This window comes from Phascolarctos cinereus, unplaced genomic scaffold (assembly GCF_003287225.1).
Source record: "Phascolarctos cinereus isolate Bilbo 61053 unplaced genomic scaffold, phaCin_HiC Scaffold_9;HRSCAF=440, whole genome shotgun sequence".
Taxonomy (NCBI): domain Eukaryota; kingdom Metazoa; phylum Chordata; class Mammalia; order Diprotodontia; family Phascolarctidae; genus Phascolarctos; species Phascolarctos cinereus.
The window spans coordinates 254,650,512-254,788,958 of NW_027556402.1; the positions used below are offsets into that span (position 1 = coordinate 254,650,512).

The 138,447-nt window shown below is 52.8% G+C and overlaps 4 protein-coding genes across 13 annotated transcripts in view; 3 read left to right on the plus strand and 1 right to left on the minus strand.

Annotated features, from left to right (window-relative positions):
* Positions 1-4,559: 4,559 nt before the first annotated feature.
* SPINDOC (spindlin interactor and repressor of chromatin binding) lies at positions 4,560-14,194 on the plus strand. Of its 4 annotated transcripts, XM_078148090.1 has the most exons (8): positions 4,560-4,606; positions 4,858-5,106; positions 9,628-9,951; positions 10,037-10,147; positions 10,257-10,400; positions 11,711-11,914; positions 13,276-13,324; positions 13,416-13,638. In XM_078148090.1, exons 1-8 carry the CDS (start codon positions 4,579-4,581, stop codon positions 13,549-13,551), a joined length of 1,245 nt encoding a protein of 414 aa, XP_078004216.1. In that variant the 5' UTR covers positions 4,560-4,578; the 3' UTR covers positions 13,552-13,638. The 4 variants fall into 4 exon arrangements, with proteins under 4 accessions (XP_078004216.1, XP_078004215.1, XP_078004218.1 ...); XM_078148089.1 differs by lacking the exon at positions 13,276-13,324 and having other exon boundaries at positions 13,416-14,194; XM_078148092.1 differs by lacking the exon at positions 13,276-13,324 and having other exon boundaries at positions 13,454-13,638.
* A 22,747-nt stretch (positions 14,195-36,941) lies between these two features.
* On the plus strand, positions 36,942-94,672 carry MARK2 (microtubule affinity regulating kinase 2). Of its 6 annotated transcripts, none has more exons than XM_020968087.2 (19): positions 36,942-37,080; positions 80,597-80,776; positions 80,949-81,002; positions 83,857-83,905; positions 84,334-84,399; positions 84,489-84,559; positions 84,759-84,815; positions 85,571-85,807; positions 86,057-86,176; positions 86,293-86,392; positions 86,486-86,598; positions 87,022-87,154; positions 87,243-87,421; positions 87,585-87,682; positions 88,196-88,357; positions 88,801-89,058; positions 89,909-89,935; positions 92,043-92,087; positions 92,532-94,672. In XM_020968087.2, exons 1-19 carry the CDS (start codon positions 37,024-37,026, stop codon positions 92,890-92,892), a joined length of 2,367 nt encoding a protein of 788 aa, XP_020823746.1. In that variant the 5' UTR covers positions 36,942-37,023; the 3' UTR covers positions 92,893-94,672. The 6 variants fall into 6 exon arrangements, with proteins under 6 accessions (XP_020823746.1, XP_020823748.1, XP_078004500.1 ...); XM_020968089.2 differs by lacking the exon at positions 36,942-37,080 and adding an exon at positions 74,920-75,372; XM_078148374.1 differs by lacking the exon at positions 36,942-37,080 and adding an exon at positions 78,798-78,866.
* Positions 94,673-95,231: 559 nt separating this feature from the next.
* RCOR2 (REST corepressor 2) lies at positions 95,232-101,406 on the minus strand. Its single transcript, XM_020968238.2, is given in 13 exon segments — positions 95,232-95,992; positions 96,334-96,465; positions 96,467-96,564; positions 96,745-96,802; positions 96,946-97,023; positions 97,545-97,760; positions 97,880-97,949; positions 98,160-98,284; positions 98,447-98,608; positions 98,728-98,780; positions 99,346-99,426; positions 99,601-99,657; positions 100,471-101,406. Coding segments are annotated over 13 exon segments (1,560 nt in total). The 5' UTR covers positions 100,598-101,406; the 3' UTR covers positions 95,232-95,689.
* Positions 101,407-122,743: 21,337 nt separating this feature from the next.
* The window catches only part of NAA40 (N-alpha-acetyltransferase 40, NatD catalytic subunit), a 23,637-nt gene continuing 7,933 nt past the window's right edge, over positions 122,744-138,447 (plus strand). The window contains exons 1-8 of one of the 2 annotated variants that reach the window (XM_020968333.2): positions 122,747-123,002; positions 130,349-130,444; positions 131,785-131,837; positions 135,270-135,365; positions 135,452-135,610; positions 136,093-136,176; positions 136,441-136,518; positions 137,012-138,447. The exon at positions 137,012-138,447 is cut by the window's right edge and continues 1,194 nt beyond it. In XM_020968333.2, the coding sequence (XP_020823992.1) occupies positions 122,997-123,002; positions 130,349-130,444; positions 131,785-131,837; positions 135,270-135,365; positions 135,452-135,610; positions 136,093-136,176; positions 136,441-136,518; positions 137,012-137,153 (714 nt within the window). In that variant the 5' untranslated portion in view covers positions 122,747-122,996 and the 3' untranslated portion in view covers positions 137,154-138,447. Of the gene's footprint in view, positions 123,003-130,348; positions 130,445-131,784; positions 131,838-135,269; positions 135,366-135,451; positions 135,611-136,092; positions 136,177-136,440; positions 136,519-137,011 lie in introns of both variants that reach the window. The other variant, XM_078149023.1, reaches the window with a different exon arrangement.

Genomic DNA, 138,447 nt, shown 5'->3' on the forward strand with positions numbered 1-138,447 from the left:
AAGTAAAGGTCTGAAGTGGGATCTGCACTTGTCTTTCCTGCCTAGCCCAGCACGCTGTACTGTACAAGACTCCCCCTACCATAGACTGTGAGAGCTGACCAGGTCTCCCCTCATTTTACAGATGAGTAAACTGAGGCCAAGAAGAGAGGAAAGGGTTTACACTATGGTCACACAGGTATTAACTGGCCCAAAGCCAAGACTCCTGACCAGTCACTTCCCTGCTTCACTAGGATGGTTGGAATAAGTGGGAACGGTTTCACAGGCAGAATTCAACAAGTGCCTACTGTGTGCCAGGCCTTAAGTGAGGCTCTGTCCCCCAGAGAGCTTCTGGAGCCTGCAGCCCAAGGAGGCAGTGCCACACGCTGGACGGTTGGACTTAGAATGCCCGGGTTCAAATCCCACTCCGCTGCCTACTGCCCACCACTGTTGCGGGCTGAGAGGTCGAGAGGTTGTGACCCCTCAAAGACTGAAGTACACAAAGGGTGGTCTGGAATGAATTCACTGACTCAAGCATTCTCTAAGTCAAGGTGGCAAAGATTTATTGTTACACCTTTCAGTGGGCAAGGATTCCTAAGGATCCTGCAACCTTTGAGTGGCACAGTTAAAGTTTGTATAGGATAAAATACAATAAAACATGTGCTAAATATGCTAACTAGGGGATTCAGGGTGGGATTGGGGAGTGATTAAGGAGTGGTCAGTTCTTAAAAGAACATGCACTTCTTATACCTACTGCACAAGCGTTTTACCCAGAGTTCACTAGGAAAAGCCCACAAGGGGGGCCACGTGGAGGTGTGGTTTTAGGCCTGCTACGTCACTAAGTCAACTAGAGTTCAGGGTAACTGAGAGTTGTCCAGTCTGCCACCAATCAATGTCTTGTTTGACAAGATAGATGTAGGGAGTATACCTATGTCTTACGTCTAGAATACAGTTAATGAGGAGCCCAGCACGTAGATAATGAGGTAGGGCAGTAATATGTCTTTATGACCCAGTGCAAAGCCAGTCTAAACTAATAATTCCTTCAGGTGCTGTTTGGAACTGCACCAGGGAGAGAGAGAAGGAAGGCTAGCTGGGGCCCACTCATGAGTAATTGCCAGGCACAGTGTCCTTGGGCTGGGGAGAAACTGTCAGGGACAGTGTTTCTGAGGCTAGGGAGAAATCGGGGTCCAAGCACAAGCACCCAAGCACCCTATCACTACCACTGCTGGGGACAGATTTCTTCCGAGCCTTCCTCATCTGGAGGTAAGGGGATGATCTGGATGGGAGCCTTCCAGTGAACCAGACGAGCCTGCAGGCAAGAGCCAGTGCTGAGAGGCACTGAAGAGGATCTGATCTGATCTGGGCCCAGGCCAGCCTTTGCTGGGATGGAAGGAACGGGTGGATTCCAACTGACCCCACGTGGTTAATGCCCTTTCTAAAGGGGATGGTTTGGGACAGTGGACAGTAGAAAGAATGCTGTCTTCAGTTTCAGAGGAGCTGGATTCAAATCCTGCCACCGACAACAATGAGCTATAAGGCCTAGGGTAAGCCATGCCATCCCCTATGCCTCCATTTACTCATCTATGAAGTAAAGGCGTCACACTCGATGGCCTCTCGGTCTTTGGGTATGTCCATTCTGAACAGTGCCGGACAATGTGCCCACTTGTAGCGTGAGTCTGGATGGCTCGTCTGGGATCCTTGTAGACCTGAGTTCCATAGAAAGAGTGTGTCCAGATGGCCCAAGAATCCCTTCTTTCGGAGAGGAAGCTGGCTCAATTCATTTTTTTAAACGTGACTAGAGAGTAAAGGGCTGATTCCCCATCAACCCCAACTCTCCAGGCACGCTCCATTTGGATTGCCCTATTAATGCAGGAATCCAGTGGAGAAATTTTCTATCCAAGGCAGTCTGGTTTCTCCCTTGAAGGTGAGAGGTTGACTTTCAGTTGACCCAAGGTCTCAAATCCCTGTTGGAAGAGGGAAAGGAAGATTCCTTCTAGCTTAGACTCTATAATCCTATACATATCACATTCCTCATAGAATGGAAGCTTCCCAAAGGCAAAGAATATTTTTTGGGTTTGTCTTCATATCCCCGGTGCCTAGCACATCTTCTAATACTTAAATGGCTCTGTGTTTTCAAAAGACTTAAATCGATTGTCATAACAAAGAGACTAAAAGATTCCCCAAAAGATTTCAGTTGGCAAACACTTGACTTGCCAAGAAAAGAAAGATGGAAACCAAGGGCAACATAGGTTTAGAATATCGCCAGGTTTGTTGCAGTCTTAAGGATGGGAGCTTTGGAGCGGAGTGGAGAAGAGGAAGCAGCTGAGTTTGTGAGTTTAAACTGGGTTAGCCCTGCCCTTTAAGATTTTTATTCTGAGCCCCTCCGAATCACACCCAAGATTAGAGATATCAGAGGTGTGATTGATAAGGCTCATTCTGACTCAATAGCCCTCTCAGAGATAGACTTCCCAGCCTTCCCCCAAGCTAGATTGTTGTGGGTATGAGCATAATAATGATGATGATGATAGCCAGAATGTATGGGATGTCTACCAAATGGTCTTTTCTTTTAGGCAGCTGGTGGCACAGTGGATAGAGTGCCTGGCCAAAGAAAGACCTGAGTTCAAATCTGACCTCAGACACTTACTAGCCATGTGACCCTGGGCAAGTCACCTGCTTGCCTCAGTTTCCTCATCTATAAAATGATCTAGAGAAGGAAATGGCAAACCACTCCAGTATCTCTGCCAAGAAAATCCCAAACGGGGTCAACAAAGAGTCAGACATAACTAAACAACGAAGTACCAGGTACTTTGCAAATATTATCATATTTTCTCCTCTCATTGTTGAAAGGAGGTAGGGAATGAAAGGGGATAGGTGATATTATTATCCCCATTTTACAGATGAGGAAACTGAGGAAGATAAAAGTCAAGTGACTTGCACATAGTTGCACAGTTAGTATCTGAGGCTAGATTTGAATTCAGTTCTTCCTGACCTCATTTTAATAACCAATTATTGAATCAGGACTAAGATTTTTCCCTTCCTATTTCCTTATTCGCTATTAGGCCAAATCAGGCTCTGAAGAATAGGGCTGATAATGAGATTGGATTTAACATTTCCCTCAATCTTGTTCAGATGCCAGCTTGTTCTCCCCAGGCGCAGGGTGGGGGGGGGCGGGGAGATTTTGTCTAGATTGCCCTGGGGTGGGAGGGGGTGGTCTAGGAGTAAGAGTGACATAGTCAGTCCCTCATTAGAATAGGTCCAGCTCTCATTGTAATATTAATTCTTTTCATTAATTGTTCACCAATCAGCTACTGTCAGGAACACCTACTCTTCCAAGGGCATATAAGCCACAATTAATAAAATAATTACCCAGAAATTATGTCTCTCGAACTTTTTATGTGTCACTCCTTCTCCATGGCTCTCTAGGAGGGGGGCAGAGGGATAAACATGAGGGGAAATTTAGGCCATGTGACAAAGTAGGAGAGCAAAATGAGTCGGGGATTGGAGGACTGTTTTAGCTCCTTGTTCTGATGCACAGGGGATCCGCATTCTGTCAGCCAATCCAGAGTCATGTTCCCTTCCGCAGATACCACAAGCACATTCAGGGCACCCTCAGCCCTCCCAGCCCCAAGCTTGGGTGGGAAAGGAACTGCCGTCCTGTTGAATAGGCAACAAAATACAATATAATTTGATTTCCAGTCATGCATTGTCATAGCTGGGCTCAGAAGGAGGCTCCGCTTTGGAACAAGCACATTACCTTTCAGGTGATCAAAGCCCTCTTATTCTTCTGTGGTTCCCCTTTTTCCCAGTGTAATCAATCACCCTGAGAGCAGGGGCTTTCTTCCTTTTTTCCTTCTGTCTCCCCAGCACTTAGCACAGTGCTGGGCATATAATAAGCACTTAACCAGCACTCCTCAGTAGGGCACACAGTAGGTGCTTAATAAATGTGCCTTGGCCAGGCACACAGTAGGCACTTAATCAGTGCTTCTCAGTTGGGTGTACAGTAGGTGCTTGACCAGCATCCCTCAGTTGGGTATACAATAGGTGCTTGACCAGCATTCCTCAGTTGGGTATACAGTAGGTGCTTGACCAGCATCCCTCAGTTGGGCACACAGTAGGCGCTTAATGAACGTGCCTTGGCTGGGCACACAGTAGGCACTTAATCGGTGCTCCTCAGTTGGGCACACAGCAGGTGCTTGACCAGTGCTCCTTAGTTGGGCACACAGTAGGCACTTAATCAGTGCTCCTCAGTTGGGCACACAGCAGGCGCTTGACCAATGCTCCTCCTTAGCTGTGGCATCCCTCGCTGTGGGGGCGAAGGCAGAGGCCAGGGCCTCCTTCCTCACCCACCAGGCAGTGGAGGCCAGGCCCAGACTTCCTTTCCCCTCAGGTGGGTTTGAATTTTTGTTCCCCCAGGGCAGCCCTTCATTCATCCCGCTGTCCTGCGGCCTCTGCGCCGCCTGAGGGCGCCCGAGAGCTCCCCGCCAGCGTTTCCCCGGCCGGGCGTCAGGGGGCGGGGCGCGGGCGGCCCAGGGCGGGCGGCGATTGGCGGAGGCTGCCTGCGGGGGCGGGCCTTGGGGCGGGCTCGGGGCCCCGCTTCGGACAATGAGCGACCGTAGACGGGAGAGCGGCGGTGGGTGAGGGGCCCGGATTGAGGACGTTCCCCCCGCCGGGGTCCGGAGACTCTATGGTGGCGGGGAGGACCCGGGCTGGGCGGCTGCAGGTCCGTGGCACGCGGGCGGTGGGCGGTGGGCCCAGGCCGGCCGGGAGCGGAAGGGGCCGGGCCGGAGGGGCGGGGGTCGGGGCCGGGCGGTGGCGGCGGCCGGGCCGGGCCGGGCCGCGGCCGTCCTGACCTGTGCTCTCCGCCCCCCCCCCCCCCGCTAGGCAGGACCATGGCCCTGAAGGCCGAGCCCGCGCCGCTGGACTGCATCCAGGTGACGCTCAAGTGCGAGGACGTGGAGGAGGTGCAAGTGGAGGACGACGAGGACGAGGGCGAGGACAGGGGACCCCGGGCCCAGACCCCCCCGGGCCGCTGGCCGCCGCCCCGCCGCCGCCGCGCCCTGCCGCCCGCCGGGCCCCCGGCCGAGCCCGCCATCCCCATCCCCGCGGCGCTCCGCGAGCCGGTGCTCAGAGGTGAGGACGCCCCGGGAGCGGGAGCAGGAGCGGGAGCGGGGAGGAGGACCCCAGTGCCCCGCCCCGGGGATGCCCGCCCGAGGGCCCCCTGCCGCGGCCTGCGCGCCGAGGTCCCGCTGCGGAGGAAGGAGCGGGGCCGGGGATGATGTCCTGGGAGGACTCGGGCTCAGGGCCGCGAGAGCGAGGGGAGGGGGCTGCCAGGAAGGAGGGGAGGGGCTCGGCCCACCCTGCTGCCTTGCCCGTGTTCTGGCAGCAGAAACCGAGGCCCAGGGAGGCAGGTGACCCGTGCCAGGGCGTTCTGGGAGGCACCGGACCGAGCCCCCACCCGCGGTTTAGATAAATCCGCCCCCGCGCGCGTGCCTGCATGTGCATCCTGTGTGGGTAGACGCACAAACACACCCCCACACACGTGCACGTTGTGGTTCTACGTGTAATGTGTTGTGTGATTTTTATCTGCACGTATGTGTGTACACACGTGTGCAGAGGGGAGAACCTCAGACAGGCGGAATCTCAAGCCATCGCCCCAACTTTCTCATGGTTTATTTTTTTGTGTAAATATAAACACAGGTGTAATTATATATACATTAATGTGTATATATATGTGTATAATATAATTTTATTTTTTGTTGTTCAGTTGTTTTCAGTCATGTCCCATGTGGGGTTTTCTTGGCAGAGATGCTAGTGAAGTTTGCCATTTCCTTCTCCAGCTCATTTGACAGATGAGGAAACTGAGGCAAACAGGGTGAAGTGACTTCCCCAGGGTCACAGAGCTAGTAAGTGTCTGAGGACAGATTTGAACTCAGGTCCTCCTGACTCCAGTCCCAGCTGTCCATCCACTGTGCCACCTAGCTCCCCATATAATTTTATGTATGCATGTTCATATATGCACATACACATACATGTGCCCTTTGTGTTTGTATAGATACTGTATGTACATTGCACTGTGTATCTATACACATGATATATGTGTGTGCATGTGCTAATATGCACACATATATGTGATCTATATCATCTATCTTTTCTCTCCACCTCACCCCCAACTGCCCTGGAAACTGAGGCCCATCGAGGCAGGTGACTTGTCCAAGGGCACCCGTGGGATCCCAGGGACCTCAGAGACCCTGCCCCGACTTCCTCATTTTTATGTGTGTATCTATACACCTTTATCATTACGCGTGTTGTGTTCATATATGTATATATAAGTGCACATGCATATATAGGTATCTATAGATCAATATCTATAGAAAGACTTCTTCCATCTATATCGACATAATGTGTATATGTGTAATTATGTGTGTATATGTGCACATAGATACATGTACATGAATGTAGTATGTGGAAACTGAGGTCCGGCGAGATCACACGACCTGCCCAAGGTCACCCAGAGGCCACATTGGACTCTCGCCCTCCTTGGCCTGGAATGACTTAAGGTTTGGTTATGAATGAGTGAGAAAGCCAAGCATTTATGAAGTGCCTACTGTGTGTGGGCGCTTGGCCAGGGGTTGGAGATGCACATACCCAAGGGAGACATTCTTGGCCTCGTTTCCATTCTGAGTGGGGAAGACATCCACAGTAATGCAGCATACACACAAAATAAATCCTCCATGATGGCGGTGGGGAGGCCTTCGAGCCGGGAAGACCGCAGCTGGACAGGGCAGCGGAGAGGTCTTAATGAGTCTGGGGCAGTCTGTAAAGTCTGGTTTGCCTCTTTGCCCCTAAGGATAGAATCCAGTGAGAGTATGCCATTCCTCCCCTTCCTTCCCCTCCCACTTCCTCCTTCCCCCCCTTCCTTCTCCTTCTTCCTCTTTACCTCCCCCTTCCTTCCCCTTCCTTCTTCTCCTCCTCCTCCTCCTTCCCCTCCCCCTCCTGCTCTCCTCTCCCTGCCTCTTCTCCTCCCCTTAGTCTTTCCCTCCTGCTTTCTCCTTGGCACCTCTCTCTGGGATGGCTGCGTGCCCCACCCCCCCAGCAGGTGGAGATGGGCATCCCTGCGGAGGTCCCTGGGGCCCAGGAGCTCTGCCTTTGGCCTGTGATAAAAAGGAATCTTTTGGCAGAGGGAGTCCCTGGCTCCTGATTCAGGTGAGGGCTGAGCTGGGGAAAAAGCCTCCATTGCTCAGTGCCTTGGGAGGCCGGGCCTGGGGCTGAGCATGGGAGAACAGGGGGGCATACCCATCTGTCCCAGTCAGACCACGCTGAGTTTTATCTTGTTTTCTGGTGGGGTGGGCCAGCCAGGCTCCCTGGACTGGAGGGCTGCAGAGGGTGAGCTGCCCGTGCCAGCTAAGCGAGGGTCAGAAGCGCGGAGCCCCCATTCTGGGGGGGGGGAGTTGTTGCCTTAGAGAGTGGGCCTTCCCTGAGGGCAGGGTCTGCTCCCTGCCCCTCGTTTCTGCCTTGGTGCCCGGGTGCTTGGAGCACCTGGGGCAGATATTCCATTTCCTTACCTGTGAGATAGGAATGGAAGCAGACCCACAGACTTCTTTTCCCACCATTGGGTGTCGAGTGCAGACAGAGGTTGTTAGGACCTGCTGAGGGCTGCTCCCCCACCTGGGGGAAGCCCTGGCCCTGGGTGAACTCTTGGAATAAGCCTTTAAGCCTTCCAGTCCCCTGAGCTGTTCTCACGCCTGAATATCTGAGTTGTCCACCTTGGACCGATGGGTCCTGGGAGGACATATCCATCCCCCACTGCTGCTCTTTGGGACTTTTGGCTGGGCACCCAGGGAAGTGAGAACACGAAAGAGAGACCTGGCTTTAAATGGGGATTTGTATGTTTTGTTTTTTATAATACATTCATTTCCCAATGTACCCTCCTCCATTGGACCCTCCCTTGTAACCAATAAAAATGGAGGCAAAGCCCATGAAAAGGACCTCTTCTGGCAGTGTATGCACCATCCTGTCCCACTAACCCTCCACTTCTCTTCCAAGACTTGGGCAGAGGCCGTTTTTTGTAAGTTTGTAGGCTGTAAACAGTGGGGGTCTTTGGCAGGACATTTTAAAGCCAATGGAGGTGATGCGGAATGCCAGGGAGGGAATGAATGAAGATGCCAGGAAGGTGCACTCCTGGACTTTGGCAGCCTGGGAGACTTTGGGACAGAGAGGCCGTAGGGGCAGCCATTCAGAATCCAAAGACTCCTTCCTCTAGGCCTGGCCAGAGTTGGGGACAGAAGACAGTTGGGTCCTTGGGGGGCTTGGAGAGATGTGGCAAGGAAGGGAGGTCATTGGCTGTTCTCACTTCCCTCCCACCTCCATACACATTCACACGTATCAGGAAGCACCTACTATGTGCTGGGTATTGGGGCTTCCAAGGCTAAAGCGAGATAGCCCCCTGGCATCTGTGATCTCCTTGGTTCAGGAATTCCCTCCGCTGCCCATCCTGGGTAGTTGTTGTCTGTGTATGTAGATAGAAGTCCACACGGAATTGAACGAGCTAATTTTGGGAGGAAGGCACTCGCGGCTGGGCCAATGAGGAAAGGCCTCCTGTAGCCAACAGTGCCTGAGTCAAGTCTGGAAGGTGCAGGCTAGAAATATGTGGAGCATTCAGGACACGAAGGTGGAAGATGACACAGTCAGAACAGGGGGCACCAGGGCGGATAGTGATCCTGGTGAGGTGGTGGAGGGACGCCAGAGGGAGCGTCACGGAGGTCACGGAGTGGGGTGGCTGGGGAACGCTGACCATGATGCATCAGGGACTGGCCCAAGGAGTGTTAGGCTTGGTGTGAGGAGGTTGCTTTGGCAGCCGGGTGGAGGGTGGATGGGGAGGGGGCGGGAGGCAGGGATATAATGAGGCTGGCACCATAGTCCAGGCGTGAGGTGATGAGGGCCTATGCCAGTGAAGGTGAAACCTGCTGGCCAGCTGTGTGGAGGAATTGGGAGTGAGGGTTTGAGGGGGACACCCGGTGCGCCCATTGTCCCCTGTGGAAGTGTGCAAGATGGAGGGAAGATGGCCGGTCCTGCTTTGGTTGTGACAGAACTTGGGAAGCCTGTCGGGTTCAGGATGCCCAAGAGGCAAGTGGTGACAGATGCCGGATGTGGCTGAGGAGAGAGGTTAGGGCTGAGAATTATCTGCACACAGGTGGTCACTAAACCTGGGGAGATGCTGAGATCCCCCAGGGGATGAGCATGGAAGGAGGGGAGAAGAGGGTCCGAGACCGAGCTCAGGGGGCACCATCTGGAGGAGGACCCTGCAGAGGAGACGGAGAAGGAGCGGTCAGAGAGGGAGGATGAGAAGCAGGGTGGGGGTGTCCCCAAAACCCCAAGAGGGGTCTGGGAGAATGAGGCTTCATTTGGTGATAAGGATCCTTAGTCACTTTGGAGGGGGCAGCTCCACCCGAGCCCCCTCCCCAAGCCCAGGATGAAGCCCCCGGGGTTGGGAGGACCATGAGAGTGCCCGTTCATGGTCTGCTGGTGAGGGGCGGGCCAGTTAGGATGAGGGCGAAGAGGAAGGGGCTTCTGCAGCTGAGGCCTGGGCCCCTCTCACATCCAGGTCCCTTCTGTCTCCTCCCTTGTCTGTCACGCCCCTCTGCCCTTCCCTAGTGGGACAACCTGAGAACAGCCCCCTCCCTGGGCAATGCCAGCCCGAAACCAGTGCCGCTGTTACCGAGGAGGCCGAGCCGCTGCAGTCATGGGAGCAAGAGTATTTGGTGGGGAACAGCCCCGGGGGCAGCGGCCGGGCCCTGTGCATGGTGTGTGGCCAGGAGCTCCCCACTCCTTCCGCCCGAAGTGCCCGGAGGCACATCCTTCGTCAGCACCCCCACACCCTGGGCCTGAGCCCAGGGGAGAAGAGCAACATCCTTGAGGCCTGGAGCGAGGGCGTGGCCTTACTGGACTCCCTGGAGCCTCCGTCACCCCCAGGCAGCGGTAAGGAGGGGGCCTGGGAGGGAGGGCTGTAGGGCAGGGCTGGGGGGAGCCAGGGCTTCTTAGGGGGCTCTCCTTTCTGCCCCAGACCCTCCTGAGACACCAGCTGAGATTGTGGTGCTTTTGGACTCTGAGGAAAAGCCTGAATCACAGTCAACTCGGAACCGGCCCCGGGGACTCCGGCCCCTACAGCCTCCAGGTGAGATTCCCTAAGAGAGGGCAGTAGGGCCGCCAGAGCAGGGCTGCCGTCCTGGGAGGGGACTGACAGGTGGGCGCCGCCATATCTGCAGGCCGCTCTCTCCCCACAGCTCCCCCAGCCGTCGACACAGGGACCAAGAAGCTGCGGAGATGTAAGGAGCTGTCTGGGGAAGCCCCTCCCAAGAAGAAGAAGGGGAGGGGCCGGACCTCCAGCAGGGCTAAGGTCATGGCTAAACCCTCGGCCCCAAGCCCAGGTAAGGGAGGGCTGCAGAGATTGGGGCCAGAGGGGAGAGACTGAGGAAGCAGTGTCAGCTTGTCCTGGAGAAGGGAAGGCTCAGGGCGTATTTGAAGGGCCCTCCCCTGGGAGGAGGACTTGGGATGGCCGGCACCTTGAGAGCTTGGAGCTTGTGGTCTTGAGCCTCTATGAGTGGCAAGAAGCGGATGTACAGGGGAAGTGCTTTGAAGGTAAAGTGACAGGCTGTAACAGACTGATTGGATGTGGGGCCTGAGCCTGCTGGCCAGGGTGTGAGCTTGCCTGGGTGGGGAGAGACTTGTGGAGTTTGAGATGCCCAGAAGGCATTGGGTGATGGCTGAAGATGGAGGTCAGGGCTGGATAGATAGAGATAAGAATCATGGAGGAAGGCATCTGGGCCAGGGGAGATAGGAAGTCCTGGAGAAATGGCCTTCACTTTTTCAGCACTATATGAAACAAGGCTCTCGGCTGAGAAGGAGCTGCAGGAAGTTTCCAGGGGGCTGAAAATTGTAGGAGAGTTGCCATGGGGAGTGGGATAGGGAGTCCCCTGGGGTGGTTCAGGAAAAGGATTGCCTTGCAGCAGTGAGGGCCCAGTTCAGGTGACCTAACATAACCTGGCAGTGGACCCAGTCAGCAGGGCTCTGTGAGGGTCTCCGGCTTCCTTTAGCAGCACTCGGTAGGGGGAGTGATCCAGGGCTGAGCTTTGATCCACAGAACCTGAGAGAAGAGGATGGAATAGCATCGAACTGGTTTACCAAAGGGTAGGAAGGAACTGGGGGATGGCAGCCTTGGCCTTGTTGAGGACAAAGAAGAGGGTTAGGGCTGGTAAATCAGTGGGGAAAATTAGAATGATAAAGGATGATAATGGGCTGGAAATCACCTGAGTAAGACTAATTGGCAGTCTCCTTGTAGAGGAAAAGGACCTAAGGCAGCTGAAATCGTAGAGCATAGCATGTGAGCAGCTAGGGGATGCAGTGGAGTAGGAAGACCTGAGTTCAAATCCTGCTTGGGATACTAATTGGGTGACCCTGGGCAAGTCACTTAACCACTGTCTGCCTCTGTTTGCTCAACTGTAAACTGGGAATAGTGCTAGCACCTCCTGCCAGGGAGATTAAGATGAAATCATCTTTGGGATGCTAATGATGGTCGTGGTGATGGTGATAAGGATGGGGGTGGTGATGATGGTGATGATGAGGATGATGGGGGTGATGTTGCCCCCAAAACTGGCACCTCAGAAACCAGCCAGCCCAGCATCTTCAGTGTCCAGATGTAAGGAAAGCAGCCCCCACGTTGCTCTCTGTCCCTCCGCAGCGTTCCTCCCCCTTCCACACGTCACCTTAGAGCCCTTCTCGGCACCCACTGAAGTCCGACACTTCACAGACGGCAGCTTCCCACCGGGCTTTGTCCTCCAGCTCTTCTCCCACAGCCAGCTGAAAGCCTCGCAGGACAGGGCCTCATTAAAGGAAGGAGAGCCGGCGGAGGGGAGCCCCGGGCGGCCTCAGAGTCCCTCCCCAGGTGAGCCGTTGGCAAGCCTCTCAGACTGTGGGGTGGCTTGGGAAGGGGGCGGTGGCGGCGGGAGAAGGGCCCTGGCAGGCAGGCCTGCCTCCTCTCCGCCCCCTCCCCCCAGGGCCCTTTCTCGGCTCCACGACAGAGCGGGCCTCCTTGCAGAGGAAGGTCATAGCCCTGCGCAGCCCCGACAGCCTGGCCTGGTCTCACGTCAAAGCTCAGGCTCCCATCTGGGAAAGCTGACTCTTAGGCCAAGCTGGATGTCCAGATTCTGGAGGATCCCAAATCCAGCGCTGGCCCTTATGAGATGCTTTTTGAACCACCCTAATCCCATGTGCCAGATGATGGGACTGTCACAAACCTTTCTCTTTGGCAACCGTCTTGCGCTTTGGAATTTCCCTGTGATTGGGCACCAGATACGTAGGTGGCTCCCAGAGAGGAGTCGTTCCGGCCGGCATCACCCTCCAGAGGTGTAGTGAGAGACTGTGACCCCAGAGCACATGGGAGGAAGCCGTGGGCATCTGGTCTAAGGCGCTTGGGAAAGTCCCTCTGTGCCCTGGCCTGGTCTGACTCCAGCAGGCACGTTCCAGTTTAGCAAGGAAGACAATGATGAACTGGGAATGTCTGGAGAAGGATGCCAGGATGGGGAAGGGCCTTTGGGCCATACCGTGTGAGGATCACATAAAGCCTAGAGGAGAACTCTTCTGGGGAGGGGGTCCCGAAGATAACTAGGTCCTGGCCATTCCTCTGGGCAAGGTCCAGGGGCTCTCTTGGGCTGCAGAGTGCCAGGGTGACGTAGCAGCCGAATCCTAATGCGGTCTCAGGGTGTGTTGAGTGGCGTGTTGGTGTCCAGGACCGGGGGGGGTGATGGTGCCGCCGCCTCCTGCCCTGTCAGAGCTCTGGAGTCCTGCTCAGTTCTGCGGCCGCGTTTTAGGAAGGCCATCTATCAGCTGGGGAGTGTTGAGGAGGGCAGCAGGCCAGTGGAGGCGTGCCTGCCATCTGGGGCCTCTGGCGGAGGTTCAGCCGGGACGGGGGTTGGGAAGCCCACTTAAGGGCAGAACCAGGCATGGAGGGGGGAACGTCCCAGCCAGGAGAGCCATCCCCAGTTGGTGGCTCTCCCTCCTCTGAAGGGCCACGTGTTGGGGATTATGGAGAAGGGGCCCTTGGTGGGTCCAGGAGGTCCCCATCCTTCCTCCTGTGGCCCACGTTGGCTCCCAAGAGCTTCTGAGGGATAGCGCTGAATTCTGGAGTCCGCGTCAGGGGCCTTTCTGGCCAACCTCGAGAGAGAGGCCGATGGGCCTAGAGGGATTGAGGCCGGGAGTGTTTGTAGGGCCTCAGTGGTCATCAAGTCTGGCTTTGGCATTTTACAGATGGGGAGCCTGGGGCCCAGAGACATGAAGGCATTCGCCACTCACACAGGTAGTAGTGGCGGAGACTCTGAATGTGTCGCTGTTGGCGCGGAGGCCTCCTGCCTCGCGGCTCTAACGCTTCTCTCTTCATCCCTCCCCAGCTCCCTCCGCGGGGCTCCGAGGGACGCTGGACCTACAGGTGATCCGTGTGCGCCTGGAGGAGCCCCCCGCAGTCAGCCTGCTTCGGGATTGGTCCAAGCCACCCCAGGGACACCGGGCGGCAGTGGGGGCCGGTGACCCTCCAGGCTGGCAGGCCGTGCTGGCAGAGTCTGGTGTGGCCGCTCGGGAACAGCCAGAGGCCAGGCATGGGGTGTGAAGGCTGCTGTGGAGGAGGGGGGGACCTCACTGCACCTCCCCCTGCTTCCCCCTCCCCCAGTAGACCAGCCCCTCCGTCAGAAGATGCTGATGGAGCCGAGCACTTGAGCAGGGGTGGGGGAGAGTCCGCTTCTGCTCCCATTGGACGCTGCTAAGGGTCTGGGGTCTGGGTCTGGGTCGCGCCGGGCCGCTGCCGTCCTTGCACTAGGGTTCAGTGTTGATGGAGACCCCCTGTGTTTGCCCTTCCTTGTTCCTGCTTCACTGCTTCCCGCCAGCACAGTGCCTTACATAGGAGGTGGTCACAAGGGGGGACCCACTGGAGCCCTCTACTACCTCGGGGGAGTCTCCTCCCCCCACCTCCTCCTGGCCTCCTGACAGGGAGTCCCATCCCCTCTTTCCCCTCCCCCCACAGCAGAGCAGGGGGAGTCCTGGGGTGGGGGGGGAAGTAGCTCTGGAGACTCCCAAGCTCTGCCCGCTTTTCACCTGCCTATCAGCCTCCACCTCCACCAGTTCTTTCCCTTTGTACATACCCCTTTGTTGACAATAAATTATTATTTTTTATGAAGTGTCCTTTTGGGAGTTGTCATTGTGAATGGGCATCTGGAGGTGAGCAAGGAAGGGTCTCTGAGGTCAGGGGAGGCTCACCTGTAACATCTCCAGTCCGTCTGAGTGGGAGCCCGGCCCCACCAGCAGCCCTCTTGCCTTTAAACTCGTTCTTAGCTCGAGCCTAAATCTGCCGCTCCCAGGTTTCCACCGTTTGTCCCTAGACTTGCCCTTTGAGGCCAAGCAGAAGGTGACGATCATCCTGCTGTCCCTGAATCTCACCTTCCCCACCCTTGGCCTCCTGTTGCTCCAACGGATTCTCCTTACAGAGTTGGGTTTCAAGTCCCCCCTCCCCATTCTGGTCACCCTCCTAGGACACCTTCAGGCAGCAATACCTTCCTAAAATCTGGCACCCAGAATGCCTGAGAGTCCCTGCCAGTGTGAAGAGAGAGAAGCATTGTTCATTATGAACCTAGATTTCGCTTAAGTCGAGTAGGAAAGAATGTGTGATATCGGGGCTCCAAAGCCCAGCAGCCAACATTTTGTATTAGTCGTTCAGTCTGGATAGATTATCTGTGGGGGTGACCTGGGGGACTCGGGACCAGCCCTCTGTGTCTGAGCTTCACAAGATGAGGGGATGTTCACCAGGCGTTCAGGACCCCTTGTACTGCTGTAGTGCCAGATGCCATGCTGGGCACTGGAGAGAGACGACACGTGACAAAGTAATGATGAGGTCATTTGAAGGCACTTGCCGCTGGGGGAACAGGGTAGCCTCGTGGAGGAGGGGCAGCTCGTGCTGAGCCTTCAAAGAAGCCAGGGAGTTCAAGAGGTGGAAGTGAGGAAGGAGGGCATTCCAGGAGGCATAGGGTATGGCCTGGGCAAAGACAAGGAGGCAGGAGATGGCTGGACCAAAGAGTGGATGAAGGGGATGGAAGAGTAGGTGGGAGTTAGGTTGTGATGGTATTTGAGTGCCCCAAAGAGGAGTTTCTGTCTGATTTTGAAGGTGACTGAAAGGCTTTGGGCAGGAGTCTGGCAATTAGGAAGCTCCTGCGATGGGCCAGGGGTGAGGAACTGAGAGTCCCAACTGGAGTGGTGTTGAGAGGCACCAGTGCAAGAGATGTCGCACAAACAGAATCCGAAAGACTTGGCAACAAGATCGGATATGGGAAGTTAGACTGCTTCATTCTGGTCGTGAGGGTGTAGGCATCCTTCCAGGGATCTGGTGTCATTATAGCAGTCATAAAGAAAATGGCAGAGATCTCCGGGCAAGAATTCTCCCCATTTTTGAGGCCCCTCCCTTCCACGGACCCTGTGCCTGTTCCCCTTCCCCAATGGTTCCCATCCCCTTGTTCTCCCCATTCCTGTGAAGTTGAATCCCAGACTGCCAAAGAGCAAACCCCTCCCCCACATCCTCATTCATCCCAACCCCATCCCTCCAATGTTCCACGACATATCAGCTTGCTCCTTTGACATGCCCCCCCATGATTAACTAATTACCCTTCGTTTTAGAGTCCTTTCTATGCCGTTTCCATCCGCTGGCACTTGCTGAGATGACATTTCATTCCCGCCCACCCTTCCCAGTCCTCTGCTACCCCCCTCATCGTGGCTTCGTTCATGCTTATTGATCTCAGAGGTTCCCACTGCCTGCTTCCAGACTCCTCTCTACTGCTATCACTCAGCAATGTTTTCTCCTTTGAGGTTCACAGTGTCCAAATCTCACCCATTGTGGTAGATTGGGGGTGACTTTCATTACTGATCTCCGGGTCATTGACTCGGAGTCTCCACCCTACAAAGATCCTCATACCCAAACCTCCCAGTTCCTTAGTCTCCTTAATTCCCATGAGCTGCTTACTTGTCCACCCCATCTCAACTATACACAGCGACAGACGCATCCTTGATCTTAACCACCATCCACAAATGTTTCACTTCCTTTATCCGACTGTAATCTCCTGTTAGTTCATCTTTCTCTGCCTTACTCTTCTGAAACCCGTGACCTCCAATCCCCCCATTTTCCCATTACCTCTTCTCTGACTACAGTCTCCTCCCTTTCCAATATTGAGCCTTAAGGGAACTGGTTTAATTCTACATTATATTCTCAAATTCCTTGTCCTGGATTTGACCCTTAATGACTCCCACTCCTCCTACTGCTATTGAATAGAGCTGGAAGAAGTCACAAAACGTTGTCAGCTGGGTCCCTGCAAATTTGTTAACTAATCTCAAGTGGGCCCTCACTGTGGCAAGGCAATCCTTCTATTCCTAATTTATTCTCCATTTCATTGTTCCCCAGTGGCCTTCTCTTTTTCCTTAAAGATGGCATCTCCTCCCAACTCTCTGAGCTGAGGTTCTTCCCTTAGGCCTCACCAAAAAAATCCAGCTGTTCCCTGAAAGCCCTCTTCTCCCCTTCTCTTCATTTAATGACCTCTCTTCCTCATCTCATGCCTCCTTGCCATTTCCTACAATTTTCCCCTTTTTTCTAGGCTCTGATGAACATGTGATCCTTCTCAACAAGGCCAATCCCTATACCTGCATCCTTGATTCCTTCCCCGTCCATCTTCTCCAGTGATTGCCTCCTCTAACATCCTTACTCTCCCTTTACTCATCCCTCATTCTCCCCAAGGCTCTCTTCCTCTCTATCTATACCATCTCATTGGTGTTCTCATCAGCACCCATGGGTTTGATTGACTCTCAAATCCATGTAGCCAACCCTAGTCTCTTTGCAGTATCATGGATTGCCTGTTGGACAGATGTCCCTTAAATAGCTCACAATCAACACGTCCAAAGCAGAATTCATTTTCTCCTGCCCCTGGTACCTACCGCTCTTCCAAATTTTCCTGCTATTACTGAGGATGCGCATCACCACCCTTCCAGTGACCCGGGTTCAAAACTGCCTTGAATTCATTTTGTCTGGGCTATGTATATGCTACACTTTTTTGCCCTAGCTAGAATGTAAGCTCCTTGAGGGCAGCCACTGCTTCCTTTCTGTCTTTGTGTGCTCAGTGCAAATAGATGTTCAATGGATGGCTTTGAGGTTGCTAACGTGGATCACTAAAAGCATGGCCATGACCTCCGCAGAAACAGAGAAGTCTGGAAGAGGGCTGGTTTGTGGGGAAGATAGTGTGAATTGCATAACTGGTGACAAAACAAACAGGAATGAGAAAGAAGTGCCTGCTGATGCTCCACTGGACATCTCCCCCAATAAGAGTTGGTTCAAATAACTCAGATTAATCTCTCTGAGTGTCAGATTCCTTATCTGTGAAATGGGAGTAATCATACTTGTCAAGCCTACTTCGGAAGCGTTGTTCCAAGGATAAAGCACAATATTGCGTGTGAACCTCTTTACCAACTTTAAAGGGTTCAGGCGGTTATATGTCAGTTATAGAAATGGCACACTGCCCCCCTTGTAAGCTAGTGTAAGGGAGGTGGGGATGGGGCTGGGTCCAACGTGGCCTAATGGGACAAGTCTGAGAGCAGGAGTCATGCATAAGAAGTTACTGAATTTCAGAGCTGATCTATAGCTTCGATATCTGGTCTCGTGATGGCCGGGGATGTTTGCAATTTTGCCTGAGTGTCCCCAGTGCCTAGCACATAGTAGGTGCTTGATAAAAACCTGCTGGTGCATTGATTAAGTCTGTCATTTTTTACAAGAAACAGAAGTCCAGAAAGAGGAAAAGATTGCTCACTAGTCACAGAACCGGTTAGTGGCAGAGCTGGGACTGGAAACCTGGCACACCAGTCCCCAGGACTCTTTCTTCTCCACCACCTTTCCTCAGCCACTCTGTTGACTCAAATATATTTTAATCTAATTTCGCCTCTTACCCCCTTCTGGGCTTTCATTTCCTTGGCCATAGAGTGATGAAGATAAGTACATACCCTTTCTCTTAAGGAAAAAAATGAGGAAGAAGCATTTTGATAGGGGGGGAAAGGTAGTTAGGTGGAATTAGAGACAATTTCTGTTACATGTGATGATCAGTTTAGTCTCTCAATGAACCTCATCAATAAATGATACAATTTAAAACACTATTGAAATACCATCTTGCATCCATCAGATTGGCAAAAGTGAAAAGCAAAGAAACTCAATGTTAATGGGTCTGTGGAGGAACAGGAGCCCTCACTTGTGGAACTGCTAACTTGTTTAGGAGAAGAATCTGGTGATGCATCATAAAAGTTATAGAAAGAAATTATGCCCCCAGGTGCAATCTGGGTTTAAAAAGAGCTCTCTGAGCAATTTGGAATTATGTCCAAAGGGCAATGAAACTGCATATCCTTTAATCCAGCAATACCACTACTAGGTCTGTATGCCAAAGAGATTTAAAAAAAAAAAGGAAAAGATCCTGTATATACAAAAATATTTATAGCAGCTCTTTTTGTGGTGGCAAAGAATTGGAAACAGGAGATGCCCATCCATTGGAGAATGGCTGAACAAGTGGTATATGATTGTGATGGAATACTATTGAGCTATAAGAAATGACAAGCAGGTGGACTTTAGAAAAACCAGGAAAGACTTAACGTGAACCGATGCTGAGCAGAACCAAGAGAACATTGTACATAGTAACAGCAACGTTGTGCTACGACCGACTTTGCTAGACTTAGCTCTTCTCAGCAATGCAGTGATCTAAGACAACCCCCAAAGACTCATGAAGAAAAATGCTATCCACATCCAGAGAAAGAATTACGGAGTCTGAATGTAGTTTGAAGCATATTTTCACCTTCTTAATCTTTTTCTTTATTTTATTCCTTTTGTTCTGTTTCTTCTATCAAAACATGACTAACACAGAAATATATTTAAATGATTACACATGCATGAATTATATCAAATTGCTTACCATCTTAGGGAGGGGGAGGGGGGAAGAAGGGAGAAAATTTAGAACTCAAAATCTTATTTAAAAAAGAATGTTTAAAGTGTCTTTATGTGCAATTGGAAAAATAAAATACCATTTAAAATGTCATTTAAAAAAAGAGCTCTGTTCAAAGATTTTCATTCATTGTAATTGACAAAAACCAGGACGCCATCTCGACATCCAACAATAAGAGACTGGATGGTTAAAGGTTGGTACAGTGAGAAAGGTAGCCTGGGCTAGTGGATGGAGGCCAGAAGACCCAGCTTCAAGGATTGCTTCCATACAGTTGTCCCTTCCATATTTTGAGGATTGCTATGCGGTGCCACTCCCCCCACCTAAATTTTCTTAATCATAAAATAATATTAATAATTAATACATCCACCTAAAAATTTTTGGCCTTCCCTTCATATCAGAGAAGTGTGAATTTTTTCTTTTTCTTTTATGGGGTGTTTCCAGTGCCTGATCACAAAATTTGGGTTAAGTATTTGATCATAAGCTCTGTGTCATCTGCAGCTCCCGCAAAACTCCCCCCAGATTCCCATTTAATTTCTTATGTCAATCTGAGATATATCAAAACTGTGATGGGGAAAGTCAAGATGTGTTAGGGGTAACTATAAATTATGGCTGTGTGATGGTGGGAAGTCAACCAGCCTTTCAGCATTGCAGGCAATCTAAGACTAAAAATCTTAGGTACAGGTCTGTATTGGTGGAGAAGAATTTCTTCATTGTGAGTAGGATCACAGATCTGATTTTTTTTTAAAAAGTTAATTAATAGAATACTAGAATATACACTTACCATGAGCAAGCCACTTACCCCTCCATTCCTCAGTTTTCTCATTTGCAAACTGAGAGTCAGTCTCAATGGCCTCTAAGGTCCCCTCCGGCTTTCAATCTGTGAGGCCATAGACATGAGGAATCAAGAGAAATCTAGCAAGACCTTTATGAAATAACACAGAAAGGGGCATAAGCAGGACCAATAGAGCAGAGCATACATTGCTCACACCTTACGAGAGGAAAAGCAAACAAGGAATGAATAGAAGATGGCGGAAGTGAATGAAAAGTGGTGGCTTTTTGTGGTTTGAATTTCAGCCATTTAAGTGGAAATCATCGTAAAGCAAAGTCAATAAACTATTGATGTTCGATTTTGTTGCTAAAAATGTTCTTTTAACAGAGCCCATTTATTTAGCAAGCAGATATTTATGAAGCACCTACTGTGTGCAGAGCACAGACGGGAATGTAGCTGACAATAAGACCAGGTCACTGTGTGTTTATACATGTGCCATATGGGTGCTGCATTTTATTCAGCTCTGTATCCTCCAACGTTGCCTGGCACAGTCACCTCCACACAGTAAACACCCAATCCCACATCTGGCTTCATCTTCTCTCCCCTTCATAATAAATCATAATAACAAAGGGGGAAGATCCAATAGGGGAGGGGAAGAAGGAGAATTCAAGGGTGCTGTGTAAATAGTACTGCACTGGGATTCAGAGGATCTGGGTTCTAATTCCACTCTCTTCACCCCCAGTTGCTGATTAGCTGTATTAATAACCTTGGGGCAGTCCTTTCCTCCCTCTTAGTCTGTGTTACTGTCCTGGGAGAAACAATGAATATTCATACCCATCAGATTGGTTAACATAACAGAAGAGGAAAATGACAAATGCTGGAGGAGATGTGGGGGGAAATGGGACACTAATGCATCGTTGGTGGAATTGTGAACTGGACTGACCATTCTGGTGAGCAGGAACTATGCCCAAAGGGTATAAAACTGCGCATACTGAGTCAAAACTCAGTAATACCACTACTAGGTCTGTATCCCAAAGAGATCGAAGAAAAAGGAAAAGGAACCCTTTGTACAAAAATATTTTTAGAAGTTCTTTTTGTGGTGGCAAAGAACTGGAATTTGAGGGATGCCCTCCAATTAGGGCGTGTCGAAACAAGTTGTGATATGTGATTATGATGGAATACTACTGCGCTATAAGATATGATGAGCAGGATGCCTGGAAAGATGTATATGAACTGATGCAAAGTGAAGTGAGCAGAACCAGAAGAACATTGTACACAGTAACAGCAACATTGTAACAATGATTAACCCGATGACTTAGCTGCTCTGATCAATACAATGATCCGAGACAATTCTGAAGGGCTCAGGACAAAAAATGCCATCCACCTCCAGAGACAGAACTGATGCGCTCTGAGTGCAGATCGAAGCATGTTTCTATTCTGTTTGTCTTGCCTTTCCTCCACAATATAGTTAACATGGAAATGTTTTGTATGACTTCGTGTGTATAATGTGCATCGGACTGCTTGCCTTCTTAGTGAGTGGGGGAGGTACTGGAGGGAGGAGGAGAAAAACAAATACTGTGGAATTAGAATGACCAAGGCTGGTACCAAAGAAAAGAGGAGAAGTCTACCTCCCTCCCTTGTTTGCTGAGGTGGAGAACTCTGGGTGGGGCGCTCTGCATAAACCACTGGACTCTCAGTAGGGAGAAAGGAAAGGGCATATACAGAAATGATGGCAATGTGCAAAGAGGCCGCTAGGTGGTACTGTGGACAACGTGCCGCAAGAACACCCATCCGAGTTCAAATCCAGCATCCTGGTTTATAACGGCGTCACCCTGGGTGAGTCACCGAGCCTTAGTTTCCCATCCGCAAAATGGGGATAATAATAGTTTCCCTATTTTCCAGGGTTGGCATGAGGCTGTATTTCGTTAAAAAGCACTACGTCACCCCCAGATCGCATTATTACAAAGGGGATAAAATGATGTTTTTAAAAGCAGAGACTTTTAAATTGTAATTGACAAAAACCGGAAGGGCATTCAGCTCTTCCCCGCGCGTGGCATTTACATGCCTTCCCTACATGCTATGTACTGGCACCAGGCGTGGGCAGGAGGGTCCTGAGTGGCCGGTGGCTTGGCTTTGCCGGGACTGCCCTGGGTTCTCACGGACCTCGGGTGTCCTGGGGTGGATGCTCAGGGTCTCAGCCCCGCCCCCGTTCATCCCCCCAGCTGGGAGGAGGGGCAGGGCCAGAAGGTCCCAGGAGCCCCCCGGTGCAGCTGTTCGCCTGTGGCAGCCAGGCAGCAGCTGCTCGGGGCAGGACAGAGGGCTGTCTGTGTTTGTGTGCATGTGTGTGTGTGTGTGTGTGTGGAGGGGGGGTGTATGTGTATGCATGTGTGCACACGTGCGCGTGTGTGCGAGCATGTGTATGCATACCAGTGTGTGTGCATGTGCGCGTCGGGCATGGTTCTCGGGGCAGCGGTACCTGGCCAGGAGCTTCTGAGCCCCTGTGCTGTCGGCTCCGAGCCTGGGGCCGCCTGTCCCACAGGTCCCAGCTCTCTGCACTCGCTGGGAGCTCATCTGGTGCCCCTTGTTAACAAAGCCCACCGCATTTGCCCTGGGGGCCTTGGAAGCAGAACGTTTGTTGGGTGGATCAAACAGCCAGAAGTGAAGGTGGCCAGGTCCTGTACACCTGCCGGGATGGATTCAAGCCTTTGCCTGAGGCTGGGTGATGCCCTGGCCATTTGTATCACAGGCAGAGGCTTTCTCAGAAGGAAGAGATGTGTCAGGGAGGAAAGGGAGAAAGAGCTAACCTGGTCCATCGGTCCCAGCCTCTGCCCAGATAGTAGGAATTTGTAACTGGGGCTCTGAGCAATTGTGACCAAAGTCAAAGCAATTTCATCTAAAATAACTGCTGAAAAATAGGGCAGCTAGGTGGTGGATAGAATGCAGACCCTGGAGTCAGGAAGACCTGAGTTCAAATTCAGCTTCAGACATTTCCTAGCTGGGCAAGTCACTTCACCCTGTTGGCCTCAGTTTCCTCATCTGTCAAATGAGTTGGAGAAGAAAATGGCAAAGAAACTTATCCCGTTTTTCTTCCTTCCTTCCTTCCTTCCTTCCTTTCTCTTTCTTTCTTTCTTTCTTTCTTTCTTTCTTTCTTTCTTTCTTTCTTTCTTTCTTTCTTTTCTTTCTTTCTTTCTTTCTTTCTTTCTTCCTTCTTTCTTCTTTCTTTCTTTCTTTCTTTTCTTTCTTTCTTTCTTTCTTTCTTTCTTTCTTTCTTTCTTTCTTTCTTTCTTTCTTTGTTTTAGTGAGGCAATTGGGATTAAGTTAGTTATTTGCCCAGAGTCACACAGCTAGTAAGTGTCAAATGTCTGGTCTGAGACTGGATTTGAACTCAGGTCCTCCTGCCTCCAAGGCCAGTGCTCTGTCCACTAGCAGTCCAGTTTCTTTGCCAAGAAAGCCCCAGATGGGATCAGGAAGAGTCAGACAGGACTGAAACAACTCCCCAACAATAGCACAAATGGAAGAAGGGGGAAGCTCTAGCCCCTGGGAAGGTCATCATGTTGCCCCAAGCTTGTTACGACAGGGTGTTACTCTGGAATTCCAAACGAGACCATATGTTCTCTGAGGGGTTCCATTGCCCTAAGCGTAAGGCCCAACACTTGCCATGGCTTACTAAATATGTGTTATTCTTCATCACTCTGCGATTCTTTGACAGACTGTGAGTTCCCTAAGGCCAGGGAGTTCCTATCCTCCAAAGAAATAATGTAAGTAATCATTGTTGTTCAGTCTTTTCAGTCGTGTCCCCACCTGGGCTTTTCTTGGCAGAGGTACTGGAGTGGTTTGTCATTTCCTTCTCCAGCTCATTTGACAGATGAGGAAACTGAGGCAAACAGTGTTAGGTGACTGGCAGGGTCACGCAGCTAGCAAGCGTCAGAGGCCAGATTTGAACTCAGGTCTTCCAGACGCCAGGTCTTGTTACCATGTGCAAACCTTAAATCTACATAAATGCGAAGTGTGATTACAGCCTTCCCTAGGCCAGCTGCTTCCTCCCTCCTCCTTCTCCTTTCTTCCTTCCTCCTCTTCTTCTTTGTATCCCTCTTACCCATAGCCCTGGTCTCCACGCGGAGCCACATTATTTTCAGCTACCTTTTGCACCTACCCTGGGAGTGCTCTGCACACGACCAATGCTGAACAAATAAATGTTGACTAAAACTCTATCAGACGACCCCATAAAGGCAGGGATATCCTCTTAGCTAAGCACTCTAGCTAAAGGTCTAAGGGCCCAACCTAGACCTCTGCCCCAAACCGTGTTTCCTGAATTCCCTTAATAGACTGGAGGGTAGAGGCCTCTTCTGAACTAAATCTATATCCCCCAGGACCCTGCACTGTGCTCTGTATACAGCTGGTGCTCAAGAAATGTCTGGCAAATTCTCTGTTAGGCCCTGGACTCCTTCAGTCAATGGCTCCTGTGCACCAAGGCACTGGGCTGAGCACTCGAGACATAAAGAAAACCAAAAATCAAATCAGACAAACAAAAAAACCCGGTCCCCACCCCAGATGAGCTCGTGGGCGATGATGGGAGATGCCCAAACCGAGCTGTTCACAGGACGAATCAGAGATCATCGATGGAGGGAAGGCCCTGGAATTCAGAGGGGCTGGGACTTGAAGGAAGCTGGGAGTGGGAGATGAGGTGGGAGGGCATTCCTGGCAGGGGGCACAGCCAGTGAAAATGCCCGGTGTCTGGAGATGGAAAGTCTTGTTCAAAGAGCAGCCGGGAGGTATGAGATGTTGTTGGTCCTCTGTTCTGTATCACATGACCATGACAGCAGGAAGGGGATGTCGTGCCATGCAAGTGAATTGGACTTAAGTGAGGTAGGGCTGTGCCGAGTCCCCAGCCTCACTCTCTCCTCTGAAGCCACCGGGGTCCAGGGGCAAACTATGGACTTAGACGACCAGAGATAGAAGGTGTGAGAGGACTTGAACGGTGCAGAGGCTGACCACCAGAGGACTCTCTATTTGATCCTGGAGGTGATAGGGAATTTATTGTTGTTATTATTATTATTATTGATTTATTAAGTAGGAAAGTGCACTTTAGGAGGATCTTTCTGTAGTTAAATGGAGAGAGACTTGTGGCAAAACCTTTGGACCGGGACCTCTTATCCTATATCTTATCTCCATGTTTCCCTCAATACCTAGCACAAGGCTATGCACACAGAAAACACGATAAATGCTGAAGTGTATTCCAGAATGTAAGCTTCAGTCTTCTTCAAGACTAGGCACCAGGCTTTGATCACAGTAAACACTCAATAAACGTTGTGTTGAATGGTGAAGTAGACTTGGGAGATGCTGGACCGAGCCAGCCCAGAACTTGGAACTGTGCTTAGAACCTTTAGCTCCTACAGATGTTTGCTCTGGAAGGGGGATCCCTCCCCCTTAATTCTCCTCCTAATGAGGTGGCTGGCTGCCACAGCTGGACCACAGCAGGTTCAGAGACGGGTCAGTGACCCCTTCCTTCTGTGGCAGCTCTACGTGTCCTGCTCTTGTCAGGGAATCGGGTAAACTCCTGACTCAAACCAGCTCTAACCCAGTCCCAAGCCGGGTCTTCTGGTCTCCTTGGGGAATACAGGAGGGGCAGACTTTGGCTTCCAGAAGAAGACACCACCCTCAAGAGGAGCAAAGAGGAGTCCCATGGCGCTCGTGCTATCTGTCACCCTCACCTCCGCCCCAACCCAGGCAAATGGCCCAGGCTGCCAGGGCCTGGAGGGTGAAGATGCGCCTATAAATATCAAGGCGCTGGGTCAAACAAGAGAGGGGTCTGGGGCCGAGAACGAAGGTTGGGGGAGCTGGGACAGCCGCAGCCCTTTGAGAGTCAGCATGATGCTCTCAGAGGCGGCTGAACTTGGAGGGGAGAGATCTGGGTTTGAAAGCCTGCTCTGACATTTACCAGCTGGGCAACCGGGGGCAGATCACTTAAAAACATCTCTGTGCAAGGAGCAGCTAGGTGGCGCAGTGGATGGAGCTCTGACCTTGGAGTCAGGAGTATCTGAGTTCAAGTCTGACCTCAGACACTTGACACTTACTAGCTGTGTGACCCTGGGCAAGTCACTTAACTCCAACTGCCTCACACACACACACACACAAAAGAAAAAAAGAAAAAAAATCTCTGTGCCTCAAGTCCTAATCTCTGCTGAGTCTCCAACTGCCTGCTGGGCACATTAAGCACGGCACTGGGGATACAAAGACAAAAAAGACACACTCCCTGTCCTTACCTTTTGTTGGATGGAAACAACACTTAAAAACTAAACAAAATAGATAAACAATGAAAATATTCTATGGTTTTGGTCATATCTGACTCTCTGTGACCCCATTTGGGGTTTTCTTGGCTAAGTTAGTAAAGTGGTTTGCTATTTCCTTCTTCAGCTCTTTGGCAGATGAGGAAACTGAGGCCAACAGGGTGAAGTGACTTGCCCAGGGTCACACAGCTAATAAGTGTCAGAGACTGAATTTGAACTCGAGTCCTCCTGACTCCGGGGCTGGCATTCTGTCCAATTGCACCACCTAGCTGCTTGTTAAATGAAAAATACACCTAAAATCATTTCTAGAGATGGGCGGAAGGGATGAGGACCAGGATAGGAGGTGGAAGCAACTGACTCTGGGAAGAAGAGGAAAGAAAGAAGAAAGTTCCAAGCATGAGGGGGACAGGCTCTGAAAAGGTGAGGAGAAGGAATACACTGCAAGCAGGCCGTTCAGGTTGGATGATGGAGTGTGAGCCAGTGTTCCATAAACCTGGAAAGTTGGCCTGGAGCTACATTGTGAAGGGCTTTAAAAGCCAAAAAAAGGAGTATGCATGTTATCCCGGAGAGGCACTGGTGAGCCACAGGAGAGTGACACTGTCAGACATGTGCTCTGGAAATAGCCACTTGGCAGCTGTGTGGAGGCTGGCTGGAGCGGGGAAAAAGCTGAAGCAAGCAGACTGGTTAGAGAACAGGCTCTGTTGGAGACACTGACTACTTGTCATAGGCCTCGGAATGGACCTGGTCACACCATAACTGTTGACCCTGACCCGAGTCAAATCAACAGATTCCTTGTTTCCAACGGTGCCAGTGACATCCATCTCCCAATATCAAGATCTGTGCCTGAGCTACTACTGCAAGGGGACTGCAAGCATGGGTTAGCCTCCTCTTGTCCTCTGGGATACTTTCTTCCTTTCTCCTCACCCTCTTCTTCCAGGTGTTTCCCCTCTCTGGGCCTCAGTTTCCTCAACTGTACAATAAGTGAGTTGGGCTAGGTAACTGCCGACATTTCCTTCTGGCTTTGATGTATCCCACATTCTATCCCAACTCAGTCTGTCAACCAAAGCTCTAAAGTCCTTCCCAGCTCTGACATTCTATGTCCTGTGTTCTAGCCCTCCAAGCATTGATAAGAACCCCAAAGGACAAAATAAGAGATGCCACTGAGGAATTGTCTGAGGCCACTAGGTGGCGCCCCAGTGCACAGAGCTCTGGGCAGGGAGTCAGGAAAACTTGAGTTCAAATCTAGCCTCGGACATTTCCTAGCTTTGAGCCTCTGGGCAAGTCATTTACCCTCTGTCTGCTTCAACTTCTTCATCTGTAAAATGGGCTTAACCATAGCTCTTCTCCCCCGAGCTGTTGTGAGGATCAAATGAAATGATAATTGTAAAGCACTTACCACCATGCCTAGCACACAGTAGACACTATCTATATAAATCGTTAACTATTATTGTTATTATTATTGGCAGTAAAATAAAATGGGCTGGTCCCGTGGCTCAAGTGAGGGATGGTAGGTGGTCAGTCAGAGGGTGGCCCTGGTACCCTCAGGACAACAAAGAAAGCCTCACCATATGCTGCTATTCTGTGTTCCATGGCCTCCCCCAGCTCTAATGTTCTGTGTTCTGACTCCCTGCCAAACGCCAACATTCTTTGTCTTTGACTTATAGAGGTGGGAAACCGAAGCCTAGAGAGAGGGGTTAAGTGACTGGCCCAAGGTCACACAGCCGGTAGGTATTAGAGAAGTAGGATTGGACCCAGAACTCTGTTTGGGGCTCCAAGTCTGGCCTGATCCCTGGGTTCAGAGCTTGTCTATCACTCCCTATGGGATTTGGGCAGGTCTCTTAGCTCCTGTAGGCCCCTGCTTCCTCATCCATAAGATGAGGGGTTTTGCCTACATGGCCTCTGAGGCCCCTTCTAGGCCTAGATTTATAATCCCATGAGATCCAGTTTCCGTCACAATTTAAAACTCAAGATAATCCTGTGAGGTGGAGTTCAAGGACTTTTATTTCCATTGCATAGACGAGAAGACCGAGGTTCAGAGCAGTGAGGTCACTTCTCCACAGTTACACCATCAGGCAGAGTATGGACCAAGCCATGAGTCCAGGTCTCCAGAGCAATCTGAACCTTCCTTACCACCTTAAAGCCACGGAGACATGGGTGACATGGGAGTTGTCATTACGGTTATTCACCCCTACTTCTCCTCAGGCCTTCAGCAGTGTAGAGAGTGCATGGAGCTGGCTAGAACTAGCCCCTTCCCTGGTTTTCAGCCTCTTGCCCGGCTTGCCCCTATAACCAGGTGACATGTATCAAGCTTCCCTCCCACCCCAATCCAGGTTTCCTGATGTTTGATATACAGAATTCCCATGAAGATGCTAGGGACCCCTTTATCTTTAAATCATCCTCAGACGATCCTGTGGCCATGAATGGCCGCTAGGTGGTACAGTGGAAAGATCTGGACTCAGGAAGACCTGAGTTCAAATCCAGTTTTAGACACCCTAGCTGTATGACCCTAAGCAAGTCACTGAATGACCATCTGCCTCAGTTTCCTCACCTGTAAAACAAGAGTAATAATAGTATGTACCTCACAGGTTTGTGTGAGGATCAAATAAGATGCTTTTTGTAAGGCTTTCTGTCAACTTCAAAGCACTATATAAATGCTAACTGTTACGATTATTGTTAGACAGTGAGAAGGACCTGTGAGCAATCATTAGAAAGGATTGCTCAGTCATTTTTCAGTTGTGTCCAACTCTTCTTGACCCCATTTGGTTTTCTTGGCTACTGGAGTAGTTGGCCACTTCCTTCTCCAGCTCATTTTATAGGTGAGGAAACCGAGGCAAATAGGGTGATGTGACTTGCCCAGGGTCACAGAGCTAGTAAGTGTCTGAGGACAGATTTGAACTCAGAGAGACTCCAGGCCAGGTGCTCTATGCATGGTGGCATCCCCTAGCTGCAGGGAACGCAATGGGAATATTGAGGTAGGAAGGGTTATTGGAAGGTGTAGAAGAAGGCTCTCCCACACGGGTGAGCCCCTGACGAGGCAGAAGATCCTACGTCACTTCTGTGCGGCCAATTTTAAGAGATGGAGTCATAGGCCAACCTTGGGTACCATTGGTTTACTGGGCTACCCATCCCTCTTATGGAAGAGGCTAGGGCAGAGGGGATGAGAAACAATTGTTATTGATCGGAGGGCCACGGGTGCCAGGCACTGGGACAGGCTTGGCGTCTTGTCCAGGGTCCATCCCTGCCCCCCAGCCATGGGGGCCTGTCTCCTCCCTCATCTGGAACCACCAGGGCAGAGTTGGGGGGAGGGAAATAATCATAATGATTGTCATTCCTATCAGGCCTCTCAGGGAGGTCTCTGATCTTCACAGTCTTGTCGGGAGGAAGGTATTATGACCCCCGCTTTACAGATGATCCACATACCTAGTAAGTTCTGGCCTCTTCCTCTTTTTTAAAAACAATTCTTTATTACAAGGAATGACTTTCGCGAGGGAAGAGGAGAGATACCGGGGGAAGGCTTAGGCTAAGTAAAAACAAATAGCATCCAGAAAAATCTATTTTAAAAATTAAAAAAAAAAACAACGTGAAAGTATGTTGTAAATCTGAAGACACTACAGCAATGTGAGGTTTTTAAAAAATAAAATCAAAATAAATTAAAATAAAATGTCTGATCTCACTGAGGCTGCCTCGAGGAAGGGAGGAGGTTTAATGCTGGCTCTCATCATTCACCTTCCCCTACAGGGCTCTGGCATGTTTAATACATGTTTAATAAATGCTTATTATTGACTGACCGTCGGGCGATCTAGTCCAGGAGAAGGAAGAAAGCACCTGCTTCCTTCTTCCTGAACTCAAGAGCTCTGGACCTGTCGCTAACTACTTGGGTAACCTTGGGCAATTTGCTTCCTCCCTCTATGCCTCAGTTTCCTTTTCTGTAAGAGGGAGGGTCAGTAGTCTCTGTGGTCTATTCCAACTCGAGCCCTGATGATCCTATGAACCTAGCTGCTCTAGTGAAAAGAGAGCTGAAACAGGCACCGTTCAAAGGGAAATCCCTTTGAGTCTGGCCTCTTTCAACGACTAGCCAAGTGCCCTCTGTTTCCCAGTCTGTAAAATGGAGAGCTTCCCAGAGCGGCGCTGGGTGAGGCTCAGCCCTAAGGTGACTGTGTCAGTGTCCCTGGTTCTTATCCCTCCCCTGGCTTCTTACCCTACCTAGGTGGGTTTGCCTTTCCCTTTGGGCGGGGAAGGCCGAAGGCGGTTGGATGGTTGGACGGACGGATGGATGGGCGGCGGGAAAGTCGAGGAAGTGGGTTGTCAGCTTGGCAGTGTCCACCAGGGGGCAGATCGTGGTTGCTGATTTCCAGAAAGGAGGAGGCGGGGATGGGGAGAAGGGAAAGTTCCAAGTGCCCTCCTCTGCCCTGCTTTCCCTTTTCCAGAAGGCTCCCTCGCCCGAGGTGACACTGCATCGAATGCTAGGTTGTGCCTGGAGCTGAGAAAACAGCTAGCCTGGGATTTTGAGCCACAGGGCTTGGGCCACAATCTTATTAACTCATTAGTGACCACCTGGACTGGTCACTTCCCTCTCTTGGCCTCAGTTTCCTCCCCTGAAAAGTGATGGGGGCATTGGACAGCGAGGTTACACAGTGGATGGAGCGCTGGGCCTGGAGGCAGGAAGATCAGAGTCCAAATCTAGCCACAGAGCCGGCTTCAGCTGTGTGACCCTGGGCAAGTCACTTCACCCTGGCTGCCTCAGTTTCCTCATCTGTAAAATGATCTGGAGAAGGAAATGGCAAACCACTCCAGTATCTTTGCCAAGAAAACCCCAGAGGGGCTTCACTAAGAATCAGAAACAACTGAGGAGCTTACTTAAGGTCACAAAGAGAATCCTTGTAGCAGGGGCAGCTAGGTGGCGCAGTGGATACAGCATGACCCTGAAGTCAGGAGGACCTGAGTTCAAATGTTGGCCTCAGACCAAGCATTTGACCCTTACTAGCTGTGTGACCCTGGGCAAGTCACTTAACCCCAATTGCCTAAAAAAAGAAAAAAGAGAGAGAGAGAGAGAGAATCCTTCTAGCTCTTGGTCCTATAACCACTGTAAGACTTCCTGCCCTGGAGTTTGGGAGAAGGGGAAGGAAGGAGGGCAAAGGTCCCCTGAAGACTTGGGGCTCTGTGCTGGCTCCAGGTCAGGGCTCAGGCTTCTGTCCCCCCTGAGCTCTAGTCGAGCCCTGGTCAGCACAGCAGGTCCCCTAGGAAACAAGTCTCAACGTGCCTTGGAGATGGGGAGCTAACCAGCTTAGAGACTGGAAATGTAGGGAGGGGAGAAAGGAATGGAGGGTAGCTTTGTCCTATCCAAGATCCAAGGATAAAAGGACCCTCCCTGTTGTTTTACAGATGGGAAAACCTCACTGGCCCCTAAGGGACTGGACCAAAGTCCGGCTGCTGAACTGAATCTGAACCCAGGTCTGCTACCTCCCAAGCCAGTGCTGCTCCTGGCTGACAAATGCTTGTGACGTGTTGACTAACCAAATGTATTACCCTTCCCCTTGAGTTGAAGTCTTGAAGGGTGAGCTGGAAAGCTGAGGAGGGATTGATAGAAGATCCTGGTGGGGAGAGGGTGGCTGGCCCTAGGTGCTCAAGTCTGATCTCCACCTCAGCAATGACCTACAGAGACATCATGGGATGGGGGATGGAACATTGGATTTTGGAGTCAGGAAGACCAGCCGCATCCTGAGCCTCAGGCCCATTTCTAAGATGGTAAGTTATAGGTGGCTGCCCCGCTGTCTGCCTTTGGGTCTTCAATCAACAAACATTTATTAAGCACCTAAGATGTGCAGCTCAGTTGTAAGCACTGGGAATACAAAAAAGAACCAAAGACAGTCCCTGCCCTCAAGAAGCTTCTGCCTTGACAAAATTCCATTGCCATTTATCTTAGTCTCTTTTGAGTTTTTCAGATTCTAATTTCAATATCCTCTTCTAATCCATCAACAGGTATTAATTAAGCACCTATTATGTGCCGGGTGCTGGGAATGCAAAGACAAAAAATGAAATGGGGATTGTTGGGGAGATAACATATATATGTATATAAAATAGACAATAAATATGAAAATCAACTCGGGGGGACAGGAAGTTATATATGAAGTGTGAGAAGGGAAGGCATTAGCAATTGTGAGGGAGGGGAAACAGGTAACGCTTGGTTCAGAAGGTGGTGTTTCAGGTGAGTCTTGAAGGGAGTGAGAAGTTTGGAGGCAGAGTTGAGAAGGGGATGAATTTTAGGGATGGGGAAATGAAGGGCAGTACAAAGACACAGAGATGAGAGACAGAGTGCCGCGAGTGAAGGACAGAGAGAAATCAGTCTGGCCAGACTGTAGACTAGGGAGGGGAGTAATGGATAATCAAGGTGACCCGGTTGTCGGGGACTTTAAAAGATGAAGGGAGGAGTTCAAATAGAATCCTAAAGTAATAAGAGCCTGTGGCTTGTGGAAAACCATTTTGGTAGCTATGGGAATGGACAGAAGTGAGGCAGGGAGGCCAATTAGGAGGTCATTGTAATTGTACAGGGGAAAGGTGACCAAGTCCGACTAGAGTAATTGGACGATAATGAGAAGGGGACCTATTTGAAGTGCTGTGGAGGTAGAAACAGCATGATTTGACAACCGCCTGGATATGTGCGGTGAGGAAGAGTGAGGAGTTGAGGATGATAAGATGCTGGGAATCTGGGAGACTGGAAGGATGGGGGATGCCCTCAGAAAAAATAGGGAAAGTCAGTGGAAGGGGGGTTGGGGGAAAGATAATGAGTTTTGTTTGGGACGTGTAAGTTTCAGGTGCCTGCAGGGCATCCAGCTTGCAATTATGCCTGTCCCTGAAATGTTCACCCACAGAGATCTTGGAGCTCCCAGCAGTGAGCTTGCTAGCTAGCTACCAGAAGGGAAAGTCCAGGCATCATCTTTCTAACGAGAGTTACCATTGTTCTTTGCGTTAGAACCAGAGGAACGCCCCAGGGCGTTCTGTAGAGCGATGGGAGGGTCTGTGGGAGGACAAGAATCCAACAACCTGCCTTAGTGCTGGAAGGGATCTCAGTGGCCCTCTAATCCAAGCCAAACCTAGAAAATGGCCATTACAACATCTGTGGCAAGTGGTCCTCCAGAGTCTGCTTGTAGACTTCTAAGGAAGGCCACGCTCCTACCTCCCGAGGCGGCCTGTTCCACTGGTGGATGGCTCTAAGGGTTGGCAAGTTTTTCCCGACCTCCAGTCTCAGTCCATCTTTGCAACCCTGCCCTTGGCTCCTGGGTCCATCTGGCATGGATTCAAGGCTCTTCACCCTCCTGTCACCCTCCTCTGGAGACTCTTATCAATGTCCTTTTCAGAACATGGTGTCCAGAACTGAAGATAACACTCCACATTTAGTCTGATCAGGACAGAGAAGAGAGGATCTTGGATCTAGACCTTAGACATCTTCTAATTTTACAGAAGAAGAAACTGAGGCACAGGCGGGTGAAGGTCTTGCCCAGGGTCAGGTGGCAAATAACCATGTTGAGATTTGAACCCAGGTCCTCTGGTGTCAGTTCCAGCACCCTTTGCATGGTAGCATACTGCCTAGAGGTGGGACTCTCACCTCCTTCTTCCTGGGATCCCGGCCTCTCTCTATGCAGCCCAAGATGACCCCATTAGCTTTTGTGGCAGCCACGTACAGTTGGTGACTCGTATTGCAGAGCTGTGTCCACTAAAACCCTTGGATCTTTTTGTGGCCAACATCAACAGCCTGAGGCGGGAAGCCGCACTTGTAGCTGGGGTGAGGGCACATACACTCAGAAGATCCAAGCTCCATGAATTATCAAAATGAAATGTTCCCTTCACTTTCCTATGGAAAACATTTCACTTACTTGTTGGAGATGGAGGAAGGGCAAGGTAGTCTAGTGGGAAGAGGAGACCTCGGTTTTAGTCCTGGTATCAGCTTGTGTGTGAGCTTGGGCATCTCAGTTCCCTCATCTCTAAAATGGGCTTAATGGTCCACACTGCCTCCCTTACAGGGCAAAGTGCTTTGGAAACCTTAAAATGTCCCGAGACTGGTGAGCTCTTCTAAGCATCCAGAATTGTTCAGTTGTGTTAACCTACATCTTTGTTCTTCCTTCTTATTTGCTTGGTGAACATTACAGCCTCAGCCAAGGAATTCCAAAGGGAGGATTAGGAAATATGAGAGAGAGCCCAGGGCTATGAGCGAGGCAGCAATCACCTGGAGTCTCCCTTTCACATCTTGCTGAGGAGGGTAGGTCTGCCTGGAGTGTGCCAGGGTTGGGGGAGACCCCTGATCCTCCTTGAGGTGTGGGAGTAGGGACCTGGGCTTCTGCTGGCTTCCTTTGCCCCTTTCCTCTCCCATCCCCAATGCAGCTGTTAGGATTATGGAGTGTCCTCGGGGCTGGCCATAGCCACCAGCCAGCAATCTGATCGGTGGAGATGATTTTCAGAAGGATAGATGGGTTGATTGACAGAGAAATAGAGTGAAAGTAACTGATTTATATAGTGCTTTAATAATGAATAATAATAATGGTAATATACTACTGCTAGTAATTGCTGTCTTCAAGTCTTTGATGGGCCACCATGTGCAAGAGGGATTAGATTCGATTAAAGCATTTATTAGATGCCTACTATGTGCTGGGCATTCTGTTAAACATGGAAAATACAATAATTAAGAAAAATGAGCCTGGCTCTACCCTCAGGAAGCTTATATTCTAAGGGGGAAAGTGGAAGTGGAAGGAAGTAGCTGGCGAAGAGTCCTTGCTGGGCAAGGCCACCTCAAAGAGGGGAGCTAGAGCAGGCAGGAGAGTGCGCCAGGAGGCAGCTTTGAGAACAGGTTCCACACGTAGCATCTCATTTGAGCTGCATGAGAAGTCTGTGAGGTAGGTATTCTTATCCCCATTTTATGGATGAGGAAATAGAGTCTGAGAGGTGACTTGCTCACAGTCACACAGCTAGTGTCTGAAGCAGGAATCTTCCTCTGAGACCCTGCCCTCTCCACTGTGCCCCCTAGGGTCCACTTCATTTGACTGTTTTGTTCTATTTGGCCCCAGAAAGCAGAAGTGGGGGCCAATAGCAACAGCTTCCAGTTTTCTAGGACTTTCCTCATAAAAGTCTTATGAGGGAGGTGACGCAGGGATTATAATTCTCATTTTACAGAAGAGAAAACTGAGGCAGAGAGAGGTGGAATACCTTGTCTGAAGTCACCGAGCTCTTCAAATCCAAGGCCAGCCCTCTTTCCCTACACCACTCTGGGTGGAAATTCGAGGGTAGGTGTATTTCAGTTCCACTGGAGGACAAAGTTCTTAATTTGAACTGTCTCCAAGTGCAATGGACTTGCCTGGACAGGTAGCTGAGTTCCCCATCACTGGAGATCTTCCAGTGCCCACTTGTCAAGAATGTTGGACAGACGGGAAAAGACTGCCGGCTTGGGAGTTACAGACCCTGACTTCAGATGTTGCCCCCACCCCACCCCGTGCCTATTACCTAGTGTACCTCTGGGTGAGTCGCTTAACATTCTCGGGTCTTCGTTTTCTCCTCGGTAAACAAAGGATTTGGACGAGGGGATCTCTGAGATCCCTCGTAGCTCAGGATCTATGAGCCGCTAATGATAATAGCTGATATTCATAGGATTGTATATTCAGAACTGAGAGGGGTTGAAAGATCAAAGAATGTGTTATTATTATTATTATTATTATTATTGTTTTTACTTTCAATAATTCTTTAAGTGTCTGTCCTCTAGTTCCACCCCCTCATTTAGTCTCAGATAAAGCTGAAGTCATCTACCTGTCTTCCTGCGAGCAGAGTGTCGGGGGTGGGATTTGACGCCAGGTCCAGCTATTTCAGCACCATCTCCTGCTCGGGAGCACGTCCTGCTTTCTCTGTGTCCCCCTCCCTCCCTGCCTCTCTGCCGGCCTGCCTCTCCGTCTCATTCTGCAGCTTCCACTCTCCAATGGAGAACAGGCATAGTAAGCAACGTCCCGATTCTGGGGCGCTTTAAGGTTTACAAAGTGCTTGGAGGACGTCAGCCCCGCGGGGCAGGAGGTGCAAAGTTCGTACTGCGGTCAGGGAGCACTTCTTTGTTCGTGCCCTGGGCCGGCAGGGTCGCCGTGCGGCGCGCCGCACCTATGTGAGAAAGCCCCAAAGGGCCACGCATGGGTACCACTCCAGGGATGTTGCGAGGCAGTTGCCAGGATGCTGCGAGGGCTCCGGGTGTTTCCGGAAGTAGCCTGGGCCCGCCCTCGCCTGCGGGGGCGGGGCGGAGGGCGGGGCCAGCTCTTTGCACGCCGCTAGCGGCCTGTTCCCGAGCTGAGGGAAAGAGCCAGGGCGGAGTCTGCAGGGGGCGGGGAGGGATGGGCGGAGGAGCCGGGGGCGTGTCCAGGGGCCGGCCGCCCCCGCCCCTCTCCCCTTCGGCTGTTTCCGGAGCCCTCGGCCGGCGCGCGCCCTCCCGTGGCTCCCGCCTTCGGCAGTTTCCGGAGGCCCGCCTCAGCCCGGAGCCGGGCGCCCGGCGCTTCGGCTGTTTCCGGCCGCTGGCGGCGGAAAGAGCCGAGGGCCGGCGGCGGCGGCGGCCATGTTGGGAGCAGCAGGGCCGGCGGCGGCGGCGGCCGCGGCGGCGGCTGCCTGTGAGGCGGGCGCGGAGCGGAGCCGCTGAAGGCAGCGGAGGCGCGGCGCGGGCGGCGCGGGCGGCGAGCGGGCCAGGCGGCGCGGCCGAGCGGCGGGCGGCCCAGCCCAGCCCGGGCCCGGGCCCGGGGGCCGCCCCGGAGCCGCCCGGAGCCGGCGCGGCCTAGCCCGAGCGGCGCAGCCGCGGGCTGGCGTGAGCGGCCGGCCCGGCCTCCCCGCACCCCTGGCCGGGGCCCATGCGGCCGGGGCCCCCGCGCTGAGCCGCCCGGCGCCCGCGGCCCTCCCTCGCAGCCCCCGGGCCCCCGGCCCCGGCGGCACCATGTCCAGCGCCCGGACCCCCCTGCCCACGCTGAATGAGAGGGACACGGAGCAGCAGGTAGGAGCGCGGTCCGGGGCCGCTACCGCTGCCCACGCCGCGCCGGCCCCTCTCTCCCCTCCCTCCCCTCGGGGAAGGGCTCCCCTGTTCTCCTCGGTGGCCCCCCCACCGCAGCCGCTGCTCCCGGGGCGTCCTGGCCGCCCCTGCCATCGCCCCCTGCTGCGGCCGGTTCTCCGGGCCTTCCCGGGGCTGGGGGCCCTCCCCCGGCACCCCCGCTCCCGCCCACTGGGGCCCCCGCGCAGGCCTTCCCGCTGTCACTTTCTCCGGGCAACCTGTTGCTCAGCCCGCGCCCGGCCCGGGGTCCGCGTGGCTCCCGGCGCCCCCTCCCCGCGCAGGGCCCCCCGCAGCCCCGGGCGGGCTGGCTCCACCCCGGGCTCAGTCCGCACTCTGTTGGTGCAGAAGTGTCAGCCGGCCCCGGCCGCTCCGCTTCCTCCTCTCGGCTTCGTGGGGAGGCCACGGCCGTCTTCCTGAACCACGGGGGGAGGGGGGAGAGGGGGGGTGTGAATGGGGGGCTGGGCCGGAGGACCTGGGCCGGGGTCCCTGCCCCTCTGCCGTCTCCAGCCCTGTGTCTGCCGCCAGCTCGCAGAGCGTTTGCCGGAGCAGTGAATGCAGACCTCCAACGCCAGGAGTTTACACGCAGCTCTCAACCTCCCCCCTCCCCCCAGTGTCACTTGTCACCTGAACTTGACCCTCTTCTGACACCTCACCTGGTGGCAATGAGAGCCCTCTCTCCTCGGCTTCCCGGTGTAGGTGCCGGGAAGGGGAAGGGCACTGGCATCTTGCCTTCCTGGATCGCACCCTTGCGGGTCACTCCTCTGCCTCCTTAGCCTTCTCCCTTCTTCCCTGGAAAGCCTCTTCTTGCATTTTTTCGGCACCCCCTCTCTTTCATCTCCTCTTCTGCTCGTCAGCTGAGCAGTCAGCAGCTCCAAGGGGCTTCTGTAAGGAATATTTTCCCCTTGACAGTTGACGAGTCTGTGTTACCTTTGGTGGACTGAGTGTCTTTGGGGGTGAAACGGGTAGAGAGGGGTGTTGGTTGAATTCTGTTTCAGGGCGGGGACTGGCAACTGATCGTGTCAAGAGCTTCTGACCTTTGGAACCTGGGAGCGTGGACCGCATCTTAATACCTCCCCTTCCTCACTGCATTCTCTCTCTGTATCCAAAGCCCCCTTTTCTAAACCTGTTCTAGTGCCATCCCTCACTGTCTCACAGACCCTCCTTGAAGGAACTTCTGTCTGCAAACGCTCAGCATCTGGATCTCTACTTTTTGATCGAGGTCAATGGGGTGGGGGCGGGGAGGGGGTTCTCAGGGGACTGTAGATTGCCTAAGTGATGGTTGCCCTCTTCTTGCTGGGTCTGCCTTGAGAGTTTTTTCTGTTTGGGGTTCTTTCCCCCCCCCCCAACAATAAAACCATCCTGTTCACGAAGTGGGCTTTCAGTCAGTGTTTTGCTGAAGGAGTGGAAGTAGCAAGGACGCCAGTGCTTGGATGGAAGCTTGCCTCTCCCATTTTGCTTTATTGCAGCCACTTTAAAGACTGACATGAGTCTGGGTCCTACATCCTTAGCGTTCCCCCAGCGATGGGGCACTCCTTATCTCTTCCCATCATTGTGGATTTAGTTGCCAGCTGCTTCACTTTTCTTTGGGCTTCTATGGAGAGCTGCTCCCACTAACTTAACCCCAGCTCCTGTCCTGTGGAAGATCCCAGATTCAGACACCTATGGGACCGGCAGCTTCCCAAGAGGAAGCCCATCAAGCTGGAGGCCAAGCAGGCAGCAGAGCCAGGAAGGAGAAACCCCATCTTGTTCATCCTGCTGGTGCTTTTCCATGTGAAGGCAGTTTCAGCAGCCAGTTGGGTGCTGATGAGAGCAGTCCTGAGGCTTCCCCTCCTCACTGGCAGGGATGTTGTGTGAGGAGTCTCCCCACCCCCAGGAAAGGCTCTCTATCACTAGGTTTGCATCGGAATTACTGAAACTGGTTCTGCCAGAAAGAGGTAAACAAACAATTGGCATCTTTGAGCTTTTTCCTCTTTCTTCCCTTTGCCCTTTTTCCAAGAGTTCTGGGAAAAATGCAAATGCCCCCTAAAATGCCGAAGAACAAAAATCAACCTTATGTTGCAGGGAGATTGCCTGCGTGCTTTCGTCTGTCTCTGCCTTTGAGGTGCTCTTGGTGACACCTGATTCTGAATTCGTTTCTGGCCTCTCTGCTTTGCCCCAGGCACAACTTCATGCTCTGAAGGGGGGCTGTTAATATACCAGTGGTAGAGGTGTCTCATGCTGTGGCAGGGCAGCATTTGGGGCTGAATTTTTTTCTTGTTTCTTTTTCAAGTGGGGCTCCTGGATTGGAGGCTTGGCAGGCATGGAAGCAGTCAGCAAAATGACAGCTTGTCTTCTAGCCAGTGGCCACAGTAAGAGGAGAGTGTGGTGAGGCCTGGCTTTCAGAGTCTCCTTGCTGTTGGCCAGGGTCTGACATGAATCAGATGGCCTGAAACCTACCCTATAGCTGGGCCTCAGAACCATCAAGGAAGACAGAGGACTGACCCCAAGGCCTGTTGGGCAGTGGGGAGCATTGGAGTTGCTCTCAGCCTCTTGCAGGGAACTTGGAGCATTGCCTTTTCCTTTTCATCGTCTCTGGAGAAAAGACCAGAGCAGGATGGCTCGAGACCCTGGTGGATTACAGGAGTGGCTGTCTTCTCTGCTGCACTTCCAGTCAGGTTGAGGTTCAAGGTGGCATTGCTTGATCGGTTTTCTCTCTGTGCGGTGGGGTTAATGATACACTGTACGTTCTACTTGGTTGTTGTGAGGAAAGATCCTTTGTGATCTTCTAAAATGCTATAGATAAGTAGGCTGCTATTAATATTTTAATGATTTCTCTGTAGGCGGTTTGTGGGCACTGTGAGCTGGGCCTGTGGGTAGGCCCTGACGGACTAGGAGGATGCTCCTTCCCTTGTGTGAAGAGTCCCTCCTGGCCCGGGCCTGGGCAGGTTGGGGATGTGGCTGCATTAGCGTGGCCCTGGAGTTCAGATCTGGCCAGTGCCTTTATTAAAGGCTGTGGGAAAGGTGATTCTGGAAACAATTTCAAGTCAGTCTTGGTCAGTCCTTGGTCAGACCTTCAGCCACTGCTTTCTCTTGACTTCCAGGAGCAGCCAAACAGGAGGCTAGAGCTTGGTTGAAGGCCGTTCTGGGTGTGGTCTGTGGGTTTCTAGTTGAAATTCAGCTGGCTTCAGGTTAAAGCTGGCCTTGCAAAGGGACAGGTAGCCTTTCAGATTGGCTGGAAATCTTTTTTTTTTTTTGATGGCTGTTGTGAGTGGAATTCAATGTTCTAAGGTAGGACAGGGCCAAGAGAATTTCTGTAAGCCTGACAGGTTTGCATAGTGAGTTTTTTTGGGAAGTCCAAAACTTCCCAGGCCACACTGGTTCCCCTTTGAACACAATGACTCCAGCTCAGTGGGCATCTGACCAGGACTCGGTCTCGTGCCTTCATTAACTCTTTCTTGACTACGCTTTAGCCAGCAGGTTGACATTTCTTCTCTGCTCCTAGGATCTTTCCTTATTCTGCTCCATTTGTAGTATGTCAACTGGAATAAATATTTCACGTCAGGCCTTGGGCCTTCTAAGCCATTGTCGACAAGTAAGGTGGGGGTTGGGGAAATGTACCGCTTTGGCCCTGTCAGTGTTTTAGCTTGGTGAAATGGGCTGCCCACCACTCCCTGGAGCCATTAATGGAGCAGTTTGAGCTGCTCGGTAACCCTTGGGCTCTTTCCTCACTTGAGCAGATTGAAAGGTCTAGGGGGGACCTCCTTTCCTTGGCTCAGCTCTGTGCCTGGCTGTCAGGCTTTTTCTGAATGAAACAGAAACATCTCTCTTGATCTGTTAAGTTTGATCATTTTGGCCTCAAAGCGGCCCTCTGCTTAAAAGAGCCTCTGTCTTAGAGAGTGAGATGGATGGTCGTGAGGGTTTGATTCCGTTTGAACCATAAAGCCTTCCGGGCCTAGGCTTCCTGACGGTGTTCTATTGATTTCCCACTCAAGTAGGGCTGGTGGGTGATAAGTGTTTGGAAATTGACCTCTTGAAGTTAGCACAACAATGGTTTATAAGTCACCAACATGGTAGGTCAGCTCTGCACTCTCATTCTTTCTCACTTGATGGGAGGTGGGGGCTTTTAGAAATTTTACTTCTGAATCTTGGGCCCCCCAAACCTGTTCCTAGGCCTCATCAAAGCTCATCAAAGATTAGTCACTGAGGTGATCTACCTATTTCTTTCCTACCTCTGAAGAGATGGAAGTGTTGGGCCCTGTGACATCTGATGAGGGAAAGGGTCCTCTCTCCCTGTGCACCTGTCTTGCCAGGAGTGGAATTCTCCCATCCCAACACAAAACTTTCTCAGTGTTTCCCTAGAGGGCTTTCCTGGGCCCCATGACTTTCCCTTTTCTAGTAACTCTCTGTTGACATGGTCTCATCCCATCCTGAATCACCATCAAGATTAGGGCAGAGTTGAAGTGACTAACGCCGCCTCTGGGGCTGCAGCTCAGAACTTTGAGACTCTTACCAAAGCAGGGTGGGTGGGAGCCAGGAAACCTGACTTCTCTTCCCTTTCTTGCCCACCAGACCAGCTCCTCCGTTGGGGGTATAAATAGGTTGGGTCTCTTTATCTGAACGTCTATTTTTGTCTGGGGTGTTTGAAGCTTCCCGGTCCCTGCTGGGAACTCTCTCTACAGATATCTGTCTTTGGGGAAGGGGATGGTATATGTGGTCTTCCTGCCCCTCTCCCCCATTATTCTGCACATTCCATAGGATCAGTTTTCCTAGGATCAGAAATAAATATTTCCTCCTATGAAGTGACTAATTTTAGCCTTATAAAGCCCGGTAATCAAAGGTTGGGGGACAGATCCTGGCAGGAAGGTGAGCCCCAGAGGGAGAATTTGTATTAGTGAGATGGCTGGCTCTGGGCTGCTGCCCTTTTTCTTCTTAACTTGGGGAAGGAAGGTGGAACTGGCTAGGTGCTCCTTTGCAGAACCAGTTCAGCTGGTTTCCGGCAATGCCCTATTTTCCTCTGCTAGCTGGGATGTTGGCACCACAAAGGTCTCGGTCCCATGGGGCTTTCCAGGGTTCATTGAATGCAAGCCAAGATGACGTTTGCAAAGAGCTCCCACCTACAGCCCCCCAGTGCTGAACGTGTCTGGCTGAGTGTGGGGCTTCTCTCCCTGAGGGACTTCTTTGCTGCCTCCTTTTTCCGCACCTTTCTGCCAAGGCTCTCAAAGCACCTTCCTCCACCCTGGGTCATTCTTCTCAGTTTGCTGCTCAACCAGAGGATTTTGACATAGCCAAAGGAAGGGACTTGGCCTGAGGTGGGGTCACCAGTTGCTGAGCCTGGATGGAAAGACCCAGGATCCTTGACTTCTAGCCCTTGGCTCTTGGCTGTTGTAATCGGACACTGCTGAATTCTCTTTGGCCTTCAACCTTTTGGTTTAGGGCTGCCAGGACAGCGAGTCCAGGCTTGTTGGGAAAAGAGGTGAAGCTCTGACTGTCTTTTGGAAATCGAAGCGGGATGGGATGGGATCTTGAATCGGGAGCAGGTGGAAAGAGAAGGGGCCCCCTCCTGGGGCTGGTGCTGCCCCCACCGTTGCCACACTTCCTTCTTACTTACACAGCAAGTGGGGAGCCTGCTCTTCAGGGAATAGGACAGGGTAGGCTGAGGATTAACTTAGCGGCGCTGTTTTTTCTAGTCTTGCTGTGAAATTAAGGAAGTGCTCTAGTCTGTAGTCAGAGAGAGAGAGAGAGAGAGAGAGAGAGAGAGAGAGAGAGAGAGGAGAGAGAGAGAGAGAGAGAGAGAGAGAGAGAGAGAGAGAGAGAGAGAGGAGAGAGAGAGAGAGTGTCTATGAGCAGTGTCCCTGCCTGTGCCCTCTGCATCAGGGGTCAGGCTGCTCTCTTTGCTCTCCAAGTGATTCTCTAATTGCTGCTTCCCCTGAGCACCCTCAAGCTGGGGTTTTGTTTTGGTAACTGATATCCTGTATGCAGGGCGGCCCCTGTTTCCTCCACCCTCTTCAGACCGGAGGTTTTGCTGTCTTTCCCCCCACTCCATTGCTTCCCCACTTCTGTTACATGACACCGATGTCCGTTTGTTCTCTGCTGACAGTGTTAATGTCTTACAGTCCGATGAGTTTGACCTTTTCTGTTTTCCAATCTCAGAGGAAAGTAGGGATTGATAAGTTAGCTAGATTTTGTCTAGCATCCTAAAGCAAGTGAATTATTGGGAGGAAACCCCCTAGCACTTGCCCTCTGGTTTTCTCAGCCCTATGTAGCCCTGGGTTGCCTTGCATTTCTATTGTAAGCTTTCACAAGGACTGATATGAGGGATCCAGTTTGGGAGGGCTCTTCTGGGAGCTGGGGGTATTCCGCTTTTAGAGCAGGGATCTGAACAATTGTGGCAGCCTGGTCCTGCCACTGAGACTCCATAGGTATTTCATAGTATTTCTAGTATCTTTCTCTGTGATCCTCCTGGGGCTGCCTCCTTTAGCTGGGAGTAATCTGAACAGCCTTTGTATCTCCCACCCCCAGCCGCCCAGGCCCTAGCCAGCTGTCTGAAGGAGAACAGAAGGCTTGTTGGAGAGGTTCGTGCACATCTCGAGGGCATTTATTTTTCTGAGTGTTTCAGGCTTGTGATTTAGTGCAGTTCTAAGCTTACTCTTGCAAATTTTCATCAAACACCAGAAGACTTCTGCGAAAATCCCAGCTTAAGATTTCCTTTATCGCGTTGTGTCCTCTCAAATGATCAGGACCATTTAAAGAAGAAAGGCAGGCTCTTATGCCCAAGTTGGGGCCCCTTGGCCTCAGACTGTGCTCCGAATCTAAGGGTGTGAGTGGGGAGCTTGGCAGGGAATACTCACTTCTAGGGTCTCTTGGAACCTGCTGGGTGGCCTGGGAGTTCAGGACGTGCTTTCCTCAGATCACTTCCCTGGGTAGTATGGAAAGTTTGTCCTTAGGAAGCCTGGGAGACATACCGCTATCTGGATTGGTGACTGTGGCATTTTTGTCCTGGAATGAGGAAATTTCCACTGAGTCTCTTCTGTTCACCTTCACCCTTAAAAAAAATTTTTTTATGATTACCTCTAAAGAAGAGATGTGCTCTCCCTCCCACTTCTTTGCAGAAATGGGGAATGGATCCATAGATGTGGAACACTGGATATAAATGTGATTTCCTTCTCCCCCCTTTGTGTAGATAGGTTTTGCTGACTTTGTTTCTCTTCCTCTTTGAAAAAAAAATTTTTTTGTATGGGATGACTCTGGGTGGGGAGGGAAGGGATATGGGGGAAATCTAGGCGATATAATAGAAATAATCACCAGCAAAATCTGTTTAAAATATTTTATTAAGACCATTTGTCTTTACATCATAGTCATTTCACAAACACCCCCCCAATTAAAAACACCCCCCCCAATTAAAACCTCGCGACGATGGAAAACATCCAATACAATGACAGTCTCTGACAGTATAGACAGGAGAGGGGGGGGGGGAGGCACAAATCCCACCCATTGCCGCCTGGTGTTGCTTCATATTTTATTTGCGTTGTATTTTGGTTTGTATTATTATTAAATAGTAATTTAACATGTAAAAACCACTCTTAGCTTTGGGTCATATGAAAACAGATAGTGGGCCGGATTGACCCTTTAGGCTGCAGTGGGCTCTCGTAGACCCCTAGCTCTGTGCTGTGGAGGGCATTTTTTTTTTCATTACTCGTCATCTCCACCCTTGCTGCCTTCTGTCACCTGTGCTCTCTGGTGGAGAACTGGAGAGAGACAACAGTGTTTCTTTCCATCGAACATTTGATGAGGGAGGATAAGTCATGTTTCCATAGATTTACAAGGTGAATTCCTTAAGACAAAACCATGAGGTAGTGCTGGTATTATCTACAGTTTACAGATAGGGAAACTGAGGCTTCCGGGGGGAAGGTTCTTTCCTTGCCCATAATTACACAGCCAGTGTCAGAGCCAGGATTTCAACCCAGATATTCTGACTCCAAATCCAAGGCTCACTCTTCTCTACCGTGGCACCTGTGTAGACTTGCAGCATGTGTGAGAATTCTTCTCTCATGCTGATTATTGTATTTTCCTTGTCCTTCTGGTAACTCTACTAACGCTTCTGATCATTTACTTTTTCTACATGATCTCTCTAAATCCCCTCCACCACCAGCACCACCATGTCATGGGGGTGTTCCAGGCAGTCCCACCTTTTCCTCTGCTTTGCTTACCCTAGGTTGACTGGCCCTTTAGCCCTCTAAAGGGATGGCTGTTAATCCGTTCCAACCTCATCTTTGTCATCCTCTTCCTCTTAGCCCTCTTCCTCCTTTCCAGTCTTTGGACAGATACATTTCTAAGTGCTTTCTCTGCAGCACTGGATATATAAACACCAACAAATAAAATGGTCCCTGCCCTCAGTAAGCTTATGTTCTAGTGGAAGGAGCTGACAGGAGGTGGGTCCCATGGCCGTGAAGGAATGAGTGGAGGGTGGGCAGAAGGGGAAAGCTCACCTATGGTCCAAGGGACAAAGTTTGCTTTCTTGTCCATTCCAAGGGGATAGAAGAGAGGGAATACCACGTTTTGGTGTGTGGCAGTCTGGCCCTTGGGGAACCTTTATGCTGCTGGAGACAAGTGTCTTGGCTTCCTTGGACCTCCAGGTGTTTTCATGAACTGAGCTGCAGCTGCTGCATTCTCCTCTGTGGAAAGGATCTGTAGCCCTGGAGGCGTGAGGCGTCCTGGTGTGGTAACTCCACGGGTGTGATGTCACTGGCTCCTCCATAATAGGAGAAGTGTCCTGGGTCTGTAGAACCACCCTCCAAGCTAATGCCTTGTGAGGGCAAGAGAGTAGCCTTGGGCACCAAGGCCATGCCCCAGCACTTACTCGGTAGTCATGTGCCCATGGGGCACAGCATCTCTGGGCCTTGGCACCCTCATCTGTAATATAGGCAGACAGTGCTTGCATTTCCTCCTTTAAGAAAATGCTTTGTAATGGGGCAGCTAGGTGGCACAGTGGATAGAGCACCAGCCCTGAAGTCAGGAGGACCTGAGTTCAAATCCAGCCTCAGACCAAACACTTGATACTTACTAGCTGTGTGACCCTGGGCAAGTCACTTAACCCCAATTGCCTAAAAAAAAAAAAAGTGCTTTGTAAACCCTGAAGTGAGATATGGGTTACCATTATAACTGTTATCTGAGGGTTCAGGATCGTACCCCAGGGATAGGGCTTGGTCTTGCCCTTTGCAGTTTCCTCTGACATTGCTTTGGGCAAGGCCTGGGAGGAGATCGGTCAGTCTTGGATAGCCGTGTTTGGTGGAAAAGACCTGGAATTCCTCCTCAGATCTGGTTGATTTCTCCTTGGGACTTTGATTATAAACCTTTGTTTCACATTTCCCACAGTTTGTTGATTGGGCTTTAGAAAGGCCTGTGCTGAGGTTGTGGCAGCCTGCTCTCCTAGTGGGGGCAGTTCCTCTTCACTGACCTCTGGGCTTGAAGCTGCTTTGGGCGTTGTCGTCCTGCCAGTCCAGACCATCGGTCTTGTCGTTTGGTTGCATTCAGACAATCCAGTGGGCACTTTTGACTCACTTAGCTTTTCCGAGGACAGCATTAAGGGCTTTTTGGCTGGCTCTTGGTCAGTTTTATATTTGAAAACTGCAAGCCTGGCTCTCTCCTTGAAGAACCTTGGAGCCATTAGCAGCTGGCTGCTGGTAGGATCCAGGCGCTTCAGACCTATCACTCTGATAGTCTGCTTTCCTCTTGCTAATCTGTGTTGATTTTGCCTCTGTCTCTTATTGAAGCCTGCCTGCCAAAGAAGTGTTACTCATCTAGCACCGCAGTGTAGATGCCCGTTTAGGAGAGAGAGCTTGGGTCAGGTTCTAGCAGAGGTGCGAACTTCATCTCCCAGTCTGCATGCCACTCGTTAGAACTAAAAGCAGGGAAATTATGAAGACCCACATGGAGCTCAGAAAACCATTCCTTCCCCTTTGTTGGAGTCTTTTTGTTCCTGGTCCAGCACTCCTGATTTTTGTCTTCTCTGCCAGGATGGCTGCTGGATGGCTTTGGCCTTACTTTCACAGTCACTTCAGGCAGATTAAACAAGTGTTTCCACTGAAACCCCCTCTTCCCTTGCTTAAATCACTCTCTCTCTAGATGATAAAGTGACTTAGAGGTTGCTGTGGCTGCACCCAGTTTTCTGGGAGTCCACCTGTACTTCCCATCGTTCACCGTCTGTCCATCCATTCCCCGCCCCCCCCCCCCAACACACTCTGGGATGTTTCCTCTGACTGCCGTCTTTCTGGTTCAGTTATAGAATTGTTTGCCCCGGCTTCAACCACTTGCCTATGTAGGAAATGTAAGAAGGCATTGCTTACTTTCATCCTTGCTCCTCCAAGGCTTGCTTCTCTCCTTAGCTGAGGTCCAGCAGTCCAGACTGTGCCGCGTGCATTTTCTATGTGGCCCTCGGAGGCCCATCTCTGATTGAGAATCATTGTCTTAATGGGCTTGGGCTATATCCCTAGGGAGCCAAAAATGCCTGCACTGCCTCATCCCCATTACTTCTTAAGTGATCTGGAGTTAGAGGTGAGGAGACATGTGCCCAACGAGCCCTACCTAGTCTTGCCCAGGCATTAGAACATTCAGCAGGAGAGGGAGGGATTCTTTGAGCTAGGCCTCGGTCTTGAGTTCAGAATTTGGACTTAGAGCTGTTGACCGGATCCTGCCCCTCCTTCTGTGCTCAGCTGGTCCATTTTAAGCTGCAGGGTGGTGTAAATACAGAGGTGGCTCCGGATCTGGTTTTGGGAGTCCTCACAGTGCCATACAGTGGTGTGTTTGGCTCTCTAGTCAGGTTTGCCCCGCCGCCTCTGCCCACCTCCCAGGAATCTGAGAACCAAACTGTTGTCATCAGGGCCCTGAAGGTGGTTCCCATCAGTTAGACCCCCTCAGGCACAGGGCTGCTCTCCAGGCAGGACGGTTCGCAAGGCTGTTGGGATTCTTCGTTACTAGAGGACCCCTCCCCAGATGGACATTCGGGTGCTGCTCCGAGCTGTCTCTTCAGCCCTATTGAAACAGGCCGGCTTCCCCTTGGATTCCCTTCTCGATATGGGGCGTCTGCCGCCGGTACACAAGAAGGTGCAGAGAGCCGCGCTTTTGGCCTGAGCTGCCAAGAAGGCTGGGAGCTGGTAGTGCCAGGCCTCTGGGTGCCCATGGTGCTTGACAATTTATCCCTGGGAGCTGCACTGTGGCTGCCCGATGATTTCTCTTAATGCTGTTGCTTGTGTAATTCACCCATTTCCTGTTTGCACTCATTTGGCCTTTTTTTCTTCGGTTTCACTTCTCTCTTCTGAAGTGATAGTGGCGCTCACTGCCCAGCTCCTTTCTCAGAGACCAAGAGGTCCCTTTCCTTCATTAGCTTGAACTTATTGATGAGGGCTGCTGAGTGCTGGCCCGCTGCTTTGAGTTTACAGCCTCAGGACTTGCTGACCTAAGTCGGATTCTGGGTGTGGTGCTCAGGCAGCTGGTCCTGTTCACTTTTATCTTTCCCTTTATGGGAGAATCTGTGGAGGCCTTCGTAGATGGGGAAGCCCCTGAAGTGTCCAGCCTGTGGTGGCCTCAGTCTCTCCACTTGTCCTCTGGGAGCCCCCCAGAGGAGTCCTCAGTTGTTTGGCATTTCTGTCACTTTAGTGCTAGCTCTTGATTTTGTGACCACTGAGGCCCAGTTCAGGACTTAGAAAGGATTTAGAGTTGGAAGTCTAGCCCTCTCACCCCCCCACCCCCATTTTACAGAAAACAGAACTGAGACACAGACAGGGTCACAAGGCAGATTGGAGTGGGGTGGCTTCCAGATCTACATCTGGGAACCTCTAAGAAGCAGACCTGGGATTTGAACTTCGATCCTTTGACTTCAGGTTCAGTGTTCTTCCCTTCTGGGGAAGGAGAGGACATTTGTCTTTCCCCTTTATGGGCAGATTCCCCAGAAGCAAGGCAGGAAGAGGCAGCCGGTTGAGACCCAGGTGTTCCTTAGGAAAGCTGGGCATCTGCTTCCCTCTAGAGCCCTTGGGGGTATGGGGGTGCCTCTCACTAATGGGGTAAGTCCTTGGGGCTTCCACCCTTCTGTGTGGTGTGAATTCCCAGAGAGGAGAGTCTTTACCTTAATTACTGGGATCAGGCTGCCTGTTAATTGATTAGATGACAATCCTTTACATTGATTTTGAACTGTTGGGATTGTTTTTTTCATAAATCAGTTAGGGCTTGGTGAATGGAAAGGTAAAGCCAAGGATGGGATAAACCTTCACATCTTAAGTCTTATTTCTTATGTCCTTAATTTCTAACTTATAACTGGAAAAACACTTAAGTCGATTTCTTTTGCTGCTTGGTCTGGGTGCTAAAATGGGTCCGCTTTCCTTTGCTTGGCCCCGAGGCCCTATTGCCCCTCCATCTCTTCTCACCATCAGATTCCTTTATTTGGTTTGATTTAATTTTTCCTTTGCTTTCTCTCCCCCACCTCCCACTGCAGAATGGATGAACCCTATTCTGAAATATATTTTTAAAACATTGTTTAAAATCAAACACCCTGCCTTTCTTGAAACCACAGAAACTACTTGTGAAACAACAGATAGGGCACGCTGCCAAGCGGGCGGCAAATCCAGACTGTTAAACACCAATCCTTTAATGACAGAATGGCAAACAGGAGATGGAAGCCTCCATGATTATTGTGGAGAAAAGGGTTTTCTTCAAAATGAAACGTTTAGGTGATGAGTCTCTGCTTTCCCATTTGGGATGCTTGAATTCTAGACATTCTCAGTGGTAAGCCCTTCCGAAATCATCTCCTGTGGCTGCTCTGTTATCAACTCTTAGTTCTGAAGAGGTTTCGTCATTATGTAAGGAGTGTCCCTAAATACAGACCAGCTCCTCCTCCTCCTCTTTCCCCACCAGGGAGGGAGGCTGAGGTGGTTTGAGCAAAGCCTTGCAGTGGTTTCTCCTCCCAACCCCACCCCAGCTCACTGCAGTGGTGGAACTGGCCTTTGGCTCCCACTGGAACTCTTCTCATATACATACAGACACGTTTGGCATGGTTGCTGTGCGCCTTTAATCTCCAGGCATCGAAATGAGATTCTTTAGCTACTTAAGTTTTAAGAATTATACACTTAATAACAGTCTTAGCTTCCAGCTCTTGTTCTGATGCTGTGATGTGGTGTGGAAGGTAGTGGTGGGGGCCGTTAGTCTTTGCTAGCAAAACATAGATTCTTTTTTTGTTTTTGTTTTTGGCAAGGCAGTTGGGGTTAAGTGACTTGCCCAGGGTCACACAGCTAGTCAGTATCAAGTGTCTGGTCTGAGACCTGATTTGAACTCAGGTCCTCCTGACTCCAGGGCCGGTGCTCTATCCACTGTGCCGCCTAGCTGCCCCAAAACAGATTCTTGATGGGCCCTCCCAACATGGAATTCTGGTTTGCTTGTGGGCCTGAGGAGAGATCGTATGTGAAGACCTTCTTAGCCAAGTCCAGGGAGGCTGGGCTTTGGGCAACAGTGATTCCTGGAGACCAGATCTCCTGTGTTGTGGAAGACACTCCTGACCCTGACAGTCTCCAGCTTCCTCGGAGAGTTGAGATAGTACTTGGCATGGTTTTCTTTTTTTTTTTTTTTAATTAAAAATAAAATCCCATTGACCCTGCCAGTCAAGCCTGGATTAAGAGCCTGCTGGGTGGCACATACTGTGCTTGTGTGCTAGGAATATGACCAGAAAGGAAAGTGCCTCATGCAAAGTGGGCACTTGGGAAATGTCTGTTGATGGAAGCAGCATGGACCTGGGGAAGGGCGTCCAGAATAAGGTCAAGGTTGAGACAGGATGGGATGGCCTGGTGGGGGTGAGGGGAGATCCATCTTGGAGGCAGGTAGAGCTCCCTGAATGTGGAGGATCGGTTAGTGGACGGACCCAGAAGTAGGAGAGGGAGGGTCGTGCGTGAAGAGAGAGGCAAGGTCAGGGTGTGTGGAGGGCCAGGTGAGGTAGTGGGTGAGGTACTTTACACATCGAGAGCCTTCTTGGTGTGCATGCTGGCTACTCTTCTCAGTCCTCAGCAGTGTTAGGGCCGAGCTGTGAGGGCTTTATGAGCCAAATAGAAGAATTCCTATTTGAACCTAGAGGTAGTAGAGACTCAGGAGTTGGAGGAGAGAGTGACAGGGTGAGACCTTGTGGAGGGAGAGACTTGAGGCCAGGCTGTCTGACACGGGGTTGGTGGCAGAGGGAGGGAGAGAGCCCAGGAGGCTTTGCCATGTCCTCACTGTGGGTACCACCAGAGCAGTTGCAGTGCCCACTTCACTGCCCTTTACCTCAGCTACCTCATTCATAAAAGAGATCTCCTCCTTCACCAGATTGTTGGCATTAAATGAGGTAATAGGTATAAAATGCTTTGCCACCCTTAAAGGCCTGTTTACCTGTTAGCCATTATGTGCAATTGAAATAGGAGGGAGGAAATACTTCGTTTGTTTCACTCACTGCTACCAAAGTGGACTGACAGACCTCTCCTGTACTTGTCTCTTTTTTTTTTTCCACCTTCTCACCTGGAAATCAGAATTTCATATGGAATGTTAATGAACGTTAAATGCCTTTCCAGTCAGCTAGCTGCTGTTTGGTCAGTCACCCCTCTAAAGCATATAGATTCATTCATAACTACTCTATTCTGGCTTGTCAGCATCTGCTTTCAGTCTGATAATCAAGAGTAATTTGCCATGGGACTCTACAAGAAAATTGAGACGTAGAGCGAGGAGGGGACTAGACTCAGATGATCCAGGAGTCCAGGTGGCAGGACTGAGCTCAAACTCAGGTCCTTAGACCACAAGACTTGGGGTTCTTTTCTGTTCCATGTTGGGGGAGGGGGAAGAGGCAGCCTCATGGAAGGCCTTGTAGGGAGCTGTGATGGTGAGTTGAGATTCACTCCAGAAATATCCTGAAATAGCAAGCAAGCACAGGTGATGGGACAGGGCACAGATGAAGTGAAAACAAAGACCAGGGTTGGAATCCTGCCCGGAAGACTCACTCCTCAGGGTGAGACCTGGGGCTGTGGGCCACAGTTTTCTCATCCATAAAAGAAGGGGGTTAGAACAGAGGATCCCAAAGGCTCTTTCCACCTCCAAATCTCAGATCTTATGAAGGTGCAACCAGATTTTCTGTTCAGTTTTGTTTCTGGCAGCTTTCTCGAGAGCTGGTGGTATGGTTTCCATTCTATAGCTGTGTGGCAGGCTGGAAGAGAGAAGTCTTTAGTGATTCTTCACCAAGTCTCCCAGGGCTGTCTCTAGACTGATGGACTCCTCCACTATTTCATCTGGCATAGAATACGCAGTCTCAGAGTAGGTATATTCTCAGGGTCCTCAGAGTTTGTAGAGATCCCTGTCAGCACTCATCTGTCCACAGAAAATACAGCAGTGATGAGCCTTATTCTGGGCTCCCTGGGTCCAAAACACTTAGGAGGTGCCTAGAGAGGTTGGGAGGGAAATTAAAGGAGCCCAGCCAGGGTGGGAGGAAAGGGCCTTGTCCTCACTTTCCTGGAAGTCTAGGCCAGTTCTCCCATTTTACAGAAGAGAGAGGGGAAGTGTGCAGCAGGCAGGTGATTTGCCCCAGGTTACTAACACACATAGTAAGTAGCTGAGCTCAGATTTGAAGTCAGACCCTCCACGCCCATCTCAAAGCTCATTCTGCTGTCCCATGATGCCTCTCAACTTTTGTTTGCAGTTTTTCCCCAATTTTGTTTTAATGATAACTGTTTCCCAACTTGATGAATTATCTCTGTGTGCTGTACTTAAATCTAATGAGGTCCCAACACCATGGAAGGCACCGTGTTGGAAGGTAGTTGCTGGCCTTGTGATTAAGTGTGGGGGCAGGGAGAGAAGGGCCTTCACCAGTGATCTGCGTGTCTAGGTGTGGTCTAGTCATAGAGAAAACAGACCGGGCACTTCCTCCAGATCCCATTGGCCCAGCATATTTCTGTGCCTTTTACTTTTTCTTTTCTAGCATGTTATCGAGTGGTCTTGACTGCCAGTACATTGGGGAGCACTTGGGGAAAACATCATCTCCACTCCGAGGCAGAATTGTAATGAAGACTTTTTTTCTTGGAGATGTTTGTCCTTGCTGATTTCTTGCCAATTTGTATCTCCGGAGTTCATTTTTGGGGCAGCTAGGTGGTGCAGTGGATAGAGCACCAGCCCTGGATTCAGGAAGACCTGAGTTCAAATGTGGCCTCAGACACATAACACTTACTATGTGTGACCTGGGCAAGTCACTTAACCCCATTGCCTAGCCAAAACACACACACACACACACACACACACACACACACACACACACACACACACACACGAAGTTCATTTTTATCAAATTCTTTGACTATTGAAGTTGTTGTAGACTCCCTGTGTCATTGTAGGAAGGTTCGATAACACCTAGTGGAATGTGGCTCTTTTAGAAGAAAAGAATTAAGGAGTGGGACCAGTAAGGGACGCTCCCAGTCAGCATCTCTGCACATTAATCCATCAGTTGACCCATAAAATAATCTAGCACAGGGGTTCTTCTTAAACCTGGGATCATGAATGTATTTTAGAAATATTTTGATAACTGTTTTTCAGTAAAGTAGTTTATTGTATGCATTTAAAAACATTCTGAGAAAGGGTCCGTGAGTTTTACTGGACCATTGAAGGGGTCCAGGACACAGTGTACAAGGTGAAGAATTCCTGAACTAGCGGGATCGTACATCCTTCCTTCTTTTTCACAAAGATTTGTCCCAAGTTCCAGGACAGGCGCATGGCCCAGGAGGGACTGTGGAAAACGAGAGGATGAGGTAGTAGGAAAAATGCCCTGGGTCCCTCCAGGTCCAGAGGTGGCCAGATTGTCTTTGTGCAGTGATAGGCCACCCTGAACTAGAGTGGGAGCAGCAAACCCTTAGTGGGGGATCATTGCTGTGCTCGGTGTCCCACCTCCTTCAAGAGTGGAGGGTTCTTTGTGACGGGCTCTACCTGGCTTTTAGCTTTCTGGCTGAGCCTTGCCTGAGGACTGGATCAGTTGTGTGTGTGTGTATGTGTGTGTTGGGGGGTGGGGTGCAGTGGAATGGAGGGCCTGTTAGACTGGTCTGCCCCTGCCCACTGCTTTCCCTCCCTGAAATGGGGAGGGAGACTGAAACCCCTGTTTGTTGAGCTCTGCTGAGTCAGTCTCTCCCCTAGATTACGCAGCCTAAGGCTGCTCCTCACCCAAGAGTCCCTGGAGTCTCCTGGGCTACTGTGGGAAGCATGGGTGGGGTGGAGGGCAAGGGCAGATGCCAGGACCAGGTGCCGGGTGTGTCCTCCATGGTAATAGGGGATGGGTTCTGGCAAAGCAGCCTGACAGGGTGGGCCTGGGGAGGGTCTGGCCCCTTTTGTGGGCTGCTGCTGCTGTTGCTGCTGCCTGGATCCACAGTGTCCTGCTGGGGACAGTGGTGGTTGGCGGGGTAAAGCTAAGAGAGAGGAGACATTGGCCTGGCCCCGCACACTGTGCTGGCTGAGGAGAGGGCCTTGATGGGATGACGGAAGGCACACTGGCCTCTAGTGTTGGGTCTCCCATTTATTAACTTTATCTTCCTGAGCAAGTCAGATAACCTTTCTGAGCCTCAGTTTCCTCATCTGGAAAATGTCAAAGGGTCCCCCTACTTCCCATGACTTTTGAGAGAATCATAGGATCACAGACTGAGCCAGAAGGAATGTCGGAGGCCATCTGGTTCAGCTCTTTTATTTTACAAGTGAGGAAACCGAGGCCCACGGTCCTACAGGTAGTAAACGTCTGTCGTGGGATGTGAAACCAGACTCTGGACTCAAGGGAGACAGTGCCCTCTGCCTCCCTGGGGCTAAGGTAATGGATTTGAAAACACCTTGTCTCTAGGTTCTCTGGGGTTGACAGTTGTTACCATGCTTCCAAACCCTGCTGCCTCCCGAGGCCTTCCTTTATTTTCTGGGGCTGCAGTCCACATAGTCCCTCCACAGTTGAGCAAGATAATTTCCCTTGTGTCCAGTGAGGATTTTAGGTACGGTTTGCTTATGAGACTTGGACTCTTGGACTGACTTGCCTGATCTTGCCAGGCCCAAGCAGTGCAGTTCTTCATTTCCTGGTTCGACATGGCTGAAACACTGGCTTAGTGAATCACACTCTGACATCCAGAGTTCCTAGAGTATATGAGCTGAAGGGAGCTGAAGGCCGTCCAGTCCAAGTGAAGGCCCACCAGGGTTGGGATCTGTGGAAGGGCTCCTGCCTCCGAGTCGGAGGACTCTGCCTTCCACGGGAGGAGAGGTCGACCACCTTCGAGGGTCTGAATAGGGGAAGTGTGGAAAGGGCGCTAGCGAGGCCATCGGGCTGGCTCCAATTACTTCCTGGGGGTTACTCTGAAGCCCTGCCAGTGCCCCAGTGCCTCTCCAAGGGAAGAAGGAAGCTCGAGGGCCCTGGAGCATTCAAGCTTGTGGCACCCTCTTTCAGATGGAAGTGGCTGGACAAAGAAAGTGGGGGAGCAGTCGTGAGGGGGTCCTGGGCAGGGGCCCAGGAGGAAGGGACTCTTAGCTGCTGGGCCTTCCTCACAGCCAGCATCTCACCTTCCCCCAGAATCCTTCTCAGGGGCATTGGAGTCCTGATCCAGAGGTGTGGAGAAAACTCTCACCTCATTTAGGTGGAGATTGTATGGACCCGGCAGCTGTCTCTTCCTTGGTAGAAGAGGCCAGCTTTCTGGGGAGGCTTCAGGAAAGCTGTGTTCCGTCTGGCTTCAGGAGATATTTGGGGCTGCTCCACTCCCTCTTGGGTTCTGGGCAGTGTCAGTAAGCCCCTAGTCGGGGGGTTAGTGAGATGATGGTAGAAGAGTGGGCTTTGGAGTGGACATCAGCTTTCCTGCTCTGGCCTGGCCTCCTGAACCTCTCAGCACTGCTAGGATGCTGACTGTTTTGCCTGGGATAGGGAGTGTTTCACTTTGTTTTTTCTGTATGGACTTTTCCCTGAGGGTTTTTTCCCTCAGGAGAGTAGGGATCCCAGGTGCTTCCTGGCCCAGCAAGGTCTCAGGTGCTTGTCTGCTTGGGCTGGCGAGTTCTGATTGTGTCCTTTTTCCCTCCCCAAGCCTTTATGGAGCTCACCAGCCCCATTCTGTGGCAGCCCCAGGTACTGCTGGGGGAGGGAGGAGCCGGGGACCTGTTCCAGGGCAGGTATGGCACACCGGCTGCTCTAAAGTCAACGTGGAAGGAAGAGCAGGGAGCTGTATGGTAGCTCCTAGGTGAGGCTGTGACCTGATCTGAAGAGAAGGCAGGAACCACCAAAAAAGGATGGGTTGGGAATGTTTGTACCAGGGAATGTCAGGCTCTGGATTCACACTGGGAAAGTCATGCTGTTAATGGGGCACAGTTTCTTTCCTGGCCACAGGAGGGGACTTGCTGTGCAGACGGTTGGACCTCCCTCTCTTGTGGCAGAGAATAAGCTCTGTTCCCACGCTGCCGGGCAGAACTCTTACTATGGCTCTCCCGCCTTCTTCCTGAGACCATAAGCCTCTTCGCCTCTCCTGTTCTGTTCCAGGCCTGATGATGGGAACTCCAGAGTTCTTGGCAGCCAGCCAGCCCATTCCTGCCTCTTCCCAGTGTGTTTGATCTGTGCAGTGGGTTGGTTTTCTGCCGTGTGGAGTGACCAGAAGCACTCTGCCCCACCAGCGGGGCGGTGCTTGTGTGATCTCCCCTCCTGCCAGGCAAACCGGAGCTTGCCCACTGCTCCCCATGACGGCAGTGATCTGGGGGGAAGATTAATGGACGTGTGAGTAGGGGAGCTCCTTGGGAGCTCATTACCGGCTCAGGGCTGAGCTTGTGGTCCTGGCTGTATCGGATCCCTTTGGACACTAGTGAAGCCAGGGGCTTCTGAAGAAGTCTGTGCCCATGCCCCAGCTCAGTGTACAGAGCCAAGCAGAGGCTTCGGGAGCTACTATTCTAATGAAGGGCATAGCGTCTATCTTTAAGCTGGATTCCTCACTTCTCCACTCGCTGCTTCTGATTTTTCGCAGTGTGAGTATAGTTGCCCCAGCTAGCCCCCAGGGCAGCATTCAGGGGAGGTGTAGCTGCCCCTTTGCAGTGATGGCCTTATTGAGCTTGGGTAAGCCCCATCAGAGCCAGCCTTGACTTCCTCCTTTAATGGGGAATGCAGCTAAAGGGGAGCAGCCTCTGTGACCAGGGGACCTCCTGAGCTGAGCTGCCCCTCTCATTCATTGCCTGAGCTTGTATTGCAGGGCTGATGAGTGGAGGGCTCCAGGGCCAATCCAGAATTTAGGGGGCCATGATGAGTAGTCTGCAGAGAAGCGGGAGAGGCTGGGTGCATTTTGTAACCGCCCAGCCTCCCTGAAGCCGCCTCACTCACCTTGCTCCTTGCCTTCCTGCTGGGGAGATGGAAAGCCATCTGTCAGATTTCTTAAGCCTGTCTTCTGCTCGGGTCTCAGGATCCAGAGGTGGCACCTGAAGGTGCTTCTCTGCCTCTGGGGCTGTGAGTGGGAGGGCATTGGTTGTGGTTTGACCCGAGGTGTCTGGGAAGGGAAGATGGCCTTCTTCACACAGCTGGCACTGCCACACATCTCCCCATGCTCAGTGCTACAAAAGGACTTTGGCATTTTGAATATTAACAGTTAATTGGGGGAGGCTCTTCAGGAGCCCCGAATGCTGTTACTGACCATTTCCCTTCCTTGAACAGTGGAAGAGCGAGCCGTTTCTCAAGGTCACTCAGTCTCAGGCAGTGTTTGGCCTCGTCGGCTGCCTTGGCATCCTAGGAGGTCTCTACTGCTCCGTGCCGTGTTCCCAGGGCTCCCAGCATACTGGGTTTGCCCCCTTCCCTCCCCTCCACAGGTTGTTTTAATCCTCTTTCCTGTAAACAGCTGGAGCAGAGTGTGTTTGCCCTGCTCACATGAGCGGTTATCTCTCCACGGGATGACTGGCATCCAGCCTGGAGAGGCTGCAGTCACTTGATGGGGGAAGCTGTTTGCAAGAAAAGTTGCAGACCCCAGGAGGAAACTTTCCTCAGTTGGATTTAGAAGAACAGTTGGGGGATGTTTCCAGTTTCCCCAAGATGAACAAATAGTACACTGCTGTAGGGTTCAGGGGTAGCTGCCAGAGGGGACTGGCCCTGGAGCAGGTGATTAGTTCATGGAATTCACAGCCCCACAGGGAAGAAAAAACCTCCCCAAAGCAATGATCCTGTGTGTATGTTGGGGGCTCTCAGAATGGGACCGACCTTGCCCCCTTGCCTCCCTTCCCAGCTGCTGATCTCGAGCTGAGCTTCTGCAAACAGACCTGGGGTTTGGGGCTCAAAGAGGGATCTCAGAATAACATCCAATTTCCCCACTAACAATAACCTATTATAATTAAAACAACAATAACAAAAACAATAATTGATCCTCATGCAGTGCTTTAAACTCTGCAAAGCACTTGGCATAAAGCAGATGGGTATGGTAAGTACTGTGGGTATTATCCCTATCTTACAGATAAGGGAACTGAAGCCTGGAGTTTATGTCTCTTGTGCAGGGTCACACAGCTCATAAGGAGCAGAGGCAAGTTTTGAACCAGGTCTTTGTCCGGCTCTTTATCCCTTCTGCCATTGGGTCCTGGTGGTACGGGAATCCCCCAAATCAGTGGAGCTGGGTACTCTGGCCACAGGGTGTCTCAAGGTCGTGGTGACATCAGTTTGATGAAGTGTCCATCTGCTGCCTCAGTGCAGTGGGGAGATGACCTTCATGCCATTGGCACCCACATTCTGATAGGCTTGGAGTACAGGCCCCTATGGCACCTGTTCAAGCCACTGCTGAGCGCAGTTGAGAGAAAGAAGTGTGTTCCCAGAAGGGTGGCCACCAGTGGATGGGTGTGTGTGTGTGTGTGTGTGTGTGTCTGTATGTTTAAACCACAGTAGTTAATGCAAGCATGTATCTTATCAACGGAGGGAAGGACCCACAAAGATTGTTTGGAAGAAGTTACAGTCAGCACCCAAGGTTCTTCCTAGGGGTGGAATGCATGTTCATCTCAGATGTTTGTATTAGAGCAGACAGGGAGCAGGAGGCTGAGGGTGTGGACCTGGGACTTGTTAGTTCACTTGGTGAACCTATAAAGTTTTGTGATGGGGGACTATGTGATGCTGGATTTCTCCAGGTCTTCGTTTCCTCATCTGTCAAATGAGCTGGTGGGTGAGTGCTAACTCAGAATTTTAACTCAGAATCTTGTGATTGTAAAGACAGATGCTTCTGTCCCTCTACCCCAAAGGTGAGGTGGATTATAGAGTGCACTCCCTAAAAACCCAGAACTTGCTAGATGGAATTGTTCTTCCGTAGGGTGAATTAGTAAAGCATTTGGAATCTGTGTAAATCATAGGTTACTTGGGAATTTTGTGATTTGTTTTGTTTTTAAATGACATTTCATTTTTTTGGGGGTGGGCGGGTGAGGCAATCGGGGTTAAGTGACTTGTCCAGGGTCACACAGCTCGAAAGTGTCACGTGTGTGAGGCCAGATTTAAACTCAGGTCCTCCCGACTCCAAGGCCAGAGCTTTGTCTGCCGTGCTACCTAGCTGTCCCCATTTTTGTTTTTAATCAATAAAAATTATTTTCTCTTCTTTATATCTTCCCCCTTTGGGGAAAAAGTCACACAAACCAGATTCCCTCCTTGCCCCTATCCAAAAGCCATTTCTTCTGTCTTGAAGGTATTATTCACTCCTCAAAGCTTCCTCTATGATGTGTTTTTTTGTCTTGGTTTATTTTGGGGTTTGTAAGTGTATGTCAAGGTATACATGTATACAGGTGGCCAGAAGAGTTGATGTTTCTAGTGCTTTAAGGTTTCCAAAGCATTTTACCCACACAGTCTCCTTTGGAGCTGTGAAGGAGGCACTGCCAGGACTTCTGGCCCCATTTTACAGGAGAAGAAACTGAGGATCCCCGGGGAAATGCCCATGGTCACCCCTTCAGGCAGCTTGGCTCTTTCTGAGCCCAGCTTCAGCACTCTTGCCTCTCCAGTGGTCTTTAGAGCTTAAAGAAGCTGCCCAGTAGAGCATTCTACAACCCTAGGTCTAGACAGAGTCAGAGGCCTGAGTTTTAGTTCTGATCCTTGGCCAGTGACGGGACCTCTCTGAGTCCCAATTTCCTCTCCTATAAAATAGGAATAGTGAGACTTGCAGCCGTGACCCCAGAGGGCTGCTGTGTTGAAAGTATCCAGAAACCCCCACCCCACTCCCAGCTCCCTTTAGAACAGCTTTTGGAGGTCAGAGACTGCCTTTTTGCTTGTCTCCCCAGCACCCTGTCCGCCCAGTGCTTGCCACGCAGCAAGTGCTTAATACATGCTTTTGACTTGACTTGAGGTATCCAGTGTAACTAGAAACCACTGCTTTGCTCCTGTCCCTCCCACACCCATGTTTTCCTAGGCTGCTTCCCTTCTGTAGGTTCATGGTTTGGTGTCACCTTCTGGTGCGGGGATGGGTGGAGAGGTAAGAAGGCGACCCAGAGGCTGTCTCTGGTCCATAGTCCACGTTCTGCTCCCGCAACTTGAAGGGGGAAAAAAAGACAAAATGAAGAAAGGGAGGGAAAACGTATCTCTTGTGCTGTCTCTCCCCCTCCCCTTAGCCTCATGACACCCCACATTTTTCTGACTGCAGCCTCGTCATTTCCACTAGACCCTCCGCTCAGACTTTTTCCTACCCCTACCACCTGGACGTCCAGCTACCCCTCATCCCTTCCAGTCTCCTAAAACCGTCCCTCTGCCTCAGGTGGGAGGACCACCCCCACTGGTGTGGAAGCTGACAGTGCCCCTCACTAGGCCGCTTGTTACCATTGTCTCCTTCTGGAACTGTGTAAACTCCCATGAAAAGAAAAAGAAAAAGATAGATGGGAGGCACAGGAGATGGAGTGCTGGGCCTGGACACAGGAAGACCCAGGTTCAAATCCCACCTCAGACACTCACTCACTAGCTGTGTGACCTAGGCAAGCCATTGAATCTCTTTCTGCCTCAATTTCCGCAACTGTAGATTGAGGATCATAAGTTGTTGTGAGGATCAAATGAGATCATTTTTGTAAATCAGTTTGCAAACCTTAAAGTGCATTAAGGGTGGTTATAATATATTATTATTATTATTATTATTACATTTCAGTAGTGTCATAGGTTAAATAGGTTTTTTTGACTGGCCTGTAAGCCATCATGGCAGAGTTTATATAGCATTGTACATAGAAGCCAAGAAGACTCGGGGTTCAAGTCCCTCCCTGAGCACTTAGCTGTGTGACTGAGGAAGGAACGATTTCCCTGAACCTAAGTTTTTGCACCTGTGGAGTAACAGCCCCTGCCTTGCAGGGTGGCTGTGAGGATCCCAGAAGAATGTATCTAAAGCCCTTTGCTTTAGCCTCGAGCACCATAAAGGCGAGCGATTATTTTTGTTCTCTACAGCGTTTGCTTTTGTCATTGCATGACGTGAATTTTAGTCTTCATCACTTGGTCCGCTTTCCCTCAGAAAGAGGAAAGAGAAAGGGAAAAAAAAGGCCCAGCCAAGCCAGTGGACACAGTGACTTTGTCTGCCCAGACAGCAGGTGCAGAATCCTGGAGGCCTTCACCCCCTCTGCGGGGAGCCTGCAGAGGAAGGTGTTTGTCTTGGAGGAGGAGGAGGAAGGCGGCCATCAATCTGGGACTGCTCCCCTCACCTGCAGCAGCTCCCCCAAATCTCTCTGTGCTCCTCGGAATTGTTCGTGATTGTCTTCCTTCCAGTGCTGTGATACTACATTACATCTGGGTCTACAGCTGAGGTAGCCATCCCCAGATGGATGGGCATTGACTTTGTTTCTGGTTCTTGGCTGGTACAGACAGTGCTTTGGCAACCATTGGTGTGTATAGGGAGCCGTTCTTTTCTCTTTGACCTCCTTGGACTCTGTGCTTAGAATTGGGACATTAACTTTGTTTCCATGGAAAAATAGACTTAGACTTTGAATGTTTGAGTTAGACACTGGCTTTGTAAGTAGTGAGACAGTTCTCTTGTGGCTGCTGGCAGTTCCTGTAGAATCACTCCTCATAGCCAGGTGAGGTAGCATATGGTAGGTGCCAAATGATCATGGCACCTGGCGAATCTGTGGTTTTCTTGTTGTGGGAACAGTCGTCACCTTGTGGCGCACGTTGGATGAGGGTTGTTCTTAGACAACAGAGCCCACGTCCTTTGCCAACCTTTCTGTAAAGCTTTTCCAGCTTGGGCGGGCTCTGCCAGAGTTGGTGCTCTCTTTAGTAGGGCCACAGCATTTATTGTAAGTGCTTCCTGTGTTCCAGACACTCCACTAAGTACTGGAGTTACAGGCTGTGAGGTGCATTGAGTAAAGCCTCAGGGCTGAGGGGAGTCATGTGTGAAAAGATGCTAAGCAGAGCAGTTTAGACTTGTTCCTGGTGGTGCCCGGCAGCCATCAGAGTTCATGGAGTGGGGGGGGAGGTGTGTGTGTGTGTGTGTGTGTGTGTGTGTGTGTGTGTGTGTGTGTGTGTGACACAGAGCTGCACCTTTTTTTAGGAAAATTCCTTTGGCCATTCTGTGGTGGATGGAAGGGGGTGGGGAGAGCCAAGGCAGGATGGCCAATGAGAAACTTCTTAACTCATCCAGATGATCAGTGATGAGGGCAGTGCCAGATCCTCAGATCAGAAGACTTTGGAAGGGTGGGCAAGCTTCACTCTGGTCTGGGATCTCACCTTGGGAATTCCTTACAATGCTGTGGGTGTCGGCGGCCAGGTTCTTCATCATTTTGCCACCAGGGGCCCACTCCACATGCAGGAAACCTCTGTGCATGTCAAGCAGTCGTTGTCTCTGGTCCTCACCCTGTGCTCAGCCTGGCTTTTCTTTCTATCACACAATTCCTTGGTGACACCTTCTACTCCTATTCTTCTTCTAAGGTCCTTCTTGGTTTTATATTGCAGCCTGCTCCCACCTATCAGGTGCCTCTTTCTCCATCGATGGCCATGTGATGGTCAATGAAGGTTCTTTGGAGACTGTTAAGTATAAATCAATAGGGGTAGAATGGTAGAAGTGTTGCTTGGGGGCAGTAAAGAAACTTTGTAATTTCTCCAAGACAGTCCACTCTGCTCTTTTCCCCCAGCTTGTGCACCTGTACCATCTCTCCTAGATATGCGTGTGAATAAACTTGCTCTACAGGTTTCTTTTTCTTTATGGAATTTAAAAAAAATCTTTTTATTGGTATTTTGTTTTTATACCACCTACAGTTCCCCCAGGATCCCTCATTTCACCCCTTATTTCTCCTCCTGCAGAGGAAAAGGCTAGCTCAGCATAACTAGCTTCTGTGTCTTAAAAGTTGGATGCTGTATGCAGTGTTCCATCCCCGTAGCCCCCCACCTCTACAAAGATCCCTTCCTTGGAGCCAGGCTTAGCCTCCCTCTCCTTGGTTCTGTTGTTCTTTCTGTTTGGGTGGTGAAAGCCTTGACTGCACGTGAGTCTTCTCCTACTTCTCTTAACGGGGCACAGAGCAGTGGGCCTGGAGCTAGGAAGTCCTGAGGTCAAATCCAGCCTCCTCACTGTGTTCCCCTGGGCTAGTCCCTTAACCTGTGTTTTTAATTTAATTTAATTTAATTTATTTACTTAGGCAATTGGGTTTAAGTGACTTGCCCAGGGTCACACAGCTAATAAGTGTGAAGTGTTTGGTCTGAGGCCCAATTTAAACTTAGGTCCTGCTCTATCCACTGTACTACCTAGCTGCCCCTAATGTCTGTTTTTAAATTAGTAGCAGATAGTTTTAATGATTACTGTTTTTGAATGTAGTTTGAAGTCTGGAATTGCTATTCTCTCTTTTTTTTTCTTCTTTTGTCTCTAAATGAATTTTGTTATTTTGTTCAGTTTTGTAGTTTACCTTTGGTAGTTTGATTGGTACAACACTAAAATGGCAAGTTAATTTCTATAATATTTTTATTGTATCGGCACAGCCAATGAACGTTGGCTATTCTTCTGATTTTTAAATTGTTCTTTATTTCTTTAAGGAGCTTTTTGGAATTCCATCTCTATAGATACTGAGTGTGCTTTGGTAGATGACCGCCTCTCTGATGTTTTGTATATTTTGTGGTTATTTCAAGTGAACTTCTCTTTCTGTTAATCTTTCCTGGATTTTGTTATTGCTACATAAAAATGCTTTTGATTTTGCAGGTTTGTTGTATGACTTGCTACTTTACAGAAGCTATTGTCTCAGTTAATTTCTCGCTAGGTTTTCCATCCAAATGCAGATCATCATCTTGGCAGTAAATGGTCTTCACCCACTTGGTCATTCCTGTATATGTGGTCAGGTTAGATTTTTTTGAGGGGTTACAGGTCACATCCTGTAATGTTACAGGATTGAATCTAACCAGTCCCTAAGCTTATTCTCTGTAAAGTTGGTAGGACTCCTAGGTTTCCACCAACCTCACCCTGATGCATAGGTGCCCTCTCTTGGTAAGGCTTTCTGTGACCTGTTTGTTGTATGAAGCAGACAAAACCGCTGGCCTGTCAGTGCACGCCGCACTGTGGCATTTTGCCTATTACAACAGCAACCAATTGAAAATTTAACTGTTACTTAAATTGAATGGCCATAAGAATGTGTGGATGTGCGCAGGGGGACAATCCTGCTATTATTGACCTTAATAAGCATCTTTTAGGATAAGCAGACTCCCTTGTGTTGATTTTGACCTTGTCTCTGAAGAGCTGAGCATTTTGCCTCTTTTTTTCCTCCCTCATTAGGGACCCTAGAGAAGTAAAAAGCATTCTAGATCATTCTTAGCCACTTTACAGATGAGGATGCACGAGGCAGTATCTTAACTCCAGAGCACGAAGTGAGTTATGGAACCACAAGTAGAGCCCAGTAATCCTGGTGTCCATTTAGCCTCATGCATTGGCTAGCACCAGCCAATACACTGAAGCCTAGTTGGAGAAAGTTCGGCCAGAGGGTTAAATCTGCACCCAGGTGGAGAGACTGTTTCAGAAATGCTGAGAGATATACTTTTTTTTAAGACCCTGTGTTTCTTTCTTACTTTGTGTTGGCAAAAACCCCAGGAGGAGACTGGAGATTCTGGGAGGAGATGATTATGCTGGGTGAGTCAACTGAGCTCCCCAGCTGCTGTTTTTAGTTCTTCTGCCTTTGGATAAGAAAAGGCTCTTTACTGGGGGGAAGGGTAGGCAGGGGAGTGCTGGCTTATCCCGCTGGACAGGAGGCAGGTGTGGGGTGTGTGTGTGTGTGTGTGTGTGTGTGTGTGTGTGTGTGTGTGTCTGAGGGTGAGGGGTGTGTTGGTAAGAGTGATTTGGGGCATCATGGCGTGGACAAGGTCTTATGATCAGAGTATTAATTCACACAGGAAATATCAAAGCAGAGTTCTTGGTGTGTGGAAGAATAATAAATATCTGCTCCATTTCTTAGATAAGTTACTGTTGCTTTTCTAGATCGGCAGTGATAAGAAAGGCCACAGTTACTATGAATTATAATGGAAATACAGGCTGTGTTTGGTAGCACAGCAGCAAAGGAGACTTTAAAGGCATCGAGAGATTCTTTTATTGAATGGATGTCAAAGACAACAGGTGATAGTGCGGAGGTGCCGTGGTCACAGGGCCATAATGACAAGATGAGTTGACAGAGGAGGGGGAGTGGTAACAGCCTTGGGGTAAGGAAGCCACCTGAGGCCCACCTGGCCATTCGCATTAGTGCCCAGGCTGCTCTACCAGTTCTCCAGATGCCAGTTTTAAGTTTAACTTGGCCATCCCCATGAGCTCATGACTTCTGTGGGTCATCAGTGATTAGCCAGGAATGGCACCTTAGTTACTTATTTTTTTTTAATCCAGTTACCCTCCTGAGCCCTGAAATGGACACTTTCCCTATCTATCACTGGGAACCAGCTTTGAACTCGGCACCAATCTAATCCCTAGGCTGCTGCTACTGGCTTTCTAGAATTCTGCTTCTGTCTTGAAGTTGGAGTAATTGATGTCTTTCTTCCATAGATGCACAAGTGCTTACTGACAACAGACTGGGCAGCCAGAAGACTTCCACTACCCCCTTTCCTCTCTGAATAAATAAAATAAGACTTTTTTCTATCACCATGCCGACTCAGAGATGGGCCTGAGACTGTCCTTTTCCCTTCTTATTTAAAAGATCATGTTTTGATTCTCATCTTCCCCCCTGTCCCCTAGTGTATGTATATGTAGCCAGATCTTTGGTTAATAGAGTCCATGTAACATGAAATCTGTTCAGTTTTAGCGACTGAAGGCAGCTTTTGTCCTCTCCTGATTTGGGACTAGATGAAGACTTAAAGGGTCCTTGGAAGAATAGACAGGCAAAGTGCTCCATGGAGGAACCAAGTCAGATTATCCAGGTTTGTGAAATGAAGGCTTCAGGGAAAGGGAGTGAGGAGCCTCTCCTTTGGAATAGGTCCAGTGAATGATTGTCCAGCATTTGCTTATTAAAATAATTGAGAATCGTAGAAGAAATCGTAAGGCAAAAATGAGCCCTGCAGTCAGTTTAGGGGATCAGAGGCCAGCCATTTAGATGGCTTCAGCCAGTCTTTAAGGGGTTGTAGTTGAGTTTAGGACCAGTTGTGTTTTGGTGTTGGTAGCTGATTTAGCCACTTGCTTTAAGGCACAGCTAGGTGCCTTTTTGTGAATAAACTAACCAGGATTAATGTTCTTGACCCTAGACAAATTTTAACTTTACAGTTGGGTCCAAACTAATCTTAGCTAGAAGTCAGGCAAGTTAGGCAGACACATGGTACCCACCACAAGGAAACAACTGGAGTAAATCACTCCTGGCTGAAGCACCTCAGCCTAGTGTTCTGTCCTTCTGGTGCCTGCAGAGCGAAGTGGGCAGCGTTTCAGTTAGTTACCCCAGAAATACTCAACCAGGCTGAGACAAGAACTCCCCATCCCAATTGGCTTTCTCCATCTGGGGGCTTAGGTAGTGGCTGCTCTTGGTGCTTTTTCAGTCCTTAGAAAGGCTCATGTGATTTTTGAATATGTATAGGGACAACTGCTGCCTATATCCAGTGACCATCTCTTGGTGGTTTCTGTTTACCATTTGTGGGACTGGTGGAAATTCGTTCTTTCAGATTTTTGGACGTCTTCAAGGACCCCACAGCCCTAGAATGAAGAGCTTCTTGGAATGCTGTCCTGGGTCCTAAGGAGATCTTGGGTTTTAATATGAGCTGCCTCCCCAGCAGCATTCCTAAGTAAAGGAGGCTTACTTCATGAGTGGCAGAGCATGAATGACCTGGAGTCTCTTGAGTGTTGGAAGAGTCCTCTCCCCCACCGTGATAGCCCCAACTGGTCCTCCAGCCCTTGGCTGAAGAGCTCTGGGGAGAGGGGATCCCCTAGCTTATAAGGAAGCCTGTTCCTCTTTGGGGTCATTCTCAAATTCAACTCTGCCTCTGCAGTTTCTACCCAGTGTTTCCACGGCTGCCCCTGGTGGCCAACCCCACTGAGGCTCAGCCTGCTTCCTGATGACAGCCTTCAGCTACTCAAACATTTTACCTGGTTCTCATCTGGTGTGGACCCAAGACCCTTCACTAGCCTGGTCAGCCTCCTTCAGACAACCTCCAATTCAGCCAGGTTCTTCCTAAAATAGGAACCACTGCACATGATATCCCAGATGTGGTCAGACAAGGGCATAGGAGAGCAAAACTGTTGCCTCTGGAATGATGGAGACTGTTTTGCATTTGCTCAACTCCAGTGGCCCCCTTTAGCTTCCAGGATCAAATATCAAATGCTCTCTTTAGCTTTTCAAGCCTTCCCTAACCTGGCCCCTTCCTGCCTTCCAGTGTCCTTATGCCGGACCCCTCCATGACACTGGCCTCTTTGCTTATTCCTTGTACCGGAGTTTGTCTTTTGCCTTTCTTTGAGTTCCCAGGGCTTAGCATGGTGTCAACACACAGAAGGCACTTAATAAATGCATGTTGACTGACTGATTGCAGCATTGCTCTTTTGTGTGCTATCTTCAGCCACTGACTCTTGTAGAACTTATATTCTCTAAAACCTTCTGTCTCTTTTCACAGATCCATCCCTTCCCTATCTTATATTTGATAGATGTATCATGACATAGTGTCAGAGTTTGGAGTTGAGAGATGGAGGTACAGATCTCACCTCTGACGCTTATTCTTTGGGTGATCCTGCATAAGTCACTGCACCTCTATCTGCCTCAGTTTCCTCATTTGTAAAATAGGGATGATATATCTCCATAGGGTTTTAAGAATCAGATGGGAAGGACATGTGTGTGTGTGTGTGTGTGTGTGTGTGTGTGTGTGTGAGAGAGAGAGAGAGAGAGAGAGAGAGAGAGAGAGAGAATATCACTTTGTGGATGTTCAGGCGCTCTATAAATTCATTTGGTTTGGTCCTGGCTCTACTGCCAGTCTATCTGGGTGCTACGTTTTAGGAAAGACATTGATGCCCTCTGGAGTGTCTGGAGGAGGGCACTCACAGTGGTGAGGGCCCTTGGGATCATGCCATGTAAGGGGCAGTTGAAGAACCTGGAAGACAGAAGACCAGAGGATGGCCGGGTTCTAACACTGGAAGGGTCTTCTTGGAGAACGGGACTAGATGTGTTCTGCTGGACCATCGAGGCCAGAACGGGCCAAGTCAGTCGATGCACGTTAAGTACTTTCTGCGCGTGTTCCCGCTCTGCTCTAAATTCTGGTGATCCCCACTGGTCTCTTAGTTGCCAGATCTCATGGTCTCTTCTCAGTTCTCATCCGTCTTGACTTCTCTGTGGCCTTTGAGGCTGTTGATCACCATCTTCCCCTTGTTGTTCTCCCTTTTGGTTTGGCACAGCGGTCTCTCCTGGTTCTGCCTGTTTAACCTCTCCTCAGTCTCCTTTGTAAGATCTTCATTCCAGGCATGCCTGCTAACTGGGGGTGTCTCGCAGAGCTCTGTCCCCGTCCTTCTTCTTCTGTGCTAATGCACTTGGGGATCTCTTCAGCTTCCATGGAGTCACATCTACTTTTCCCGCAGCTTCTCCGCCCACCTCTAGTCCTGCACCTCCAATTTGCCTTTCAGACATCAAGGACTGGATATCCAGCAGACGTCTTTTTTTTTTTTTAATTTATCTAATTTTTAAAAATATATTTATTTATTTTTAGTTTTCAACATTCACTTCTATAAGATTTTTGAGTTCTAAATTTTCTTCCCCTCCCCTCTTCCCAAGACAGCTTGCAGTCTGATATAGGCTATACATATGCATTCATATTAAGCATATTTCCACATTAGTCATGTTGTAAAGAAGAATTAGAACCAATGAGAGAGAGAGAGAGAGAGCGCGCAAGAGCAAATAGTATGCTTCCATGTGCATTCAGACTCCATAGTTCTTTTTTTGGACGTAGACAGCATTTTCCATCATCAGTCTTTTGGAGTTGTCTCAGATCCTTGCATTGCTGAGAGGAGCTAAGTTTGTCAAAGTTAGTCCTTACATAATGTTGCTGTTACTGTACAGTGTTCTTCTGGTTCTGCTCTCTGTACTCGGCATCAGTTCATGTAAATCTTTCTAGGTTTTTCTGAAATCTGCCTGCTCATCATTTCTTATGGAACAATCGTATTCCATTACATTTATATACCACAACTTGCTCAGCCATTCCTCAGTTGATGGGCATCCCCTCAATTTCCAGTTCTTGGCCACCCCAAAAAGAGCCGCTATGAATATTTTTGTACATGTGGGTCCTTTTCCCATTTGTATGATGTCTTTGGGATACAGCCCTAGAAGTGCTATTGTCCAGCAGATATTCACAACTAAATTCATCTTTCCCCCTAAACCTCCCCCCCCTTCCAGATGTCGGTATTACTGTCGAGGACATCACCATCCTCCCAGTCCTCCTAGCATAAAAGCTAGGTGTCATGCTGCACTCCACACTTTGTCTCACCCCCTCTATCCAATATGTTGCCAAGACCTGTGAGATTCCCCTTTGCAGTATCTCATGACTGTTCTGCTTCTCTCCTGACACTGCCCTCACTCTCATACCAACCTTCATCTCCTCAGCCTGCCTCCAGTCTCTCCCCATTCCCTCCTGTCAACACTCAGCTCTGGCTAGAGTGATCTTCCTAAAATGCACGTCTGATCATGTTGCCTCCTCACTCAGCAAACTCCAGTAGCTCTGTATGGCCTTCAGGATCAAATACAGAACCTTCTGTTTGATGTTCAAAGCCCTTCGTAGCCTGAGCTTCTCCTGCCTTCCCAGTCTTCTTACACCTTGCTCCCCAAAATGTCCTATTCAGGCCAGTGACACTGGCTTTCTGGCTGTTCCTGAAACAAGGTACTCTGTCTCTAGATTCTCAGCATTTTCTCTGTGTCCCCATCCTAGAGCACTCTCCCTCCTCATCTCTACTTCTCTGCTTCCTCTAAGTCCCAGCTAAAATCCCACCTTCTCCAGGAAAACTTTGGTGAGCCTTCTTCATTCCCTCTGTTGGTTAGTTCATATTTATCTTGTCTCTACCGTGTTTGTACACAGTTGTTTACATGTGATCTCCCTTGTTCCGTCGTAGGCTTTTTCAGGGCAGATGGTCTGTTTCATTTCTTTGTAGCCCTAGGACGGGGCAGTGCCTATGACATACTTAATGGTGCTTATTGACTGACTTTGAATACAAAGAACAGCAAAAATCAGTGCCTGCCCTCCTGGAGCTCACAGTCGAATAGTGGAAACACCAAGTAAACAACCACGTACAAACGAACTATTTACAGGATGGGGGGGGGGATGATCAACTGAAGAAAGGTGTTGGTATTAGTGGGAAATGGGAAAGGCTTCCTGTCAAAGGTGGCAGTTTAACTGGGACTTGAAGGAAGGCAGTAGGCAGAGACGAGGGGGAGCATTCTGGGTATGGGGCACAAATAGAGAGAATAATGTCTGGAATCAGGAGATGGAGCAGCCAGGAGGCCAGTGTCACTGAGGAATAAGCTATAAGGAGACGGAAAGCCAGGAGGGGGCTAGGTTAGGAAGGGCATTGGAATGCCGAATGGAGCATTTTGTATTTGATCCTGGAGGCAGTAGGGAGCCCCTAGAGTTTATGGAGTGGAGGGGACAGTAACATGGGTAGATCTGTGCTTTAGAAAAATTTGGCGAATGCTGGACACTAGCTGCGTGACCCTGGGCAAGTCACTTAACCCCAATTGCCGGGGGGGGGGGGGGAGGAGAGAAAGATTGATTGATTTGGCAGCCAGCTGGGTGGAAGGTGATGGGAGTGGAGAGACACTTGCGGCAAGGAAACCAGTCAGCACATACTGACAGTTACTCAAGTTAGAGGTGATGAGGGCCTGCTCAGGGATGGTGATGGCATCCAAGGGGAGATGGGGGCACCTTAGCAATTAGGAACAATGGGAGCGAAGCTACAGAAGTTTTCTGCCAGATTCCAGATTGCTTTAAGGAAATTCTTCCTAACAGAATTCCCTAAAAATGCAGTGGGCTCGAGGGGCTTTCTCCTCGAGAAGTTTTTAAATAAAGTTTGGAAGACATCTTGATGGCTGTTAGGATATTCTTAAGGATCAGGTTGGACCAGGTGGTTTCAGGGGTATCTTCTGCCCATGAGAATCAATGATTCTGTGACCCGGGAGGGAGGTAGAGAAAGAGAGAGAAAAGTGGGGAGAGAGACAGAGAGGTCAAATAAGTCTTCCCAAGTTTCTCTGAATCCCTCATAGTTAGTGGGTTTGGGGGGTCAGTAAGATTCCTTTGCTTTCATATACTCCCATCTGTACACGCACCTTCATTTCTAAAATGATGGGGTTGGACTCGATAATATTCAAGGTCTTTTCCAGCACCAAATGTGATCATGGCAGGACAGAGGATCAGGAGTAGAAATAGGGCCTGCCCATGGGCCAGAGAGGCCAGGAGGAGGCAGGAGGCCTTGTTCTCATAGCGACTTTGTCACTCACTAGCTTAGGGAATCTGGATGAGTTACTGCCCGGCTAGCTTACACCCAGATTGTCTGGAGGTCCTTGATTTAGGAGTCTCTAATCCTACAATGTCACTTGGAGTAGAAATTTGAAAGTTAAGCCCTTTCCTTTTCTTAACCCAAGAGAAATAATGCCTGCATTTTGTTGGCAGATAAAAGGGCGAAGGAGGCTCATTTTACCACTTTTCTTCGTGTTCTGGGTGGCCATGGTCATTATCACCAAGTGATGAGCTTCCTTACAGCATCCCGTTTGCGGGCAGGGACTGTGTGGGCTCTCTTTCCAGCATGGTGGCATCTGACAGAGAGAAGCCAGGGCCACCCCCAGAGTCCTAGAGATCACTAGGCACCATCTCGGAGAGGAGCTGGCCCCATGCCTTCTGAGGTCTGCAGAGATCCTCAGGCTGGAACCGGAAGAGAAATTTAGGGGCTGAAGAGGGCAAATGACTTGCCCAAGGTCCCGTGACGATCATTAAGCTGCCGACCCCAGGTTTACCTTAGCTTCCCCGTGAGTCTGCGTGCCAACCAAAGTCATGCTTTCTCCCTCTCTGCCCCCCACCCCCCACCCCCAGCATGCAATCTCTGCTGTAATGCGAAGGAACTTGTTAGTTGCCATGGTTACAGTAACCCACTAGTGCGGGAAGGCAAGTGTCTCTGTGTGTGTGTGTGTGTGTGTGTGTGTGTGTGTGTGTGTGTGTGTGTGCGCGCGCGCGCGTGCGTGCGCACGCGAGCAAACGAGCACACACGTGTGCGCTAGCACTTTCCAACCCCCACCCCCTTGCCCCACATGGTACTATTGTGCCACTTTTGCATGGGAGGAAGGAGTCCCAGGGCTAAGTCAGGGAAGAAGGGCTTGAGGTACACTGCCTGGGCCTCAAAAGAAGTTTCCAAGCTGCCTGTTGCTGGGGGGAAGGTGTTTTCTTCTCTCACCCACCTTCTCTTGTGGGCAGCTAGAAAGGGCCCTCTTTACCCATCACCCTTTCCAGGCAAAGGTTTGCCAGGCTAGGCTTTAGCCAAGAAGAGGTTTACCCCTTCCAGGGCAGTGAGGGTCCTAAGCAAAGAGGAAAGGGCATATGTTGCAGTACGGTGAAAGAAAGGTCCCCAAACCCCGAAGGAGGCAGCTCCTCTGTGGAGTTGTGCCCTCTCCTCTTTCCTTGGAGCCAGGGGTGTGGGAGATGGTCACTGTCTCCATCTACACCATGGCTTTACAGGTCTCCATGGCAGGGCTCTGCTTCTGCTCCCAGGTGGGCCCATCTGTCTGAGCCTAGAGTTGAATGTCTCTCTGGCTCAGGAGGCTGGTGATTAACTTGGTGTTAATGCCCTTTTCACTTCCAGGTCGCAGGGACCTGGATGTGGATCACCTCTTCCCTGCTGGACTCTGGCTTCAGTCCAAACTTCTTTGTTTGGGGCGTGGGGCCTAGGTTGCCCCCATGTCCTAAAGGCATGCATGTCTCCTGCTAGTAGAACCCGAGGACTGCTGTGGGCTTCCCTCTCCCTGACCTCTGTGGTCTGTGATGCCTTTCCCTTCTGGAGAAGCTAAGTAGTCTGGTTAGGAAAAAGGGGCAAGACCTTGATTTTCTCAGTCCCAGCCTTCTGTTATTGTGTTTGGATGTTAATGAAATTCTGTGATTGTCCAAGTGGAACTGGAGTCTGAATTTCTAGAGTGTTATCTTTGATTTGTAATACATTTCTGTTTCTCAGATTGTACCTCTGAGTTATTGACTCACAACAGCTTAGAAAGAAAGAGGGACCGCCAACCCTCTGATTTTCACAAGTCTCCAACTTGTGTGGAGCCCATCAGCCAAGGCAGTGCTGGGCTGGGCAGGGGCACAGCTCACAGCTTCGGTGTCCACCCCTACACCGTTCCGTGGGGCTGCAGTTGGAGTTTAAGATCCAAAGGAAGTTACCTCTTACAGAGGTCCAAGTGTGGTGATGGGGCCAGGGAAGAGAGATGTGAACAGTCAGTCAGATCCGCAGCTTCCTGTCGGGCTTTGCCTTTGAGATCCCTTCGAGAGGCAGTTTGATCCAGTAGTAGCATATGCTCACTCCTCCCAGTCAGCTTGGGGTGAGAAGGCTGCTGGTGGAGGGGGCTGTCATGTCATCCAGCAGTGTAGGAATCCCATCGCCTTCTTCACTGTGTGCAGCAGCGCTGATCTGTGAGCATCTTTGGGTGTAGCATACTCTGAGACTAGACACTCGTGAGGCACCAAGGTCACCATCTACTGGAGAGAGAAACAACCAGGAGAGCAAATGAGATTGTGAGAAAGGGCCTTGGAGATCATTTCTTCCAGCTTCCTAATTTTTATGGCCAAGGAAACTAAGTTCAGAGAGAATTGAGTCATTTGACCTGACCACAGAGTGGTCACCGAGGAGAGAGCACGAGGCCCTTTTTGGAAGAGGGCAGCCCCCTGGGGAGGAGCTGTGGGTGCTCTGAGGCCCCAGGAGAAGCCCTTCGAGGACTTGGAGAGGTCTTGTGTGAGGCCTACAAAGCCATCCATTTTATTAGGAGGCCTCCTGCTTTCTGGTTCGGGGCTGTCTACAGGGTCCGGTCCTCTGGTGCATTCCAGGAAGTTCCTTCCTACCTCTCGTGGCCTGACCTGATCCAGGCTGAGACACAGAAGGCGCTGTGGCATAGTCCAGTCCAGTCCAGCAGAAGGAACGCTTGAGGGCCTGGGTTCAAATTCAGGCCCCCTTCCCCTCCTTACTACTTGTGCCCTTGGGCCAGTCACATCTTGGGCCACAGTTTGGTTATCTATAAAAGAATGACCCTCGGGTCCATTCTAATTCTAAACCCCTGATCTCCCTCCTTCCCTTTCTCCTTTAGGGTGTGACCCAGGGTGGCAGGGCCCACCTGCTGGAGGTGAGATAAGGACTTGATGATGGGCCCTGGCTGGCTCCGTCATCTGTAGTCCCAGCGACTCACCTTAAGAGGGTGGGGCAAGCCACTTCCTGGGGGGAGGGGGAGGGAGCAGGAAGTTGCTCTAAGTCCTCCTCTCTTTCTCTTTCTCTCCCTCCCTCCCTTCTCCCCTTCTCTCCCGCCCCTTTCCTCCCACCTGGCTCCTTGTGAACTTCTCCGGGACTCCACTTCCTGGCGACTGGGGCTCTGGGATAAGCCTCTTGCTTGGGTCCCGGGCCTCCCCCCTGCTAAACCTGGTCTCTCGAGGCTAGTGGTGGTTTCGGTTGCGACACAGTTTAAGTTCCCTGGCTGAAGCTGCTCAGCCTAGCTGCTTCCTCACTTTTCACTGAGGAGGTGGTGGAAGGTGTCGCCGGGAGGCGGCAGAGCCAGCTCCCCCACCCTGGGCCTGGCTCTTTGAGGCCTCTGTACTTTGCCCTCGCTGCCTGACAGGTTCTCCTGGGCCCTGCTGAATGGAAGTCGACGTCGCTCCCTGCCCCTTTCTCAGAACGGGTATGTTTTCATCTCTTCCCGGCCTAGAACCCTGTAGAATTGAGGTTTTTAGCAGTTGCTAAAGAGCTGAGGGACAGTATAGGGTGGGAAGAGCCACTGGGAAGGCTTTCTTGGGAGCAAGGGGGTCAGCTTGGTGATTGAGGAATGAGAATGGCAGATCACCAGGGAGAAGATCCTTCCCCACCCCCACCCCCACCTCCTGTCAGGGTTACTATATAGTAAGCTGGCCAGGTGGAGGGGGGGGAGGGGCTTCCCAGACAGATAACTGGACCAGGCAGCATGATTATAAACACTGGAAAAGGGCATGTATTGCCATTCTAGGGACACTGCCCCCAGGCCCACTGCTAGGCTTCAGTGACTGAAATCAGACCCCTCTCTCCCAGCGAAGCCTCTCCTCTAGCCTGACTGATCCTGCTCCAGAGTGCGCCCAGTGTGTGTGTGGCTGCCCCCAGCCTGCTTCCTACCTCTTCTACCTCTGCCCCTCCCTGGTACCCCCCCCCATGGTACCTTAGGTGAGCCCTTCCTGTAGAAGCCCAGGTGAGGAACTGTCGGGGAAAGCTTCTACCATTAGGGAAGGGGTGCTGCCTGCCTGAGTCAGGGCCTGTCCTCCTAGGGTGGAGCTGTCTTCCGGGCGATCCTGGCACCCTGCCTGGAAGGAGCTATAGGATCCCAGGCTCATAGGCCTTTCTTCCTTCTCTCTTAGCCTCTGTCCTTTTCCCAAGCTTTTCAGGTGCTGGTTCTGTCATCTGGGCCTCAAGTTCTCCTTTCTAGTGACCACTTTGGTTCAAGATCCTGGCCTCAACTTCAAGCAGGTTTCCCAAGAGTTTCCAGTGAGGCACTTTGCCTAGACATTTGGAGAAAGGAACTCTTTTATCTCTACCCCACCCCCAAACAGCTAAACAAAAATCCAGTTCTTTTCTGAGAGAATAAGGGCAGGGAGGGCAGGCTAGAGGTGCTCCGAGGGCTTACCTGTTCTCTGAGGCTGAAGGAACCCAAGTCCAACCCCCTCATTGCACAGATGAGAAAACTGAGAGGTTCTTAGCAATGGCTTCTGTCAGTGACCAAGGTGGGCTTTGAATCCCCTTCTGACTCTCAGTCCAAGACCCCCTCAACCATGTCATGGTGACAGGAGGCCAAGCTCAGCCAAACCTTTCTGGGCTTACTTGGGCTTGAGGTTCAGGCTGAGTTACCTGGCTAGAAGAGCAGAGGGGAACTCTTAAAGTGATATAGAGTGTGAAGAAGGCCCCAGGCCCCAGAATATCCAGGTGACTCTTTAGTCAGGGCCCTAGGACCGTCTCCTCAACAAAGACCCCTTCTATGGTGCTAGAATGGAAGGAGGAGGCTCCAGTTGGGGCTTAGGGAGACATGGCGACTTTGGCATCCAAAAGAAGCCTGAACTACTTACAAGGACTAACAGCTTCTTCCTGGGAGCTTGGCTCCCACCACATCTCACTTGGTAAGGATTTTTGACTGGGCGATAACTCAGCCAGTGGACACAGTTGCTAGTCATGTTGAATGCCTAGAGGTTCTGCTCCCTCTGGCCTAAAGGAAGGAAGGCTGGAAGTGTGGAGTCATATGTGGGCCAGGGGAGAGCCCTGGGAGCCTTGTCCAGACGTTGGCTCTTGGGACCAAGCTCTGTAGTTAGCTCTCCATTGATGCTGTGCTGGCTTAGGGGCAGGGAGATGAGGCAGAGGACGCGCTGTGCTAGATTGCCGCCTCAAGGACGGTTCATCTTTCCATAGGCTCCGTGCCCCTGTTGTCATGGTCCTGATTCCCTCTGGGAAATTTAGAAGGAGAAGCCGGCATGCTTGAGATCTGTGCCAGCTGCATTATGGGCCCTTGGCCTGATGGACCAGATGCTGAACTGAGGCCTCTTGGGAGTTCCCAGGCTCTGGCTTCTGTAAAGTAAAGGGCACAGGTGCCCAGCCAGACTCTCTCTTGGGCCTGGGCCTTTGCCTCGAGCCGCCTTCTGTGTGGGGTGTTGGGTTTTTGTGGTTGTTATTTGGTGAGGAGGTGGGGGAGGGGAGGAGGACAATCACTCAGTCATTCTCAGATCCAGGGAGACCAGATGTAAAGCATTTTGCAAACCAGAAGCACCTAAGGACTTGTGATCGTCCCCTTTCCCCACCTCTGTCTCTGACTTTGTTCTCATTCCTCATTCTTGAAGAGGAGGCGAGAGTGAGGGGAGGATGGACCTGGGCTTCTGTCTGTTCTATCTGGAGAGCTCCCAGTGAGGAAGCTTCTGGGGCCTTAGAGTCACCTGGGGCACGGGGAGCGGAGGGGGGGACGGACACACGACGACTCACCCCGAGTCACAGAGGCTGTGGACTCTAGGTCCTCTTCTCTGTCTCTGGAGTCACCATGCTGTTCTCTGCTGCCCTGATGGGGAAGTTTGGGGGAGAGGCTGCCCACCTCTCCCAATGTCCCCAAGGCCTGACCTCTAGGAAGTCCTCCTAGGGTGAGCCATGGCCAAGTCTGACCTTAGCGTGGACCGCAAAGTCTGGATGTCTAGGTGCTGGTCCCTGCTGCGCCATGCTTTCTGCTGGATACGGACCTTCCTTGGTTTTATTAATTCATTAAATAAATATTTATCGAACACTTATCTTGGACACAGAACTGAACTAACGTCTCTAGAATATGTTGATTCCAGAAGACGGAGAGAAGGCTTCATGGCAGACGTGGTTATTGTTGACTCGTGTCTGACTCTTCATGACCCCATTTGGGGTGTTCTTAGCAGAAATACTAGAGTGATTTGCCATTTCCTTTTCTGGCTCATTTGACAGATGAGGAAACTGAGGCAAACAGGGTGAAATGACTTGCCTAGGGTCACACGGCTAGTAAGTGTCTCAGGCTGGGCTTGAACTCCAGGCTTCCTGACTCCCGGCCCAGCACTCTATCTACTGTGCCACCTAGCTGCCCCAACGGAAGTTAAGTGGAATCAAATTTCCCAACAAGAAGTGTTAATCAAAAATTTAACAAAACATGACACTTTCTTTCAAGACTAGTAGGTGCCCAAGTTAGGTGGGGTACTCAATCTGTCCTGAGGACGTAGGAAAAAAAACCACAAACTGATGACCAGAAAGATAGATTTCAATCCAGGGTGATGGTCCAGCTGCCTTGGGAGGAGCCCTTGGAGTTGTTAGGGGTGCATTCCTGCCACTAGCTGACACCTGCAATCCCAACTCTAAGACTGCTTCCTTGGGCCAATCTGCCCAGGGCGGGGGCCTCAGTTCACTCCCCTCAAGGTCCAGTAAGAGAGAATGGACCTGCATCTCCATGACCCCATTTAGGCTATTCCTGACAGAGCTCACTGGAGTGGTTTGCCGTTTCTATCCCTGGCTCATTTTTTTAAGGCTTCATGGCAGACGTGGTTATTGTTGACTCAAGCCTGACTCTCCATGGCCCCATTTGGGATTTTCTTGCAGAGATCCAGGAGTGGTTTGCCATTTCCTTCTCCAGCCCATTTTACAGATGGGGAAACTGAGGCAAATAAGGTAAAGTGACTTGCCCAGGTCACATGGGTAGTAAGTGTCTGAGGCTAGATTTGAACTTAGGAAGAGGAGTCTTCCTGACTGCAGGCTTCCCCTCACTTAGTGTGTTTTATTCTACCTAAATCTGTTAAATTTGTCAAGGTTGGGTCAAGAAGAGTTTTTCACCTTGCAAGATGTTTAGGTCACAGATCTTTCCCACTCCTTGTGCATGTGACCTTCCCCCCCCCCCCAGTCCATTTTCTGAGGCCTCCAGGCTTGTCATTGGGGGGATACAATGTGAAAGAATCCACTGGTCACTGAACCCTGTAACATTCTTAACTTCCCCCAGTTTTGTATGTTACCCACCATGCAGAGGGAGCTCCAGATTGGTCTCGAGTAAGGGACTGAGATCAGCTTTCACCAAATGGGGCTCTGCATACAAAATGTCCCAAAGCCAGGCTTCATCTGACCTGGTCGAGCCCTTCTCATCTCCTTCCAGAACTCGGATTCATAGAAGTCACAGGATAACAGATTTTAGCCCTAGAAGGGGCCTAAGAGAAGTCCTTGAGTCTAGTAAGCCCATTCTTGAGGGAATTGGCTCTCCAGCCTTCCTGCCTTCTGTCCCTCCTACCCGGGAAGGACCTCACTAGGGCCCAGGAAACCTGGTCCCAGGGGCAGGTTTCTCTCCATTTGAATGTTGTAAGCATTTTGGATGAGGGTGGGGCACTTAATAAGGGCTGGCAGAAAAATGATCCCTTCTCCCCCCCCCACCCTTCCACCAACACCCAAGCTCAGCCTAGGAATACAAAGGGGCAGGAAAACCATTGCCTGCCTCCCAAGGTGCTTCAGTTCTCCGGGGATGGGAGAGACCACCTGGACCTATTAATGTCTGCCCAGACCTGAATTCCCATCTTCACCCTGCTGGCAGCTCCAGAGCAGTGTTCTCTTGGTACAGATCTGAGGTTCTGAGAACCACCAATTAATGTGGGAATGTGGAGGCCAGACTTGAACCCAGGACTCTTTCCTGTTCTTTCTATTTGCCCAAGTTGCTTAACCTGTTCACAGCTATTCAGTTAAATTTAGCAAGTGCTGCAGGGTCTGCTGTGTGCAAAGCATATATATACTTAAGGTACAAAATAATGGTAAGCCCAGGGAGCCTGTGGTCTCAGGGCTTATGACACGTCCATTCATGTCATGGTTCAGGGAGTATGGTGTTTGTGTTTGATACGTACAAGGAGGCATCAGGTTGTTCTCAGAGGCCCGAGGAAGGAAAGCTCAGCAGGATTTCATCTGAGTTGAGCTTTACAAGGGAGACAGCCAGGTAAAAGGGGGTGGGGCAGCCAACTGCAGGCCTGGGGTACTCCCTGAAAAGGCACATATTTGTGTGTAGGGCTGGAGGACAGGAAGTATGGGACAAGGCTTGGATGATGGCAGGGACAGACCCTTGGGGGCAGAGGAGCTTGGCCTTACCTTGTGAGCTGTACTAGGGAGCCACTGAAAGATTCTAAGGAGAGTGAGGGGATCCAGGTGTGTAGCTGAGGGAGATGAGTCTGGTAGCAGACTGGATGAGTCTGGAGACAGACCTTCCACGAAGCCAGTGCTAGGAGCACTGAGGGATCATGCTGGTGAAGGTGAATTCACATCCTTCTTCCCCGAAGAGTCCTCTTGGGGTTCCCTCCTAGCCCTAGAATTGAGCAGGTTATAAAGGCAGAGTGCAGTCAGTCTCTCTAACTGTCTGTGCCTCCTTCCTGCAGCCGGCCCTCGGACACCTGGACGCCAAGCCCAGCAGTAAGGCCAACATGCTCCGTGGCCGCAACTCGGCCACGTCTGCTGACGAGCAGCCACACATCGGCAATTATCGGCTCCTCAAGACCATCGGTAAAGGCAACTTTGCTAAGGTGAAGTTGGCCCGGCATGTCCTGACTGGCAAGGAGGTGAGCGAGGGAGCGTGGGGGTGATCGCCTTTCTGGGGGCCACCACGGCCACAGCACTGCATCAGGTTCCTGCTTTCTGGTCTGAGCAGCAAAGTGGGTGTGGGAAAGAGGATGGTTCTGATTTCTTGGTTCTGCCCTCGGGCCAAAGACTTTTGTGCTTCCTTCCCTTCAGGTGGCGGTGAAGATCATTGACAAGACCCAGCTCAATTCTTCCAGCCTCCAGAAAGTAAGCAGAGAGTACCCACTGGCCCTACCCACGTGAGGGCTGGGGGGGCTGACAAGACCCCCTCTTTGATCCTTTCTGCCAAAAGCTTGCCTTCTCTCTGGCCTGGTGGGCCTTCCTGGCCTTGGTTGTATCTCCAGGCTGACTACTACCCCCCAGGCTCCTTTTCCCCTCAAGCTTTAGAGGGGCTGTTTGGCTCACTTGGTTTAGCACCCCAACTTCAAGTACTTTGAGAAGACAGAGACACTGGGAGTGTTGAGGGGGTGCAGGGTAAGTTCTCTGAGGGCCCGTGGAAATGGTTGACACTGTTTCCTTGACAACCAGTGCCTAGGGCTGAGCAGGGATAGGGAGTGAGTGACTCCGTAGTCAAATTTAGAAGCTAGACTCTGGTCCAAACCCTGAGGTGGCAGATGGAGTTTAGGGAAGGCACCCTTCCTTCTCCCTCGTGGTTTTCCAGACCCTTTGTGTTAGGGATCACTGGGGTCTTTTCTGACCTGGGAGCAGGACATTTGTTTTCTCCCTGCCTCGCAGTTGGGGACCAGAGGATGTCCTTTGGCACTGGGGAGAGCCCCTAGGCAGATTGTAGTTATTTTGGCCCCAGAAACTGAGAAGCTGCTGGCAAGGAGAAAAGGGAGCCAGCTTTTTTTTTTGCAGAAGGGAAAAGCTTGCCAGTAGCTGGTTGTCATAGCAACAGTAAAAGTGGGAACTCTCTCCTCTGGGCCTTGGCAGAGGGGGGAGGGAGGCTCTGTGTCTGCCTGATCTAGGTAGCCTCATTTCCCAGGCCACCAAAATGCAGCCACTTAGCTCTGTTACACTTCTTCTGGGCCCATTTCTGGATGAGGGGCTTGGATTCTGATCTAGAAGAAGGGACTGGGACCTCAGCTCACAGAATCAGGATGAGCAGAATTGCAAGGTTGCCAGAGCTGGGGTCAAGGCAATGGTGGTTCAGTCAGGGAATTGAATGGTGGTGTTGGCTTACCTGACACATTGGGAGTCAGAACCAAGAAATGGGACTTCCTTCTGCTTGAATCCCAGAATGTTAACTGCCCTTTCCAGTATCCCTACTTTGGGCTTTCTGAAAGGCCTTCTTGGAGTGAGGCAGAGAAGGGCTGTATTTGCCTGGCTACGGCAACAGCCTCCCCCCTGTCATCGAAATAGATGCTGGTGTGGTTTGTGGCCTTAGCCCTTAGAAAAGTTTGGGCTGCCATCTTGTGACCTCCCAGGAGGCCAAGGATTTGACTTCTCGCTGGGCTTTGCCCTCACCACCAGTGAGACTGAGCCAGTGAAGTGACCTTTACTAAGGCCAGTGTGAATCTCGACCTCCTTCCTTCTGGTGAGCCGTGGTCTCGGACAAGGATGCCCCCACGGCAGGACACACGGGTTCCTAGCAGCCTCCAGAGGTCCTAGATCCCCTCACTCCCAGAGGACTCTCACTTTGGTGCCTTTTCTGGAGTTGAGTCACTGATAGGACCTGAGAGGGGGAGGTGTGATGGGAGTGCCCAGGTGACCCTGGATTGGCTTTTGGAATGGCTTTCTGTTCCATCCCAGTCACTAGAGTGGCAGCTCCCTCTCCTTGCTCTCTTTTCTGAGTGCTTGCCCGGGATTTGATCTTCATTCAGTGGGGCCAGAGGAGAATCCTGGGAAACAGCTGGGAGCAGAGGGGGAGCTGGAGAGGGAGGCCAGATTAGAGGCAGACACCTGAAAGCATAAAAAAGCTGGCCTTTCTCTTTGCTTCCTACACAAAAAGAAATCCCTCTGTGAGCTCTTTTCAAGGATTAGGCATTAACCGTTCCCTGAATTGGGGGTCCTGAGGCCTTCTTGCTGCTCAGCTTGGAGCCAGCTGGGCTGGACCCCCCTGGAAGCACCCCCTGAGCTTGGCCCTGCAGAACTGACCTAGTCCTTTTCGGCTTTCTTCATGGAGATGGATGGTTTGAGAGCCCCCATTTTTGTTTCACAAAGCAAGCGTGAGTGTGTGCAGGTGGATTTAATTAAAATTGGCATCAGCTATATATAGGAGCAGCTTCTTCTAACCAGACCAGGGCTCTGTGCTTGCCAGAGAATGCCAAGAGTGGTGTAGCACGAGGAGAGAACCTTGGGGGGCCTCAGAGGCTTGGGAGCTTCCATTCCCTTCCCCTCCCTGCCCCTGGACCAGCCTTGGGCTGTCAGTGCACGCTGCTCACCCACAGTCATGGGGGGGGGGGAACCCCTTGGGCTCGCCAGTGAGCAGTGGGGCCTTTCGGGCACCTCTGTCTTCTTCTCCTCTCTCTGTTTCACTGTCTCCTTTCTCTCTCCCTCTCACTTCTCTCTCTTTCCTTTCGTTCTCTTTCCCTGTCTTCATTTTCTATGTCTCTTTCCTTGTCTCTTCTCTCTTTTTCTCTCTCTCTCTTCCTCTCTCTTCTCTGACTCTTTCTCCAACTCCCTTTCTCTCTCTCTCTCTCCCCTCCCCCGACCCCCACCTTGGAAATCCTGTATATCTGCCCTCGTTGGATTGGGCTGGGCCCAAGGGGGAGGGTGGTAGCACACCCTTCTTCGGCCACAAGGCCTCTTGTTAAGGAAGGCAATGGAAAGAGGAAAGAAGGCTTAGCAAGTGCTGGGAGAGTCCTAAGGTAGTCTTTCTGTCCACCTTGCTGCTTTTCTTCACCCCAACCCCAGCCTGGTGTCTGCCATGGCCATCCAGCTTTGGCCTAGAGGACGCAGCTGAGTAGAAGGCTAGGGAGGAATAGGGTGTACACTTCCTATTTTTTCTCCTTTTTTTTCCCCCCCTTGACAAGGAGCTGAGGCCCACTTGGAGGGGGGCCGGGGTGGAGCAGAAGGTCACAAGTGGAATAAGGGTGACCCTCAGCATTTTATTTTCCAGCTGTTCCGGGAAGTAAGAATAATGAAGGTTTTGAATCATCCCAACATAGGTGAGAGCCAGGCTCCTGGGCACTGCTTTTCCCTCCACCAGGGCTGCGTCTCCACAAGTTCAGGTCACATTTTTAAATCGCTTTGCTCCCAGCCCCGTGAGGTGGCTAGAGAGAGATCGTTGCCCTCGTTTGACAAATAAGGGAACTGAGGCACAGACAAGTAAAGACTCTCCCTGGGACCCAAAGACCTCCAAGTCAGGGCAGCGTAGTTGACTCGGAGAGACCGGGGCTGCTGGGGAGAGGGCTGGGTGTCAGAAGAAGCCCACTGCTAGCCGGGGACTCCAGTGACTTCCTTTGTAGAATCTTCACCATCTGCCAAGCCCTTTGTCAGCTGTAAGGCACTTGTTTGTTAGCTGTGACTCTGGGCAGGAGGGAGGGGCCCTTCTTTAGGGTGCCGTCTGAGAGCCCACACTCTTCTTGTCTTGCAGTTAAATTATTTGAAGTGATTGAGACAGAGAAGACCCTTTATCTTGTAATGGAGTACGCTAGCGGAGGTGAGTGTAGGGCCCGCTCTTCCTGCTGCCCTACCTGCCACCCCGAGCTCTCCCAGGCCCGTGACCCTTCTTGGCCCTGTTCTCTTTAGGAGAGGTGTTTGACTACCTGGTAGCACATGGGAGGATGAAGGAAAAAGAGGCCCGAGCCAAGTTCCGACAGGTGGGTTCCCCTGGGACCTTGGCCCATGCTGGGTCGAGGCCTGTCGGGAGGGTCGTGGGGTAATGGAGGCAGCTCCGGCTTGCTATCCCCCCTCTGCCCTGGCTGGAGCCCACCAGCCAAGCTTGGCTCCTCCTCCCAGGCTCAGTCTATGGTCTGGGCCTCCGCTGCTCCTGACCTTACCTTCCTCTCTCCCTTCCAGATAGTCTCGGCTGTACAGTACTGTCACCAGAAGTTCATTGTGCATAGAGACTTGAAGGTAAGAGTCTTCAGCTGGCGGTTGGGCTGGGGGCTTGCCTGGCCCTTTGAAAGCTCCATCTCCCTGCTGCTTATGCAGAGACCCCAGCACATGCTTCTCACTCCTTGGGAAGTGGCCGGGAGATTCAGAGCCCCCTGACATTGGCAGAGAGCCCTGAGACACCCTTTTCTCTGCCCTTGGGGTGGGACCTAGGGCTCCCCATCAAGTCCCGGCCCAGCTTGGCTGTGGGCCGAGAGCACTGAGAGCTGGAGCCAGACCCTCCCCCCTCACCCCACCTGTGTCCTTGAGGCCTCACAGACGTAGCTGCAATGACCATATTCGCCCCATTTCATTACTGGTTCCACCCAACAGAGGGGAGCAGCCCACCTGAAAGGCCCGATGGGGATTTTATGTTAAAAAGCCCTCTCGGTCCCTCTCGGAAAGGCCTTCGAAGATCCCTTTGGACATGCTTAGTAAACCCGCCTGAGAGTGCAGTGGGCTCCCTTCTCTGAGGAGAGGGGATGGCATGGTCTTTCTCCCTTCTTCGGGACATCCGGCCGTGGGTCTTCGGGGACTTGACGTGTGGTGGAGACTACCCTTTGGGTTTTGCTTCTTCTCCTGCTCCGAGTTCTTTGAAAACCTTCCCGCTGTGCGCCGGTTTCCTGCATCACTGTTGGCTACTCCTGTCATGCTCCGTACCTCGCCAGGGAGGGCTCGCGCTGCTCTCAGCCTCTCCTGACCCAGACCTTTTTCCTGCCTCTCCCCGTCCCTCCCAGGCAGAAAACCTGCTCCTGGATGCCGACATGAACATCAAAATTGCCGACTTTGGCTTCAGTAACGAATTCACCTTTGGCACAAAGCTGGACACCTTCTGTGGCAGCCCTCCCTACGCTGCCCCAGAGCTCTTCCAGGGCAAGAAGTACGACGGGCCCGAGGTGGATGTCTGGAGCCTCGGCGTCATCCTCTACACGCTGGTCAGCGGCTCCCTGCCTTTTGACGGCCAGAACCTCAAGGTGGGGCGAGGCGCGGGCGCAAACCCCCCTTGTGGGCCTTCTCCTCTGTGGCCTCAGACAGGGCTGCTCCCCACCTCCACCCCTCAGCCCCTGCCATCTCCAGACAGCCAGGGGGCTTCCTCCCTTCCTCCCAAGTGTGGGAGCTGCAGCGGGTGCCCTCTCCCTGGCTCAGCCTGGGGCTCCTGAAGGGGAGGGCAGGGCCGGGCGCCTTTTCTGCCCTGAGCCCCGCCACCCCGGCTTCCCTTGCAGGAGCTCCGGGAGCGGGTGCTGCGGGGGAAGTACCGGATCCCATTCTACATGTCCACGGACTGCGAGAACCTGCTCAAGAAGTTCCTCATCCTCAACCCCAGCAAGAGGGGCACTTTGGAGGTGGGGGGGCTGCCCAGTGGTTGGGGGGGGCAGGAGGGCTGTCTGGCGGGGCAGGACAGGGGGCTTCAGGCTCGTGCCTGGGCCCTCTGATCCTCGCCTTCTGCTCTCACCCCCAGCAAATCATGAAAGACCGGTGGATGAACGTGGGGCACGAAGAAGACGAACTCAAGCCGTACGTGGAGCCGCTGCCGGACTACAAGGACCCCCGGCGGACAGGTGAGGCCCTCGGCGAGGGGCTGGGCCCGGGAAGCTGTGCAGCCCGAGGGCCGGGGGCCTCACCAGGTCTGTGCTGTTTGTGCTGCTCCTCAGAGCTGATGGTCTCCATGGGCTACACGCGGGAGGAGATCCAGGACTCCCTAGTGGGCCAGAAATACAACGAGGTGATGGCCACCTACCTGCTGCTGGGCTACAAGAGCTCGGAGGTGAGTGGGCAAGGCTCCTGCCCCTTGAAGTGTTCGTGGCCTCCTTCCCCTCCTCCCTAGGATGTTGCCCAGCCCCAACACACACACATGCACGTGCACACACACACACACACACACACACACACACACACACGCATGAACACACAAGCAAAGCACGCAATGCAATACACACATGCACACACGCAATACACATGCATGCACACACACACGCACATGCACATACACACAAACACACATGCACACACACGCACACTCTCCCTCCCTCCCTAGCGTTAGTTGCTCCCTCTGGGGCCTGCGTCGGGGGTGGTTAGTCCTCCCCACTCAGGTCCGTTCCCAGGCCTTCCCGGAGGTGGCTGTCTGACTGCGCGTCCGTGTTGTCATTTGCCATGTCCCTCTCGCCCTGGCGCTCTGCTTGGATTGCAGCTGGAGGGCGAGACGATCACACTGAAGCCACGGCCGTCGGCAGAACTGACCAGCAGCGGTGCCCCGTCCCCATCCCACAAGGTACAGCGAAGCGTCTCCGCCAACCCCAAGCAGCGACGCTTCAGCGATCAGGGTGAGTGCTGGCAGGGTCTGGGGGCGGGCCTCCCCCACGTCCTCGAGGCTGCCTCCCCCTCACCCACTGCCCCCTGCTCTGCTCGCAGCTGGTCCTGCCATCCCCACCTCCAACTCCTACTCCAAGAAGACACAGAGTAACAATGCGGAGAACAGGCGGCCCGAAGAGGAGCGGGAGTCCGGGCGGAAGGCCAGCAGCACCGCCAAGGTGCCCGCCAGCCCGCTGCCTGGCCTCGAGAGGAAGAAGGCCACACCCACTCCCTCGACGGTGAGCCCCCGCCCCCTGCTCTCACCTGCTCCTCTCAAGAGAGGCCCCCGGCCTGCAGGACGCCCTGCACCAGGGCTTCGTCTTCAGTGGGAGACTGTCTCAGCATGAAGGCATGGGGCTCACCCCCTGTGTCTCTCTCCCTCCCCCCTCCTGTGCCCCACAGAACAGCGTGCTCTCCACCAGCACCAACAGGAGCCGGAACTCCCCGCTGTTAGAGCGAGCCAGCTTAGGCCAGAGCTCCGTCCAGAACGGCAAGGACAGGTGAGCGGGCACCCGGCCCCCCTCCCCATCCGCCCCCTCCCCATCGGCCCCCTTGGCTCTGCTTTGCCTCTCTCTTTCTCCTCATCCCAGAGATGATCTCCTGACACTCTGGCACGTGGCTGTTGGAGAGCGGAGGCTAAGGCCGCACCGTTTGGGTCCTGGCAGTGAGACCAGGATGGCAGCCTGAACGAACTGGCTGGGGCCGAACAGAGCCCCCTGGTACCCTTCAGTCAGAGGGCACCTGGCCAGGAAGGTCCATCAGCTCTGGGCTCAGTTAAGATGTAGCCTCCGCAGAACCCTGGGTGGGACGGGGCAGGGGGCTGCTCCACCAGCTGCCATCCTTGGCCTTCGCTTTCCTCCATCATCCCCCCGACCCAGGCTTCTGCCTGCTGCCCCTATGGCCTTCGCCATCCCTTCACTCCCCCTTGCTCTGCCCTGGGCCGGGCTTTGGGCCTGCTGTCGCTACCCCGCCTAACCAACCTTGCGCATCTCGGCTGCTTTTTTGTCTCCTAGCCTAACCATGCCAGGCTCCCGGGCCTCCACGGCCTCCGCCTCCGCCGCTGTCTCTGCGGCACGGCCCCGCCAGCACCAGAAGTCCATGTCGGCCTCCGTGCACCCCAACAAGGCCTCGGGGTTGCCCCCGACAGACAGTAATTGTGAGGTGCCCAGGCCCAGGCAAGTGTGCTGGGCTGCTCCTCCTGGACACTGCTCCTGGGAGGGATCTGCTTGGTCCCAGTCAGCCTGGTGGGAGACAGAGAGGACTGAGGAGGATGGTCAAGGGGCCCAGCCCCCATCACAGGCACCCTGCAGGAAGCCGAGGGTTACGAAGGTGGCTCGGGCTTCCCAGAGCCTGCGACCCCAGGCCTCTCTTGGCTCCTCTCAGGGGCCAAAGGGACAGCGCACAGTGCTGCTCGCGCCAGCTTGGGGCAGACCCTCAGTCTGTCCGCTCCAGTGATTCTTCCCCTCCTCATCCCATCTCTCCTCCCCTTGGTTCCCTTCCCTTTGCAATGGCTGCCTCCCTTCTCCAATCACCCCAACCAAACCATGCTTTGGGTCTTGTGTGGAAAGGGTTCTTGGGTGAGGGCGGCTGCCCTCTGACCCTCCCCCTCTCCCCACAGTACCGCTCCCCAGAGGGTCCCTGTGGCCTCCCCCTCGGCTCACAACATCAGCAGCAGTGGGGGAGCCCCGGAACGGACCAACTTCCCCCGGGGGGTGTCAAGCAGAAGCACCTTCCACGCCGGGCAGCTGCGCCAGGTGCGGGATCAACAGAACCTGCCCTATGGGGTCACACCTGCCTCTCCTTCTGGCCACAGCCAAGGCCGACGGGGGGCCTCCGGCAGCATCTTCAGCAAATTCACATCCAAGTTTGTTCGCAGGTGAGTGGGGGCTGTGGCCGGGGGGGTGGGGCGGGGTGTCCAGCCAGAGGTGACCAGGCTTTCAGCACTGGTGCCTTCCTAGCACTGGCCAGGTGACCAAAGCCAGGATTAGGACCTGGGGGGCGCCCTAGGCCAAGAACCCTCTGTCTCCTCTATTGACCACCCAGACTTCCCATGCTCCCCAACCCCCTTCCCTCCTTCACATCCTCATCACTCCCAGCCCCAAGCAGATGGCCAATGCCGCCTCCTCCCTGGGAGTGTGAACTTGGATGCTAAAATAAAAGCCCCCTCTTCTCTCCTGAGTTCCCATGGAAACTCATATCCTGGTGACGCAGCTGCAGAATCGTGAGGCGAAGGCTGGGTCAGGAAGGGAGAACTCTGCCGCCTTCTGGCCTCTGGTCTCAGCTGGTTCGGAGACTTCCTTTCCCAACACCATGCGCAGCCTGGGCCGGTCACAGTGCGACCGTCTCCCCTCCCTGCTGCCGTGGCCACGGCCACAACCTGGGCAGTGCTGGGGGGGAGCCCTTTGAAGGAGCTTCCTGCCAGCCAGGGCTGTCTCCACTCAGGGTTTTCTCACCTGGGTCCTCTGTGTTCACACACACCCACACACGCCGTGGCTCTGAGCTCCTGCCCCTCGCCGGGCGTCTGTGGGGAGGGGGCGGCGACCCTGGGCATCTCGTCTCGCTGAGTGGCTTTCCCCAGAGTAGGGTGGACACCTGGTTCAGAAGGGCCTCCTCCCTACCTGCTCATCCACACACCGTCTTGTTGTTGGTTTTTTTTATTTTATTTCTTTTTTATTTTGTCTTTTTTGTTTCTTTTGTTTTGTTTTTTGTTTTTTGTTTTTTTTTAGAAATCTGTCTTTCAGGTTTGCCAGAAGGTAGGCGTTGAGCCCGCTGTGTGTGTCTGTGCCCCGTGTCCTGTCTCTGTCACTAACTCCCCTCTCCCGGCTCCTCTTTCCTCTGCCATCTGCTAATGGAGTCTGTGTGGCCTCTGGCTCCCAGCAGACATCTTAAAGGGATGCCGGCTGGCCGATTCAGGCCTGCCCTCCCCAGCACCATACAGAGCAGACATTGGGGAGAAGAAAGTTTTGGCTGGGGGCTGACTAGGGCCTCAGCACTCTGAGTCCCCCTTCGTTCTCTAGAGAGGTCAGCGTGAGGGCCGGGGGTACACATTTGAGACACTCGGCCTTTGTGGGCCATTCAGGGAAGGTCACGTGAAGGTTCAGGGTCTGGGCTGCAGAGCAGCAGCCCTGGGAGAGGTTCCCGAGAGGAGAGGTGTACTCTTGTCTTGGGGGAGGGGCCGGGGAAGGCGAGGGGATGGCCCCCCCAGGTGCCGGGTCCCTTTAAGATGGTCGTGCCCCTCGTGTCCCGGGTTCTGGGTCACAGGTGTGTGCTTTCTCTTTTCTCCCCTGACCCTGTGTGCATGCAGAGACAAGGAGGCCGAAGGCTCTTCACCGTTCATCTCTGATCGCTTTCCTTCTGGTCTTTGCCCTCCTCCACTCCCTTGTGTCTTGGAAAGGGCTCTGCTGCCAAGCTCCTCCCTCCCCCCTTCCAAGGGTCTCGTACCCCTGCAGGTGATGGGGATGCCAGGCCCGTCAGAGGGCCAGGTGTGGGGAGCAACAGCGCCCTCTCCTGGTAGGCCACTGGTGCCAGTAGGCCACTGGTGCCAGCAGCCCACGTGCAGCTCCCCCCTTTCTCTCCTCACAGCTGACCTCCGTGCCCTGCTCTCAGACGTCATTTCTCTAGTTTACTGCCACCTGGATAGCTTCTGAGAGCCTCCGAAACACCAGGAGGCGGCGTAGTGAAGAGGGGACAGAGGTCATGGGGGGGGAGGCTGGAAAGCCTGAGTTTTCCCTCTGTCCATCTCCTGTGTCCACCTCTCTGGAGAGACCCCTCCTTGACCTTTGTCCGCGAGGAGCTGGCCCGGCAGGTGCCCCCGAGGTCTCAGGAGGCTCCAGGCTTCCAGGGACGCTCAGAGCTGGGCCCTCTGATCAGTCCAGGCCCTGGGCAAGAGAAAGCCGTGGCTTTCCTTCCCAGTGTGAGGACGCCTTCCTTTCACCGTCCCTGCAGATGGCCCAGGCGAATGTGCTCCTGTTGTCTCTGCTCTCTCACTTATTGGTGTGTTCTCGTGTGCCTCTTGTTATGTGTCTGGGTCTTTGTGCTCTCCCACATGCCTCTCCCCGTTACTGCCCTGTTCTCCTAGCCTCCCCCACCCCACCCCACCCCAGAGAAGCCGCTCAGCGGGGCCAGAAGCACGTGAAGGGCGTGGGCCCTCCTCCCCTCCCCCCCCCCATACCTCAGCAGACCGCCTCGGCAGATGGCCTTTCGGTCTGGCTGGCAGGGAGGGAGGATCATGGGGATTACTCCCCCCAGGGATTCATGGTCAGTGTCTGCTTCCTCTTCCCTTCCTCCCATCACCGCCATCCTCCCTGCCAACTGCCGTTCGCTCGGGCCTCAGTCAGGCAGCTCCAGGTCTCTCCCCTCCCGATTCCGAATGGCGGAAGCCACCCGCTCTCCCTCCTTCTCTGCTGTCGCTTTTCTCGGAAGAAGCCCTGATGGATCCTCGGCAGACAAATAGCTCTCTCTGTCTGCGGCCTGGGCGTCTGCTAGGCCTAGGAGTCAGGGAGCTGAGGGGTGGGAGTGGGGTGGGCAGCCGTGATGGGAGCCTCCGACCCTGGCTGGGACTCAGTGTGGACACATAGACAGGCCCTATCTCTTTGCGCCTCCAGCTGCTGGGATAGGTGGTTGCATTTCCTGGCGCTAAAGCTAGGGGGGAGGAACTGGGGAAAAGTAGCTCCTTCCAGTTAGAGACAGTTCCTTCTGATTCGTGTTGAGAAAGCCTTGTTGGGGGTCGAGCAAAGACCTCGAGGCCAAGCCCTGTCCTTCGGGCAGAGTCCCGTCCCCCCCCCCGTGTCTCCCCCCTACCTTGGGTCTGGCAGTGGCCGAAGGCCCCAAACTAAACTCTGCCTCGCTCTGTTTTTTGAGGAACCCGAATGAACCCGAAAGCAAAGACCGAGTGGAAACCCTCAGGTGAGAAAGAGAGCTGTGAGCCAGCAGCTGGTACGGGGGCGAGGCCCCTGGGACGCCTGACCTCCTCCTGCTCTTCTCCTTCCCACCGCTTGGCTCCTTCTGTGTGTCTCTTCCCGATGGTGCCTATTCTGTCCTCTCCCTGCCCAGCCTGCAGCCCCGGGGCCCTCGCCTGGCTCACCGGCCTGTCTCTGTGTGCCTCGGGGCCCTCTGAGCTGGTGGGAGCCACCCCTTGGTGTTAAGAGAGGCTGATGGCAGTCCCCACGGCTCCTGGGGCTCTTGTTCAGCCTGGCCAGGCTTTTGGGCCGGCCCAGATTGGGGAGGAGGGACCGGCTCTGCCCTCCCTTCTCGGCCCCCCCTTCCTCCCTGCCTCCCCCCCCATCCCGCGGGCGTGCCTCACGCTCCGAGGGGCCCGAGCCTAACCCCCTCCGCCTCTTGCCCCTGCAGACCTCACATGGTGGGCGGCGGGGGCAGCGACAAGGACAAGGACGAGAACCGGGAGGCCAAGCCGCGCTCTCTGCGCTTCACCTGGAGCATGAAGACGACCAGCTCCATGGAGCCCAACGAGATGATGCGGGAGATCCGGAAGGTGCTGGACGCTAACAACTGCCAATGCGAGCTGCAGGAGAAGTTCATGCTCCTGTGCGTGCACGGCACCCCGGGCCACGAGACCTTCGTGCAGTGGGAGATGGAGGTGTGCAAGCTGCCGCGCCTCTCCCTCAATGGCGTGCGCTTCAAGCGGATATCGGGCACCTCCATGGCCTTTAAGAACATCGCCTCCAAGATTGCCAACGAGCTTAAGCTCTAACAGGCTGCCGGGGGGCCGCGCCCCCAGCCCAGGACCAGCGAGGGCGTGCGCGCCCTGGGGCGGGGCTGCAGCTGGGCCGGCCCCCCTTTCCTTTTCAGTTTTTTCCTCCGCATTTGTGGGGGAGGGAAGGTCATTCTCCCCCCTCCACGACCCCCCAACGTGAAACAAGGAATGTAGGGGGGCGTGGGGGCGGGGTACCCCCAGGTACTGCGGTTGCACAGAGTATTTCGCCGAAACCAAGAATTTTTTTATTACCAAAAAAAGAAAATGCAGCGGACGGCTCCCTGCCCTTCTGGGGCAGCACAGACTGGATTGATGGCGTTTCCTCCCCCTGGGAATCGCTCGAGGCTGGATCGTCCTCTTCGTCCTCTTCGTAGAGAGGGAAGGGGAGAATTCGCTGCCCCTTCGTCCTCCCCCTCCCCGGGGCCAGTTGGGGGTTTTGCCCTGCCTTCCATCTTCTCCTAAATAAACCACCAGGGGTTGCCTTTCTAGACTCAGGCCCCTAGCATTGAGTGCCCATAGTTAAGACTGGGGCGGGGGGTTGGTGCTGTGGGCAAGGGAAGAGATTGTTCTGGGCTGAGGAGGGGGAGGGGGGTCTTCTTTCGGTGCCATTTCCTCCTATCCCCCCACCCCCCTTTGCTGGGCATTTACTTTCCACAAGCTGCTGTTAGGGGGGAGGGGGGGCAGCCTTTCTCCCCCGTACTCTCCTCCCCCGAGAGGCTGATGACAGGGTCGGTCAATTCCTGGGACTTCCCCCTCCCCCTGCCAAATGTCTAGGGAACATGGGTCTGGGGGCTGCCAGGCTGGGAGGGAGATGCCAGCGATGGGCATTGGGTTCTCGTGGGGCCTGCTGCTGCTTCCCCTGTCCCTAGGACTGGGGAGGACAGAGTGTTCTCCTTTCTGGGAGAGGCCCTTGTCTGCAAGCACATCTTCCCCCCCCTCCCCCATCTCTCCGTCGGCATTAATTTGGGCACCGGCTAGGTTTGGAGCAGTGGGATTTTTCTGCCTCTCTCTTCCCAGTCTCCTGTCTCCTCAAGCTTCTGTTTCTAGCTTTGCTTCATGACACTTGCCCCTTGGCCTCCATCTCCCCCAGGAGAAGTGAGGCGCCTGAGGTTCTAGGCTGAGGCGGGTGGCACGTCCAGTGCTGCCCTTGGGGGGAAGACGTTGCTGATGCGCTCCCGTGCCCTTCCCCAGACTGGAGGCTGGAAGGGCACCAGGGGCGTTCAGCTGGTGGTGGCCACTGCAGCCCTTAATTTATTTCTCTGCTGTTTCTGTTCTTGAGAAATGAGGTGGGGGAGGGAGGGGACGTGCACAGAAGCTGCTCCCCCCCGCATCTGAGTTGTACATTTTTTGTGATGGGTTTTATTTTTTATTATTATTATTTTATTTTGGGTTTTTTTGTTTTTGATTTATGATGACTTCCCTTTCTCCATCCCTCCCACCTCCCAGCCTGAGGCGCAGCAGTGAGCAGAGCCTCTGGGTTCCAGGAAGGGGGTCTTGATAAACTCCCTCCCACCCCAAAAGAAGGCTCCGGCTCCGGACCAAGGGCTTTACCCCTCCATCTCCACCCCTCCTCCCTCGTAGCCCACCCAGGGTGATCAGTGGGACCCAGGAGGGGAACAGCTCAGCTTGGGGGGGGGGCGGGGGGGCCCCAGGGACCAGAAGGTCAGGTCCCTCCCCCCCCTCCCCTCACAGTGCCCTTTCAACCTCCTCCCCCTTCCCATACTTAGTTTCTCCTCTGGATCAGACACACGTAATAAAGAGAATGTTTGGAATCTGAGCCTTGGGCCACGGCTGCTGCCTCTCCTTTCTTCTCACTGGCCTGGGCTAGACCTGGAGCAGCCACCAGGTGTGGAGGAGGGGGAGCTGTTGCTGCTGTCACTGAGGGGTCCCCCCAGGCCCCTCCCCCCAGGGGAGGGTGTGCTGAGGCTGGGAAATCGAGGGCCTCACCCAGGGAGCTTTAAAAAAAAGTTTTATTTTAAAAACTGACAAAAAATAAATTCAGGTGGCTTTTCTTTCTCCAGCCTGAAGTTGTTTTACACACACACACCCACACACACTCACACACACCCACACACCCCCACTAGCATTGGGTGGAGAGAGACACAGGCCTGAAGCCCGAGCCAACATCCTTGTGGCTGCCCTGTCCCAGCAGAGGCCACACCTGCCGGGTTCAGGGAGCTAGGTCTCCCCACCAGTGGGTGGAAGAGGGCTCCCTCCTCTCTACTCAACACCCCCAAGGGGGGCAAATCTCATCCCATTGGTGCCCCCACTCCCTCCCCTCCCCCCTTCCCTGACATAGCTCTCTTCCCACCCCACCCCACGATTTATTGCCATGACTCCCTACCCCTCCCACCACTCTGGCTCCCAAGCCTTCAGAGTGTAAGGCAGGGAGCAGCCCTCTCTCCTGAGCCCTTCTGCCTGCCCTAATTTAGCTCTACTCTACAGTCACTAACATACCCACTACCAGGGAGAGACAGGGCTGGGAGAAGGAGGGCGGAAAATCCCAGAGAAACAGTTCAACCAGAGGCAACATTCCAGTTTGGAGCTTGGGCAGCTCCAGGAAGCAGGCATAGGGTTGGCCAGGGGGCTGCCTTGAGCCAAAGATCCCACCCCTGGTACTTGTGGGGAGAGGAGCAGCTGTCCAACCCCCACAAATGCCAGTGTCCAGATGCTGGCCTCACTTCCCGTCTGCCAGGACCCCACAACGTCTTAGGTTGTGCCCGTCACAGGCCCATGATCATCTGCTGCAGGGTGGGGGGCTCAGGTGCCCAGGGTGGGGATAGGGGGTAAGGACTTATAGTGAAGGGGGTGGGGGCTCCAAGGGGCCCCCTAGTAAAGCAGGTGGTGGCTGGGGTCCACCCCTGGTGCTGTGTCTGGAGGCTGCAAGGGCAGGGCGGATGAGAGGGGGGGGTGGTTGGTTGGGAGCCAGTCTTGGCTGGAGGAATCGGCCCTGCTGTAGCGGAGGGGGCTGGCGGAGAAGGGTAGGGGCTGTAGGCAATGGGGGGCGAAGCAGTGGGGGTGGCTGAGACAGTGAGGTGGGAGGAGGGGGTGCGGGCTGCACCGGAGGCACTGACCGAGACACTGCAGTGATCTGGACCTGTAGGAAGAGAACCCACGGGCTGGATTCTAGGGGCACAGGTACAGAGGCCAGCCCTCCTCCTTAGGTCCCTGAGGAGATCCCTGAGCTTAAGTGACTTGTCCTAGATCACAGGTAGCAAGGGGAAAGGCTGAGGATTTGAATCCGGGTCTTGCCCTTACACTGAAACCTCCCCATCTCTCAAGAACTTCTTCCTTTCCTGGGGAGGACAGCATGGTTCTAAAATGTACAGGCAGGAACGCTGCCGGCCAGTCCAGCTCTCATTCCAGAGCAGGGGACTTGGCCAAGTGAAGACCCGAGCTGGGCTCCCAGCCCCAGCTGCCCCCTACCCTCCTCCTCACCTCTTCTTCCTCCTCATTGGCAGCAGTGGGGGCTGGGAGCCCCTTGCGAGCCTCGTCGGGGGGAGCCGGGGCCCCGGCAGCCCCATCCTGTTCAGCTTCCCATTCCTGCAGCACCTCTTCCAGATTGAAGCGCCCGGCGGTAGCTCACAAAGAAGGTCTTCACCTGGGTTAACGTCTTGTTCCCAATCACCTCTGCGATGGCGCCGAAGTCCTTCCCATATCTTCGGATGGCTGAGGGGAGGCAGGGTGGTCAAGAGGGTAAAGCCTCAGAAACGGGGAGGGGCCTCGGAGCAAGGAAAGCTCTTAGGACACAGAGGAGACCTGGCCAACCGACGACTTGCCCACCTTAGTCCCTCCCCGCCCCCTCTGTCACCCCCATATGTCCCCCTCACGCATCCCCCCCCCCCTCACCTTGTACAGCCAGAAGCTGTTCGTCTGTGGTCCATCGGGAATTGTACTTGGTATTCGCCTGGAGAGAGGAGGGAAGAAGCCACTTTTAAACCCAAGAAACAGGGATTATGCTTCCATGGGCCAACTCCTCCTTCCCTCCTACAAGTCCAGGACCTCAGTTCCCCTGCACGTACATCCACGGAACCCTAGCAACAGCCTCACCTCGGGGGGACGGAGTGGATCGATGCCGCCCTCTAGGGCTTGGCGAAGGCTGCTGTTGGCCTGTTTCATGCTCTGTACCTGAAAGGAAACGCAACAATCATTTATTAGATGTCTGTCTCATCTGATACTGTGCTAGTGAGCACTTCACAGACGACCTCACTGGACCTTCCCAACAGCCCGTCAAAAGGAGGTGCTATTATCCCCATTTTACAGTTGAAACTGAGGCAGACTGCAGTTAAGCTAGTAAGTATCTGAGGCTGAATTTGAACTCGGGTCTTCCTGACTCCGGTTTGGCACTCTATGCCCTATAGCACCACCTAGCTGCCTCCTGCAGGAAAGAGAGAAGAAAACCCAAACCTCAGGATCATAGTAATTTGCAGTTGAAGAACCAGAGAAGTGACTTCCCAAGTTAGGATTTGAACCTTGGGGGCGCCAGTGTTCCTTTCCTACGTCGGGGGATCCCCTGCAAAGGCTTTCCTAACCCCCACGCTTTGGGCTCCCTCTCCCCTTCTCCCTCAGATTCTGTCTCCCACCAGCTGAACCCCTTCTAGCCTCCCACCTTCGCCCTCTTGAGATAGGGTCCTTTCTTGCCAACCAACCTGGCGCTTGAGGGAGACCAGCTGGGAGTCCAGGCCCCGAAGGGTGAGACTGGCAAGGTCAGGGCTGCCAGAGACAGCTGTGATGCCCTCAGGGCTCAGGTACATGCCCTTCGGTGGGCGGCGCCGGGTCCGAAGAGGGTGGTGGCGATACTGAGAGAGTTGAGCCTCCTTCTTCCCTGGGCCGGGCCGGGCGTTCAAGGGTCGGGTGGGGGGCGGCTGTTGGGGAAATTGAGAACAGCAAGGTGAAGGAAGAGACAGCCAGGGAATCAGGGAAGGGGATGGAGCTGTGAGTAGGGGGGCTAGGGGTCACAGGGTCTAGCCCAGCTGGACCTCACCTCTCTCTTGGGGTCCCCAGCATCTGGCTCTCCCTCACTAGTGGCTCCTCTTCCGTCTTCCAACTCATCACTGCTGGCAGAGGGTCCAGGGAGCAGATGAGATCCTAGTCAAAGCCCTCCCAAAGGCATGTATCAAGCCCCAGCCCCAATCCCTTGGCTTCCCTTCCCCCACTCTTGTGACCCTCCCCAGCCTCGCCCTCCTGTTCTCAGGGCCTCCCCTCTCACTCCCTGGGGAAGCCCTCACCAGCCCCACCTCGCTTCCCTGTCCTTTCGACCCCACCTATCATCCTTGTCCTTTCGGCCACCCAGCCTCCGGGCCTGGCGGTCCATGACGCTAGTACGGCTCCGAGTCTTCTTCCAAGAATAGTAGTATTTAACCAGACTGGGGATGAGCTTGTCTGGCAGCTGGGTGAAGGAAGGGCTGGTGGTTGGCAAGAGGCTGAATGGAGGATACCGAGGAGGGGTGTGGAGGTCTAAGGATGCTGTATCTGGCTTGTGGGGCTCTGGGGGAAGAAGGAAGGGATTCTGGGAGCCTTGCCTCCCCCCCCCCAGGCTAGGGGCGCATACCATCTGCTGGATTCGCTGGAAGCACTTTCCATGGAAGCCAAAGGCTTGTTCAAACAGCACCTTGTCCTCCACGGTCCACTCATCCGGAAAAGGGGTGAAGTTGGCCAGGTCTGCCAGAGACTTCTCCACATCATGCTTGTGCCACAGCAGCATGCCCAGGGCCTAATCCCAAATGGGGAGATTGTCCTTTAAGTCACCTGCCCACTTGTAGCAGCATCCTCCTTCCCGTGGAGCTCTCCTCTGCCTCCCGCACCTTTATCCCTGGCTGGGGCCAGACTGACCTGCTCAATGTTATAACCATGCTTCTCTTTGGCCATTGCAATGTACTTGTCCACTGATGAGAGAAGAAGTGGTCCGGTAAGGAGAAACCAGAGCTCCCAACCCAGCCCCTTTTCAGAGAGGGCAAGTCTGGGCATCCCAGTCTGAAACTCTTTTCCTAGACATGGGTCCAAACTCAGGCATCCCAACTCCCAGCTGGGAGGAATGAAACCCTAGCTCTCCTGGGCTCCCCTCCCACAGATGGGTCTGAATCTAGACATCCCAGTCAATGACCACCCCTCCCCCCCATGTGGAGAACAAAGCAAGACTCTGGCCTTTAGCCCCCTTCCCAGAATGGAATCTGAACTAAGGTTTCCCAGCTCTGACACCCTGGGTGGACTATGGGGGACAAATCCAGGCATCCCACCCTGCAGCCTCCCTCCCAGGGAGGAGACTGAACCTAGGAGTCCTAGGCTCCAGCCCCAGCCCCCCGACATAGGTCTAGGACCTAGTCCCCCCTACCAGGGATAGGTCTGAACTGAGGCATCCCAGTCCATAATCCTGTTCCCAGAAATTCAGCTCAACTCGGGTAGTTCCCCCTCCCCCCAGGCTAACCCCAGGGGCCCCAGCCCCCAGCTCACACTTGGCGTCTGACACACAGTGATTAGGTGACCACACCAGCATCCCCTTCAGCTCCTTGTTACTGTAGCGGGCCGGGCTCTCTGTGTGAGGAGGGAAGGGACACATGGATGACGCTGGCTGGCTAGGCTTTAGAGCAGCAGGCTAAAGGGGGAAGGACAGGAAGGGCAGAGAACCAGAAAGGACAGCAGAGAAAGACTTTCCACCAGCCACCAAGTCCTGTCCCCTGATCCCAACACAGCCGCGTGCCTCCTCACCAGGCTTGCACTCAGGAATCACTGCTTGGTAATTGGTCCCCACTCGGATCATGCTGTCTGTGGGCCGAGAACAGAGGTGTAGTGAGCCTCTGGACAGAAAAGAAATCTCAGGAGAGCAGGGATGGGGGGACCCCCTCCTTGCAGCCTCACTCCAGAGTGCCCTGCTTAGAGAGCCTGTACAGTCTAATGAAGACAGCCTGGCTGGGCCACCTTGGCTAGGTCATGGGAACCCTCTTAACCTCAGTTTTCTCATCTGCAAAATGGAGATAATGATCTCCCCACCACCCTCCACAGGGTGGTAGTGAGAAAAGCATTTTGTAAAGCTTAAAAGTGTTCAAGAAATGTGAATTATTGTGGAAGGGGGAGAGTATTGCTGGGTGTCCTCTGGTCTCCCCTCAGCCCTTTGTTCTAGCTCTGGGAGCAAAAGGGGTGACTTCCAATGGGACCTGGAGGGAAAGGCAGCTAGGCCGGTCATACCTCGAATTCCCAGGAGACTGGAGGTGGGGGTGGGAGGGAAGGCTATCCTTCTTCTCAGCTCTCCCGAGCTTTATCCCCTCTAGTCTGGGTTAGGGAAAGCTGGGAGGCCAGGAAAGAGGAGGCAGAATGTCTGGGTCCTGGGAGGGAACTAGAGGCTGGAGGTGGGAAGCGCTCTATATAGGTGGTGGGGGGGATGGCGGATGCCCACGTGTCTCTCCTCAGCTCCCTCTTGAGACCACCCCCCACCCCCCCACACCTCCCGCCTCGCAAAGGAGGCCAGCTCTGAAGGCTCCCAGATCTTTCCTCTTTCCCCGCCCCCAGGACGGCGGCGGCAGCAGCAACCTTAACCCTCCCCCCCCAATCCCCCTACCCCCTGCAGTCCCAGGCTCTCACCGTGGGAGTGTTCCTCCTCGCTGCTGTCATCCTCTGAGTGGGGCTGGCCTCCGTTGGGCGCAGTCTTGGCCCGGCTCCGGGACAGGATCACAGAACCAGAGCTGCTCTTCTCCATCACTGACGGCATCCTTGCTTTTTCCCGCCCGCCCTGGGCCCAGGCTCAGGGGGAAGGGGAGGCAGCGAGAGAAGGAAAGAAGGAACAGGCCCCCGAGAGGACGCAGAGTAGTGGGCAAAGTGGCTCCCCACTTCTTCCTTGGCCCAGTCTGCTGGGGAGCCACTGAGGTTCTGGGGAGACAGCAAGCGAGCCAGTGAGGAAGGGTTCGAAGGAAGCAGACGAGGCAGCCTTCCCTCCAGGCGTTTGCCCCCGCTGGGGAGGGCAGCAAAAAGTTTCCGGAGGACTCCAGAGGGAGCTGGGGAGCTAGGGCTACCTGGGTCCCAAGCGGGCGTTCCTCGGGCTCCCTTTCCCCTTTGAGTGAGGGGTTAAGAAGCCCTGGAAAGTCAAGGAGCTAACCTCCAGCTCTTTGCCCTCTCTGAGTGGGGGGAACCCAGTCCTCGCCACCTTGGAGTCAAAGCCAGGTAAACTGGGGACAGAAGCAAAAGGAAGGCAGTCCCCTGTCTTCGACCCCTTTCCTAGCTCCAGCCAGTCTGCCCGGAAGACTGGCTGCTCCTTTCCTCCGATGGCTGGACTTCTACCTGCCTGTCTGCCTGCCTGCTTGCCTCTCTCCTTTAGCTTAATAGGGCAGGACCCGAGCCTCCTAGATTATTCCCTTTTTCCCGGGCAGGGCAGGGGCAGCAGGCGGGAACCTGGCTGGACGCGACTCTCCCTGGGGGCCGGCGCTCAGAGAAGGGGGCAAAGTTGCAGGGAGCCGGGGAGAAGGCGGCCGCTGGAGCTGCTGCTGCTGCCACCGCTGCTGCTGCCGTCGCTGCTGCCGCTGCCGCCGCCGCCGCCGCCGCCGCCGCCGCCGCCGCCACCGCCGCCGCCGCCGCCGCCGCCGCCTCCTTCCATCCCTCCCTGGCTCCCTCGCTCCCTCGCTCCCTCGCTCCCTCGCTCCCTCGCTCACACAATGAAGCTGCTGGCAGGGAAGTAGTGCCGGCTGTGGCCTCAGCACCCCTCCCCCAGCCGATGCCTCCGCCAGCTGAACATCTGGCCCTGGGGTGGGAGGCAAGGCTTGGGGGCGGGGCCTGGGGGCCAGGGCTAAACCTTTCTCTGGAGGTGGGGTCAGGACCAAGGGAGAGGAATGCCTCAATTCATTTCTTTTTCCCTTTTTCTTCTCCTCCCCTTTCCCCTCTTGAAACACCCCGACTTTGCTTGAGGGAAGGGAAGCTCCCCCCCATCTCTGGAGGTCTTGGGCGAGGGACGAAGAGGCGATCACTTTTCTGTGAGAGAGGGAGATGGGGGCGCAGATGAGGGAGCAGGGAATAGCCAAGAGGTCACACCACCCCCCACCACCGCCAGGCACCCACCCACAGACACTGCGAGCCAGACGCCCGCAAAGCATTGGGCACACGTGCTACTGCAGCCCAGAGCCCACCCTGGGGAAGGGGGAGGAGGAGAAGGGGAGGGGGTGGGAGTTTTCCCTCGTTGCCCCTTTCCTACCAAGGATCTCTCCACCCCTTCCACCGTGGAGAAAGAAACCTCTCTGACCAAGGTGGGATTCACGGCACCCTGGAGCTGTAATCTCTTTGCTACATCTCTGGGTGCAGATGTGTCCTCGGGAGCCATGTGGGAGGTGGGTCCCCCACCCTCCTAGGAGCTGAAGAGCTGAGAACGTGGGTCCTTTCCGGTGGGGACATCGTGGTGTAAATAAAAAGCATGGAAGTCCGAGGGCTTGGCTTCATGTCCCAGCTGTCCAACCTGCTTGACCCTGGGCAAACCACTGCCTCCCTCTGGGCCTCAGTTTCCCCTTCAGCAAAACAAAAGAGTGAGTGGCCTGAGGACCTGGGACTGGGTCTGGGTTGTTTCCCCCATGTGTACATGTTCTGCCCCCTGTAGAATGGAAGTGCTTTGAGGGTAGGTGCTCTTTCGTATGTGTCTGTGTCCCAGCACTTGGCTTACAGTGCTTGGTACCCAAACTCTTGTTGATGGGTTGATTTGAAGGGGTCACCAGTCTGGGAGTCCCAGCTCTTCACTTCCCTCCTTTTGTGAGCTGGGGCCCTCTCCAGGCCTCAGTTTCTTCATCTGTAAAATTGGGGCGGGGGCGGGCCTCAACGACTTCCAAGGTCTCTTCCTCCTCCAGTTCAGAACCTATCATTCCAAACCCTGGGCCTGGCCCATAGTAGGAGCTTCATAAGGTCGTACCCAATCCCTCTGCATTGCTTATTAAGAATTCCCGGCAGCTAGGAATCCTGGGGTCTTTGGGGGAAGGGGGCGCTGGGGGGAGAGGCAATTGTGTGGCTAACACCACGTCCTCCTCTCCCTGCTAGAGCCAGGGAAAGAGACTAGCCTGTCTTCCTTGCCCCAAGAGACCCAGAAGAGGCGTTGGTCTCACAAAGAGACCCAGGCACCAGGACATTGGAGGGGTCCCAGAGGAGCCTTGGGCCCCACATGCTGGGGCAGGCAGGCTTCAGGATCACAGCCCTCCCTCTTCCTTGCCTCCAGTCCTCCCACACAATGCACCTACACTGAGGCAAAGCCCCTGCACCCAGACTTGGCCACTGCTGACTCTGCTCCTTCCCTTGGCCCTGGCCACACTATAATCAGCTTCCTAAATTTAGAAATGCTGGCCCCTGGCCTTCCCTGGCTGCCCCTGCCCCACCCTGGGTCCTGTGGCCTGGTTTTGTGGTCTCTGGATTTCCCAGGGTGGACCCACCCCAGGAGCCTGGGGCCCTCTGCTTCCCATGGCCAGGCTTCTTGGAGCTGCCCAGCAGGGTGTGCTGGAGGGGAGGGGAGCTACAAACACAGGGCCAGTGTGAGGGATGCCCAGGGGCGAGTACCCTAAGAGATGCCCAGACATACAGTGGAGATGGGTGGAGGGCGAGGTCAGAGGTGGAGGAAGGTAGGAGGACCCTCTCCTATCCTCCTACTCCCCAGCCATAAGGAGCACACAGACACACAGAGCAGAGCCCAGCCCAGCCTGATGTCCGGCCACCAGGCAGACTCCCAGTCATCCCACAACCGCACACCACCACGTGGGCACAGAGGGAGAGAGAGCGAGAGCCCAGAGGTGGATTCAGAGAATAACCAGGTCTTTTCTGGCACAGAGAATAGGCCAAACCCAGGGGTCCAGAGAGGGTCTAATAGGGAGAAGGAAGGAGGAAGGAGGCAGGGGAGTGGTGGGGGGGGGGAGAAAGATGGATGAGGGGGAATGGGGAGGGGGCAGATGGAGGGCTCAGAGCAAAGTGCAGCTGCTTCTTCCTCCAGGAAAAAGAGCAACTGGTTCTGCCCCACCCCCCTCTCCCCAGTCTGGGTGGCTTAGATGCTCTTGTCTTGTGTGGGGGGGTGTCTCCTCTTGCTAGAAGCTGTGAGTCTGACCCAGTCCCTCTCTCCCTTCCAGGGCTTCCTAGGACTCTGGTCACCCCACTGTCAGCCACAAGCCACTTCAAGTCCTTCCTCCTCCCCACCTCAGGTCAGGTTGGAGGCTGCTTTCCTCTGCCTTCCCCCCCTCCCCTGGGGTATTGGATGGTCCCGCCTTCTCCTTGGCCTCCATCATCCCCCCCCCTCCCTTTGTCCTCCCTTGCAGGCGAGGACACCTTGGCCTTTTTCTGGTCCCCTGGGCCTCGGTAATGATGGAAATTCTCCCCCTGAGAGTTGGAGCTGAAACTGAGCATGCGGTTCATAGGAAGATGGGCTGGGTGCAGGGAGGGAGGGCATTGCCTCTGAGAGGGCAGCACCCTGAGGTCCCCTGAATGGTCTCTGGGGGTGGAGTGCCTGGTGGAGGAGGAGGATGAGGATGGTGAGGAGGGAAGCAGGCAGGCTCCACCCATTCCCACCTGCTGCAGCACCCCCCCCCAGCTGGCCCCCTCCTTTGTGCTGAGCCACACAAAGGACAAGGGGCCCCAGGCACAGGCCATCTGCTCCCTGCAGCCCTGAGGCTCTTAAAGGGACAGCACCCCCTCCTCACCTTCCAACCACCCCACTGGGGCTGGGGGAAGGGCCCAACAGGATGATTAAGTCATCCCCTTCATCCCATCTTTTTTCCCTAGCCCCACCTAGCTTCACCCCCCCCATCCTTGATTCCCTATCATGTCCCTCTCCTAGGCCCCCAAAAGGAGAACTGGAGCCTCCACCCCCCAGATGCACAGGATTGGAAAGAGTAGAAAAAAGGGAGAGAGCTGGGCTGAGTGAGAAATCAGGCTGCCTGCTTCCGAGCTCCCTGGCATGAAGGCTCTTTGGGGACCCCTGGGCTGGAAGGGGTGAGGAGGCTTTCCTCTTAGCCTCCTTCCCTGGCCCCTCCCTAGCTAGAAAGGGATTTGCAGTGCCCCTCCACTCGGATTTGCCATACCGGATCTGACTTCTTTCTGTAACATCATCGATCCATCATTTATTAGGCACCTGCTGTGTGCCAAGCACTGTCCTACTTGATGTAATGCCCCCAGATCCTTTTTGTAAGCTGAGATTTTGATTGCAGAGTTAAAGTTTGCCAAGTTTTATTTCCACGGGAACCATGGGAGGCTTCATGCAAGCCTGTTTTACAGAGGAGGAAACTGAGGTTCATAGGGGTGAAGTTATTTGCTCAGAGCCACAAAGCTATCAGATATCTGAGTCTGGATAGGAGTTCCGAGCTCTTCCCATCCCACAGTATCAGCTCTCTAAAGGTAGAAGCATGTAATGGAAGCCAGGCTCCCAGGGAATCAGGAGGGGGCTGGGAAGGTGGGGAGGCATTCACTTCTGAGAACTGAAGGAGAGCCAGGCCTCAATAGCAGTGTGATCAGCTGGGGGGAGGGACTCAGGAGGGGCCCCCAGGAGGACTGAATGAATGGAGAGGAAGGAAAGGAGCTGGGGGGGGGCTGACAGAGGAGATAGATAACCAAGGGGACTGTGAGGGGTGGAACCATTTGGGAGGCAGAGGGCTTTGAGAGATGGAGGGAGGCAGAGAGGACAGCCTGCTGCGAGATTGGGGGAGGGGAGGTAGTGAGCCCAGACAGAAGGACATTTAGGGTAATTGATGCAGAGGGGAGTCAAGGAGGGGGGCAGGGGTGTGAGCTGAATGATGGAAGGGGGGATGGGAGGTGGTCCAGGGGAGGCAAGACCTCCAGGGAGTGGTGTGCCTGGCTGAGAAGAGGGGGAGGGGTGTCCTAAGAGGGGACAAGGGATGGAGTTTGGAAAGCCAGACTTGGAGCCCTGTAGAGGCTTAGAAGAGGCCAGGAGCAGAGGGCACAGCCATTGGGGGAGGGGAGGTCCTGGAGAGGGCCTGGAGCCTTTGTGAGAGGTGGGCTTGGGAGGAAGCAAGTCAGCCCAGACCCCTGCCCCCTGGAGCGTCTTCCAGGGAGCCAAGGGGCCTCAGCCTGGGTCTGACCCCTCCCCCAGACCTAGGCTGCCCCCTCTTCCAAGCTCTAGAGGAATAAAATTTCTCCCAGGGCCCAGGTGCCCTTCCTTATGATGGCAGAGCATGGCCTGCTGCTACTCCCATCCTGCCTGCTGCTCCATCTTCCTCCTGCCAGCCCCCTCCTGGGCCAACGGGCTGGGGGCTCAGGCTCCAGCTCTCTCCAAGGGGCCTGGCTGGGGGCCAGGATCAAGCAGAGCCACTGCAGCACCTCAGGGAGGAGAGGGAGAAGGGCTAGGGGTCAGCAATTAGAGACCAGGTTTCCAAGTCCGGGAAATTTGATTCCCTGAGGCAGCAGGAAGTGAGGTGAAAGGGCTACGAGGAAACAACCCAGAGATGGGAGGATTGGGGGGGGGGGCAGAGCTGCACCCAGAGCCCCTGGGCCATGCCCACCCATAGGGAAGGGGAAGGAGGAGGGGGAAGCAAAAAAAGGGGGAGCCCCTCAGCTCTGCCCACCCTTGCCAGGATTTCACTTAGCTTGGCCTTGGCTGTTTCTGCCATGGGCCTGGCGCCCTCTGGTGGCCTTTGCCCAGTGTGGCTGGGGACAGCAGTGACAATACCTGTTTCTTACTCTAGCTGTGATTTCATTGATATAGTGAGAACTCAACATGCCAACAACTATGTACATACAGGGTGAGCTGGAGGGCTGGGAAGGGCTTCCTGGAGAAGTAGGGATTTTCATCTCCATTGAGTTCAATATACATTTACTAAGCACCCTCTATGAGGCAGGCACTGTGCTAAGCTCTGAGGATACAAGAGGCCAAAGATGGTGCCTGCCCTCAAAGAGCCTACAATCTAACAGAGGAGACAAGATGCAAACAAATATCTACAAAGCAAACTACATATATTGAATAAGTAGGCAATTAAGAGGGAATTGAGAAGGCTTCCCATAAAGGGTGGAACTTCAGTTGGGATTTAAAGGAAGCCGGGGAGGTCAGTGGTTGGAATGGAGGAGGGAGAGCCTGTCCAGACATGGGGGACAGACAGAGAGCATGCCCAGAGCTGAGAGATGGGGGTCTTGTTTATGGAACACTAGGAGGCGGATGTCAACAGATAGAAAAGTACCTGGGGGGTGGGGAAGTAAGGTATAAGAAGACTGGAAAGGTAGGTGGGGACTAAGTTATAATGGGCTTTGAATGCCAAATAGAGCACTTTGTGTTTGCTCCTGGAGGGGATAGGGTAGGGAGCCACTGAAATGTATTGGGGGGGGCAGGGACAACAATCAGACCTACATTTTAGGAAAATCACTCTAGCGGCTGAATGGACAATGGATTGGAGTGGTGGGAGACTTGAGGCAGCACCTCCCCCTCCCCCAGCAGCTACTGCAGTATCCAGGTGGGAGGTGACCAGGATAGGGGCAGTGTCAGAGAAGAGAAGGGGGCGTATTCAAGAAATGCTGCAAAGGAGAAATGGACAGGTCTTAGCAATAGCTTGGATATGGTGGGAGTGGGGTGAGACAGACAGTGAGACTTGAAGCCACGGAGATCAGGAGGTGGAGATGAGGAGGGATAACATTCCAGGCATGAGGGCTAGCCATCGAAAACGCCCAGAGTCCTGAGATGCAGTGTTTTGTGTGAATAGCAGAGGTCAGTGTCACTAGATTGCAAGGTGTATGGAGGGAAGGAAGGTGTTCAGAAGATTGGAAAGGTAGGAAGGGGCTGAGATGTGAAGGGCTTTGAAAGCCAACAGGAAGTTCTACATTTGATCCTGTAGGTAATAGTGAGCCACTGAAGTTTACTGAGAGGGGGTGATGTAGTCAGACCTGCCTTTTAAGAAGATCAATGTGACTGATTAATGGAGAATGGTTTGGAGTGAGAAGAGATGTCAGCCAGCAGGCTATGGAAATATTCCAGGCAGTAAGTGATGAAGAGCGGCACTAGGATAGGGGCAGTGTCAGAGAGAAGGGGGAGTATACAAAGGATGGTGTAAAGGTAGAATGACAGGATGGATTGATTTATTGTAGATTGATTGGCTATGGAGAGGGGGTGAGAAAGAGTGAGGAGTCAGGCAGTAGGGTCCTGCTGCCCTAGACAGTAACAGGGAAGGGAGGAAGACGGGAGGGCTGTGGGCAAAGCTGAAGAGGTTAGTTCTGGAAATGGTAAGTTGAAGATACTGCTCACCACCTAGCTGAACATGTCTAATAGGCAGTTAAAGATGGGAGGTCTTATCTGGGTGGAGGTCAGCAGAGAGACTGGTAGATCTGAGAGTCATCTGCACCAAAATGAGCAGGGAATCCATGGGAGCTCTTGAGATCACCAAGTAAAGCCTTGGAGGGGGAGAAGACAAGCCAAGAGTGAGCCGACCTTCGGGTCCCCGGCTGAGTGCCTTCATCCCACCCCCAGCCACCCTTACCAGCTTCCTTTTCTGCCATCTGCCACCATTAGGATTTAGGGAAGGGGCGAGATTGCTTCATTTCTCTCTGCTTCTATTCTTATTCCCAGCACTTAGAATACCAGCTGGCACATTGTAAGTGTTGACTGACCCACTGATGTGGATGAAAATCCAGCAATGGAGATGGAGAAGGAGCAGTCAGGTAGGACTGAGAACCAGGGGCCAGTAGCAGCATGAAAATCTAGAGAGAAAAGAGAGTGATGGACAGTGTCAAAGGCTGCAGAGAGGAAGAGAAGGATGAGGGCAGAGGGAAGGCCATTGGGTTTCACAATTACAGAGATGAGAATGACAGGAGACAGCACTTTTATGAGAGCTGAATGATGGATCAATTAAACAACATCGATTAGCCATTGTGCTAGACTCTGGAGATACAGAGGCAAAAGAAAGAAACAAAGAATGGCTACCTGCAGCAGGCTTACATTCTAAAACAGGTCTTTGATAAATTCTTGCTAATTGATAAATTGATCAACTTAATCGATGTAGAAGACATTTCACTAGCAGTGTGAGGTGGGGAGCCAGGAAGTGCTGATGTCACCTTTTATTCCTGATCTGGGCTTAATTTAATTTATTTAATTCCTGTATCAAATTGCTGGGTGATCCTTAGCATCTTCTTTGCTCTGTAGGTTGCCACGGACAAAGAATCCATTGCCTAGTGACCAGACTGGGGGGGGGGGATGAGCCCCCAGATTCTTAGCTAGGCGGGTCCTTGGAAAGCAGATGGCATTTATTGCTGGGCTTGAAGCCTCAGCAGCAAGATCGGGCCTTCCAGAGCAAGGGCTCAGGTACGCTCAGCCTTCAAACGCCCAAGGTCACCTCTTTGCTGGGAGGCAGCACCGAGGACAGCTCTGCAGAAGCTGCAGGATAAGAAGTTCTAATGGGTGCTAAACTGAGAGAGGCTCTGAGCAGCTGAGGTTCTGCCCAAACCTGACCAGTTTTACCAAGCTGGACATGAGCTTCTCATGAAACTCATTTTGTTTCTGATCTATGCTGGTAATTACTTGGCTTTAGAAAGAGGGAAACAGAGCTGCTGCTAAGCCCAGGGCTATGCGGTGTCCTTTTCTACTGAGGGACCTCAGCTTTGGGCTCAATCAAAACTGGATTCAATCTGGGGGCTGCCAGAGTCTCAAGACGAGGCTCAGTCTTTTTTTTTTCCTTCCTCTTTATAGTCCCACCAGGGACCCAGAGAAAATGATTTAAGGAAAGATGAGGTTTGATTGAAATCTAGTATCTTCCCCAAAGATATCAGAAAGCTATTCAATGCACACTGTTGATTCGATATAGGACAGCTATTTATTTCCTCTGTATACAAGAGATCTTTAAGATACGAAAGACTCATAATCAACTAATCAGTAAACATTTAGTAAACATTTTTTATGTGCCAGGCACTGTGCTAAGCTCTAGAGATACAAAAAGAGGCAAAAGACAGTCCCTGCCTTCAAGGAGCTTATAATCTAACAGGGAGACAATACACAAATAAATATATATATAAAGCAAGCTCTATACAGAATAAGTAGGAAATAATTAACAGAGGGGAAACACTGGAATTAAGAGGGGTTGGGGAAGGCTTCTTGTAGAAGATGGGATTTTAGTTGGTACGTAAAGGAAGCCAGGAAGCTCAGTAGGGAAAGATGAAGAGGGAGAGCCTTCCAAGTATGGAGGATAGCCAGAAAAAATGCCTAGAGCTGAGAGATGGAGTATTTTTTCATGGAACAGACAGGCCAGCATCACTATGTGGAAGAGTCTGTGTTGGTAGAAGTTGGTCTGTGTAAGGTAGAAGAGGACTGGAAAGGCAAGAGGGGCCAGGCGGATGAAAGGCATTGAGTGCCAAGCAGAGCACTTTGTATCTGCTCCTAGAAGCCATAGGCAGCCACCAGTTTCTTGTAAGCAGACATTGACAAAAACTTAAACCACGAAAGGGTCATTCTGCACTCTCCTTGAAGGGAGGGATTATAAGCATAATATTTCACAAACTGTAGCACTTTCACTTCAGCCCTGCAGTCCTCAGCAACTCCCACCCCCAACTTAGATCTAGTGATGGGACCAGTGCACAGCTTGGTCGTATTCGGCTCCTCCAAGAAGAGAGGATTTGTGAAATGTTCTTGTCAAGTAGCCGGTGATCTGTGTTTGAGGAGCCCGAGGCGTGCTTCTGAACACCCAAGGTGGCCATTCTGGGTCACAGATACCAGGTGATAACTTCAGACTGAACGGATCTAGGAGGGGAGTGATGGGGGCAGAAGAAGAACCTGGAAATGGGAGGCAAGGAGTATTCTGCTTCTCCTACCTGGACCACTGGGTTGGGGACTTGTGAGTGAAAGTATAACCAGGATTAGAGAGGTCAGGAAAGCTGCATCATCAGGAGGGAGTCAGGTCTCAATGAGAGTCAGAAGATGGAGAGAATAAAAAAGGAAAACATTTAAAATGAAAGTAAGCTTCTTAACTATGGAGGAGGCATTCTAGAGCACAGTGAGAGGAACAGAGAGATGGGGGGTCTGGGAGCAGAGCTAGGGAAGATGAGAATAAGGAAGTGGGTAGGGGTGGGTGGGTAATGGGCTTTATACAATGGCAGTCAGGAGTTCCAAATTCCTGGGATGGGGAGAGTATGATGGTAGGGATGGGAGTATGCTAAGCTTTAATGAATGAATTCAGGCAGAGTTATGAGGCATTGGAGGAAGGTAAGCTATGCTTATGAAGGAGGTAAGCTACTAGACTGTTCCAGGCCCTCCCTCAAGGTCCAACCTGGTAGCAACAGGGATGTTAAATACTGGGGGCTGGGGGGTAGGCTGTGCCCAGGAGGGTCACTTCACTGCAGGTAGGAGCAGGAGAAGGTACGATCTGGGGGAGTCTGGGAGAGCTTCTTATTCTAAGTGGGTGTGATCTGATAAAAGCAGATAGGTAGAGAGATAGACAGGATGATCTACAGAGAAGATGATATATAGATAAATTGAGATCGATGGATTCTAGATAAATAAGATGTAAAAATAGAGATAGATGATGCATAGATAGGAAGATAGATGATAGCTAGATAAACTCATTTATCATGCGCCTGCTGTGTGCCAGGCACTGTGCTAAGTGCTAGGAATATGAGCAAAAAGAAGAATGATCCCTGACCTCCAGCAGCTTATGTTCTAATGGGGAAAGACAGCCTATAAATGAGACCCACAAGGGAGCAGATGAGCAGATGGGAGGATGGATGAATAGCCTGGGAGTCCTGGGTTGGGCCAGCTTTGGAGAGTACCAGGAGAAGCTGCTGGGGGTGAAGTCAGAGGCCAGAGGCCTGAGGCTTGGGGTCTGGATCGGCCTGGCCCAGGGCTCCCTGAGGAAGAAGCCTAAGCTAGAGGCAGCTGGGGACAGTACTCGGGCTGGCTGCCACCTGGAAATAACCTCCATCCCCAGGGAGCAGGGGAAGAGAAGAGTTTCCTCGTCCTCCCAGTGGAAAGGAGAGCCTCTCACAGGTCCCCACATGATGGTCAGAGGGGAAAAGAGAGCCAAAAGGCCATGTCACTCCTTTTCAGGTCCTTTTTCCAGGCTCAGTGGCCAATCCTCTTTGACAGAGTACCCCAGCATGGAGACATGGGGGAGGGACTATGGGAGCATAAGGGGATCGCTTTGTCAGCCCTCCCTGTCCACAGCGGTGCTCGGGGCCGTTCAGCCAGGGTTAAAGCCTGCTTGTGCTCTCAGGATCATAATTTTAAGCTGGAAAGGACCTCAGAGGCCAGGTAGCCCAAGCAGCTCATTTTAGAGGAGCAGCCCTCTGGGCCACAGTGCCTCCCAAACTGACTCACAGTGTGATCTCTTTGTAAAAGTCACACTTTAGGCAAGCAGATTATCACTCTGTCCCATGACCTCTGGAGTGAGGACAACTGAAGGGTGTCGTGGTTAATATTGCCTCCAACCTCAAGGCAACGTTAGGAGCTGGGGAAGAGATGAGGGTCTCAAGTTACCAAAGCGGGAGCCATCTTCCCCTCCTCTCTCCCCTCCCCTCCTCAGCCATCCACTCAGCTGGGAAGCGGGTCACTCTGCCTTCTCCGGGACTCTCGGATCTGTTTCTTCCTTTCTGTTCCTGCCCCCTTCATTATCCAAGTAGAGGTTAAGGCCAGGTCCAGACCCTCCACCCAGTCTGCCTTCATTGTCTCTGAACTGGTCTCCAGCTCTCCCACCTTCCAATTCTTTCACACACCTTTGTCAGGTTAGCGCTTTCCCTTTCCCTGTCTGTTTCATCACCAATGGCTTTTTGCTGCTTACAGAATTCAATTTAGCTCTTCACCACAACTGATTAAACTGCAGTGCTCCTTATAAGGGATACAAAAATGAAAGGCCAGCTCCACCCTTGTCCTCAAGGGGTTTCCATTCTTGCACAAGGATAGAACATGAGTCAGTAGAATTCAATTCCCTGCAAAAGCTTCTCAGGTTGTGCAAGACACTGGATACAATGAATGAAAAAACATTTAGTAGCATTTGCCACGTGGCAAGCACTAGGGATACAAATAGATACAAAGTACCAACCACAGAGTCACAGAGTCTGAGCCGGGAAGGTCTCTCAGCAGCCATTTCCTCTGATTCATATACACCTAAGGAATCTCCCCAACAGAAAACAGCCAGTCTCTGCTGGATTACCTCCAAGGCTGGGGAGCTCACTACCTTTCTGGACAGCCTGGGGACAGCTCTCATTGTTAGGAATTGGCCCGGACCGGAATCTGCCTGTTGACAACTCCCCCCCTCCCCCACCCCATCATGTTCTAGGTTCTGTCTTTGGGGGTCAAACGGATGAAATTTAACCCTTCTCCCACCTGACTGCGCTCGAAATAATAATAGCTGTCATCTGTGTACCACTTCAAGGTTTCCACACCCTCCATTAGCTCATTTAAATCTCACTGAACCCCAGAGGAAGGATGAAGCCCAGAAATTATTCCCATCTACAGATAAGGCCATTGAAGCTGCCCAAGGCTAAGTGATGTTGGTGGAGTCACACACAGCTGAACTGGTGACCAGAAGCCAGGGCACACAGTAGGCACTAAGTAAGTGTTTGATAAACTGACTCCACCGTCTAACATCCAAACAGGAGATAAGATAATTGCTGATTATTAGATTAGCATTTTTAGGTTTCTTAGGGCATGTGCAGGCCCTGACCCACGCCCTGCTGTCTCTCACAGACCTTGGCCTTTCCAGTTATGTCTTCATGTGCACAGAAGAGGCAATACGGTGCAGTGGGGCCCCTGAAAAGACTGAGGTTCTATGGACAAGTCCCTACTCCAGTATTTGTGAGCTGTGTGACCTCAAGCAGGTTTCTTTGCCTCTCTGAATCCTGCCTTCCTCAGCTGGAAATGTAAAATGGTGATATTTGTACCACTTGCTTCCCAAGACCTTTGTGAGAAAATCAAGATACATACACTTTGCCATCGTTGCCCCCCAATTCCGGGACCCACACTCTGTGAAACCTTCCCTGGTCCCCCAAAAGTTAGTGCTCCCCCCTTTGCCTCCACATTGACTTGCATTTACTCGTGGGTTTATACATTAAGGCCTTGCAGTAGAATGGAAGCTCCCCAAAGGTCGGGATTCTTCCATCCTTGTACATGTATCCTCCAAGCCTAGTACTGGGCAGGGTACGTGGGGTTGACATTCAGTTGTGTCTGACTCTTTGTTTGGGGGGAGCTCAGGAAGATGAGTCTTCCTGCCTTCAGGCAGGTGCCCCAACCACTGCGACACCTAGCGGACATATGTATGCACGCACGCACAGAGAGAGCTATTTAGATAGGACTAGAAGTGTAAATAAGGGCCTCCAGGTGGCGCTATAGTGCATAGAGTGCAGAGCTTGGAGTCCAGGAGACCCAACTCCAAATTTGATCTGACTCTTATTAACTACGTGACCCTGGGCAAGTCACTTCACCCTGTCGTCCTCAGTTTCCTCTTCTGTCAAATGAGCTGGAGAAGGAAATGGCAAACCACTCCAGTATCTTTGCCAAGAAAACCCCCAACGGGGTCACAGAGTCAGACACCTGAAATAAGAACAACAAAAGAAGTTCAAATATTGCAGGTATTAATGGCCTCACTTTACAAAAAAGGAGACAGGCTTAGAATTTTAAGGTATTTGCCCAGGGCCGCACAACTAGCGAGCATCAGAGGCAGAATTCCAATCCAAGTCTCTCCTAAGCCCAGGGCAGGGCCTCTTTCCACAATACTGAGCTGCTACTGAGACATGGAAAATGGTAACTACTATGACACCTCCTCCTTCCCACAGACCTTCATGGTGGGATTGCTCTTCCTCCTCAGGGCTGCCTCTTGGAATCCTAACTTAAACTGGAAGGCTTAGTTTAAATGCCATCCCCTACAGGAGCCCTCTCCTCATTTCCCCCAATTGTGTTGCTCCCCCCACCACCACGCCCCATCCCCAATTATTTTTAATTTAATTTAGTATATACTTTTTCATTCTGTGTCTGTGCCCTGAGGGTAGGGTTCTATCTGTCTCTTTGTCCCCAGCCCAGCTTATTGAGGAAGCTCCCTGGTGAAGGGCAGAGAAAATTCCCCACCTCTCTCTTTGCAGAGGTGGGGAACTATGGGTGAGGAATATTGTTTAGACTTTCTGACTTTGTTCATGTATTGGTTGGTTTTGTTAAACTGCTTTTTCTTTTCTTTTTTTTTTTAAATAACAAATTTATTTATTTATTTTTAGATTTCAACATTCACTTCCATAAGATTTTGAGTTCCAAATTTTCTCCCCGTTTTTCCCCTCTCCTCACCCCAAGATGGCACGTAAATTGATATAGGCTCAACATATACATTCATATTAAGCCTATTTTCACATTAGTTATGTTTTATCATTATTATCTTTTTTGATGAGGCAATTGGGGTTAAGTGACTTGCCCAGGGTCACACAGCTAGTATGTGCCAAGTGTCTAAGGCCAGATTTGAACTCAGCTCCTCCTGACTCCAAGGCTGGAGCTCTATCCACTGAGCCACCTAGCTGTCCCCACATTAGTCATATTTTAAAGAAGAATTAGAACCAATGGGAGAAATCATGAGAAAGAAGAAACAAAAGAGAGAGAGAGAGAGAGAGAGAGAGAGAGAGAGAGAGAGAGAGAGAGAGCGCAAGCAAAAATATGTTTCGATTTGCATTCAGACTGTTACTGTGTACAACGTTCTCCTGGTTCTGTTCATTTCACTCAGCATCAGTCCATACAAGTCTTTCTAGGTTTTTCTGAAATCCACCTGCTCATTATTTTTTATAGCACAATAGTGTTCCATTGCATTCATATACCACAACCTGCTCAGCCATTACCCAGTTGATAGACATCCTCTCAATTTCGAATCCTTTGCCACCATTAGAAGAGCTGCTATAAATATTTTTGTACATGTGGGTCCTTTCCCCATTTGTATGATCTTTTTGGGATACAATAGGGCAGAGATTCTTAACCTGGGGCCTATGAACCTGTTTCTTGAAATATATTTTGTTGACTGCACTACAGTAGAATTGGTTTCCTTTGTAACCCTACGTGTTTTATTTTCTGCATTCTCAGGAGATCCATAGGCCTCTCTAGACTGGCACAAAAATGTCAAGGGACCCCTGCTCCTAGGTTTCAAAAAAGAGAAAGATGACTCTAGGAGGGATGGCCAAAGAAGGCTTCCCAGAGGACGTGGGATCAGAACCCAGGTGTCCTGGATTTCAGTCCTGAGAGCAGAGGCAGGTAGATGTGCATGCTCTATCTATGTGCTCTTGGGTGCTGTGGGGACAGATGGGATTGGGAAAATGACTCATGAATATAGAACAGTTGTTCTGATTCCCTGACAGCATCCTCCCACCTCACCCCTCTTCTGTCGAGGCTGAGCTATTTGGCAACTGGAGTGAATGAGGAGGATGGAGGGAGGAGACTCGGAGGAGCAAGGGGGCCATGGAAGCAGGTGCGAGGCGAGGTTGAACTTCACGGGCTGGAAGGTCCTCTCCAGATGGGACAGTCTGTGATCCCATCATTCCAGGGGTGGGAACTCGAGAAGAGTCTTCAGAGATTTAAAGGACTATCGTAGGTAACAGGGGTTGGCCTTGCTCTGCTTGAACCGGGAGCTTAGCATCAGAAGCAGTGAGAAGAGGGGATATCAAGCAGCAGAGTTAGGCTAAAGTGAGGAAGCACTTCCCAATATAGCTGGAGCTGTCCAAAAGATAGGGCTTTCTACCTATTTCGATGGGCTGTCTCAGGTCCTAATTACAGGGGATAAAACGAAGCTGGGAGACCATTGGTGGGGGTGTCAAATTGAGTCAACAAACACTTATAAAATACCTACTATGTGCCAGGCATTCTGCTAAATGCTAAGAAAGGCCAAACAGCCCCAGCCCTCAGGGAGTTTATGATATGAGAGCAACAATGTGTAAATGATGGTGTACAAACAAAACACGTACAAAATTAGAGGTGATTTCCGAGGGAAGGTGCTAGTATTAAGGGGAAATCTGGAACTTTCGCTGGGCCTTAAAAGAAGCCAGGGAAGCCGGGAGGTGGAGATGAGGTGAGAGAGCGTTCCAGGCAGCTGGGATTCATGTAGGGGCTGCATTTAATATTCCGTATGAGTGGCCAGGAGGGTGGCTTTGGCCCTCAAGCATAATACCCAAAGAGACAGGTTACCCCAATGGGAAAAAATGGCAGCGTAGAGGAATCATCAGCTGGCAAACTGCTGTCTGACCCAAGTGAGATGGTCCGGCCAAGCCTTCTAGAGTTTGCCCCATCTAGCTTCCCCAGCACCATGAGAGGACCTGGTGGAGCTCAGTGGACAGACCTAGCCTGAGAATCAGAAGACCTGCACTTGAGTTTGACCTTGAATGCTTCTTAAGACAGGAGGGGGTTGGCAGGGGGAGAGAAGGAGAGAGAAGACAGAGACAGTCAGACAGAGACAGGGAAATGCCACCTCTAGCAGTCTACAATAGCAGTTTAAGGCAAGACTAGATGGTGGTGGTTCCCCTATGGGGGGGGGGAACCTACAGCCTCGAGGCCACACATGGCCCTCTAAGTCCTCAAGTGCGACCCTCTAGATCCTCGAGTGTGGCCCTCTAGGTCCTTAAGTGCAGCCCTTTCACTGAATCCAAACTTCAAAGAATAATCTATTTGGATTCAAAGGGCTGCATGCATGTGGCCTCAAGGCTGAAGGCTCCCCACCCTTGTGCTCTAGATCAAGAATTTTCACCCTTTTATGTATTGTGGACCCTTCAGACAGTTACTTCTCAGAGTAACTTTTTTTTTTGCATGAAATAAAATAATTACAAAGGATCAATGTTTTAAACCCAAGTTCATAGACTCCAGGTTGAGAATCTTTCAAGCCGGGCGTGGTGGTGCCCACCTGATATCCTGGTTACTGGGGAGGCTGAGGCTGGTGGACCTCCTGTGCTCAGGAGTTTTGACCAAAAGAGTGTTTGCAGTAAGTCTGCCACAACATGGTAAATCCCTAAAGGCAGGTGGGGTTGGGGCACCAGGCTGCCTAAGGAGAGGCAAACAGGCATGGGTGGAGCAGGTCAAAGCTTTAGTGCCAGTCATCACTGGTGCCAGGCCTGTGAGTAGCTACTGCACTTCTAGCCCAGGAGAGATAGGGAGACCCAGTCTCCAAAAAAAAACTGCTTTAGAAAGTCCAGCGCTTAAATGTTCCAACTCAGGGCTGCCTGTGAGGTAACTGCCAAGGTGAGGAAGTCTATTCTCAGCATCCCTCCTCACAGGCTGCAAGCACATATCTCCCACTGCCATGTGCTTCTGCAGGAGGTCTGAGCAATGCCCTCCCTGTCTGCACATATATATTATATATGTTACATGGCCTTAGTCAGTACCCTGAACTCTAGTTTCTGACCTGAGCTCAGAAAAGGCGTTAGAAAAGCAGAAGTGGTAGAAAGATACCCTCATGGAAGCAAAGGGATACTAGTATTTATACTTGGGAGATTAGAAAAGCAGCTGGCTATAATCAATCAACAAATATTTATTAAGTGCCTACTATATACCAGGCATTGTTCTAGGCACTGTAGATACCAAGGAAAAAAGTGAACCCATCCCTACCCTCAAGGAGCTTATATTCTATCTTATCCATGGATAAGTGTATCCAAAATGTAAGGACAGGGACTGCCCTGGTGATTTCATTAGTATAAGGAACTCCCAGATAAGGAAACTCCATCTACCAGTGCAGATATGCAGCTTCTCTTCAACTTTGAGTCTTAGCTGCCTGCAGAACTTAGATGTTAAGGGACTTACTCCCATGATAGCCAGTACGTGTCAGAGGTAAAACCTGAACCCAGCTCTTCCTGGTTCCAAGACTGGCTATCTATATACTATATCACATAGCCTGGCATGCTACTATATGTATGCACACACACACACACACACACACACACACACACACACACAGAGTTATGGGGGGAAGGGCATTAGCATCTGGGAGCATCAGGGCAGGCCTTATATAGACAGATTTATAAGCAAATAGGTAGTTGATAGATAGAGCATTTACATACAGGAAATGTGTTAAGTACTGCAAATATATTCTCTCTTTTTTTTTTAGGCAATTGGGGTTAAGTGACTTGCCCAGGGTCACACAGCTAGTTAGTATCAAGTGTTTGGTCTGAGGCCGGATTTGAACTCAGGTCCTCCTGACTTCAGGGCCATGCTCTATCCACTGTACCACCTAGCTGCCCCTAAGTACTGCAAATATAAAACATAAGCAAACAAGACTACCTGGCCCTTAAGGAACTTACATTCTAAGAGAATGGAAAAGAACAAGTATTTATTAGGCACCTATTGTGTACTAGGCAGTTTGCTAAGAGCTTTACAATGATTATCTCATTTCATGCTCACAACAACTCTAGGAGGTAGCTGCTATTACTATGCCCATTTTACAGTTATGGAAACTGAGGCAGCCAGTGACTTGCCTAGGGTCACAGCATTAAAAATTATCAAAAGAAAACATATAAAGAGGAGCTGGAATTGGTGTAGGGCATTTGGACTGAAGAATGTTGTGGAGACACCTGGAAAATGAAGAAGTTTGTCCAAACTGTTTATCCAAAGAACCTAGGGATTCTAAAAGATTGTTGTACTCGTCTTTTGTTCTCAAAGAGGACCCTGACATGAGGGAGATGATGACGCGACTTGCAATTGACTTTGATTTAAGTGAGGGAGGGCTGTGCAAGGTCACAAGGTAGCAAGGAAGTACAGTCCAGGCAGGAGGGACAGCCAGTACAAAGACATGGAGGCTGGAGACAGAGAAGATTGACTAGACTATAGAATTTGTGAAGGAGAGAAATGTGTAAAAGGGCTAGAAAGTGAAAGATGGGCTGGGTTGCATTATCAATAATGTTATCTATTATTATCAATATAATTTTTATTATTAGCAATAACAACAATGATCACTTCCTTATAGTGGTTATTCTCTCAAGGATCTGTGTTTCCTCTGCTCTCTTTTAACAAAATGTCCTAGATAGTGTCCTATATAGAGCACAACTCCAGTGGGCTGGCCACGTTGTTCAAATGCCCAACGTACGCTTGCCAAAAAGACTATATTCTAGAGAACTCACACAGGGCAAGTGCTCCCGTGACAATGGTCAGAAGAAGCGATACAAGGACACTCTCGAGATCTCTTTAGAGAACTTTTGAATTGATTGTGTGACATGGGCACCAGACTGCCCAGCACGGTGTGCCCTCATCAGAAAAGGTTCTGTGCTCTATGAGCAGAACTGAAGCAGCTCAAAGGAAATGGGAAATGTGCAGATACAGCGCATCCCCCCCCCCAAGGTTCCCGTGGACTCTTTATGCCCGACCTGTGGTAGAGCATTCGGACCTTGTATTGGTCCGATCAGCCACAGTCGGACACACTGTGACTTGATTTGAACAGTGATGTCATTTTGGTCCTCTTCCTGAACAAAGGGCAACAGCCAACCCAGATAGTGTGAACTGCGTGTTTAGGAATGTGGAAGCTGGAGCAGTATTATGGGGGTGGGGAGCAGCCTACTTACAGTTCTCAAAGAAAAATTATTAGTTGGTTTTCTTTGGGAAACAAACAAACCAACCAACCCAAGCAACCTCGGATTGCTGTAATTTTCCTCAGTAGAACAAAGATCACCATTCCTGCTGCAACAAGGAAGTCTAGTTAAGTCAAACAAACCCACACGCCAGCCCGTCTCTGCCTCCAAGCTCACCAAGGTTCTGCTAAGAAGCGGGGGACACAGGGAGACATTTCGCTTCTTTTACTGAGTGAGGATTACAAGCCAATGAAGTGAGAAAATTAGCCCATGTTTATCTGGTCCCTTGGAGTTGAGTGTTCGTTTCTCTAATACAAGGGTTACGTCCCGATGAACGGGTCGTGCAAAAGAAACTGGCCGTGTCACCAGATGAGTAAGACACAGATGAGTCTGCCTGGTGTTTGAAGCTCATACTATCTGGCAACAACCTGCCTTTCTCTTTATTTCTTTTTCTTTCTTTAATAGTATTTTTATTTTTAAAAAATAGTATTTTTTCCAATTATATGTAAAGACAACTTTTAGCATTCATTTTTACAAAATTCTGAATTCCAAAATTTTCTCCATCCCTCCCCTCCCCTCTTTTGAAAATGGTAAGCAATTTGATATAGGTTATATGTGTGGAATCATGTAAAACATATTTCCACATTAGTCAGAGTTGTGAAAGAAGAAACAGATCAAAGGAAAAACCACCAAAAAAAAGTGAAAATAGTACGTGTGGCTCTGCATTCAGTCCATCAGCTCTTTATCCGGATGTGGACAGCATTTTCAATCATGACTCCTTTGAAATTGTCTTGGATTCTTGCATTGCTCAGAAGGGCTAAGTCTACCACATGTACAAAAATATTTACAGCAGCTCTTTTCGTTGTGGCAAAGAATTAGAAATTGAGGGGATGCCCATCCATTGGGGAATGGCTGAACAAGTGGTATATGGATGTAACGGAATACTATTGTGCTAGAAGAAATGATGAGCAGGTGGACATCAGAAAAACCTGGAAAGACTTGTGTGGACTGATGCTGGGTGAAGTGAGCAGAACCATGAGAATGTTCTACACAGTAACAGCCATGTTGTGCAATGACTAACTTTGATAGACTTAGCTCTTCTCAGCAATGCAAGGATCTAAGACATCTCCAAAAGTCTCATGATGGAAAATCCTATCCACATTCACAGAAAGAACTATGGAGTTTGAATGTGGATCAAAGCATATACTATTTGCTCTTTTTTTCTTCTGTTTTGTTTTGTTTCCTCTTTCTTGTGGTTTCTTTTATTGGTTCTAATTCTTCCTTACAACATGACTAATGTGAAAATACATTTAATAGGAATGTATAGTGTAGCCTATATCAGACTGCACTGTCTTGGGGAGTGAGGTGAGGAGAGAGGGGGAGAAAAATTTAAAACTCACAAGCTATAGAAGTGACTGTTGAAAACTAAAAATAAATTAATAGAAAAAGAGGAAAAAAAAAGGGCTAAGTCTAACAAAGTCAGTCATCGCACACTGCTGCTGCTACCGTGTACAGTGTTCTCCTGGTTCTGCTCACCTCACTCAGCATCAGTTCATGTAAATCTTTCCAGGTTTCTCAGAAGTCTGTCCGCTCATCATTTCTTATTGCACGATAGCATGCCATTACACTCTATATCACAACTCGCTCAGCTCTTATTTCTTTTCAAAGGTGGTGTACCCAGGCTGTTTATCTGTGTCACCTCCTAGGGATTCCCCACCATCACTGCCTTGTACCAAATACGAACAGCCAAGGAAAGCGACTGGGCACGTCGGCACTGCTGGCAAACCCCCCTCCCTGTGCCCCACAGCACTCGCCTCCCGAGGACTTCTCTGGAGACAGGACGGGTAGGGCACTGCGGGGTGAGAGCTCCGAAAACGCTCAGCGCCATTTCCCCGCCCGTCCGTGCGGTGACCGTGCAAAGCGTCCTCCTGGCGTTGCTGCCTTCGCCCGCCCGGCCCCGCCCCCCCTCACTTCCTCGGACTCCCTGTTCCCTTCTCCGAGCTTCGTCTCACTCTCCCCTCCCCCCACCCCAGAACAAGCTCCTTCTTCATCTCTGCCCACTGACCCCTCCTCCTCCTCCTTCCAAGGCCATTTCACTTGGCACTGGCTCCAGAATACCTTCCCTAAGCCATGCATTTTGTGCGATTTAGAAACTTTTTTAAAAAACATGTTAAAAATTCGTCTAAATCTAATCGCGGGAGATTCTCGCGAAGGGGAACGGCATGGTCAGGCTCGGCTCTTGGGAAGAGACAGGAAGCGCCGAGAACATCCCCATTTTACAGATGGGGAAGCTGAGGCCCGCCCAGTGATCCAGGCCCCAGGGCTGGGGCTGGAGCGGCGGTTGCCATGGCGATAGACGCAGGAGGGAGGGCGGGGGAAGCCGGAGGCGGGGTAGGGAGCGTGACGTCACGGAGCGCGCCGCCATGGCCTCCTCCTCCTCCGCCGCCGGCTCCTCCGTGTCTCCCACCGGCGTCCCCCACCACCCCGCTCCCACCCGTCCCTCCCGAGGCCGTTCTGCGCCGGCGCGGACCGGGGAGGGCGCGCGGGAGGGGGCCGGTGCGGCGCATGCGCGCTGTGGGCCGCGCCGCCGCCGCCGCCTGGTGCCCCCGCCGTTGCCGCCGCCGCCGCCGCCTCCTTTCCGCCGGCGGGTGTGTGAAGGAGGAGCCGGAGCCGGGGCTGACTCCGCCATGGGGGTAAGTGAGGCCGGGCCGACCCCCCTCCTCGGGCAGCCCTCCCCCATTGTTCTCGGGGGACCCCCCCTTCACGTGACCCCCGACCCCTCCGGGCCCACGTGACCCCTGCTTCCCCGCTTCCCGTCATCCCTTGGGGCGCCCCCCCCCCGCTGCGAGCTCCATGTCTTGTTTTCTTCCCCCCCAAGCCCTATGCCCGGCAGGCTCGGGGCATCCCCCCTTCCCATTCCCATGTGCGCCGGGAGCTCCCGGGTCCGAGCCGGCCTCGGGCACTCGCGAGGTGACCTTGGGCGAGTCACTGAACCACCCGCGGCCTCAGTTTCCCCACCTGTAAATGGGGCCTGGCTCCCCCTGGCGGCCTCCAATCCCGCGGCCATTCCGGGCCCTTCTGTGACCGACCACTTCCGTGGGGGTGGAGGGGGAGGAAGAGACCTCAGTTTCCCCATCTTTGGTAAAGTGCGCAGGGGCCTTCCCTCCCCCGTGAAGACCCCAGGAGGGGGAAGGGACCTGGGTTCGAATCCTGAGCCCTGCCCTTTCCCTCCATTGTGATCTTAGGCAGAGCCCCCACCCTCCCCGGACCTTCATTTCCCCTTGGGAAAAATGAGGGATTGTCTCACTCTCCCTGCCTCGGTTTCCCTCTGGGGAGCTTCCTGGCTAGACCTCGGCCCAGGGGGCCAGGGCGCTTGTACGTAAGTGGAAACTGAGGCTTTCGAGGGGTAGGTCAGGGGTGCCAGCCTGGCCCCTTCCCCTTCTCTGAAATGGGGGTACAGCCTCCCGCTGGTCCCCACTGCCTCGGAGCAGACTCCAGGGCCTGGCCAAGCGTGGGGGACCTCAGGAGCAAAGGCGCTGTTGTATGCGGGGTCGGGGGTCTCTGAAGTGAGCCCAGGGTCCCCAGTTCTGGGCCCCCCAGCTGAGCCGGGCATTCTATGGCGAGCTCTCTCATTGGCAGGTGGCAGAGTTCATCCGGTACCTGTGCCTTTGCAGCCTCCATGCAGAGCTTGCCTTTCCTGGAGGGGGTGAGAGCCCCCCTGGGGATGGGGACGCTGCCCCTGCCTCTGCCCGAGGCCTTCGAGTCTTCACTGCCTCTGTTAGGGTTACCATAACCCCTATTTGCAGAGGAGGAAGCTGAGGTCTGAGAGGCTCTGGGACATGCCCACAGTACCCCCCATTGTGGGTATCGCTGTTTCTCGTGGCTTGGGACCCCATATCCTGACCCCCCTGAGGGCTGAGGGAGGGCCAGCGTGGAGTACTCGGTGTTTTGATCGATAACGTAGTTCTTTGCCCAAAGCAGCATTGTGTTATGTGGGGAGCATCATCCCCATTTTGTAGTTGAGCAAACTGAGGCTCAGGTAATTTACCCACAGCCCTGTAGCTAGTGTATGTCAGAGTTGGGATTTGAACTCCGATCTCACCTGACTCCAGTTCCTAGGAGGAATGCCGCTTTCTCAGAAGTCCCACTGGGCACGCCCACACCCACCAGCCTCGAGTGTCCCACCAGGTTTTGTCCCAGCCTCTTCTTCCTCTCTGGGCTTGCTAGCTGAGCCTGGGCTCCGCCCTTTTCTGGGATCATCTCTGTGCAAAGGGTCCCCAGGTGGCCCTCGAGCTGCCTCTTGGACACCTCTGGTCTCCCTAAACCCTTGCCTCCCTGCTGTGTCCTCTGCATCCCACAGGCTGCCAGATCCCCCTCGATCACCACAGCTTGGGGAAGGGGTCTGCCGGCCCCGTGTCTTCCCACTCCAGTCCACCCTCCACTCAGGCCTGCCCGTCTCAGCCGCTGCTCCAATAGAAACACCTCTCTGCGCCCTTAGAGTTCTTTCTACCCCGGCCCCGGCTCTATTTCCAGCCTCCTTATACTCTACTCCCCTCCGTAATCCGTGATCCAGCTGCACATGGCACCCAGTCTCCAGCCTCCAAGCCTTTGTCCTGGCTGTCCATGGTGTCTGAAATGCTCTCCCTCCCCACTTCCTCCTCTTGGGATCATCCCACTTTGGGCAGGAGGCCTTTGCTGCTCTTCCCCACTGCTGGTGCCTTCCCCTCTGGGATTTGCCTCCACTACTCACTGAGTGTCTTGTATGTTGCCTCCCTTGTTAGAATGGAAGCTCCCTGGGGGCAGGGACCATCTTTGCTTTGCTCTGTATCCCCAGCGCTTAAGCCATAGCTGGTGCCAGTAGGTGCTTACCAGATGCTGGTACACTGGCTAGATCCATTTGCTTTTCAGCACCAGTGTCTAGAGACTCTGTGCTTGGACGCGTAGGATGATTGTCCTCCTTGGCGCGGGTGCTGGGGTGGAGATGCCTGGAGAGGATGTTGGCTGCCCGCCCTCAGCCCCTTGGTAGATGGCACCTTCATGGAAAAGCCCGCTGAGTGGCTCTGTTCCGAGAAGGGCCTTTGGCCGTTGGTGAGGCCAGCATGGGCTGGGCGTTACTGTCAGGGAGGCGGTCTCTCCTCAAAGTGCCCCTGACGCCCTCCTGGGTAGACAGCTTGTCTTAGCGCCACAGAATCAAGCCCAGTGGAGCCTCCAGGACATCCCTTCTCCAGGCCTGGGCATGTTTCAGGGGATACTCTGCTTGTCTGGCCCAGACGGCAGAAACCTCTGGAGTTGACTTCCCCTCCCTGGGCCCGTTTATCCAGGTTGTGAAGGCTGAAAGGGGTTGCTACATGTGGGCCGTAGAGGGTGGGTTTAGACGCTGGCCAGGCTGCCCCTGGGAGTGGGCCCATAAATCTCCCTTCCAAGGTGGAGTGGCCGGGCATGCCGGATGCTTTTGCCGCCTGGAATCGTTCACGGGCCTGGAAGGCGAATAAGGCAAGTGTGCGGGAAAGTGAGTCAAATGCCAGCATTCTCCGCACCTTGCTGGGTGCGGGAGCCGCCCTTCCACTCCAGGGTCCAAGGCTGGCTTTGTCCTGTTGGCATCTTGGTCTCACTTGGGATGGATTTTATACCAGGCTAAAATAAGAGACTCTTCCCAGGGACATTAAACTCACGCCAAGGGAGAGCTTTCACCTGTGCCTTGAGCCCGTGAGCCCTATGGCTGCGGGCCTGGATGTGGCGGTCCTCCCTCCTTCACCTCTCCTTCCGTCCCCTCCTCTAGTCTCCCCTCCCTTCTCTTCTCCCTGCCCACTTCCTTGCTCTTTCTCTCCCCCCCTCCTCTTCCTCCTCCCCACCTCCCTTCTCTCCCCCCCTCGTCTTCTTCCTCCCCCCTTCCTCCTCCCCCCTTCCTCCTCCCCCCCTCCTCTTCCTCCTCCCCCTTCCTTCTCTCTCCCCTCCTTCTCTCCCCCCTCCTCTTCCTCCTCCCCCTCCTCTTCCTCCTCCCCCCCTTCCTTCTCTCCCCCCTCCTCTTCCTCCTCCCCCTCCCTTCTCTCCCCTCGTCTTCTTCCCCCTTCCTCCTCCCCCCTTCCTCCTCCCCCCTCTCTCTTCCTCCTCCCCTTCCTTCTCTCCCCTCCTTCTCTCCCCCTCCTCTTCCTCCTCCCCCTCCTCTTCCTCCTCCCCCCTTCCTTCTCTCCCCCTCCTCTTCCTCCTCCCTCCTTCCTCCTCCCCCTCCTCTTCCTCCTCCCCCTTCCTTCTCTCCCCCTCCTCTTCCTCCTCCCCCTCCTCTTCCTCCTCCCCCTTCCTTCTCTCCCCTCCTCCCCTCCTCTTCCTCCTCCCCCTCCTCTTCCTCCTCCCCCCTTCCTTCTCTCCCCCCTCCTCTTCCTCCTCCCTCCTTCCTCCTCCCCCCTCCTCTTCCTCCTCCCCTTCCTTCTCTCCCCCCTCCTCTTCCTCCTCCCCCCTCCTCTTCCTCCTCCCCCTTCCTTCTCTCCCCTCCTCTTCCTCTCCCCCCTCCCCCCTCCTCCCACTGTCAGACCTGCCCAGCGTTTTCATACCGCTCTCTAATAGAGATTGCCCCCCACCCCACCCCAGTGCTTGGATATTCAGGCATGCTCATGGTCAGACCACTTCTCCTGAAGTGAAAGCTCAGTCCAGAGTTAGCTCTGTCCCTGCTCACGCACATTGGGCAGGGATTCTGCAGGGGTCTGCCTTAAGGGAATGCAGGACTGGGGAGAAGCACAGGCTAGCTGGGACGGAGAGGATCTCAGGTGCTGTCTAGCCTTAGCACCCATCTTTTATAGAGGCCTGGAGGCGTCCAGTGACTCCTTTGGGGTTGCAAGACCTCGGCCTTGTGCCTCAGGGCCCACTGTGCTTCTCATTGCACACAGTAGGTAGTCAGGGATTTGTCACTGGGTGTCCTGGTGCCGCTCACAGGAGGAGGCCCCAGGAGTTTAGAGTGTCCATGCTATTAGATGCCAACGTAGCTAGGTGGCTCAGTGGGTAGATCTCTGGGCCTGCAGTCAGGAAGTCCTGAGTTCAAATCCAGCCTCAGACACTCACTAGCTATGTGACCTTGGGCCAGTCACTTCCCCTGTGTCTCTGCCTCAGCTTCCTCAGTTGTACAGTGGGGGTAGTCGTGGCCCCTGCCTCCTAGGGTGGTTGTGAGGATCGCATGAGAAAATGTTTATCCACGTGCCGGGCACAGAGCGGGCACCTCAGAGATGCTTCTTCCAAACACTGCAGAAGGCTGTTCTTCCTTGGTCACAGCCCTCAGGAGAGGCCACAGTTGGTATCCTGAGGACGGTAGCTAAGGTCATCGCTGCCCCCGCATGCCCAGGGATGACCTGCCCGCATCTGCCTCCTCTGAGCAGAGCAGGCAGACCGCTCCCGGCCTTGTCACAGAGGTACGAGGGAGGGGTGGGCCAGGGCCCCGCCCCCGTTCCTCATGGGCTCTCCTCTGGCAGCAGTGTGGCCTGGAGCCAGACCCGTTGGCCCAGGTTGCTTGTCAGCGCCGGACCTTCCTTGTACTTTTCCATCGGTTGAACTGTTGCAAGGCTTATCCTTCCAAGAGAGGCAAGGGGCGGGGTGGGGTGATGGGAGCAGCCCTGGATGCGGCCTGACTCCCGGCAGCAAGCTCAGCTTGCTTCACAGCTGTGTGAACCTGGACTGGCCATTTCCACTGAGCATGCCTTGGGTCCCTCCCCTGTAAAGGGGCAGAGCGTTAGTTGGCACCATCTGTCTCAGAGCTGGCGAGAAGAGCACCTTGAGGAGGGCCCTTAGAAAGATGAGGTGGTACCCTCCAGGCACTGCCATAGTTGGCAGAAGGGGGGTGAGCTTGCCCATCCCAGAAGGAGAGCCTGCCTGTACAGCATCACAATCACACTGGCCTCGATGAAGACACGAGCAGCCTTTCCCGGCAGGGGCTGACGGGTCTCGAGCGTTCCCTGTGGTGGCGGCTGCCCCTGCAGCTTGGGTGGCCTCTTGGGAGTCACTGGCCCCTGTGCCAGGGCTCCTGCTAGATTGTGGCCTGGGTGTGCCTGGTGCCTCCTGGGCTCTGCCCACAGGAGTGAGGGCAGTGACAGCTCAGGGTCAGGGAGTGACCTGACAGGTAGGTGAGGCCAGCACCCTCCAAAAAGACCCGCCCCCAGGCTCAGCTTCAGCTCTCTAAACGCTAGGGAAACCTTTCAACAGCTGGTGCATCCCTAGACTGCCAGCTTCAGGAGGGCAGGAGCGGTCTCCCCGCTGCCACAGGGCGTGGACAGTTATGATGGTGGTTATGATCTAGGGTCATGAGAAGTCAGTAGGCAGGGAGGGGCCATTTCCCTGTTTGCCCACCTGCCTCCAGATGGGATTTGAAATGGCCCACAGGTTAAGAGAATCCAGGGAATAGGAACCGAGACCTAAATGGTGGCTGAATTAGCGCTCAGAGGAGACTGAACTGTAGGTCGGCCACAGACTAGGTAGGGAGTGCCAGTGGTCATTGGCCAGCAGATGAGGTAGGCTTCTGAGAATTGGTGGAAGGCTCCATGGCTAGGATTCCCATGAGTGTGGTAAAAAGCAGAGCTGGCCTTCCTTTGGACAACCGTGCCTGTCCTTAAGAGCTGTGTGACTTGGGGTGAGCCTCAGTTTCCTCATCTGTAAAATGGGTACAGCAATACTTGCGTGAGCTGGCTGTCTCACAGAGTGCTGAGGGCAGGGATTTGTAAACTGTTAAGGGACTAGAACATCCCTTCTCATAGGGCTGGAGAGGGCCAAGAGCTTTGTCCCTCGGAGCTCGGGGGCAAAGCTGGGCTCCAGTTCCACATCCCAAATCAGGGGACCTGTCACCCCCTTCTACAAAAGGAATGCCCATTCCATGCACATGAAGACAGACACTTGGGCCCTGAAGATGTGGGGGGACCTCGTCCAAGGCCTCTGGATTACGGATGAGAATACAGGGTACAGAGAAGCGAGCGAGCTTACTGGCAGGAGGGAAATTAGGCAGCTCAGGAACACTTAAGTTCCTTCAGAAGAGCCGCGGGGTGATCGATTGCACAGTGGGTCCTCAGCTTTTGCAGGGTAACATCCCTAGAAAACTGCAGGTGTCGATACATTGAGGCTCCGGGGAACAGGTTCCTTCAACCAGCAAACGGAGCTCTCTGGACATTGCTGAGAATGCACGTTTCTTTGTTTCGTGGTGCTTTGTAACGAAACCCAGTCATGGTGAATCCTCCAGCATGGGGACCCGCTGAACCTTCGCCCTCACAAGCACTTTCTGCCTGCTTGTGCCATTATTGCCAGACTCCCGCCCATAGCAGCTGCAGGCATCCACGGGGCGTCTCTTGCACCTGTGTTTTCACCCTAAGCCTGTGCCCGACTTTGTGGCTTGGGGTTCAAGCCCAGAGGCCTCGCGCTACACGTAGGGGCATAACTGTAGCACAAAACTTGAGTTTTAAAGCCCAACAGTGAAAAATGCAGCGATGGCCCAGGCAGCTCTTCACCGCGCGAAAGCGACGCAGACCAGCGAAGGGCGTAGCAGGCGCCCCGCTCCACGTGCTGGTTCGCCTCATCACACCTTGTCGCACCTCATCGCGCCTCTCACCTTTTTCTTTGCTGAGCTCAGCTGTGAGTGTACGCAGTTGCCAGCGCAAAAGCGAAAATGAAGTTACTGACAAAATCACGCCAGTGCTTGAAGGCGAGGAAGTTCAGTGTGCGAGTGTGAGGATTGGCAGGAGCACGCTCTTGACAACCAGGGTGAAAGGGAGTTTTTCCCTCTTGTTCCGGTGAGCTTGCTCGCTTCTCTGCATCCCGTGTTCTTATCTTCAGTCTAGAGGCCTTGGACAAGGCTTACCCGTGTCCATCATCATGTGTGGGCACTCCTCATAGGAGAAGTGACAGGTCCCCTCATCTGGGATTTGGTGTCGGAGCCCAGCCTTGTCCCCCGAACTCCCTTGGACAGAGCTCTGTGAGGAGGGAGTACATCCAGGCACCCGAGGGCTCTGAGCCTGTGACCTGGCAGAGTTTGGACAGGATCCCTGAGCAGAACCTCCTTCTCTCGTTTCTGCAGAGAAAGTCAAGTAAAGCCAAGGAGAAGAAACAGAAGAGGTTAGAGGAGCGGGCTGCCATGGACGCCGTCTGTGCCAAAGTGGAGGCTGCCAACAAGGTGAGCCTGGCTCCTGCCACGCACCCCTCCTGGGCTCCAGCCTGAAGCCCTTCGGGCGGGCTCGGGCTCAGCCCCCCCGCAGGTACCGCTCTCATTCTGGAGCGCCAGGCATCATCAGCCCTCGTCGGCTACCGGCCAGGAGCATGGCCTGGCCCCCCAGGCTCTCTCGGGGTGGATTCTGTTTGTTGCCCTAGTCTTTAGCGCTTCCTGAGAGCCTGGAGCCTGGTGGGGAGGTGGGCTGGGGAGGCCAGTCATGCTATCAGTTAATTGTGGTTCTATGAGCACGAGCTGGGCCTGTGGCTCTGAGCTGGAAACCTCAGCGTGCTGGCTGGCCACCCCAAGGATTCCCAGGAAGTCCACGAGATCCCCAAGTTCCCCTGGCCCACCCAGGCAGTCATTGATAGCAGCAGCATACAGTAAGTGCCTACTGTGTGCAGAGCCCTGGGCTAAAACCTGGGGAAATGGAAGGTTGAGCAGAGACTGGGTCCCTGCCGTTCTGGGGTTTGCCGTCAGCACAGAAGACACACACACAAAATGTGAAGCTGCCTGATGAGGACATGAAGCTAGCAAACAAACTGAGGTCAGAGGTCAGAGTGTGCCAGGCCTGGGCAGCTGCCTGGGCCTGTGTCCAGACGGGCTTTTCCGCTCTGCTGGAGGGGAGGAGAATAGGAGCCGAAGCTGGAGAGGTCAGGAAGCAGTGCCAGCTGTGGTGGGGCCCCTTGTCCAACCTGCCTGACTCACGCCAGGAATGTCTCTCTCAGCCTCAGTTTCCTTATCTGTAGATGACTCAAGAGGCTTGAAGCCTCCCTTCGGCTCCTGGTCCCATCACTTGCTAGGTAGTATGGAGCCTCTGAAGGTTTTGCCCAGCGTGGCACCGGCCTGGGCACATTGGCCACCTGGGCAAAGGCTGCATTTCACAGTGCAGAGATAGGAGCCGTGTTCTCTCTGTCTCTGCTGGAGAAGGTGCCTCCAAACCACCTATGGCTGTTGCCCCCTTCCCCTCCCCCCCGCCCCTCTGTGGCCAAGTGCTCCTTGGCCTTGGCTCAGAGGGAGAGCCATGTGGTCACCTTCAGGATGAGGCCACGGACCAGGCTGCCCCTAGGGGTGGGGACACAGAGAGCATGAGAGGGTCTGTCTGTTGTGAGCTCACGAGGTCAGACTCCCTGAAGCCTCCGAGACATCCATGTAGGACAGGGGAAGAGAGATGGATGGGTCACAGGTGCTCTTAGGTGGGCAGCCTTAAAGGCCTCCCATCCCCCAGGCTCCTGGCCATGCTGAGACGGCTTTGAGGACGCTGCCCGTCTCAGCACTAATGCTTCCACTCTCTTTTTTCTCTTTAGCTCGAAGACCCCTTAGAGGCCTTTCCCGTGTTCAAGAAATATGACCGGAATGGGTGAGTCCAAGGCCTTTGCTCTCCTCTGCCTCTGAGGGGTCTTTAGGAACCTGCGTCCCTCCTCCCATGGGGCCTCAGCTGGTGTCAGGGGCCACCCACTCGCGTGTGTTAAGCACCGACTGTGGGAGGCATGGACACTTTGACGTGGAAAGAGGCTCCTGATTCTTTAGCGACTGTGGCCTGGCCTCCACTCTCCCCTTTTAGGGTGACAGAATTCCCTGCCTCGTCCTGGTCCTCACCTTGCTTGGGGAGCTTGGAGTTAAGTGCCCTCCCTTTCTTTTTCCCCCCGCAGTGTAACATTGTGGGGTGGCCTAGTCATTCGTGGCTGCTCTTGGGGATCTGGTCAGATGTGGGTCATGGGTGAGGTAGGGGCCCCACTGCTCCCCAAAGGCAGCCCCATAAGGCAAACCTGGTACGTGTACGGCTCTCGCTCTCACCTCAGCCTGTCTGAATTGTTCACCATGGCGAGGGCCTGGCTCTGTCTGTCACCTTGAGGCCTCAGATCAGACATCTCCCAGCCTCGGTCTCCCATTTAGTCCCCGGGATGTTTGGAACAAGCCCAGAATGTCTTCTCCGAGTTTCTGAGTCACAACAGCCACAGGCCCTTTGGGAGCCACTCTTACAGCAGGCCCTGAGCCTGGGCGCCCAGAGAGCCCTTGTGTCCACAACAAAGTGGGTCAGACTGGTAGAATTCCAGGCGATAGTCAGCACCCGACATGTCAGAAGAGGGTGGCAGGTGGGTCCATAGCTACCTGGGGCTTGTGATGCGTCTCACAAGAGCAGAGCGTGTTGCCCTCCACCCCTCCTCACTCCGGGTAGTTTCCGCCCATGTCCTGACAAGATCTCCCACCCCACCAGAGCATCCATCCAACATGCTGGAAACCCTGAGAAGGAGGAATTCCTGGTGCATCCCATTGAAAGGAGATTCAGGGTATCTGATGGGAAAATGGCACATGGTACAGAGAAACCTGGGACTTGTATGATCTGGTGCTGAGTGAAGTGAGCAGAACCAGAGGAAGAATTTATACAATAATAGCAACATTGCCAAGGGGGGAAGGGAAGGGACTAAATATGTATTTAGCATCTACTGTGTGCCAGGCCCTGGGCTAGGTGCTTTGCAATTACCGTCTTATTCAATCTTCACAGCAACCCTGGGAGGTAGGTGCTGTTATCTCCATTTTACAGATGAAGAAATTGAGGCAAATAGAGGTTAAGTGGCTTGCCCAGGGTCACATAGCCTATGAGTGTTGGATTTGAACTCAGGTCTTCTTGAGGCCATGCCCTGCACTCTGTGCACAGCACTAGCCCTGAAAAAGTTAAGTCAGATCGTGCAGTGACCACGTGTGATTGCCAGGGACCCCGGCTCTCCGTCTCCTGACGGAGAGGAGGAAGGGCTTCAGTGAGCAGAAAAAGATGTATCGTTTTCGGATGTAGCCATCCTCAGTCTTCCAGCTAACGTTTACTTAGCGCCACTGTGCGCCAGGCCCTGAGCTAAGGCTGGGGATACGCAGAAAGGCAGAAGAAGGGCCCTGCCCTCAAGGGGCGCAGTCTCACGGGGGAGACGACGTGCAGGCAGCCTGGCCCAAGCACGCTGTGGCCAGGGGCAGGCTTGGAGTGGCCTGAGAGGGAGGCAGTAAGATTTAGAAACCCTTCCTGCAGGAGGTGGGGTTTTAGCTGGCACTTCAAGGAAGCCAGAGAGGTCTGTGGTGGGAGCGGAGGAAGGCGAACGCTCCAGGCCTGGGGGACGGCCAGAGGCGGGGCCCCAGCCCGCCCCACAGCCTGGCCCATGGTTTGGATGGCCAGAGGACGGCCTGGATCCTAGGGGTGGAGTGGGAGAGCCAGCAGGCCGGCGTTACTGGGCAGAGAGGTGTCAGGAGACTGGAGAGGCCTGGGGGCGGGTGATGAAGAGCTTTGAATGCCAAACCAAGCAGTTTGTATCTGATCCTGGTGTCCTAGGGAGCCCCTGCATATTATTGAATAAGAACAGGGGTGATGTGACAAGGCTGAGTAGGGGATGGACTAGGGGCGAGACTCGAGGCAGACCCCCAGCAGCTGTGGGAGGCAGTGTCAGGAGAGATGCTGGGGAGGGAAGATCCATAGGCCTTGAGAGGGAGGTGTCCTGGCTGGCTCCTGGGCTGTGAGCCTGAGGGCCTGGGAGCGGGGTGGAGAGACAGATGTTAGGGAAAAAATAGTGACTTCTTTTGAGATGTGGGGATTTATTTGACTCTACATATTTGGTACAAGAATTTTGTTTTTCTTTTTGTGGGGCAGGGGTGGAAGGAGGAGAGAAATAGATTTTTGTTCATTGAAAAGCAGCTTTTGAAAACGGCGGTCTGCAATAGGTCTAGATCAAAGAGGGAGGCCACAGTCGCCCTGATGTGCTAATCAGAGGGTCTGAGTACAGCCGACCTCATGGGCTGTACTAAGCCAGGTTCTTAGAGGGGATGCCACCAGAGCTCAGCCGGCAGAGCAGCCGTGGCCTTTGGTCTTTTGTGGCACAGAAGAGCCCTCAGCTTCCTGTCCACGCTCTGGAGCCCTTCATGTGGGCACTTAGCCTCAGTTCCTCCATTGCTTCTGTGTTGGTATGACTAGAGAAAGAGCTGGCCTGGTCCTGGGGTCAGAGAGTAGGGTCAGGATTACAGAGAGGGCGGTGCTGAGCACCCCAGAGTCTCTGAGGAGCCAGAGCCCATTGGTGGAAGGCCGTGACGGGGTAGAGCACAACGAGGTGGCCTGCAGGGCTGGTGCCCTCTAGCCTTACAGGGAGGGCCTGTGCCTGAGTCCTTGGCTTCTAGGCAAGATTGGCCTGAAAGGGCCCAGACCTAGTGCACGGAGAGGACGAAAGTCGCGAAGTTGCTGGAGCTTGGCAGTGGCTGCTGGGGGGTTGCGGAGGGCGTGTTCCAGGCTCTGGCTAGGGTGATTACAGAAGATTTTTGAAAAGATGCAGACCTCCTTTAAAGGAGGTGGAAGGGGAAGAGAGGGACTTCTGAGGGGAACGGGGCGGCCAGACACCCAGAAAGTTCTTTGGGGGAGGTGGCTAGGTGTAGCGGAGAGAGGGCAGGTGTGGATTGTCGGGGAGTGGGTTTGTCGCTGGCTTCCCTCCCTCTAGCAGGGTGACCTGCCTTGTTTCCTCATCTGAAAAGTGGGAATACTGATGCTTTTACTGCTTCCCCTCAGAACCGTGAGGAGAGTTCGATACACCCCACGAGCCGTTTTATTACAGAGAAGGTCAAGGGGAGAGAGGAAATGGAAGCTGGGGTCAGGCCTCAGCCGGGGGGTGCTGACCGGGGTTGAATTGTGGTCTGAAATTGAAGGACGGCCTCTCAGGGGCTTGGAGGCCTCAGCCGGGTGAGCAGAGCAGCTCCCAGTGAGGTGGCACCTGGCTCACCCCACAGCTTGGTCCACAGGTCTCCTACCGTGTCTCTTTCCCCGCAGATTAAATGTCTCCATTGAGTGTAAGCGAGTGTCGGGCCTGGACCAGGCTACAGTGGACTGGGCCTTCGATCTCACCAAAACCAACATGCAGACCCTGTAAGTGTCCCCTGAAGGCCTAGGTGGCTGCTCCTGCTTCCCCCCCCCCCGGCTCCTCATGCCCTCATCTTCCTCCCATCTGCCAGGTATGAACAAAGTGAGTGGGGCTGGAAGGACCGAGAGAAGAGGGAGGAGATGACGGATGATCGGGCCTGGTACCTCATTGCTTGGGAAGAGAGCACCATCCCCGTGGCCTTCTCGCACTTCCGCTTCGATGTGGAGTGTGGGGACGAAGTCCTGTACTGGTACGAGCCCCAGGCGGGGAGGGTCCTGTCCTGGAGGAGAGGGCCTGGGGCTCCGCAGCTGCTGTCCCCTCCCCTCGAGCGCCGGCATTTCTGCAGTGCTTTACGGGTGTTCACTGTTTTGGTTTGCTCTCGGTACAAGTTAAGGGGCCCTCCCGGAGTCACATTATAGGGAAGTCTGAGGCAGCATTCAAACTCAGGTCTTTCTGATTTGAGGTCTGGAGCTCTACCCATTAGGTAACCTGGCCCATGGCCGAGCCCAGCAGCTGCTGTGTTGGGGTCCTTGGCTTAGATGGGAGTGTGTGTTTCCTTGTCCCCTTATATCCCCTGCTCCCTCCCATCTTTCTCTATCTCCTCTTCTCCTCCCCTTCCCTGTCCCTTCCCGCCTGTAGTGCACGGATGGGTCTGGGCCTGCCTTCTCCTTGAAAATGCCCATTGGCCTTCTTCCTCATGCCTGGGCTCACCCTGACCTCCTCTTCCTCCAGCTATGAGGTACAGTTGGAGAGCAAAGTGCGGAGGAAAGGTCTGGGGAAGTTTCTAATCCAGATCCTGCAGCTTGTGGCCAACAGGTAAGCGGTGGGGGGAGGCTGCCCTCCTACCTAGATGTTCTTTCCACAAAGAGCAGTCCCTGTGAATGTCCTTTACGGAATTAAATTCCCAGGATAATGAACCCTCTGAGTTTTTCACGTGTTGAAGTATTTTGTTTTGACACAAGCCCCCAGACAGCCCCAGCCTCCGACAAGGAGCATTCCTGTCCTCGCACTCGGGCTGAGCCAACCTGCTCGCTTTGGGCTGTGGGGCCCAGAGACATGCCCCCTTTTCTTTCCCCTCAGCACCCAGATGAAGAAGGTCATGCTGACAGTGTTCAAACACAACCATGGAGCATACCAGTTTTTCAGAGAAGCGTTGCAGTAAGTCCTGGGGCCCTGGATCTGAGGAGGGGGGCTGCTCAGGCCCAGGTTCCCCACTGCCAGCTCATGGGTTCTGCCCCTCCCGCGGAGCATGAGATGAAGAGGGAGCAGTGACTTCTCTGCCCCGTTAGGGTTTGATGCAGGCTTGGTGACCGCCTGCTGTCAGATGCTGTGGGGGCAGACGGTGCCCTGGTACCTCTCTGCTCGGGGTGCTTTTTCCTTCATACGTCCCTCCTGTCTCAGTGCCCAGGACTCCTGGCAGGGCCCCAAGGTGCTTAGCTCCCTGTGACCCAGGCCCTCGTCCCTTTCCTTGAGGCCCTTCGAGCCTTTAGGGAGGGAGTCCCACGGGCCGCTGGGCCCAGCACGTCCTGGGTGTGGCCTGCTTTCCCGCCTCAGGGGCTTGTTGTGAGGATCCCACGTGTCCACGTACTTGGAGCTTTTTGCCAGCCAGGAGGGGCTTGTGGGACTCAGCACAAGGACCCCTGCCTTACAGGTTTGAGATCGATGACACCTCTCCCAGCATGTCCGGCTGCTGTGGTGATGACTGCTCCTATGAGATCCTGAGCCGGAGGACGAAGTTCGGTGACAGCCAGCATGCCCACTCGGGTGGGCACTGTGGCGGCTGCTGCCACTGAGGCTGCACCAGGCCCCAGAGCCACCTCTTCCCCTGGCCTGGTCCCTTCCCCTGTTCCCATCACTCCACACATTCTCAGCTGCCTCTCACCTTTCAGGTCCCCCAGGGCGGTGGTCCCCTCAGCTCGAGAGGCTGCCCTGGTGCACCCCCAGAAGCACTGCCCCCCCCCCACAGCATTGGTGAGCAGCGCAGGGCAGCAGGGCTCTTTGCCAGTCCATGACACAAGATGGGCCTGTTTCCAAGCCGTGTCTTTGGAAGCATCTCTCTTCCCTTTCTCCACTTAGCCAGAACCCCAGCTCCCCCCAGCAAGACCCCGCTGCTTGTAGAAGAGCAGCTGGATGCTGCTGGGCTCCACAGAGAAAGAGAGGAGAAGGGGGGTGCCTAGGCAGCCCCAGGGGGACACGAGAGTGCCCAGAGTCTGGCCAGGAGAAAACGGCATTTGGTCTGTGGTTTCCTCAGAAAAGGCCAGAAAAGCGGGCTGGAGGAAACAAGCTCTTTTGGAAGGTGTATGTTTGCAGAAGTGCAGAGTAAAATTGACCCAAGGGTACACGGGACACTGTGGGGACTGTATGGGGGTGGTTGGTCCTGACCCTTCTCTCTCCATCAGGCCCGGTGACCAACTGGGCCCGGGCTGAGAGGCCTGGGAAGGAGCCGTCGCCCCCCCCCCCCCCGCCAGAGCTTTGGGCCACTGGTTTTAGGTCCGTGACAGTCAATGGTGCCAGCTTGTCCTCTGCTTGAACCCCTTCCCCAAAGTGCTGCTGCCCCACTCCTGGGGAAACATCAGGGAGTCCCCAGGCTTCCCCTGGAAAGAGGCCTAGTTCCTGTCTGCATATTCAATGCCATTCCCTCTGTACTTTGGTGCTGATTCTTCCCCTCCCCCACCCAGCAGCAGCAGGCCCTGCTTTTACTTTGCCTAGGGCCTCTCACTCCTCTGCCTCAGTGAGGCAATAGTGCTGCTGACCCTGTCCAGACTCTACCAGCTGTCTGTGGACCAGGGGGCAGCTCAGTCTAGCCTCTATCCATTTCTTTCAGGGATGCACTCTGACCTGCTCCCATCTAGCCAGACTTCTCAGTCTCTCTGGCAGAATCCGCTCTGTCCTTCCTAGGATGCTGCGATGGGGAGGAGAGAAGGACCCTGCTGAGGGGTTGGGAGAGGGAGCTTTTGTAGCTTCACCCAAGAGGAGTGGCTTTTCAGATGCTGAACTCCCACCCTCATCTGTCCTCCAGCCTGGGGCAAGGGTTACGAAGCCCACCTTTCCCCCGGCGTGATTCCTTTGAAGCCCCTCGGTGGGGAG

What these genes read in the sequence shown, in the direction of transcription:
- MARK2 (XM_020968087.2), top strand. Translation starts at nt 37,024, where the DNA reads ATGTCCAGCGCCCGGACCCCCCTGCCCACGCTGAATGAGAGGGACACG. An exon ending in TCTTTCAGGTTTGCCAGAAG is followed by an intron (nt 89,936 to 92,042) that starts GTAGGCGTTGAG and finishes CTGTTTTTTGAG; the next exon opens with GAACCCGAATGAACCCGAAA. An exon ending in GACCGAGTGGAAACCCTCAG is followed by an intron (nt 92,088 to 92,531) that starts GTGAGAAAGAGA and finishes TTGCCCCTGCAG; the next exon opens with ACCTCACATGGTGGGCGGCG.
- SPINDOC (XM_078148089.1), top strand. Translation starts at nt 4,579, where the DNA reads ATGAGCGACCGTAGACGGGAGAGCGGCG. An exon ending in CCGTAGACGGGAGAGCGGCG is followed by an intron (nt 4,607 to 4,857) that starts GTGGGTGAGGGG and finishes CCCCCCCGCTAG; the next exon opens with GCAGGACCATGGCCCTGAAG. An exon ending in TCCGTCACCCCCAGGCAGCG is followed by an intron (nt 9,952 to 10,036) that starts GTAAGGAGGGGG and finishes TTTCTGCCCCAG; the next exon opens with ACCCTCCTGAGACACCAGCT.